Raw genomic sequence first — 109375 nt, 5'->3', positions numbered from 1 at the left:
CCACCAACAGCTCTGAGGGCTGGAATAGTCGTTGCAATAAAAAACAAGGAAGAAAATATTCTTTTTTATATCTTTTTTGTCTTTTTTATCCTCCTTTTTCTGTCTCTTTTCCTATACTTTTTTGATCTTTTTTCAAGGTCATGTTCTAAATCTTCGTTTCCGGACATTAGCTGCCCAAAGACGAGTCCCAAAAATCATTTGGTAAACATTCCAACACCAAAATAGTACGCATTCATCATTGTTTTTGGTCTTTTCATGGATCAAAAGCAGAGTTACGCACATTTAATGTGTGTCTCAGTACAGAACTATTTAACTTGAGAGAAAGCTGCAACAGTGCAAATTAACAAGAGCTGATACCGTTAAAATTCGTTTTCCCGGAAGAAAGAATTTGGTTTACGTGATGCAATTTTCGTTTTAGAAGTACAAAAATTGATAGTTGTTTCTTCTAATGGAAATCAATTTCAACCCCCTATTGCCAGTGCTACGATCATAAACTGCACCAGGCCAGCAGTGAAATCAATTTTAGCGCCGCGACTTAAACCGCAAAAAGTTCATTCATGATCTGGTATGTTTTTTCAATAAACCAATTTAATCATAGACGCTCAGCCAGCATAATTCAAATAAAACAAAAAATGAAAAGGTGTAACTAGTCCTGTGGCACAGGTGGTAGTGCCGCCATTCAGGATAATCATTGTGAGTAACGGATTACGTTTCTAGTCTCAGTGGGACGCCATCATCGTGTGATTTCAGGTTGGAGATGAGTAATCGCAATTTCCGAAAAATTGCCATTAATGGAGGAGAATATCGGAACAAGGGACAATTGAAGACCATACTAGATGCTCTCATTACTAGACTGAAGAAGAGAGAGGGGCTTACGACAACACAATATGGCCGCGAAGTGATACATGTTAGGATTTCTCAAATCCGCGGAATCCCTGGAAAGTGTCCTGGAGCGAAAGGTGTAATCGAATGCGATTACATTGTTCATGCGATAACTCTGCTCGAAACAAATTGTGAGCATATGGCCCTGTTCGCTCCAGGAACACAATTAACACCTACCGACAACCTTGAGAACAGAGAAAGAGAGTTTGAGCCAAGATTTGAGCAATCAGAAGTCCCAACGAGGGGTTGAGAGAAGCGCCCAATGTGGAATCAGAAGACTAAGGCAACCATGAATGAAAGACATTAGAATGTCAGAAACAACAATTTAAAGCGAATATGACATACTCTGGTTGTGAATGAAAACAAAAACTTCTGTTTTCGATAGAGAGCCAAACTTCTAAACCACCAACTGCTCTGAGGGCTGGAACAGTCGTTGCAATAAAAAACAAGGAAGAAAATATTCTTTTTTCTATCTTTTTTGTCTTTTTTTATCCTCATTTTTCTGTCTCTTTTCCTATACTTTTTTGATCTTTTTTCAAGGTCACGTTCTGAATCTTCGTTTCTGGACATTAGCTGCTTAAAGACGAGTCCCAAAAATAATTTGGTAAACATTCCAACACCAAAATAGTACGCAGTCATCATTGTTTTTGGTCTTTTCATGGATCCAAAGCAGAGTTACGCACATTTATTGGAGTCTCAGTACAAAACTTTTTAACCTGTGAGAAAGCTGCTGCAGTGCAAATTAACAAGAGCTGATACCGTTAAAATTCGTTTTCCCGGAAGAAAGAATTTGGTTTACGTGATGCAATTTTCGTTTTAAAAGTACAAAAATTGATAGTTGTTTCTTCTAATGGAAATCAATTTCAACCCCTTTTTGCCAGTGCTACGATCATACACTGCACCAGGCCAGCAGTGAAATCAATTTTAGCGCCGCGACTTAAACCGCAGAAAGTTCATTCATGATGTGGTATGTTTTTTCAATAAACCAATTTAATCATAGACGCTCAGCCAGCACCATTCAAAAAAAACAAAAAATGAAAAGGTGCAACTAGTCCTGTGGCACAGGTGGTAGTGCCGCCATTCGAGATAATCATTGTGAGTAACGGATTACTTTTCTAGTCTCAGTGGGACGCCATCATCAAGTGATTTCAGGTTGGAGATGAGTAATCGCAATTTCCGAAAAATTGCCATTAATGGAGGAGAATATCGGAACAAGGGACAATTGAAGACCATACTAGATGCCCTCATTACTAGACTGAAGAAGAGAGAGGGGCTTACGACAACACAATATGGCCGCGAAGTGATACATGTTAGGATTTCTCAAATCCGCGGAATCCCTGGAAAGTGTCCTGGAGCGAAAGGTGTAATCGAATGCGATTACATTGTTCATGCGATAACTATGCTCGAAACAAATTGTGAGCATATGGCCCTGTTCGCTCCAGGAACACAATTAACACCTACCGACAACATTGAGAACAGAGAAAGAGAGTTTGAGCCAAGATTTGAGCAATCAGAAGTCCCAACGAGGGGTTGAGAGAAGCGCCCAATGTGGAATCAGAAGACTAAGGCAACCATGAATGAAAGACATTAGAATGTCAGAAACAACAATTTAAAGTGAATATGATATACTCTGGTTGTGAATGAAAACAAAAACTTCTGTTTTCGATAGAGAGCCAAACTTCTAAACCACCAACTGCTCTGAGGGCTGGAACAGTCGTTGCAATAAAAAACAAGGAAGAAAATATTCTTTTTTCTATCTTTTTTGTCTTTTTTATCCTCATTTTTCTGTCTCTTTTCCTATACTTTTTTGATCTTTTTTCAAGGTCACGTTTTGAGTCTTCGTTTCTGGACATTAGCTGCCCAAAGACGAGTCCCAAAAATCATTTGGTAAACATTCCAACACCAAAATAGTACGCAGTCATCATTGTTTTTGGTCTTTTCATGGATCCAAAGCAGAGTTACGCACATTTAATGGAGTCTCAGTACAGAACTGTTTAACCTGGGAGAAAGCTGCTACAGTGCAAATTAACAAGAGCTGATACCGTTAAAATTCGTTTTCCCGGAAGAAAGAATTTGGTTTACGTGATGCAATTTTCGTTTTAAAAGTACAAAAATTGATAGTTGTTTCTTCTAATGGAAATCAATTTCAACCCCTTATTGCCAGTGCTACGATCATACACTGCACCAGGCCAGCAGTGAAATCAATTTTAGCGCCGCGACTTAAACCGCAGAAAGTTCATCCATGATGTGGTATGTTTTTTCAATAAACCAATTTAATCAGAGACGCTCAGCCAGCACCATTCAAATGAAACAAAAAATGAAAAGGTGCAACTAGTCCTGTGGCACAGGTGGTAGTGCCGCCATTCAGGATAATCATTGTGAGTAACGGATTACGTTTCTAGTCTCAGTGGGGCGCCATCATCAAGTGATTTCAGGTTGGAGATGAGTAATCGCAATTTCCGAAAAATTGCCATTAATGGAGGAGAATATCGGAACAAGGGACAATTGAAGACCATACTAGATGCCCTCATTACTAGACTGAAGAAGAGAGAGGGGCTTACGACAACACAATATGGCCGCGAAGTGATACATGTTAGGATTTCTCAAATCCGCGGAATCCCTGGAAAGTGTTCTGGAGCGAAAGGTGTAATCGAATGCGATTACATTGTTCATGCGATAACTATGCTCGAAACAAATTGTGAGCATATGGCCCTGTTCGCTCCAGGAACACAATTAACACCTACCGACAACATTGAGAACAGAGAAAGAGAGTTTGAGCCAAGATTTGAGCAATCAGAAGTCCCAACGAGGGGTTGAGAGAAGCGCCCAATGTGGAATCAGAAGACTAAGGCAACCATGAATGAAAGACATTAGAATGTCAGAAACAACAATTTAAAGTGAATATGATATACTCTGGTTGTGAATGAAAACAAAAACTTCTGTCTTCGATAGAGAGCCAAACTTCTAAACCACCAACTGCTCTGAGGGCTGGAACAGTCGTTGCAATAAAAAACAAGGAAGAAAATATTCTTTTTTCTATCTTTTTTGTCTTTTTATCCTCCTTTTTCTCTCTCTTTTCGTATACTTTTTTGATCTTTTTTCAAGGTCACGTTCTGAATCTTCGTTTCTGGACATTAGCTGCCCAGAGACGAGTCCCAAAAATCATTTGGTAAACATTCCAACACCAAAATAGTACGCATTCATCATTGTTTTTGGTCTTTTCATGGATCCAAAGCAGAGTTACGCACATTTGATGGAGTCTCAGTACAGAACTGTTTAACCTGTGAGAAAGCTGCTACAGTGCAAATTAACAAGAGCTGATGCCGGTAAAATTTGTATTCCCGGAAGCAAGAATTTGGTTTACGTCATGCAATTTTTGTTAGAAAAAGTACTGAAATTGATAGTTGTTTCCTCCAGTGGAAATCAAATTCAACCCCTTATTACCAGTGTTACGATCATACACTGCACCATGCCAGCAATGATTTCAATTTTAGCGACGCGATTTAAACCACAGAAAATTATTCATGATGTGGTATGTTTTTTCAATAAACCAATTTGTTCATAGACGCCCAGCCAGCACCATTCAAATAAAACAAAAATGAAAAGGTGCAACTAGTCCTGTGACACAGGTGGTAGTGCCGCCATTCAGGATAATCATTGTGAGTAATGAATCGCGTTTCTAGTCTCAGTAGGACGACATCATCGTGTGATTTCAGGTTGTTGATGAGTAATAGCAATTTCCGAAAAATTGCCATTAATGGAGGAGAATATCGGAACAAGGGACAATTGAAGACCATACTAGATGCCCTAATTACTAGACTGAAGAAGAGAGAGGGGCTTACGACAACACAATATGGCCATGAAGTGATACATGTGAGGATTTCTCAAATCCGCGAATCCCTGGAAAGTGTCCTGGGGCGAAAGGTGTAATCGAATGCGATTACACTGTTCATGCGATAACTATGCTCGAAACAATTTGTGAGCTTATGGTCCTGTTCGCTCCAGGAACACAATTAACACCTACCGACTACATTGAGAACAGAGAAAGAAAGTTTGATCCCCGATTCGAGCAATCAGAAGTCCCAACGAGGGGTTGAGAGAAGCGCCCAATGTGGAATCAGAAGACCAAAGCAACCATGAATGAAAGACATAAGAATGTCAGAAACAACAATATAAAGTGAATATGATATCCTCTGGTTGTGAATGAAAACAAAAATTTCTGTTTTCGATAGAGAGCCAAACTTCTAAACCACCAACTGCTCTGAAGACTGGAACAGTCGTTGCAATAAAAAACAAGGAAGAAAATATTCGTTTTTCTATCTTTTTAACCCTCTTTTTTCTATATTTTTTCCTACATTTTTCGATCTTTTTTCAATGCCACAAGCTGAATTGCGATAACTATATTGGAGGAGAATAGTCCAGAGAAGTCCAGAGTTTTGTCTCTTTTCCTATACTTTTTTATCTTCTTTCAAGGTCACGTTCTGAATTTTCGTTTCTGGACATTAGCTGCCCAAAGACGAGTCCCAAAAATCATTTGGTAAACATTCCAACACCAAAATAGTACGCATTCATCATTGTTTTTGGTCTTTTCAAGGATCCAAAGCAGAGTTACGCACATTTAATGGAGTCTCAGTACAAAACTGTTTAATCTGTGAGAAAGCTGCTACAGTGCAAATTAACAAGAGCTGATGCCGGTAAAATTTGTATTCCCGGAAGCAAGAATTTGGTTTACGTCATGCAATTTTTGTTAGAAAAAGTACTGAAATTGATAGTTGTTTCCTCCAGTGGAAATCAAATTCAACCCCTTAATACCAGTGTTACGATCATACACTGCACCATGCCAGCAATGATTTCAATTTTAGCGACGCGATTTAAACCACAGAAAATTCATTCATGATTTGGTATGTTTTTTCAATAAACCAATTTGTTCATAGACGCTCAGCCAGCACCATTCAAATAAAACAAAAATGAAAAGGTGCAACTAGTCCTGTGACACAGGTGGTAGTGCCGCCATTCAGGATAATCATTGTGAGTAATGAATCGCGTTTCTAGTCTCAGTGGGACGCCATCATCGTGTGATTTCAGGTTGGAGATGAGTAATCGCAATTTCTGAAAAATTGCCATTAACGGAGGAGAATATCGGAACAAGGGACAATTGAAGACCATACTAGATGCCCTCGTTACTACACTGGAGAAGAGAGAGGGGCTTACGACGATACAATATGGCCGTGAAGTGATACATGAGAGGATTTCTCAAATCCGCGGAATCCCTGGAAAGTGTCCTGTGGCGAAAGGTGTAATCGAATGCGATTACACTGTTCATGCGATAACTATGCTCGAAACATTTTGTGAGCATATGGACCTGTTCGCTCCAGGATGTCACAATTAACACCTACCGACTACATTGAGAACAGAGAAAGAGAGTTTGAACCCCGATTTGAGCAATCAGAAGTCCCAACGAGGGGTTGAGAGAAGCGCCCCAATGTGGAATCAGAAGACTAAGGCAACCATGAAAGAAAGACATAAGAATGTCAGAAACAACAATATAAAGTGAATATGAAAAACTCTGGTTGTGAATGAAAATAAAAATTTCTGTTTTCGATAGAGAGCCAAACTTCTAAACCACCAACTGCTCTGAGGGCTGGAACAGTCGTTGCAATATAAAACGAAGGAAGAAAATATTCTTTTTTCTATCTTTTTTTATCCTCCTTTTTCTATACTTTTTCCTACACTTTTTCGATCTTTTTTCAATGTCAAAAGCTGAATTTTTGTTTCTGGACATTTGTTGACCCAAAGACGAGTCCCAAAATTCATTTGGGAACCATTCCAACACCAAAATAGTACGCATTCATCATTGTTTTTGGTCTTTTCATGGATCCAAAGCAGAGTTACGCACATTTAATGGAGTCTCAGTACAGAACTGTTTAACCTGTGAGAAAGCTGCTACAGTGCAAATTAACATGAGCTGATGCCGGTAAAATTTGTATTCCCGGAAGCAAGAATTTGGTTTACGTCATGCAATTTTTGTTAGAAAAAGTACTGAAATTGATAGTTGTTTCCTCCAGTGGAAATCAAATTCAACCCCTTATTACCAGTGTTACGATCATACACTGCACCATGCCAGCAATGATTTCAATTTTAGCGACGCGATTTAAACCACAGAAAATTCATTCATGATGTGGTTTGTTTTTTCAATAAACCAAATTGTTCATAGACGCTCAGCCAGCAACATTCAAATAAACGAAAAATGAAAAGGTGCAACTAGTCCTGTGGCACAGGTGGTAGTGCCACCATTCAGGATAATCATTGTGAGTAACGGATTAAGTTTCTAGTCTCAGTGGGACACCATCATCGTGTGATTTCAGGTTGGAGATGAGTAATCGCAATTTCCGAAAAAAGGCCATTAACGGAGGAGAATATCGGAACAAGGGACAATTGAAGACCATACTAGATGCCCTAATTACTAGACTGAAGAAGAGAGAGGGGCTTACGACAACACAAAATGGCCATGAAGTGATACATGTGAGGATTTCTCAAATCCGCGGAATCCCTGGAAAGTGTCCTGGGGCGAAAGGTGTAATCGAATGCGATTACACTGTTCATGCGATAACTATGCTCGAAACAATTTGTGAGCATATGGTCCTGTTCGCTCCAGGAACACAATTAACACCTACCGACTACATTGAGAAGAGAGACAGAGAGTTTGAGCCCCGATTTGAGCAATCAGAGTCCCAACGATGCGTTGAGAGAGGCGCCCAATGTGGAATCAGAAGACTAAGGCAACCATGAATGAAAGACATAAGAACGTCAAAAACAACAATATAAAGTGAATATGATATACTCTGGTTGTGAATGAAAAAAAAATTTCTGTTTTCGATAGAGAGCCAAACTTCTAAACCACCAACTGCTCTGAGGGCTGGAACAGTCGTTGCAATAAAAAACAAGGAAGAAAATGTTCTTTTTTCTATCTTTTTGTCTTTTTTATCCTCCTGTTTCTATGTTTTTGCCTACACTTTTCAATCTTTTTTCAATGTCACAAGCTGAATTTTTGTTTCTGGACATTTGTTGACCCAAAGACGAGTCCCAAAATTCATTTGGTAAACATTCGAACACCAAAATAGTACGCATTCATCATTGTTTTTGGTCTTTTCATGGATCCAAAGCAGAGTTACGCACATTTAATGGAGTCTCAGTACAGAACTGTTTAACCTGTGAGAAAGCTGCTACAGTGCAATTCAACATGAGCTGATACCGTTAAGATTTGTTTTTCCGGAAGCAAGAATTTGGTTTACGTCATGCAATTTTCGTTGAAAAAAGTACTGAAATTGATAGTTGTTTCTTCCAGTGGAAATCAAATTCAACCCCTTATTATCAGTGTTACGATCATACACTGCACCATGCCAGCAATGATTTCAATTTTAGCGACGCGACTTAAACCACAGAAAATTCATTCATGATGTGGTATGTTTTTTCAATAAACCAAATTGTTCATAGACGCTCAGCTAGCAACATTCAAATAAATAAAAAATGAAAAAGTGCAACTAGTCCTGTAGCACAGGTGGTAGTGCCGCCATTCAGGATAATCATTGTGAGTAACGGATTACGTTTCTAGTCTCAGTGGGACGCCATCATCGTGTGATTTCAGGTTGGAGATGAGTAATCGCAATTTCCGAAAAATTGCCATTAACGGAGGAGAATATCGGAACAAGGGACAATTGAAGACCATACTAGATGCCCTAATTACTAGACTGAAGAAGAGAGAGGGGCTTACGACAACACAATATGGCCGAGAAGTGATACATGTGAGGATTTCTCAAATCCGCGGAATCCCTGGAAAGTGTCCTGGGGCGAAAGGTGTAATCGAATGCGATTACATTGTTCATGCGATAACTATGCTCGAAACAAATTGTGAGCATATGGCCCTGTTCGCTCCAGGAACACTTAACGACTACATTGAGAACAGAGACAGAGAGTTTGAGCCCCGATTTGAGCAATCAGAAGTCCCAACGATGCGTTGAGAGAGGCGCCCAATGTGGAATCAGAAGACAAAGGCAACCATGAATGAAAGACATAAGAATGTCAGAAACAACAATATAAAGTAAATATGATATACTCTGGTTGTGAATGAAAAAAAAATGTTCTGTTTTCGATAGAGAGCCAAACTTCTAAACCATCAACTGCTCTGAGGGCTGGAACAGTTGTTGCAATAAAAAACAAGGAAGAAAATGTTCTTTTTTCTATCTTTTTGTCTTTTTTATCCTCCTGTTTCTATGTTTTTGCCTACACTTTTCAATCTTTTTTCAATGTCACAAGCTGAATTTTTGTTTCTGGACATTTGTTGACCCAAAGACGAGTCCCAAAATTCATTTGGTAAATACTCGAACACCAAAATAGTACGCATTCATCATTGTTTTTGGTCTTTTCATGGATCCAAAGCAGAGTTACGCACATTTAATGGAGTCTCAGTACAGAACTGTTTAACCTGTGAGAAAGCTGCTACAGTGCAATTCAACAAGAGCTGATACCGTTAAGATTTGTTTTTCCGGAAGCAAGAATTTGGTTTACGTCATGCAATTTTCGTTGAAAAAAGTACTGAAATTGATAGTTGTTTCTTCCAGTGGAAATCAAATTCACCCCCCTATTATCAGTGTTACGATCATACACTGCACCATGCCAGCAATGAATTCAATTTTAGCGACGCGATTTAAACCACAGAAAAGTCATTCATGATGTGGTATGTTTTTTCGATAAACCAATTTGTTCATAGACGCTCAGCCAGCACCATTCAAATCAAACAAAAATGAAAAGGTGCAACTAGTCCTGTGGCACAGGTGGTAGTGCCGCCATTCAGGATAATCATTGTGAGTAACGGATTACGTTTCTAGTCTCAGTGGGACGCCATCATCGTTTGATTTCAGGTTGGAGATGAATAATCGCAATTTCCGAAAAATTGCCATTAATGGAGGAGAATATCGGAACAAGGGACAATTGAAGACCATACTAGATGCCCTCATTACTAGACTGAAGAAGAGAGAGTGGCTTACGACAACACAATATGGCCGTGAAGTGATACGTGTGAGGATTTCTCAAATCCGCGGAATCCCTGGAAAGTGTCCTGGGCGAAAGGTGTAATCGAATGCGATTACATTGTTCATGCGATAACTATGCTCGAAACAAATTGTGAGCATATGGCCCTGTTCGCTCCAGGAACACAATTAACACCTACGACTACATTGAGAACAGAGAAAGAGAGTTTGAGCCCCGCTTCGAGCAATCAGAAGTCCCAACGAGGGGTTGGGAGAAGCGCCCAATGTGGAATCAGAAGACTAAGGCAACCATGAATGAAAGACATAAGAATGTCAGAAACAACAATATAAAGTGAATATGATATACTCTGATTGTGAATAAAAACAAAAACTTCTGTTTTCGATATAGAGCCAAACTTCTAAACCGCCAACTGTTCTGAGGGCTGGAACAGTCGTTGCAATAAAAAACAAGAAAGAAAATGTTCTTTTTTCTATCTTTTTTGTCTTTTTTATCCTCCTTTTTCTATCTTTTTTCCTACACTTTTCAATCTTTTTTCGAAGTCACAAGCTGAATTTTTGTTTCTGGACATTTGTTGACCCAAAGACGAGTCCCAAAATTCATTTGATAAACATTCCAACACAAAAATAGTACGCATTCATCATTGTTTTTGGTCTATTCATGGATCCAAAGCAGATTTGCGCACATTTAATGTGTGTCTCAGTACGGAACTGTTTAACTTGTGGGAAAGCTGCTACAGTGCAATTTAACAAGAGCTGATACCGTTAAAATTTGTTTTCCCGGAAGCAAGAATTTGGTTTACGTCATGCAATTTTCGTTAAAAAAAGTACAAAAATTGATAGCTGTTTCCTCCAGTGGAAATCAATTTCAACCCCTTATTGCCAGTGTTACGATCATACACTGCACCATCCCAGCAGTGAATTCAATTATAGCGACGCGACTTAAACAGAAAAATAAGTCATAATGTGGTATGTTTTTTTTTCAATAAACCAATTTGTTCATAGACGCTCAGCCAGCACCGTTCCAATAAAACTAAAAATGAAAAGGTGCAACTAGTCATGTGACACAGGTGGTAGTGCCGCCACTCAGTATAATCATTGTGAGTATTGGATTGCGTTTCTAGTCTCAGTGGCAGGCCATCATCGTGTGATTTCAGGTTGGAGATGAGAAATTAAAATTTCCGAAAAATTGCCATTAACGGAGGAGAATATCGGAACAAGGGACAATTGAAGACCATACTAGATGCCCTCGTTACTAGACTGGAGAAGCGAGAGGGGCTTACGACGATACAATATGGCCCCGAAGTGATACATGAGAGGATTTCTCAAATCCGCGGAATCCCTGGAAAGTGTCCTTAGGCGAAAGGTGTAATCGATGCAATTACACTGTTCATGCGATAAGTATACTAGAAGTAATTTGTGAGCCTATGGCCCTGATCGCTCCAGGAACACAATTAAGACCTACCGACTACATTGAGAACAGAGAAAGAGAGTTTGAGCTGCGATTTGAGCAATCAGAAGTCCCAACGACGAGTAGAGAGAGGCGCCCAATGTGGAATCAGAAGACTAAGGAAACCATGAATGAAAAACATAAGAAAGTCAGAAACAACAATATGAACTGAACATGATATACTGTAGTTGTGAATGAAAACAAAAATATCTGTTTTCGATAGAGAGCCAAATTTCTAAACCACCAACTGCTCTGAGGGCTGGAACAGTCGTTGCAATAAAAAACAAGGAAGAAAACATCTTTTTTTGTCTTTTCTTATCCTCCTTTTTCTATCTTTTTCCTTTACTTTTTCGGTCTGTTTTTAAGGTCATGTGCTGAATTTTTGTTTCTGGACATTTGCTGACACAAAGACGAGTCCCGAAATTCATTTGGTAAACATTCCAACTTAGAAATAGTACGCATTCATCATTGTTTTTGGTCTTTCCATGGATCTAAAGCAGAGTTACGCACATTTAATGTTTGTCTCATTACAGACCTAATTAACCTGTGAGAAGGGGGCAACAGTGCAGTTTAACAAGAGCTGAAACCGTTAAAATTTGTTTTCCCGGAAGCAAGAATTTGGTTTACGTCATGCAATTTTCGTGAGAAAGAGTACAAAAATTGATAGTTGTTTCCTCCAGTGGAAATCAATTTCAACTTCTTATTGCCTGAGACGGTATCAAAAATTAAGAGTCAATCACAAATTTTTTTACGAAAAAAAAACTTAATTTGCAAACTGATACAAAAGCATTGAGCATTTCATCAGAAAAAAAATACTATTGATTGTTTGCATTACAAAAGACAGACAACTGCAAACAAGTTCGATGACGGACCAATCGAACAAAACTTTCGGTTAAAACCCAGCATTAAACTATTTTCAGATTTTATCGAAGACAAGTAAGAGGCGCAAAAATGTCTTTTATCCACTGGAGCACAATTAATTGGAATGGATACATTGAGCATGAACTGAAGAAAAAAAAAAAGCTGTCAGTCGCATTCGAACCTACGCCACTGGTGTAAGAACAGTGAGCTGAAAGCATCAGCTCATCTCTCATCAGAGTTGTATTAAGGGAATCGATTTCAGGTCTTTTTAAGGGAATCGGTTTCATCTTATCGGTTTCAGGCATTAAATTAACAAACTTTTTTCAGCAAAGGAGGCTATTCAAAATGAGAAAAAGAATTGAATAATTACTCAGAGTAAATTGTGAAGTAAAAAAGTAAGCTGGAAGAGGACATGGAAGCTGCATTGTGGTTTACAAGTCATTATATACAAAGGGGCTATATGTAAGGTTTCAACTGGGAAACGGCTACAAATAACAAAACTCGAACATTTTAAACAGATATAAAATCACGACTGATGCCTAAAAACCAGCGAGTGCGCATTAATGACTTCAACAAGAACAAGATGCATTGAGAATGTCAAGCAAACTTTATCATAAAGCAAGTGCAAAAAGACAATTCGAATGGAAAATTGCGATAAGAGTACCGGAATGCAACATGTTGTTTATTCGAAATTCATTGAATAAAAAGAAAAAATGGCTGCGATTTGAACAAAATATGCTAGACTGACAGTGTTACGATCATACACTGTGCCATGCCAGCAGTGAATTCAATTTTAGCGACGCGACTTGAACAACAGAAAATTCATTCATGATGTGGTGTTTTTTCAATAAAACCAATTTATTCATAGACGCTCAGCCAGCACCATTCAATTAAAACTAAGAATAAAAAAGGTGCAACTAATCCTGTGGCACAGATGGTAGTGTAGTCATTCAGGTTAATCATTGTGAGTAATGGATTGCGTTTCTAGTCTCAGTGGGACGCCATCATTGTGCGATTTCAGGTTGGAGATGAGCAATTGCAATTTCCGAAAAATTGCCATTAACGGAGAAGAATATCGGAACAAGGGACAATTGAAGACCATACTAGATGCCCTCGTTACTAGACTGGAAAAGAGAAAGGGGCTTACGACGATACAATATGGCCGTGAAGTGATACGTGTGAGGATTTCTCAAATCCGCGGAATCCCTGGAAAGTGTCCTGGGCGAAAGGTGTAATCGAATGCGATTACATTGTTCATGCGATAACTATGCTCGAAACAAATTGTGAGCATATGGCCCTGTTCGCTCCAGGAACACAATTAACACCTACGACTACATTGAGAACAGAGAAAGAGAGTTTGAGCCCCGCTTCGAGCAATCAGAAGTCCCAACGAGGGGTTGGGAGAAGCGCCCAATGTGGAATCAGAAGACTAAGGCAACCATGAATGAAAGACATAAGAATGTCAGAAACAACAATATAAAGTGAATACGATATACTCTGATTGTGAATGAAAACAAAAACTTCTGTTTTCGATATAGAGCCAAACTTCTAAACCGCCAACTGTTCTGAGGGCTGGAACAGTCGTTGCAATAAAAAACAAGAAAGAAAATGTTCTTTTTTCTATCTTTCTTGTCTTTTTTATCCTCCTTTTTCTATCTTTTTTCCTACACTTTTCAATCTTTTTTCGAAGTCACAAGCTGAATTTTTGTTTCTGGACATTTGTTGACCCAAAGACGAGTCCCAAAATTCATTTGATAAACATTCCAACACCAAAGTAGTACGCATTCATCATTGTTTTTGGTCTTTTCATGGATCCAAAGCAGAGTTACGCACAATTAATGGGGTCTCAGTACAGAACTGTTTCACCTGTGAGAAAGCGGCTACAGTGCAAATTAACAAGAGCTGATACCGTTAAAATTTGTTTTCCCGGAAGCAAGAATTTGGTTTACGTCATGCAATTTTCGTTAGAAAAAGTATTGAACTTGGTAGTTGTTTCCTACAGTCGAAATCAAATTCAACCCCTTATTACCAGTGTTACGATCATACACTGCACTATGCCAGCAATGAATTCAATTGTAGCGACGCGATTTAAACCACAGAAAATTCATTCAAAGTGTGGTATGTTTTTTCAATAAAACCAATTTATTCATAGACGCTCAGCCAGCACCATTCAATTAAAACTAAGAATAAAAAAGGTGCAACTAATCCTGTGGCACAGATGGTAGTGTAGTCATTCAGGATAATCAATGTGAGTAATGGATTGCGTTTCTAGTCTCAGTGGGACGCCATCATTGTGCGATTTCAGGTTGGAGATGAGCAATTGCAATTTCCGAAAAATTGCCATTAACGGAGAAGAATATCGGAACAAGGGACAATTGAAGACCATACTAGATGCCCTCGTTACTAGACTGGAAAAGAGAAAGGGGCTTACGACGATACAGTATGGCCGTGAAGTGATACATGAGAGGATTTCTCTAATCCGCGGAATCCCTGGAAAGTGTCTTTAGGCGAAAGGTGTAATCGATGCAATTACACTGTTCATGCGATAAGTATGCTAAAAGTAATTTGTGAGCCTAAGTTACTGTTCGCTCCAGGAACACAATTAACACCTACCGACTAAACTGAGAACAGAGAAAGAGAGTTTGAGCTTCGATTTGAGCAATCAGAAGTCCCAACGACGCGTAGAGAGAGGCGCCCAATGTGGAATCAGAAGACTAAGGCACCCAAGAAAGAAAGACATAAAGATGTCAAAAACAATAATATGAACTGAATATGATTGATGTAGTTGTTAATGAAAAAAAGCATGGAGTCCTGATGGAAAAACAAACGCATCTGTGGGAGCGCAACATTTCTTAAACAGGTTGAAAATAAAAGTAGCCTTAGGGAGACTCGATCTGAACAACTTCAGCGTTCCAGACTAATGCGCAACCAATCTACTCCAACTGGCACTCTTAACAATCAAAAGATGGTCACTTTTAGTGTTTCGCTGATACAAACATCATCATTCAGTTTTATCAATGTTAGGTGTTAAATAAAGTTTATCACGTTCAAAGAAACTCTATATTGAGTTTGCTTGGACAATTGAGTATTTGGTTACTTCATATATTCATAGATTCGACTGTATTTTAAGTTCAATCTGAATAGCAAAACCTGTAATAGCAAAAGATTGTTTAGTGTTAGAAAAATGGAAAAAAAAAAGCCTACGACAAATAGAAAACTGCATGTGTGCGATTGGAACGCATCAACTGAGGATTATTAGGCGCTTGTTCTAACGGCTCAGTTACTCGACCACATCTACAACAGAAATAGTAGCCCTATTTAAAAAATGGTTAGCTCCGAAAGATTTAAATGATTGCTTTTTTCATTGCTTTCAAAACTTTCTCATCTCACCTCAGATTATACCATGAAAACGAAAAACTTCATCAACAAAACTTTTTTTTTGTCTTTTTATCCTTCTTTTTCTAACTTTTTTCCTTTACTTTATCAATCTTTTATCAATTCTTTTTTCATCTTTTTTCTCGTGCTGAATTTTTGTTTCTGGACATTTGTTGACCAATTCATTTGGTAAACATTCCAAAACAAAAAATAGTATGCATTCATCATTGTTTTTAGTCTTTTCGTGGATCCAAAGCAGAGTTACGCACATTTAATGTGTGTCTCAGTACAGAACTGTTTAACCTGTGAGAAAGCTGCAACAGTGCAGCTAAACAAAAGCTGATACCGTTAAAATTTGTTTTCCCGGAAGCAAGAATTTGGTTTACGTCATGCAATTTTCGTTAAAAAAAGTACAAAAATTGATAGTTGTTTCCTCTAGTGGAAATCAGTTTCAACCCCTTATTGCCTGAGACGGTATCAAAAATTAATAGTCAATCACAAACTTTTTTACAAAAAAAAACTTCTTTGCAGAACTGATAATAAAGCATTGAGTATTTCATCGGAAAAAAAACTTAATATTGATTGTTCGCATTACAAAAGACAGACAACTGCAAATAAGTTCAATGACGCATCGATCACACAAAAATATCGGTTGAAACCTAACATCAAACTCTTTTCGGATTTTTTCGAAGACAATTTAGAGGCGCAAAAATGTCTTATATCCAATGTTGCACAATTAATTGGAATTGATACATTGAGCATGAACTGAAGTGAAAAAAGAAGCTGCCAGTCGGAGTCGAGCCTGCGTCACTGGTGTCAGAACAGTGATCTGAAAGCGCCAGCTCATCTCTCATCGGAGTTGTACTGAGGGAATCGGTTTCAGGCCTTTTTAAGGGAATCGGTTTCATCTTATCGGTTTCAGGCATTAAATTAATAAATTTTTTTCAGAAAAAGAGGCTAAACAAAATGAGAAACACAATTGAGTTATTACTCAGAGTAAAAATTTTGTTGTAAAAATGTATGCCGGAAGCGGATAAGGAAGCTGCATTGTGGTTTACAAGTCATTATAGGCACAGGGGCTAAAAGTAAGGTTTCAACTGGGAAACAGCCACAAATAACAAAATTCGAACATTTTAAAAAGATAAAAAATGACTAGTTTGTCAATTTAAAAATTGCTAAACTATAACCTTTGAAACTTAAATCTCAGAACGCAATACAAAACAGTATGAGTATCGTTCAAGCATTCACAGATTAATAAGTTCTTGACCGATTCTTAAACTAAAAGCCAACCAGGATACGCTGTCAATAATAAAATCACGACTGATGCCTAAAAACCAGCGAGTGCGCATTAATGACTTCAACAAGAACAAGATGCATTGAGAATATCAAGCAAACTTTATCAAAGAGCAAGTGCAAAAAGACAATTGGAATGGAAAATTGCGATAACAGTACCGGACTGCAACATGTTGCTTAATCGAAATTCATTGAAAAAAAAAGAAAAAATGGCTGCGATTTGAACAAACTATGCTAGACTGACAGTGTTACGATCATACACTGCGCCATGCCAGCAGTGAATTCAATTTAAGCGACGCGACTTGAACAACAGAAAATTCATTCATGATGTGGTGTTTTTTCAATAAAACCAGTTTGTTCATAGACGCTCAGCCAGCACCATTCAATTAAAACTAAGAATAAAAAAGGTGCAACTAATCCTGTGGCACAGGTGGTAGTGTCGTCATTCAGGATAATCATTGTGAGTAATGGATTGCGTTTCTAGTCTCAGTGGGACGCCATCATTGTGCGATTTCAGGTTGGAGATGAGTAATTGCAATTTCCGAAAAATTGCCATTAACGGAGAAGAATATCGGAACAAGGGACAATTGAAGACCATACTAGATGCCCTCGTTACTAGACTGGAGAAGAGAGAGGGGCTTACGACGATACAATATGGCCGTGAAGTGATACATGAGCGGATTTCTCTAATCCGCGGAATCCCTGGAAAGTGTCCTTAGGCGAAAGGTGTAATCGATGCAATTACACTGTTCATGCGGTAAGTATGCTAAAAGTAATTTGTGAGCCTATGGTACTGTTCGCTCCAGGAACACAATTAACACCTACCGACTAAACTGAGAACAGAGAAAGAGAGTTTGAGCTTCGACTTGAGCAATCAGAAGTCCCAACGACGCGTATAGAGGCGCCCAATGTGGAATCAGAAGACTAAGGCACCCAAGAAAGAAAGACATAAAGATGTCAAAAACAACAATATGAACTGAATATGATTGCTGTAGTTGTTAATGAAAAAAAGTATAGAGTCCTGATGGAAAAACAAACGCATCTGTGGGAGCGCAACATTTCTTAAACAGGTTGAAAAAAAAGTAGCCTTAGGGAGACTCGATCTGAACAACTTCAGCGTTCCAGACTAATGCGCAACCAATCTACTCCAACTGGCACACTTAACTTTTAAAAGATGGTCACTTTTAGTGTTTCGCTGATACAAACATCATCATTCAGTTTTATCAATAATAGGTGTTAAATAAAGTTTATCACGTTCAGTGAAACTCTATATTGAGTTTGCTTGGACAATTGAGTGTTTGGTTATTTCATATATTCATAGATTCGACTGTATTTTAAGTGCAATCTGAATAGCAAAACCTGTAATAGCAAAAGATTGTTTAGTGTTAGAAAAATGGGAAAAAAAGCCTACGACAAATAGAAAACTGCATGTGTGCGATTGGAACGCATCAACTGAGGATTATTAGGCGCTTGTTCTAACGGCTCAGTTACTCGACCTCTTCTACAACCAAAATAGTAGCCCTATTTAAAAAATGGTTAGCTCCGAAAGATTTAAATGATTGCTTTTTTCATTGGTTTCAAAACTTTCTCATCTCACCTCAGATTATACCATGAAAACGAAAAACTTCATCAACAAAAGTTTTTTTGTCTTTTTTATCTTCCTTTTTCTAACTTTTTTCCTTTACTTTATCAATCTTTTAACAATTCTTTTTTCATCTTTTTTCTCGTGCTGAATTTTTGTTTCTGGACATTTGTTGACCCAAATTCATTTGGTAAACATTCCAACACAAAAAATAGTATGCATTCATCATTGTTTTTAGTCTTTTCGTGGATCCAAAGCAGAGTTACGCACATTTAATGTGTGTCTCAGTACAGAACTGTTTAACCTGTGAGAAAGCTGCAACAGTGCAGTTTAACAAAAGCTGATACCGTTAAAATTTGTTTTCCCGGAAGCAAGAATTTGGTTTACGTCATGCAATTTTCGTTCAAAAAAGTACAAAAATTGATAGTTGTTTCCTCTAGTGGAAATCAGTTTCAACCCCTTATTGCCTGAGACGGTATCAAAAATTAATAGTTAATCACAAACTTTTTTACAAAAAAAAAACTTCTTTGCAGAACTGATAATAAAGCATTGAGTATTTCATCGGAAAAAAAACTTAATATTGATTGTTCGCATTACAAAAGACAGACAACTGCAAATAAGTTCAATGACGCATCGATCACACAAAAATATCGGTTAAAACCTAACATTAAACTCTTTTCGAATTTTTTCGAAGACAATGTAGAGGCGCAAAAATGTCTTATATCCAATGTAGCACAATTAATTGGAATTGATACATTGAGCATGAACTGAAGTGAAAAAAGAAGCTGTCAGTCGGAGTCGAGCATGCGTCACTGGTGTCAGAACAGTGAGCTGAAAGTGCCAGCTCATCTCTCATCGGAGTTGTACTGAGCGAATCGGTTTCAGGCCTTTTTAAGGGAATCGGTTTCATGCATTAAATTAATAAATTTTTTTCAGAAAAAGAGGCTAAACAAAATGAGAAACACAATTGAGTAATTACTCAGAGTAAAAATTTTGTTGTAAAAATGTATGCTGGAAGCGGATAAGGAAGCTGCATTGTGGTTTACAGGTCATTATAGGCACAGGGGCTAAAAGTAAGGTTTCAACTGAGAAACGGCCACAAATAACAAAATTCGAACATTTTAAACAGATAAAAAAATGACTAGTTTGTCAATTTAAAAATTACTAAACTATAACCTTTGAAATTTAAATCTCGGAACGCAATACAAAACAGTATGAGTATCGTTCAAGCATTCACAGATTAATAAGTGCTTGACCGATTCTTAAACTAAAATCCAACCAGGATGCGCTGTCAAAAATAAAATCACAACTGATGCCTAAAAACCAGCGAGTGCGCATTAATGACTTCAACAAGAACAAGATGCATTGAGAATATCAAGCAAACCTTATCATAGAGCAAGTGCAAAAAGACAATTGGAATGGAAAATTGCGATAACAGTACCGGACTGCAACATGTTGCTTATTCGAAATTCATTGGATAAAAAAATGGCTGCGATTTGAACAAGCTATGCTAGACTGCCGGTGTTACGATCAAACACTGCGCCATGCCAGCAGTGAATTCAATGTTGGTGACGCGACTTAAACAACAGAAAACTCATTCATGAAGTGGTATATTTTTTCAATAAACCAATTTGTTCATAGACGCTCAGCCAGCACCATTCAATTAAAACTAAGAATAAAAAAGGTGCAACTAGTTCTGTGGCACAGGTGGTAGTGTCGTCATTCAGGATAATCATTGTGAGTAATGGATTGCGTATCTAGTCTCAGTGGGACGCCATCATCGTGCGATTTCAGGTTGGAGATGAGTAATTACAATTTCCGAAAAATTGCCATTAACGGAGAAGAATATCGGAACAAGGGACAAATGAAGACCATACTAGAAGCCCTCGTTACTAGACTGTAGAAGAGAGAGGGGCTTACGACGACACAATATGACCGCGAAGTGATACATGTGAGAATTTCTCAAATCCGCGGAATCCCTGGAAAGTGTCCTGGGGCGAAAGGTGTTCATGCGATAACCATGCTCGAACCAATTTGTGAGCATATGGCCCTGTTCGCTCCACGAACACAATTAACACCTACCGACTACATTGAGAACTGAGAAAGAGAATTTGAGCCCCGATTTGATCAATCAGAAGTCCCAACGATGCGTTGAGAGAGGCGCTCAATGTGGAATCAGAAGACTAAGGCAACCATGAATGAAAGACATAAGAATGTCAGAAACAACAACATGAACTAATTTGATTGCTGTAGTTGTGAATGAAAAAAGTATAGAGTCGTGATGGAAAAACAAACGCATCTGTGGGAGCGCAACATTTAAACAGGTTGAAAATAAAATTAGCCATAGGGAGATTCGATTTGAACAACTTCAGCGTTTCAGACTAATGCGCAACCAATCTACTCCAACTGGCACATTTAATTTTCAAAAGATGGTCACTTTCAGTGTTTCGCTGATACAAACATCATCATTCAGTTTTATCAATGTTAGGTGTTAAATAAAGTTTATCACGTTCAGTGCAACTCTATATTGAGTTTGCTTGGACAATTGAGTATTTGACTACTTCATATAATCAAAGATTCGACTGTATTTTAAGTGCAACCTGAATAGCAAAACCCGTAATAGCAAAAGATTGTTTAGTGTTAGATAAATGGAAAGTAAGCCTGCGACAAATAGAAGTAAGCCTACGACTGCATGTGTGCTATTGGAACGCCCGAACTGAGGGTTATTAGGCGCTTGTGGTAACATCTCAGTTACGCGACTTCTTCTAGAACCAAAATAGTAGCCCTATTTAAAAAATGGTTAGCTTCGAAAGATTTAAATGATTGCTTTTTTCATTGGTTTTAAAACTTTCTCATCTCACCTCAGATTAAACTATGGAACGAAAAATTTCATCAATAAAACTATTTTTAGACTGCAATATGCTCACAAAATCAGACACAAACAAACACATCATCCCTATTTTTTTTTAAATTAAGACAATGAATCAAATTGAACTATTGAATTTTAAATGGTAGCATTTTCTTGCGAAGAAAATGCTACCAGCAAGGAGGTTGTACACATAAAGGCAACAGAAACATCAAAGATATGCCACCACAAGCTAAAAGGGAAGGGATGAACGCTTTTGTGTTTGCTACACTTACTAACAGCTGTTTTCAACTCCATGTCCACACAATGTGAACATGAAATTACGACTGATGGAATTAATTAAATTCCGTACATCGACAACAAATACGTTGAAATTTTGATTCCTCAACTGAACAGCATTTTGTTTCCTCAACTGAACTCTTTTTGCTCAGCAGGCCTTTCTGTCTTCCTCACTTCGAAAATTCCAAATGAAAAAAACCAATTGCCCAGGGCTGATTCATATATGGTTGTTCTTCAACTTCCAGTATTATTTACATTTCTCAATTCCTCAGACAGTGATGTATAGCAGTGGCGAATCACTTAAGTCATCCATGTCTGATCTTTCATTGACAGTAGCCTAGCCTGTAAACGAATCCAACAGCCGTCTTGGGCACATGAAACTGTTGCCTCATGAAAGATGCCAGTGGTACCTCAACAGGGGTTCCTCAAATACTATCAAATTCTTTTCTCGTGCAGATTTCAGCATTTTCGAGGTCATAAAAATTTAAATACAGAGGCGACGCTGAGCTTTGTACCACTTGCGATTGAAAACAAACATAATAAACATAGCTTCGCACCATTTGCGATTGAAAATCAAACATAACAAACATCGTAAAAAAATGAAAACAACTTTCGTATTAAAATTTCGTACGTCTGGATAAAAGTTCATTCTAGGATAACATGCCTGAAACTTGAGTAGAAAAGGAAACGAGACAATCTTTGAGCAGACACAAATTCAGCAGAAAAATAATGATTTCATAAAAACCTTAGTTTCAAGTCCCACCTGAGACTAAAATGAACAACACTTGCACTTTCATCTACATGATGTGGAAACAAGAGAAAAATCAGTGATGTGTCAACTAGGCAGACAATCTTTGAGAAGAAGCGTATTGAGCCGAAACCAAATTGATTAAACAACAAATTTAATAAATTTCAAGTCCACCACATTGAACCTACAAAGAACAAAACTTGAAAACGGATCAACGCCCGAAAACTGATCAAAATTAGCTACACGTAAGTTGAAAAATCAAAATTTTTTTCAATAGCGAACAGAAAAAGATAGTTCACTAGTATTATATTTTGTAGAAACTACCCAAAATTGAAGAAACTCAACGAATGCATTAGCAAACTTAGCAGACAGCAACTTAATTTGATATTGCAAAACGATGAGCTCGTCTAGCAAATTTGATTAAACTTAAAAAAAATGAATTTATTCCTTTCTGATTTGTTGGCAAAAATGGCTTGTTTGGTTCACGGTTTTCCATTGAAAAATCTACTTTTTTGAACAAAAACAAAAAAACTATTTCGATCGGTATTTTCAATGGTTGTAGAAAAAAATGCACAAACTCATATGTCCAATTACTTATATCGCAAAAAGTATAAAAAACAGCTGATTTAACAAGATTTTAAGCCTCAATTGTTGTTCACTAAAAAAATAACAAAAAAATAAGAAAAATAAAAATTCAAATTTTTTTTATTTAAAAAAACTATTTATTCTGAATATAACTGAATTTGTTATTACAAAAATGGTCAGAGAAAACCATTTAGATTTTTTCAAAACAATATATCCTTAAAAAATCATATGACTTCAACTATGTTTACAAAAAAAAATAAGAATAATCGAAAAAAAAATCGTTTGGAAAAAAAGCCGACGCAATTAAAGCCGACACAAGCGCGAGAAAGATACCACAAAGTTTAAGCACAAAAAAAACTATTAAAGGAACTCCTAACAAGCAGACAAGGGCGATGGCTAACATGAACCCACCCACTACATTCAACTCTCCAGAACAACGCGTGTAATACTTTCACGTGCGAAATCTGTGCCTGACGTTATCAATGAAAAAACAGTCCAGTACCGATTGCAAAACCCTGCAAAAGTAAATGAGAACTGATTGCAATCATCTGAGCCATCCGAAGGCAGTCCAACCAAGATAGATTCAAGTAAGCAATTTCAAATAAATCTTTGAAAAGGGGCTACAATCAATTGCAGGTGCAGCTATCATTACTTATGGCTTTTGTTGCCCGCGAGATGAAAGACTTGGGTCAACGAAAACGACTTAGAACGCCCGTCAGCGCCGACAATTTTTCTATCCATAATTGTTTTTCAATGATTTTCCTATACTGTTGATTTGCAACTTCTGATTTGCCAGTTTGAGGTTTGATTGATTGGACTAAGTGAAAACAAGAGTGACAGAAAAAATAACGGAAACACATAAAATAAACAAAAAAATGTACCAGTGTATCTGGAAGAGAAAAAGATAAGAACGGAAAACAAGATAGCGGAAGAAAGAAAAATTTAATCGATGAAAAACTGAGTATCAAAATTGTTAACTCAAGAATCTCATTATGTATGACAAAAATGGCCTCATATCTTTTTCAAAAAAGAAGTGACTTTTCAGCTTACCTTAGTTTTAAAAAGATGTTTATATCTTACTATTGTTAGGCAAAAAAATTCTAACTCGAGCCTACTGGGATATGGAGGTTCTTCAACTCGTATGTACATACTTTTGTGTTACCCACGACACGAAATCCTCGGTTAACGGTTTCAATTTCTCATGCTCCATAAAATTATCAGATATTTGTTCATCGGCGAATCATTGACGATAGCTGACTGATTCATTCTTTTCGAACTTAGCTTTACTGTTTTTGTTTGCTTGTCGAAGCAACAGTACGTACGTCTTCGAGCAAATATAGCACTACTATCTCTGTGCAGCGGTAATTCTCCTTAAATAACCCAGGAGTTCTTTGATCGAACTTATCGTGATCAATGCACAACTCGTGCTGATTTTTGCACTGAAACGAAAATTATTTTTCGTATCAGCGCAAAAGTTTTATAGTCAATTGTCTGACCGCATCGAACTCCAGGATTGCTTGATTTCAGATTTCAAGTTTCAAGCTTCAAACGAACATCTGTGATGCTTTTTCATCATTGAATTTTCGTTCGCAAAGTCCATCATAAATTATCCTCTTTTCGGACGTCAGTTTTTGAAAAATAAGTGAGAAACTTTTGAGTAAATATGAGGGGGTTCTTCTATTTCACAGTCTACTACCCCAAAAAGGGAATCTTTCCGAACTTTACTCAGATCTGTTTTTTGGTCTTAAAAATCTCAGAACAGAAATTATCCTTTAAAGTTTTTCAAATTATGCTCATAACTAAAAACATTGATATCTCACGAATGTAGACAGAAATTATTATTAAGAGCATTTTTTTTATTGGCAAGCAATTTATGAGGGAGAAAAAAAACTTTTTATACAAAATATTCGAAACAGCAGCTGTGAGTCCTACCCGGTTCGGGAGACAGGTAAAAAAAACCTGCAACGCCAACAGAGATAATTGCCATTGAGAACAGAGTTATGCAAAAGCATTCAGGTGGGCTTCTTCTACTGTTCTACTATCAAGACTAACGACCGGATGTCATGGATACTTTGTGGGACAAAATTCAAACGGCATTGGACCATAGATACGGGATAATTTTTTAAAATCAATTTGGGTAACCTTTTTGGTTTTGGTGTACTAGCAGTTAAACTCAATTTTTTTTAGAGAGAGCACGTCCTGAACTTCAATTTCAATGAAAGCTCTATTGACTCGAAACTTCAAATTGAATGACGACTGATACCACTTTTATAATAATCCTTTTGAAACGTTACTTCATTGAACCTTGAATATAATAGTTAATTGGAACACTCTTTATGATAAAGAGTTGGAACACTCTTTTCGGAACAATCGCTCGAATAAAAAACTTTAATTAGAACAAGGAGTTGACACTAGCTTATTGAATTCTTCTTCAAAAAACTAGATCAATGTTTATTGTCTTATTCCTCTGTGAAATCTAAAAACTGTTCAACGTTCGAAAAGTTATTCACTTTGTTCTTCTGCCACCGTCAAGTGCATTTTTTCAAAATTGGAGAGAACTATTTGTACTCTTCTCGCAAACTAGTTTCAAAATAACTTGAAACTAACCGACTTTGTGAATATTGCATCAAAAAGTAAATTTCTGACACCGCCAGGAAATCTAAAAACTGAAATCCAGTTTCGAAACTAAAAGTCGATGACGTTTTGTGTGAACTCTATACTTTTGCTGTTCTGAAGTGGAGTTTGAATTTCTCTTCCTGAATAAAAACAAAAACCATCACAACCTATTATAGTGTCTTCACTGCGTTCTTGACGCTTGAAGAACAAAATTTAAACCGCGAAAAATCAAATTGAAACCTGAAAAAATTTTAAGACGACAAAATCAACATGCACTATATAAGTTTCTTCGTGATAAGTTAAAAACTAACAGCATAAATTTGAAGATACAACAGATTTCCGGAAAAAAATTGTAGGTTTTTTGATATGGATGCACCTAATGAAGATTCAAAAACAACAATATTGACTTCAACAAATTGAGAACTCACATCAATAGGCAAGACTTAATTCAGCAAAAGTTTTCAGTGCTTGTTCTTATATCACAATTGAGCATTTACATTAATAAACTCTTTTCCTACACTTGGGCCTTCATAACCCAATTAGGTCATCGTGACCAACTCCTCAGAGGCAGTGGGATGGAGAGCGACTGTGTCGTCAAACTGTGCCTTAGTGGCACCCATCTTCACAGCCACTGAGAATCCCTGCAGCATCTCGTCACAATTCAGACCAATCATGTGCAGCCCAATGACCTAAAAGAAACGTAAGTTTGAAAGTATGACAACTTTTTGAATAGTACAATGGATGTACAAAATTTAAAGGTTCAACCTCTTGACTCTTTGAAAACCAAGCGACACAAAATGGGCTCGTACGACCATCTAGTAAAGATTTAGCTGTTGTTTTTAATCTCTTCTCAAAATCTACCACCCAACGATAATCGTCCACGAGACATGTAACGAGGGACTTACACGCGATGTTGTTGAATGTTCAGTTAACAAAAACAAACAACCACGGTTGAGTGACGAGGAACTAAGAATGAACCAAATATGCTTAATTCTCACATATATAGCTTTGAACAAATTTATCGCACGTCTTAAATTTTTGAAATAATTCTGACCTACAAGCCGAAACTTATTAGAAATATTTCTTTGAAGTTTCGCGTTTGCCTTTTTGTCGGCGTTTATGAGTTGTTTTCTATTAAAAAACTACATGTCAGGTCGCTGCTGAATGAAATTTGTTTTGAAGTTGGGTTCTTGAAGTTAGGCAAAAACCGACCTCTGAAAAGCGCTATCATTTCGGTTTTGCTCTTCTGACAGTTCAAATGAAATTTCGGTTGTACTTTCAATTCTATTTCACTCACTGTCTCAAGTTCAGAGTTGCTTCAGAAATTTAAGACGTTGTACGTGAATTTGTTAAAAGCTATAGACCTAATACATATGGAAACTGTATTCGAACACAAAAAAAGATCATCCGTTGAGTTTTCAAAGTATTGATTAAATTGTTACTTGCCTTTTCATTCTGTGTCTTCAAACAGATGAGTTTCATAGTGGTCTTCTGTTTCCTCTCACTCATCGCGAAGTACATGTTGGTGAAGGTGGTCTTGTATATCTTGAGATTGTCCCTCCCAAACAGATCCACTGCCTCCTGTTCCGTGTAGCCCACTGTGCCAATAGGAGGGTGGCTGAACACCACTGTTGGAATGTTGTGGTATTCTAAATCAAATCAAATCAAATCAAATCAAATCACCAATTCAATTCATTAATCTGAATAATAGGATGATTTATCTGTTGCATCGCTGGTTAGGACCTTTTTTTGAATGCCTGCGTTACTTAATTTAGAGGATTGGCGGTGAAGTTGTTAAGACTCCCCCTCGCAACTGAAACTTCAGTGGTTCGAGGACCACCATGTACCGTGTTTTTTTTAGTATTATGATTTATGATTGGACCCCAGCCCAGGTCCCACCATTCCTCTTCGGTCCTTTTTCCGTGGGGAGAGAGATGTCATCCATATTACCGCAGCCATTGCCAACTTGAGGAGCATTGCCCATACCGAAACCAAAAAACTGCATAGAATTCTTAATCTGTGACACAACAGGGACTAATCATAACATCTGAGCAGTTCGTATGTTGGCGCTTCCTTTCGTGGATGAAGACTCTTAACGATGTTCAAGTTTTTAGCAGCCGCGAAGCTCATACTCCCTTAGGATGAAATCGTTATTCTGTTTTTTTTGCAAAATTCCTCGTAGATAGGGCCATAAGCTTCGCCCATGTGATGATTTAACATACTCAATGACTATATTACCTAATTTCAAGTCTGTCTCTTTGTTGTACAGTCGGCGCGAGAGCCTCCTTCCGGCTGCGATGGCGACTGGCGTGAGGAGCCACTTGCCAGTACAATCACCCAGAGAGAAGATGGAGTCCACGTTGGTACGCTGGTATTCGTCCACTATCACGTGCTGATCTTTGTCCACTGCCACACCACACTTGTCAAGAGAAAGTCTAAAATACATCAGGGTGAACATCAAGCTGAAGCATTCTGTGTTTTGAGCATCCTGCTATTTTTATTTGTCCCCATCAGTATAACTGCTTAAAATACTAATACTAGTTTAACGGCCAAAAAAGGAAATAATAATTAGACAAACCAGCTTCAATGGTAACTCACAAACACGCTCAGTTAACTTACTACGATCACTTGATTGCTTATCTATAAGTGCAGCCAATACACAGGCCACTAGTTACCGAAACTTCAAACTAACAAATTAAAAATTACCGGTCAGTGTTTGGAATTCTGCCGATGGCATTGAGAACAACTTGAAAATTATCCAGGGTTCCTGCCGCAGTTTCAACGCCGAGAGATCCATCGCCATTCTTGAATAATTTCTTAGGCGTCGCATTGGTCACCAACTTAATACCACTGCTTTTTATTTCTTCAGTTAAAATCTCACTGATTGTCTCATCAAACGATCTCAACACCTTCTCTTTCCTAATCACCAGTGTCGTTTCACACCCTAAAGCATTCAGAATCCCTGCCATCTCAACTGCAATGTACCCAGCACCGATCACACAACAGCTTTTTGGCAGCTCTTCAAGAAGAAAAAATCCATCACTGTCAATAGCCAGTTCCTCGCCAGGAATTCCAAGTGTCTTTGGTCGACCCCCGCATGCAATTAAGATCCTTTCTGCAGAATAAACTCCAGCATGGGTACCCTCGACTTCAACTTCAGTCGCACTTTTAAACTTGGCTGACCCCAAAATAGTAGTGACATCTACCTTGTCTAGTCCCGATATGTACAGACCATTCAGTCGTTTGATATATGCATCTCTCGCTTGCTTCAGTTTAGGCCAATTAAATGTCGGCTCATTGAAATCGAAGCCATAATTTGCTCTTGCATCGTGGTCCAACACTTCTTTGATTGAGGCAGCGCAGAACATGATCTTTTTCGGAACACATCCTACATTTACACATGTGCCGCCAATTGGTCCGCTTTCGATAACTGCAACTTTGGCTCCGAAAGAAGCAGCTTTCTTGGCACTGGCTATGCCCCCGGATCCAGCCCCGATTATCAGGTAGTCGAAGTGTTTTGAAGACGCAACTGGAGCCATGGACAAAAAGCGTCTTAGCATCTGAAAATTCAGGAGACCCATTCAAGCGAGAAACCGAAAGCGCTCATACTTTTAAATGACTTGAATTACATGAGGTCAATTTGGACAAGCACTGATAACTTTTGATTCCCGAAACTATAAGAAATGACAAATTCTTTTCTTAATTGATCGACTAGACCAACAGCGAATAAGAATATTAACATTAAACTTAGCAACGTATCGTCAAAAAAATGAATAAACAAAGTTATAGTTATCTGCAATACAAAAGGATGATACAATAAATTATATTAACAAACTTTCAGAATTTATTTTCACTTGGCCAGACTATCGTTGAGAGCGATTGTTTCTCTGATGATCTGCTTCGTTATTTCCTTGAGATTTCTATTGTTAAGATTGGCAGCAATAGTGACTATGATGGGTCTGCTCCAGTCCCCTCTGGGGGCACAGACTGCCAAGTGGGAACACAGTCCAGTGCTGGCACCGCCATGTCCCACTATCACTGTACCTGCAACATATCTATGGATAAATAGTATTTCTTCCAGCCAATTATTTACTTCCAAAATTATTTAACAGCACTAAAAAAATCCAACTAGTCAAATGATTCTTCTTCGTGGGCAAACAGAAGTGAATTTTGAAGTGTTTTCTTGAAAAACAAAAAATCATCCTTCAACTCGATTTGCAAAAAAATCCAGTAAGAACTAGACCACGAGTTCTTGTGCGAAAAGTGCGCTGTTATATTTGTAAATTCACAATAAGATGCAAACTGATTTCGTGTGAATGAGTGTCACTTATTCTAAGGCTTTAATGGACTAGAAAATTGCTCGAATTCAACAAATTGTTCAAATTCAACAAATTTAGTCTCTAGCCCAAAAATTTTTAGCATTCTTTGACCTACCTTCAGGTAACGACGGGTCGTTTTCGTGGACAGACATTCCCAAAGAGTATTTCACATGTTTCCTGTTTGTCATTGAAACCTCCTTTCCTTTCGGTGGCCTTACAATCTGATCGAAAATCTCCCTTTTCACTCCTGGGAGAAACATTTCCTCTCCCGTCATAGTTCTAGCAAAAAGCACTCCCAGGTGGCTCAAATCATTGAGGGTAGACACCATCCCTCCGCCTGCTGTTTTATGCATTAGAGTCACTTCTGGAACTGGTGTCAGTCGTTCCTGACAGCGTTATCAATTTAACTTGAGGCTCCTCAACGCAACAGAACCAATACGAATTCACCAAACATTTCCGTGATATCGAGACAATTTTGTTAACCAAAAGTGCAAAAAATCCAATACTCAAAATTATAGACATTTTTCCAGCTTATCTAATTTTTTTTTGCGTGTGTATGGGTGAAGCGGATTTTGATAAATTGTGGTTTTCTTCCAAGCCGTCATCTCAAAATATGAGAAAATAAAACCATAAAATAAAATGACGTCAAATCCAACAGGAGCGTGAGAAAACTCAACAGAGATTCATGTTTCACCACAGCAGATAGTTGTGGTGATTCAAGATAGTTGTCAAGATAGATTCAAATTTTTAAGATAATGGCACACAAATACAGCATAATTTGTTCGGAACCCACCAAGTTAAACTGAATTCTATGCCTTTTTAGGGTCATATAGATAACAGGGCATTCTGTTGAACACGAACTCTCGTGACTTCGGAGTCGGTTCCGGAAGTGTATGGTTGAGTCCCATCTGGCGCACGAAGTCGAGGATATATTCGTGAAATGGTTTGTCCATCACTGTTTCAAGGACAGCACTGAGAAGTGTGAAGCCATATGTTGTGTAGAGGAAGATGGATCCTGGCTTATGGAGCAGCTCGTCATCTAAAACAATTAAACATCTAAACATGACAAAAGCTGCTGATATATCTAGATCATAGAAATAAATCGGGAGCAGATCTTCTCAAATAACCATTTAAAAGATTATTTAAATAGCTGATGCAAATTTAATTATTAAAATCTGAAGCTTTAATGCTTTTTCTAGAATAAAATTAAGTTTAGACAAAGTTTCATTGTCAGAAAATTTATGATCCACTCTGTTTTTACAAAAACCGTCCCCGAATTCCGTAACTTGCCTTCAGACTAAAACACATTTCTAACTGGTGCTTTGTTTAATATCATAAGACGCCAAAAACAAATCGGGGTTTATTGTCAGCAACAAATTCTGATGATCAACGGTTCCTTGTCTATATCTTCGAAATCAGTTTGAATCAAACTATCATATCGGCAACTTACATCGGGTGCGGAATATTAGATTTAGTTCTCAGCAATCAAAAACTCTGCGGCCCACCATATCCCCAACACAGTCTTAAGCAACCATCTACCAATAATTTTTTAAACGAGCTCACCTAGGTTGCAGATTAACAGAGCAAATGGTTTTTCTAAAGCTTCATTCGATAAATCAAATTTCTGCACTAAATAGGAAAACTAGTTCCATATTACAGTTAGAAAATGTAATTCACCTAAAATGAAAAAGGTTTCTAGTTCCATATTTTTATTCCTCTCATACAATGCAGCGAAACGTCGTTAAAAATGGAGTGTACTGTCCTCCCTTCTGAGTAGTAACTATGTCGGAATTTTTTTAAAATTGTTTTCAAATCCTTCGTTCTTTTAGCAAGAAAAACTCATACCTTGATGTCATGCATTTAGATTGGGAAAGTGCAACAAAGTATTTGATCTCGGTATTCGTCTCGAAATCAAAACTTTCTTGTTAATGAAAATTTAAGGATCGTTTTCTGCATGTCCGAAGTGTTTCCGCTTATATCAACAGTTAAAATTTTCTCGGAATATCTAAAGACTGATGTGCGGTCGGGTCTGATGATGTGCTGTCATAACCGTTGAATCAGTGTGCAGATATTGGACTTTCATAATTTTGTTCTTACTTTGAAGCAGTTCAAATTTCTTGTGAAAAGCCATCCTACTGGAAGACAGTGTTCGTTACTGCTATACACAAAAGCAATTCCACTAACGAAATAACAGATTATAGATCAATCAGCATCCTGGCAAAAAGATGTTGATTTTAGACAGAATCATTTTCAAATTCAATCATGCTAATGCCAAAAAGCTGGCGGCAACATGGTTTTATGAGGAAACGCAGCAACTTTTTTTTAAGTCTACTGTTATTTCGATTCAACATTACAACCACAGCAAATTATTTCGGTGTGGGAAAAGGATTTCAGTTCCCCAATTTTAAAAAGAAAAACGTGTTTTCTTTGATTTCGACTATAATTTCATTACTTTTTTTCTACTCATATTTGGTGACTCCAAAGCAAGGTGTCAAGATAAACTGTTGTATCGTCTAATTTAGAAGTTAGTTCAGGTGTGCTGCAAAGTAATATTCTTGGTACCTTCCTAATGACGCTATTTAAAAACGATTTACCATCTTCTGTCAAGGAATCTTCAAAATATTAACAGGTTGTCGATATGAAAATCTTAGCGCCTCTTTCAAAAATACATGGATGCATTGTATACCTGGACTTAGGATAGTAGTGTAAAAAATTTGGTAACTTTTTGTCGGCCTACAATTTAAATGGTGAACATTACCTGAAATTGACGCTACTTAAGATTTCGGTCTGCTTAATTCGCGCAATCTTGTTTGAAAAATTGACACTAAATTGTCAAAATCGTCAAAAAAAAATCATTTTATGCGTCAATGCTTACAATTTATTGTTCGAATATTCCGCAAAAACAATTGTACAGCTTTTTGATAAATTTGTCTCTATGGTACTGTTCTCCCGATTGGTGTCCAATCAATGGTAGCCTTCGAAAGCTGGAAAGATTTTGACAGAACTTCACAAGTTAGATAGTACCTGTAGATGATTACGTAGAAGCATTTGCGGAACCATTTTCGCACGTAGATTGAAAAGCTGTAGACTGAAAAGACAGGCAATTCATTATTTATCAGAGCACCAAGAACTGCCAATGAACTACTGAGACTAAAAATTATAGACTTTAGCGCTTCATTTAGTGTCTTTCGACAGGCAGTGTCTTTAGTGTCTAAAAACACAGTCATTAAGAAAAAAATCATCGAGTTTCATACATCGGGAATAATGGGGCGCGGAATAATTTAAACAAACGAATCACCGCAGCCGAATGCTGATTTATATTTAAAAAAAAAAGATGTAAATAAATGTTGTTCATTTCTTATTCAAATTTACACCATTTTTCTGCTGGTGTGACGATACAAAAAAAAAACTTGGCATGAAAGCCTAGAAAACGAAGCATTATCGACTAATGTTGTCTACGAAATTAGACTAAAATTTCAAACCAATTTTTCTCGACATAGACAACTTTTTGAAAAATTTTAATGTCGTTCGAATCACGACTTAAAAGGCTTTCATAGCGTACATCACTTGACACATTCTGACATTTTTGGTAACCCGATTTTGTGCGGAAAAAAAGACTTGAACACACCCAAAAACAAAACTTTTACCCACTTTCAGAGTTTGAAACAATATGCATCAAAAAAGAAATAGAGAGGAGCTAAATAAATCATGATAAATTTGAACTTTAAAAATCAGAAAGCTCACATTGCCATGAAGTTTTCGACGAAGACTTTCGCAATTAATATCCAACTAATTTTTTTTTATTTAACTACCATTGAAGCGTCATTAACTTGAGTAATTCTGCTTTAAGATCAAAAGATAACTTGAATCCGTAGAAAAATTGCAGAAAAAATTAACTTGAACCGCATTACAGAGCACTCACGCCTCATTTCAGTATGTACAAAGAATTTAAACGAATTACGAAGTGCACTTGAAAAAAAAACTTCATAATAAAAATCTTGAAAAAAAAACAAACAAATTTACTTGGCCAGGTTAAGTTGGTACGACCAAAAGTAACAAGAAAGATCAAGATCCAAAATGGTGGTAATAAATTAAAATTCAACTTAAATTATCTATTTCACAGGCATTTACTCAGTAGCCACTAGAATCAATGTTTAAACAGACTTGAAACTTCAAACTGCCGGGTCGGAAGGAATATTACGGCCTACACAGAAAGGAACAGTAATGTACTTCACTGACCTTTGAAGGCTTTAATAGTCTCCTTCAACGAAACAAACTCATCATTTCTTTGAGAATTTCGCGCCGTCTCGGCCATCTTTTCCTCTTCAGTGAGCAACTTCGAATCCTTCTTGATGTAGTGTCTCACTCCTGACGTGTGATTCAGTAGCTGTCTAATGGTAATATCCACTGCCTCCCCGTCTACTAACTTCTTCGGGAAATCCTGCACAAAAGAAAACCTACCAAAAACCAGAAATGTTTCATTGGTTTCCCAACTAATAGTTAACAACTACTCTAAATTCTTCAAGTTAACAATTAGTGAATAATCGCTTTTTAGAGAAAACTTTAATATCATTAGTACTCAGATCCGTTGCCAAACAATTAACCTATTTTTGACTCGAGTCTAAAAATTGTGTCTATAACTCACCTTCAAATAAATATATATACTATCGTCTAAATGTATTTTTCCCTCGCTGGCTAGTTTGATAGCAATTAGTCCAGTGATCAGTTTGCTAATGCTGGCTATTCGAAAAGTGGCTCTTGACCCGTCGCATGGAATCAGTTGCTCGATGTCACAATAGCCAAAATCGTTTCGGAACACTACCTCTTCGTCAATTTGAACCTAGCAATACAACCGAAACACCGAATGAGAAAGAGGCACGGTTTGAATCTATTTCGGTCGAGATTACCAAAGGCTTTCTGTAAAAAAAAACAATTAGTTACTCTACTGACCATTCGCTCTAAGTCAAGCCAATACTTCCAAACATGATGTTTCTTTGCCGTCACAGAAAAACACCAGAATCCGAAGTTCATTTCGAATTCTCGGTCGGAGAGACAACAAAAGAAAAAACAAAACGACGATTAAATTTGTTTTTTTTGGATTGCACTTTGGAAGATTGGAAATATTAAAACGAGCATTTTCTAGAAATTTAAGCAGTAAGTCAACATGAAAAAACACTGAGCTCTGATTAGCTGAAAAAGAATGCTTTCAACCAAGCGAACTGTCTCCCTAAAATAGTCGAGGGGTAGATAGTTCACTTGGCCTAATTGCTATTATATTTAAGACAAGATTTACCTGACAGATAATTCCTGGAATCAGATTTGTAATTCGGTACATTTCAATTTCTCTTTTCAAGTTCTGTCTGAAGTCTTTTCTCTGCAACCTCAGAACTTTTTCTTTATCATTCGACCTTTCGGAACTCTTCTGATATCGGACTGGATTCAAAATTTCGTGGGACAGTTCGTCCCGTGATTTCATGTCAACCAAATTTCCCCTTCTGTTCCATTGATAGATCACAAAAGTTGCAGCACCAGCGCCCAAAAGCGAACCGAATGATATATACAGTCTGTGATTGGAGTGATAGTTTTCGCTTTTTGAATAACTTGATCTTCTAGAGCTACCATAGGTAGAAACTATACATGGTTTGGTACTATGTCTGCTCAGAATATGATTAGGCAAGCGTGACAATATAAACGAATAACAAGTTGAGTTCCGTATACTCATATTATAGCATTCAGAATCTCGAAAAATTTATAAAGATATTTGACAAAGCGGAGAGTGGAAATTATCAACGATTTCGCACTATCTGCAACCTGTTCCTAGCCGACAATGAACAACTTATGGGTTCATCGGATTTATGATAACAATATTTGCTTTTCTTTGACCTTTTTCAGTCCACAGTGAACACCAAATTGAATAGTGCATTTTCAAATTCAGTCACAAACTGAACAAAAGCTTCTGACTGCTTGAGTCTTCTGACCATGTTTTTACATTTTTTTCATGTCTTCTGACCATGTTTTTACATTTTTTTCATGAATACCCACCGGGTATCGTGATCCGAACGCAATTGTTCCGTTATTTGAGATTTTTTGCAGGAGACGGACTGCATACTTCTTGAAACAACATGTATGTAACAATTTTACTCAACATTATTGGCTTCAGCATTCAAAATTATATTTATTTTGCCAAAACTGCATGTAAAAAGCAAACGTTTTTCCACGTCATCTTTCTGCTGTTTCCATACCAACTACAAAACTTGATTCCAAGTTCGCATTAACAACCAAGTTGGTCCTTCAGAAGTACATTTGCGGTAATCAAAAACGACAAAACAAAAAAACTTTACATCATAACTTTCTGCCGTTTACATAAAAAAATTACGAAATAATGAAATCGGCCAAAACCAATGAAATCAGAACAACAAAAAAACTTATAAACCCTTTATTGTTCCACCCATTGAAACTGGAGAAGAACTTTGTATTCGGTTGTGTTTTAGTTTTTTTTGTTCCACGCAAAATCAGGTTCCACATTTTGATTCGAACCACATAAAACTATTTCCAAAAATTTTTCTTGTGTTGAAAATTTGAATTTTTGTCTCAATTCGAGTGAATAAAGCAAGCGAGCAGGCTCATAACACGAAATGTTTAATTTAAGACCTTAAAACTTAATTTAAGCAAGTAAGACCAATTTTGCAGTTTTTAGTTTCATTTTGGGAAGCAAAAACTTCAAAAACTTTTTGAAAAAAAAATTCAATACTTTTTCAGTTTTTCTAGTCAATTTTCTCTAATTTTCCCATAGTAGGACTGTCTAATGTGCCTGATTATATTTTTAAGGCAGATCCTTTTATCACACCAAGCAGAAAACACTTCACTAATTAGGAAAAAAATTTAAGATTTTGTTTAGGGGGGAGCGCTCACGGAAAAAAATTATTTTCGTCAGGCAGTGATATGATCCATGACATCGCTAATTGCAGCACAATTTAAATTTAGCTTTTTTCGATTAAAAAATTATTGATTACACAAAGCTGATTTAAAATATCCAGACAAAAAAACAGAACTGGAAAATTTGAAAGCGTTTTTCTCAAACTGTAATAACATTGGACGAAAAATGAGATAACAAAATTTGCTTCGAATTTTAACAGAATTAATGTGGTGCAGCTCAGGTCTAAAATTTTATGCCCACAACAATGAATTTCGGCTTTTTAGTCAATCAAAATGTTTTAGTCAACCGCCAAAACTATCGGTTCAATTGATGTCAAAACTATATCAAAAAGAAAAACTTATGCAGTTCATTAAAGTTAAAGAAATGTATAGTCTTCAACTTTGTACAAAAATAACATTTTTTAAGAGAGTTGTTTTAAGCATTTTGCAGCAATTGAGCCGATTTTTGGCGTGATTTCTGATTGACTAAGACAAGACATAATTATTCAATTTTGTGTAAAAGTTTTGGGCTGGAATTTCGCAAAATTATTTTACACTATAAAAATTCTGCGAATAATCTATTCAGTAATTGACTTCATCATTTTTTTGTTTCAAATCAACCCATTTTGACAATTTACAGTAATAATAAAATTATTAACAAATATATATTTAAAATAACTCTCATAAGTCACGATTTTCGACAGACTCTTGTCGCATTTTAGATTAAAATACATCTCCAAAAAATCAAAAACAACTTTTTTTTATCTTTTATTGGCTTAATTAAGCTGTGCAAAAAAATGAACCTAGGAACTTTCACTAAAAATCAATGCTTACAACGCTTGGGATTATTCAGAGAAGTGTCGATAATTGGAAAAAAGACATTCTGTTAGAACAAAAAAGTCAGTCGGCCAAAAAGCTACAGAACGAGACAAAAGATCTATTTGATTGTAAAAAACTTCCTTTTACCAAAAGCTTCAAAAAAATTTGATCCAGCTTTATACTCATAAGCCAGCAAAATTCGATCAATTTGATCAAGGAAGGTTTGAAAGCACACATAAGCGCCAAAAAACTTAATTTCAGACAAAAAAAACGAGCGCTTAAAATGTGCCAAATTTTTGAGAAAAACCAGAATATTTTTGGAAAAATGTTTTTTTTTTCTTCAGAAAACACATCGATGAATTACACTTCAGCGCCAAAGTATATGTGAGACGACCAATTATCATCTTAATTATGTCAACCCAACATCAAAAAAATAGATAGCAAAAGGGGTGATGTTTTGAGGCTATATAATTTTCTGGGGAAAAAGATATAGTCACAAACGAAAAAATATTTTGGCCAAATATTGCAAGTTACTCAGAAACAACGAGATAGAGAACATTATCTGTACGAACTTTTCCAGCAAGATGATGCCGGTTGCCGTACTTCAAAACTTCTGACGAAACTCGGCCCCCCCCCCCCCCCCCCCCACAATATCAAGAAATAGTGAAATAAACGAAACAAAAGATTCGTGAAAAACACCCCAGAACAGTTAAAGGACTAATTTGTCAAGTTTTTGAAATACTTTTTGCTATTTGGCTATATTCGGCGTTCAATCTGCAGAATTCCTCTTCGCAATTTTAAAAAATAAGGGTTTTACAAGCAAATACTTAAAATAAAATTTGGAAAAAAATCAAAATTTTTAGTATTTGGTTTGAGAACCATTATTTTGGTGCGTTTGTTCTACGAGTCGATCAATTATGTTTGTACACCATTTTCTTGAAATATATAATAAATACAGAAGAAAAATAAACAAAAATCAACATCTGTATGTGGTATATAATTGAAAAAATTGATGTGAATGTTTCACGTCTTTTATTAGTCCACATAATTTAAAACAGCCAATCGAAGACTGCAAATGAGTAATGAACGCAAGTAAACAAATAAAACAATGACTTTCTTGAAAAAATCTCAACTTTCGAATTTCAAAGAAAAAAATAGATGCCCTTTAAGCTCTTTGAATTTCAAGAACAATTTATGATTGGCGCTTAAGCAAAAAGGAGCAACACAAGCACAAAACAGAAGCCAGTAGTTTAACAAATAAAAAAGGGAAAAGAAAAGACAAAAAACTTTAACAATCAATTTTAAAAAACCAATACTCCAGAATTTGAACTCAAACCTCCAGGCCATGTATCACTCGTATTAACCACTTAACCATAGCTCATTGCGTTAACAACCTTCACCGGTTTATATGATGTCAGTCAGTAAAAATGTCATTTTTTCCTTTAAAAATTGGGTTTGAAAAAAGTCAATTTAAAATAATTAACACGCAGGCGGCGAAATTACCCAGCACAGAAATCATTTGAAACTGATTCTGGGCAGGCTGATTGGTTAAAATTACCGTGTTGCTGAAGGGAGAAAACATCATATTGTACTTTACATTGAAAACGGGGGAACATTACATGAATTATAAACACTCAATTCAAAAATTACCTTTTTTTCCCACCAAACGAGCAGTCCCGAAACGAGCAGTCTTGTTAACCGATAGGGTACACAGCAAACATTGCAAAAACGCTAACCATCACGCATACTTATTAGTATATTTGATAGCAAGAAATCCGATTTTTACAGAGCTGCAAGGCAAAAAGGAGGAACACGAGCAAAAAAATCTGTTTTCCGCACAAAAAACAGTTTCTATTGTTGCACTCAATTTGTTGGTCTCAACAGTATCAACAACCTTTTTGCATTTTTACGAATTTATTTCATGAAAACATTTCACAATAAAAATCAATTTGAATGCAAACTTTTGAAAACTAAACTAAGTTAGACAGATTTTCCAAATCCGATGTATTAAAATCTAGTTTAGAAAACTATTGGCAAAAAAATACTAGTGGGATGAATAAAACTTAACCCTGAAATAAAAACACCTGCTAAATTCATAATATGTAGCACTGCTATGTTCAGAAGTGAAATTTAAGTCAGGTGTTGAAATAGATGAGCACAAATACTGAGATGAGAAATATTAAAAACACTCCAGGAAAATTAAACTCATGATATGCAAAAGCATGTTTGCCCAATTCGAAATTAGATTGCGAAATTTGGATGAAAATATAGCTTGGAATGAAATTAGAGATAATCCATTTGAACAACATTTAATTTTCAATCGATGAAACCTTTTGTGGAAAATATTCAAAGAAAGCAAATGATGAACTGAGTTCAATTTTGATTATACCTTAAAGATTGAGGAACATCGCACCCATGACAAAGCTTTTGAAATAAATGAAAACACATATGCCAACTGCGATCTAAGAAAAGATGATTCTAACTTAATCGATACCAAAATTATAATCGAATTGTTCTTAATTTTAGTCAACTTCGTTGTCGTTGCTGGGCGTTGATTCGTCTGTGAAGCCCTCGCAACTCATCAGGAGTTTCGGGACTCTCGCTATTGAGTCCGAGACACTCCCTAACGAGATCGGGCCCTCGGGTGAACTTATAAATGTGACGTCATCTGTAGTTCCAGACTCACTTTTCACGACACTTGGGTCATGTTCCGAGACAACGACTGGGTCTGTTAGTGTACTGGATGAAATCGGTTTCGATTCCGTCAAGATGGTCGGGGAAAACGAAGCAGTTAATGATTTGTCAGGCAGTAGTAGCTTTTTGGACGCTCCGTTTAAAGCTTTAAAATTTCTAGCTTTCGGTGGATTTTTCCGTACTGTCACCATAGTTTCCGGGGATGATTTGACAAATGGTGACTCTATATTGCTACAATCTGATTCTTCTTTCGTTTTGCTGCTATGAATCGCAGCCCCATTAAGAACTACTTTTTGGTCGGGCGTGACAGGCGAGTTATTATTCTCGCCACTGACATACAACTCGACCATTTCCGAGTTGTTTTTAGTACTGGAAGAATTACTACTCGTACTGGGATATTGCGATGACAGTTCAGGGACGCCTGAAGCCTCTGAGCTCTCCTCTAATTTACTCGATGGCACTCTAATAGATCCGTTTAAAACATCTCTAACTTGTTTCAAGCCAGCAATCGACACCAATATCTTTTCGTCATTTTTTAGTTCCTCATCTTGCAAAACTTCGTATAGCGATTGAATGAATGTTTCTATTCTTTTAGAGCAATAATTGCACTTATTGGCTAGATCTTCTCGTGGTGTTTGGGAACTGTTTGTACTTCTTGAACTGTTCGCACTGTACCGTGGTGTCGTGGAGGTGCTTGAAGCTTGTTGATATGTGAGTAATTGATTGGAAGCAGTAGCAGTTGAAGTATACGAGAACTTCCGCGGAGACCTTTGCTTGTTCGGTCTGTTCTCTATAATTCTAGATAAATCCATCGGCTTTTCCGCCTTCCTTGGTGTCTCTGGCTCTTTGGAGCCCCCGGATCCCATAACCGCACTTAGCAAGTTAGTTAAACTGTACGACCTTACTGTTTTCAGTGGGACTGTTTTCTTGGCAGCCGGTTTGTCTGGATGTTCCCAACCTGACCTGTCTACGAAGTCCAGAGGTTTTGAATTGTTATTCGGATCGGCAATGTACATGGCCCAGGAAACTAATCTGAAGGTGGTCAAGTTTTTTGGATGACGCATGAGAGTTTGTAGGCAAGATGAGTGATCGCCGCTTATTAACTCGTTGCGAATAGAGTACAAGATAGCACAGTATACAGAGTCTATAAAGGACAGATCTGAATCATAGGCAAATATTGCATCCCAGAGATTCAAAACTTCATTGAAATGTAATTCTCGAGCAAAAATTAAACGAAGCCATCTTAGACTAAAGAAATGTGGTTGTATGTCCAAGCAAGTCAGTTTATAGTGTAACTCGGGGTCCATACTTCTGACTGATTTGGACCATATGGCATTGATTTTCTTAATGGCAGGCGACTGCAGTTCTAGCTCTGAATTCTGAGAATTTGAGAATGCGAACCTTGATTTGAACTGCTGGAAAGTGGAGTCCCGATACTCGTACCATACTTTGGTGTGCTGCATCACCTTCGAGAACAGAATGAAGGCGTCGTGTTCTATGTGACTGCTTCTTAGCACCGCATGCACTCGGTCGCTCATTTTCGTCTTCGACTTGACGCACTTTTTGAACGCCGTGTGGTCCTTATCAAGTACATAAAAGATAATAGCTAGCAGTTCATGCATACCCTGTTTGTAAAGCACGTCGGAGTTTTCCTTAGCGTAGATGAACAAAATCGTGCACATCATTCCGACCACCTTCGGATCCGCGAAGAAATCCATTTCGGGAAATGTTCTCACGACATCTTGGCGAATATCGCGTCTCAAATCTTCGTCAGAATATGCTCCAGTGCCGTTGCCACCATTTCTCATAGCGCTAGCTTTTTCACTGCTTTTCTCATAAACTTCCGTCAGATATTTTTCCTTCATTCGTTCGTACCGACTTCGCTGGATACTACTTTCGTGCATCCAAGTTTTCGGGTTTGGTGGTAACAATGCCAACAAAAGTTTCCAAATCACAGATCGAAAAGGCAAATCCGAAATCTCACCAGCGAATGCGAGTTTCCGAATATTCGCAAGGCACTCTTTGGAAGAACCGTTAAACACACTTGTCCAGGCTGACCGGAAACCGGACTTGTCCGAGCCTGAAGTGGACTCGGGTGGGATTTCGTCGAAATCGGCCGACTGACCAGCCCACATTTTAGAGCTAGACAACATTATTGTTTTAACAAATAAAAAGAATGCTTCTACAAGCCATTAATGGAAAACTGTCACCTAGTGACAAAGGATTCGTTGTGTAGCATTTCATCTGAAAACTGACATTGTTTATTCTGGTCAATACATGAACACCATAGCAACAAAATGGACAAAAGTAGACGTTCTAATGCCAGAGGAAAACATATTTAGGTTTCCACATGTGGAACGCAAAGAACCAACAAATAAACTAAGATTGAAAGCTAACATTAAATCTTTGCTTTTAGAAGGAAAACATCTGGTTTTCAAAAGATTTAAAATTCGTTTTTATTTGCACTTAGCACAAGTATGTTATAGAAAGTTTCATTTCAATTAAATTGGGGCAGACCAAATAGCATAATACTCGACACCTCACCCCTAAATTTTTTTTAAAAAACTGTCGCTTAGCATACTTTTTGGAGGGTAAGAAAATGTAAATTAGCATGTGAAACAACTTTACTTCAGGCTGCATTTTAACCAACTATATTTATAGCTACGTTTTATACTTAAACAGTCAGCCCTAGCTTGGACGAAAACGATGAAAAAAAGTTCACCAAATTAGCATTCAGTAGAAAAAAACCGTGATAAAAAAGTTAGGTCAACCACTATGTCGGATACTAAATCAGGGGGCGGATATAGGATTTTCTCGAAGAGGGACGGATGAGCGGATTTTATCGGCCTTTTTTTAGGTCGATCAAACTGATTTTCCGAGCTATCACATATCACTATAAAACCCTATTTTGACCAAATTTTCTGCTCCGCAGGCAAAACTAAGAAAAAACTGGCCAAAAAAAGGGCGTGTTAGGCACTTTTTGGAAAATTTTGACCAAAAAATTGCCTTTTTCGGTGCGCGCTTCCCTCTCAAAATTTACAAATAATTTAGGGTTTTTCAGCCGAAAATGGATATTTCAAAATAGTCCGCAGGGTGTCGAATCACTGAGACTTGAAGGGGCGGACGCCCCCCTTCCCCTAAAGCCGCTAGTGCACTAAATACTACGTTAAAGATAAAATTAAATGAAGATTGCAAGGCAACTCTTTTCTGAAATAAATTCAAGTATGCTAAGCGACACATCTTTGACAAAATGTTGGATAATACTCGATGAGTGTTATGGTAAGTGACGTCAACCCAATTAAAACAACTAAGATATTCATAACAATGTAAACAACATTAAATTTTAGGGATAGCAGTTTCATAGTCAACGTATATTACAGAAAGTAATATTTGAGGTTTCAAAATGCCAGCTGCGAAAATACACATCAAACCTCTTTTCAGTCTAGGCAGAATTTCAACTTGAGCTTTGCCGATTTATCGGGCACAAAAACAGACACTTTTAGAGGTTCAAAGATCTTCAGCTCAATTTCGTGACAATTTTTGCTCTCATCTGGGTCTTTTGAAGGAGGGAACTTGATCGTCGCTTTGTTCTTTTGAGGAACAGAGGAATGTTTAATGGGAGTGATGTCAAAGCCCTCTTGTTCCTATAAAAACAAAGGATCAGAACTCATTAGACAGTTTTCCTATTCTAATACAAAGATATCCTATTAGTGAGCAAGTATCGTAGAACGTTCCGATTACGGGCATTCTGAAAAAAGTTTCCTCTAAAACAGGAAAGTTTCCGCTAATTTGAGAAAAATTACGTTAATTTGAAAACAAATCGAAACATCTAAACACGAGATACAAATATCAATGATCTATGAAACTTCAATAGCACTCAGGATTAAAATTATCAGGTAATTGCGCCATAGGATACACAAAAACATGTAGAAAATCAAAACTTCCAAAATATTGACATGCAAGCGAACATTTAACCTGGTTGTTGTTTTGGATTATATAAGAAGGGATTTTTGAAACTAAGTTGTTTCTTTAATTTTTGACGCAATTTTTTAGATCTTTTATTCCAAAAATGCTAAATTTTAGAAGAATTGTAGATAATTTATAGATTATGAAGAAGTCAAATTGTAGTAATTTAGTATAATTTATAACAATAGAAGTTTATTTCTACAGAGCTCACAACACTAAATCGAATTGCACCGAATTTCTTGATATTGCCAACAAGGCACAAACTTTGCATTGTACAGTTGAACACAAGACAACATTACTGTCGAGAGCAAAAAAAAACATCTTGAGTAAAGTACCAAAAATTACAATTGAGCGCAACCGCAGCCAATTTCAAACGTTAATACTCCATTATATTATGATTTTCGTACCAGTCTTACTAAAATCAGAAAGAATCGATTTTAATGAAATCATAATATAATCAATTAAAAAACCTTTTAATCGATTGTAATCGATTATTAGCCAGTCTGTTTTTCGCTACAATTATCATCGATGATGATCAATTATTTTTATCACACTTTCTAATTCATATGTTGTGCTCAAAACACCCATTATAATCGATATTACCGACTATAATCCCCTTTGTTAGCCGATTTTGTCTTCGACATTGCATCTGAAGTGCTGATAATTTATGCTTTTCGTAGAGGTTGGTTTATGTAAAAAATGAGAAAAATGTTTCAAAAGTTTTCAAAACAATTCAAATTTATAAATTTTTTAAGTTTTCATTTCTCCATTGAAGTTGTATCATGATGCACATTTTTAGCTTTTTTAACCACCAAAATATCAGCATATTGCTTTAGTTTCATGATTTATTCGGAAAATTTTATTTTCAGCAAAATGAAATGATCTCTATGAAACTTTTATTTCGTGGTAAGACTTTGTGTTCAGATAAACCAAAGTGTGAGACGACATCTCACGTTTAGATATTTGGTTTTTGACAGAAAAACAATAGCCCATGGAATAAAATTAAAATATACTTTTAGTGTGAGAAAATTTTGGCAAAATAAAAGATTATAATCGATTATAATTGATTTAAAGAGCATTTTGTTTGAATTATAATAAATTATAATTGATTTGAACAGACTATAATCTCTTGGAAAATTTCACGATTATAATAAACGCCTAATTTTGGTAATTATTATAAACATCATCAAAATGAATCCGTTATAATCGATTACTTACGCCTTAACTTGGATGCGGGCAGTATTCATATCAGTGATTCGCATTAGCTTACGCGTACATTTTCAGCCGAGTTATCATTCTTCGCAAAAATAATCACTCGAATGGCTTCTTTTGATGCATGACAGGTGATGTTAAAATCGAACTTCAAAATTATGAACCAAAATCGGAGGTCAATCAAATTGAGCAGATTCGTGATAACGAACAAGAATCTAAGTAAACGATCGCACAATAAGTTTTTAAACAGAAATTTTATCATAGAGGCAAAACTATATAAGGCACAAAAAAGAAAAAACACGTAGAATCACAACAAAATCTTCAACTGCAGATTTGGTCCAAAAAAAACCTGAACTTAACTGATTCAAACCTGCAAAACTCTGGGCGCAAGAGCGTCCGATTGAAATCATTGCACCATTGAGTTTTGCCACAGGCACATAAAGCTCAAATAATGCAACCGGTTTCCATTAATCAATCGGCTCGCAAAAAATTAGCTGTTCTTTGCGATACAATATCATGAATCGTCTCGCAAAATTTTGACTTTTCGAGGCGAGCTGTTTGTTCTAGCGATGCGAAATTGAATCAGTTCGCAAAAATTTTCCAAGCAAATTAAAATCGATTCCAAAAAATGTTTTTGCGAACAAGCCATCCAGTCGATGAAAATTCAAATTTTTGAAATTATTTTAAAAGGTTCATTTGAGCAGGCCAATCAATCCTTTGAAAATCAAATCAAATTCTTTAATAGTGAATAGTTTCATACTAAATTTAAGTTTTACTCGCCGAGCGATGAATATTGGGAACTACTTAACTTACTCCATTCCGTGAATCGAGAGGTAAAAATTCAAGTTTTACCAAGTCAGCCATTAAAACCAGGAACTTTTGAAACATTTTCGTGTTATTTTATACCCTAAATCGATCCGCAAAGTTAAGTTTTTCTGAGCAAGCCATTCAAACGAAACTTTCAAAATATTTCGACTTATTTTTTTACCGTGAATCCGTTCGCAAAAAATGGTTTTTCGGAACAACCAACAGAACCGATTAAACTTTGGAAATGTTTCAACTATTTCATAACGACAATCCGTTCGCAAAAAGTTAGTTTTCGAAGCAACCAATTCAAAAGATGAAACTTTCCAAGCAACCAATTCAAAAGATGAAGCAACCAATTTAAAAGATGCAATTCAAAAGAAAAAGTCGATTCGCATTAAGTTGACTTTCTGAGCAAGCCATTGAGGAATGAAACTTTGAAGTTATTCAAGTTATTCCATGGTGAATCAGTTCGTAAAAATTTTTCAGCAATTGATGAAACTTCTGAAATAATTGTTATTTAATTAATAGCAGGAGTCGGCTCAGAGAAAGGTAGTTTTTCTGAGCATGCCATTCAAACGAAAACTTTTGAAACATTTCGAAATATTTTTTTTACCGTGAATCCGTTCGCAAAAAAATGGTTTATCAGAACAACCAACTGAACCGATAAACTTTGGAAATGTTTCAACTATTTCATAACGACAATCCGTTTGCAAAAAGTTAGTTTTCGAAGCAACCAATTCAAAAGATGAAACCAATTCAAAAGATTAAAGATGAAACAACCAATTCAAAAGATGAAAATCAGAAGAAAAAAGTCGATTCCTATTAAATTGACTTTATGAGCCAGCCATTGAGCAAGGAATTTTTGAAGTTATTCAAGTTATTCCACGGTGAGTCAGTTGGTAAGAATGCTTCAGCAATGGATGAAACTTCTGAAATATTTGTTATATAATTAATAGCGTGAGTCGGCTCAGAGAAACCTAGTTTTTCTGAGCAAGCCATTCAAACGAAAACTTTTGAAACATTTCGAATTATTTTTTTAACCGTGAATCCGTTCGCCAAAAAATGGTTTATCAGAACAACCAACTAAACCGATTAAACTTTGGAAATGTTTCAAATATTTCATAACGACGATCCGTTCGCAAAAAGTTAGTTTTCGAAGCAACCAATTCAAAATATGAAACTTTCGAAGCAACCAATTCAAAAGATGAAACCAATTTAAAAGATGAAAGATGAAGCAACTAATTCAAAAGAAAAAATCGATTCGCATTAAGTTGACTTTATGAGCAAGCCATTGAGCAATGAAACTTTGAAGTTATTCAAGTTATTCCACGGTGAGTCAGTTCGTAAGAAATTTTCAGCGATGGATGAAACTTCTGAAATAATTGTTATTTAATTAATAGCGTGGGTCGGCTCAGAGAAAGCTAGTTTTTCTCAGCAAGCCATTCAAACGAAAACTTTTGAAACATATCGAATTATTTTTTTTTACCGTGAGTCCGTTCGCAAAAAAATGTTTTATCAGAACAACCAACTGAACCGATTAAACTTTGGAAATGTTTCGACTATTTCATAACAACAATCCGTTCGCAAAAAGTTAGTTTTCGAAGCAACCAATTCGAAAGATCGAACTTAAAACTCGAAATAATTTAGAAAAAGAATTGGCTCACAAAAAGTTGTTTAAGCAAGCTATTAAAGCGATGAAGCTTCGAAATATGTCAAGTAATTTCGTAAAGCGAGCTGGTTTGCTAAACGTTCAAGTTTTACTTAGCACGGCGTTCAAGCGATGATACAACATGCTATCGAGCCGCTGCAACTTTCAAACACTCTAGAACGTGTTTGCACAAATCCAATTTCAACGTCTAAGAACCAAAGATAGGTTTAGGTAGAATGGTGTTTCAGAAAATGAATTTACTTAGGCAAAATTGCGGTCAAAAAATGATAGGCACTGAACTGTCTAGCCTTTAATTTGAAGAGATTATCTTGTCTGAAGAGTTATTTTTTCAAAAACCTTTCTTTGTAATCCAGACTTCCGAATGTTTGAAAAATCCAGAATATTCCTGTTTTTCTCTTAAACGCTGAGCCTGAAAAATTTTCTTCAACATTGCGTTACGATTTAAAATGTTCAGTTTCTAGAAGATTCTTCCCAAGTGAATTGATGTCAGTCAGTTAAAATATAAGATACTAGAACTAAGTGCCACCGTTTAACCTCCGAAAAAAAATAGCTGAAGAACCTCACGTCTGCGCCACCGACGCTCGATTAATGGCAAACACTAGCCACCAGTAAAGCAGAAAACAGATGCTATGAAATTTCTAATGTTACAGATCCTCCTTAGCGCATGAGTGCCACCAAATGAATATTTTTATTTGCGCGCTTGATTGTCGGAAAAAAGTCACTCTAATGCTCTACGCTCCTCGCGAAAAACTCATTTAAATAATTTTTGTGAAGAAGCTTTATTATTCGTAAATTGACACTATAATGTAAAAAAAACTCTTTGATTAAATATTGAAAAATAGCTTACTCTTATGGTCGCTTTACTTAATCACAGATTCTTTGGTTCAAAAAACTTCAATTTTCGAGTTTCAAAAAAATACCACCTCAGCTGTGTGAATTTCAAGAATCTCATATAATCTACATTTTTTTATTAAACTATTCCAATTGAAGACACAGAGGTGACGCTGCGCTTCACAAACACTAGCCCGAAAACGACAAAAAGTAGCTCTATGGAAAAGAAAAATGAAAAATTAGAATGAGCCTCGAATAAGTAAAAAGATTTGCTCCGTGTCGGAATCAAAACCAAGACCTCAAGGTTCAGAGTCCAAAGCCCTTCCTTCACAACTACGGACGCTTAACGATCACAAACACAAGCCACAAATAAAGCAAAGAACAGATGCGATGAAATTTCGATGCTACAGATCGTGATTCTAGCAAAAGTGCCAACAAATGAGCATTTTATTTGCGAGTTAGGTTGGAAAAAAGTAGAGCCAAACTAATCTACTACGGTTGCTCGTGTAAACACTGAATCAAGAGCAATTTTTTTATTTCGCTGTGAGTCCCCAAAAACCTAAATCTTAAAATTGTATTTAAAGTCCGGCTTGTTTTTTCATGCTATTTCTTTTTTTAGTCGGAGAACAGTCCGAGCTCTCATTATCTCAAGCTATTATAGCTAATATATCAAGTGATCTAACCAAGCTCATTGAGGACTTCAAAATCAATAGCAACCCGAGTCAAGGAACGCGAAAGACCAGGAGCATTCACTCATCTATAAAAAAAAAGACTAAGCTTGATGGCACACAACTGTTCGTCTTGGTCAAGATTAACACGGATCCTATCATCTTCAAGTTGAAAAATGGCCTGTATTTTTAAGAAGCAGGAAGATTCCAAAGCAAGGCGAAATATTTGAACCCACATAATTGAGAAGAAGCAAAAAGCACCTCCTTGTGGTACCGATGCACAAAGACAGGAGATAGATTAAATGCAAAACTTTTTGTCATCGTCATCCTCATCGGAATGGTGGTTAGTATCTGTATCTAGAAAAACTAGCCGTATCTGATCGCATATGGAACAACCCAGTCTTCTTGGAATAAAAGGGTTACATTTTTAGCAAAAAAAAATATTTTCTCTTCGCTTTATTGCCGGCCCCAACGGACAAATTATTAAACCCTTAATTGTTGAGTTGTTGCTGACAGTAGAGACGAAAGAGAATCGCTCTTTGGAAAAATTCATGCTTAATAAGTGACCAGTAGAGACAGAGACGAACAACCCCTTGGAAATTTAAATTAAAAAATGATTTATTTCAAGAAAGTTCCCTATTAATGCTTCAAGAAGCCCACTCACCTCACGGGCTAGACAAACCACTGAAAATCTCAGCACACCACGCATCTATTAACTGCTAATTTTTCTATCTTTTGTTCAAGGGCCATTATTTCAATCTTGTATATTCTTGTATGATTGTAGGAGTTGACAAAAACAGCTGATTTAACTATTTGTTATGAGATAATCTGCCGTTTTTAAACAATTTATCACTTACATTGACATATTTAGCGTCCACGAAAACTATAAATTGCTGCTTTAGCTACTGATGTGTTTATATGCCACTAAGTAGATCAATTATACCGATCAGTTATGTCGATCTCAACGGATAGTTTGGAAGATTAGTCCAGTGTATGAGAATCGCAAAAAATGTTTGTCGATACTGACCTGGAAATAGAGTCGTTTGACAGAGTGCAAGTCATGCAGGAGCACATCGACCGCCTGATCCAACACACCCACAACTGTGCCCTGCATTGTGATTGGTCCATTGTCTCTCACGAAGAAGGCGAAGAACAGTTCTATGCTCCCCTCACCCACTCTCTTCGCCGCCAATTTGTTCACGTTGCAGTGGTGCGCTATCTCTTCCAACTTCTTTATCTGCAACGCAAGATTTGGATTGGCGAACAAATCCCCACAAACAAACCCCCTCCCGCCTCAAACACATGCACACATATCACACAATGCTTTTGACATGAATTGAAACATGCAACTCTAGTTTTGCAATTGCTGATTTGAGCCCTTACTTCGACATGCAACTTCGCGAATTTTGAATTTTTAGCTACATTTTGATACGAAAGTGAAGTCGGGGGCACTTCTACCCTTCCTAATAACTGTTATATAGATCAACTTTACGGTGTATGCAGCTAACAAGGTAGTATGAGCAGATGAAATTTTATAAGAATTGGGTACTAAACTTAAAAACCAACTGCCATGACAATTTGACAATAAACAAAAACTTAAGAGGCACAAACCGCTGGAAACGTTAAGTGAGCCAATTTTTCCAACACTGAGCTTCAAATCCGCTTGTGCAAAAGGCGAGAAAAAAATCTATAATAATTTCGTTTCAAGTATTTTACAGTTAGTACACTTGGCAGGACGTCAAAAGGCAGTAAGCCTGTCAAGAACGCCAAGAAAAAAGTATAACTAGCCATTTTTTTTGTGTAACGCACTTGGTTTTCTGAAAAAAAAAAGACAGAAATAAAAACGAGTCAAAAACCTTTTCAGGTGCGGTATTATTTGAATTTACCTGTTTTCAAACTTCACCAGAATAACTCATTTTTCACTAGAATAATTCACTTAAGATCATGTTGTCAAGATTTTAAAAAGCTTGATAAAAAACTACTTTTCAACAACAAAATCACTCAATAGAAATGCGGGATGTTATATACCTGTTTATCTGATCTCTCTTGGCTGAGTTGCTGGCAGTAAATGTTGAATTTGAAGTCTGGATCTTCCGCTTCAGTGAGTGAGCTGGATGAGAAGCTGGCATTGGACATAGTGTCCTCCCGGTCACTCTCTGCTCCCTCCCCCTGCCCCTGCCCCTCCGCACACAGCACTGCATACAGCTGTCTATGCACTATCACGTCAGGATACCTATGTTAGAGTAAGGTTTGGTATTCGGAATTATCTGGAGGATCTCGCATATTTGGATCAACTCTGATACAATATAATGTTAAAATCGAACCAAGTTTCCTTGAACATTTAAACTAGCACAAAATTTTAGTTATTTAAACTAGACGATTTTTTTTGCGCTGTAAAAAAAAACATTTTTTTTTAAAGTTGAGGGCTCACAAAAATGGCATACTTTTTTCTGCAACTTAAGGTATAAATTTTTTGCTATATAAACAAACGCAGGTGGTATCCATTCAGACCCATCCCTCTCTCCTCCCATTTTTGTAGGGGTCAATATTATTGGGGCGAAGTCTATGAAGAAGTCGATTTGTGCTGCAGGTATGTCCCGACAATGAAGTAGTGCAGATAATATATATGTCGAATAAATTAACTTCATCTGTGCTTTGATGTTAATATATTTTTACCAGTCAGAAGTTAAAAAAAAAACAAGAAACAATAATTCGGAATTCGGATTTTACCTTCTGATGGGAGATGTGAAGTGGGTGTAGCAGCCCACATTCAACGCGTAATGACTGTGAGATCTGCTGCCATGTGCTCCCATGCAGAAATACCTGTCAAGACAGAACCCCCAATCAAACACACATACTGACGCTTAACATTAAAAATTATTTAATTATCTGCTACTCTTGAACAACTCATTATACTCAGAGGCAACATTAAACCAGAGGGAAACATGATAATGAAATTCCGAGTTTTTCCAACCGTGGTGCTTAACTCCGAGTTCTCCTACTTACTTGGCCAGTTGCATCTTCTTGGAGAACTGTTCGACCAGGAACAGGTACCTGCCCTCGTCCTTGTCCTTGAGAGTGTCGTAGAGAAGGTCCAGACACTCGGCGATTCCGCCACTGCTCGATCCATCCGCCATCGCAACTTCAAACAGCTCGCATTCCTAGATACATATTACCTTGTAACAGCACACACCTTCCCAGCTCGCAATCATCTCCAAATTTACTTCCAAACATTTGGAAAATTGAGACAAGCAGTGCAGATTTATGAATTAAATTTGTGGAGCAGTGGTGAAGTAGTTACGTCTCCGCCTCTCAATCGAAAGGTCGGATGTTCGAGGCCCACCATGATCTGTGCTCGTTGCTTGAGGGCGAGGCAACATTACCCAGCCCAGAAAAATAATCAAAAAAAATGTTCTTACGCAGGGGCACAACAGCGGTTCTCCGTGACGAGCTGCACAGCTCGTATGTTTGTCCTTTCCATCGTGGATAAATGGTCTTAATACTTAATTTAAATTGAACACAATTTGCATTGCATTTATCGATATTGCATTTGTGTACTTTTGCAATATCAAAAAACATCGCGCATAATCATTTTCGTTCCGACCACTGATCCTAGAAAGAGACACAGACTTTGCTTTTTTGAACAAAACCAGAGACCCCAAGATCGTCGTAAGGGGATGGTTGATCTATCATATTGAAGTCTTTTCAGCCGTGATTCGAAAAAAAAGTTACGAGAATAATTCAAAATAAATTGTCAATAAAATTTTCTGATATGAAAATTTCGAAAAAAAAAAGATTGGTAAGCTCAATGCAAATACTTCCGGGTTAGGTTCCAATTCTCCTAATAGCGGAATTAGACGGTCAATTTTTCTAGTATTTGATTGTAGCGGGCACTTATTACCAAATCCAAGCAAAACCATCGATAACATTTAGTGCTACATGTTCAGTACTACATTTAGACAGTGTTGAGTACCTTCTCCAGTTTCTTGAGCATGTTCGGTTTCGGAGAGTCGTGTCGCCTCAAGAATCCGAACTCGGGCATCGAAGTGCATATCTTCTCGGCCACTGTGATGTTGGCTAGCAGCATGAACTCCTCTATGAGCGAGTGGCTCTCCATTCCCCTGTGGTGGAAGAAACTGCCCGGCTGTCCCGTCTGGGGGTCCAGAAGAAAACCCAATTTCTTCTAAAACATCAGCAACCATTTTCAGCCAACTTATTTGAGCCTTACGTCATTGCAATTCCCTCTAATAATCCTAAGAATAATCTGAAAGCTTTTTCCCCAAAATAAATCATTTTCAGGATTCTAAACCAAATGCTTATCAATTGTTAAATAACTGAAGACTGATAGCTGCTTTTGGTACCGTTGAAGCATAAAGTTTTTCTTTCGTTTAAGGCTGAAATTAAAGACAGAGAATTGGATGTCCCGTATCATTTGAAGCGTACAAGTCTCAGGCTGTCGAAAGCACCAAGGCTGATAGCGCGAGAAGCTACGGGAGCACTCAGTGTTACTCATCTTTAAAGTTTTGTATGAAAAGAATCATCGAAGGGCTGTTAAAACGGTGCCCGGAGAACAACGATAGTTACGCTAGTTTCTGAAGGCAGTTTTCGCCTCTGCTCGAAAAACTGATTGCCATGTTTTTACCAATCTCTATCACATTGTATAGGCTATCGATCGAACTGTGCAGTTTTGAGTGTTTTTAATGTATTGGTTGGTTGGAATAAACCGTAACGCGACAACTCGCACCAGAAGACAACTCTCAAAAAAACAGCGCATATAATTTAGAAATTAAGACAACTTGCAACCAACTCGAAAAAATCCCAGAATTACCCCTAAACTAAGACACGTAATCCCCCGCTTAGTAGTATGTCCTTTAAATTAATACTTGATTCAAAACAATTATTGCGGAGAGATATGAGTCTTTTTGTTCGTTTAACACAAAAAATTGAGTTCAAAACCTTCATTGCATTTATTGACTAATCGCTCGCAATAGAAAATATTTTCATTCTGATTTCTAAATATGTTTCTACTAGTATGAAAAATGTGTTTCGATTCAATACAAGTAAGCGCGAAAAGCGAATCTTGATCTTGGAAGATGAAAAACTAAATGAAGTTCGATTTACCGAAAAAAGCGGGATAACAAATTTGGGATATTCAAAACGAGTCACGATTAATTTAAGAAGAAAAATTAGATCCTTTACATTCAATTCAGTATTGCCTTATGCACGAGAAATTGAAAAGTAAGGTCTCTATAATTAGGTTTAAAAGCATGACCGTTAAACGTGCATAGCTGTTAAAAAACTTGCAGCATTTGGCACATTTCAATAAAACTCCGAACCGTTTGCAATGTCTGCGGAGTGCAAAATTTATTTGAAAAAAATTGAGTGTCATTCAAAAAGTAAAGGAGCGAGAACAAAACACTTAAGACATCTCCGATCTATCGATCAAAACGTAACGAGTACCGTTTCCGATGAGTGCTTTTTAACATTCCCGAACATACGTCAGTTACCAGAGCGATTCCACGCGAAAAATACTTTAAAATTCCACGCGAAAAATACTTTAAAATTGTGCCAAATATTATGGGAATCATCACAATTCCCATAGAACTTCAGACAACTCTAAAAGAGCAGAACTTTTTGGCCCATGACTCAGAACTGGGGGATTGTGACCGACATAAAAACCTCGATATTTTTAAAGACAAAAATTGAATTAAAATTCATCAATTTACAGTGGTAGTTAAATAATCCGGACACAACGAACAACATTTGAAAATTCAAACACCTCTTGCACAGCCCAACTTACATAGGCCTCTTACACAGCCCAACAAATTTTGTTGGGCTGTGTAAGAAGCTTTTTGTGATATAATTTTCTTATCAATTAACCTGGTGTTAGACGTGTAATTCTTGATTACGTAAAGAAGCCGAATTACCCAATTTTGGGGTAAGATTTTGGTAGCATTTTTGTTCATTTTTTGTAGGCGGAGGTTGTCAATTTTGCCTAATCTACCCAATTTTGCCTAATCTGCTGTTATAATCTACTGTTATAACGCACAAAAAAATTATGCAAATTTTAATGTGGTCAAAACTTAGTGCTCTTTTGCACAGCACCCAGCTACTCTTATTACCTTTTGTATTTTTAGCGCACCACTGTGGAATCTGGCCTTTTTCATGTTCTGTGCGAGTAGATGTAGTCTGATGATGGCCTCCTTCACCGCCTCAAAGTGCTCTGAGGGTACTGAGGGAACATCCTCACTCGTGCAGTCTGGTTCATCTATCATTTTCTAATCAGCCATAAATAAATAACTCCTTCACAATCGCAAACAAGTGAAGGATCCTACAGGGAACAGAAAAATTTACTGTAAGTTCTGCAAGTAATAATGTTTCCTAGCTGATTTCAACTACACATTTGATCGGCTCTTTCGAATTTATTAAGGTTCTAGTAATTATTTTTAATTCATTTGAAATACGTAGTTGCAAACTGTTAATGAAACTGTTAATGATTTCAAGAAAACTTGAAGCTCTCTCAGGTTCAAAAATAGTTTATGATTGATATTTTTTTGGTAGAAATTAAGCCATTTGAGGAACAGGATCGATTGGTATTTTTTTCATTCCGCTGGGAAAACCATTTTCCATTTTCGCGTCATATGCACTTTTTTGGGAAAGCAAATTTGCAGTCCATTTGTTAAATCAAAAGACAAACAGTAAAACAAATTATTTTGAGTGTGAACGACTTCGGGCTTTTCCTATAAAACCAAAAAAGAACAGTCACGACCTACATAAGTGCTTTCGCTTCATGCATAAAATTCTGCCTATTTCGTTTCAAACGAAAATTGGTGTTTTCCGCTTAAGTTCGATTTCTGGCGGCCTATGGTATGATACTACTAATTATTTGGATGAAGAGCGCATCCTGTTTTTTGAGGCCAAAAATTAGCAATTCGCATTACCAACCTGAGCATGATCGTAACTCATCTGACAACAAGACTTGATCACACTCTTTCCAATCCAGTGCTTGAGCACCTCTCCCTCTCTGTTCATCGTGAACACAATGGAAAACGCCAGTCGGGACTTATTCGGCTGTAGACTGCACACGTGTTCACACAATGCTCTCGGTAGCATGGGGATGACCCTGTTCGGCATGTAGGTACTGGTCGTCCGCATGCTCGCTTCGTCATCCAACGGGGTTCCTCGAAATGCAAGAAGCAAATGGTACATGATACAGCATTCTTACATCTCTTGGCCAATCCGACTGTTCGTTAAATCCATTTAATTACCTATGGAAAATTGGCGCTCTCCACCAGATACAAACTGAAAATCCAGGTTGCTTTATGGAATAATTGTGACTTTAAAAAATAGTGGATTATGTTCGGAATTTAATATCATGAGTTCGCATGCCAAGTTTCATTAAAATCGGATTCAAGCAAAAACCGAAATACAAAACATAAAAAATGACCAGGAGTTTAAGCAGGACACATACTTGAACAAGGATAGCCGGTTACTGTGCAAGTAACACAGAATGCTCCGATCATAGTCTTAAAATATACAAAAAAGGCGTTTTTTTCTAGAGCTCAAGCATATTCGACATTCATAATAAAATTTGATATACTTTTTTCGATAAATCAATTTGAGAAAACTGGAGCAAAAGATAAATTTTAATTCCGCTGGGAAATCTGAAAACTAAAATCCATTATTGAATTAGAACTCTATCACGCTTTTCGAGACTTGCAATTTTGCTGTTCGATTGAGGATCTTGTCTCACGTTTATCAAAGATGGCTTTAAATCATATTGGAGCTTGAATAATTTTTAAGATTTTTCTTGAAAAAAAAAACAAAAAAATCATCATCGCCTATATAAGAGTATTCACTACGTTCTTCGACTGTTCAAAAACCAACCGCATATTTTGATCAGCACATTCACCTTCTTTGACGAAGTGACTCACATCCGCAATGTGCACTCCCACTTCGTATACTCCACTCGCAACCTCCACACAATGCAAGGCGTCGTCTAGATCGCGGGCGGTGGGGGGATCGACGCTCACCACAGTCGTGGACTGGAAGTCTCGCCTCGTTTTCAAGTCGTATTCTGTCGGCTCCCACTCGGCTCCATCAGTGCAGCCCAGAATCTGAAACAAATTATTTCACTCATATTGTGCATGTGAGCATTTATCACACTCGCATTACAACCGAGCTTAACCAGCAAAGCAAGATTTCCAATACCAGCAGGCCACTCGACTGAATTTTAACTAAATTTTGCGTAAAAAAACACCGAATCCAAAGGTTCTTACAACTTTTCATTTCTAAAAAGTGTTCGGAAATTGAACAGCAGCATAAGACATATACTACGCAAAAACTTCGATTTTTGATCTATGTAGTTTTTGTGTTCACAATTATTAAAAGTGCTCTCTCCGTACCTGCTGGCAGGTTGCTTCGACACCTGGAGGGAACTGGCTGTCCCACGTGATTCCGTTTTCCACCAGAAGCACTTCCAGTTCATCCTCCAGGGCACTTGAGTTGCCACCTATCTTCTTCGTCAGAGATCTAAGCAAACATCTACTTGGGGGTAAGCCGTGATTGTGCTCACCTCTCCCAAAGAAATTCAAAAAAAAAACACAAACTTTCAGATGTTTAACTGTTGAATTAGTCTTTTAAAAGGGTGGAGTCCTTTACAAGATTAACATTAACATAAGATCCGGAATCCCTCAAAACCAAGGCTCAGAAATTTAATTAGCTTATGAGAATTCAGTACTTGAATTTTTAAAGGTTTTTTAATGGACGTCGATTGACCCACACTCGACGTCAGCTGAGCATTGATAGCAAAGAGTGTAGATAGATTGGCAAAGTACAATGTACATCAGCAACAAAACTGTAATCCTCTATAGAAAACCTCCGACACATGTAGTAGCAAGTAACATTTCTATATTTCCTGTTTTCGTACATACCATTCACACACTACCATTTGCATTCTATACCTCCTATTTTTATTTACATTTTGCTTTACCAGTTTAAAAAACATATTACCAGTCCATACAACACATTTATCGGATACTGAATAGTTTTTATTCGGAGAACGTTTAAAAATGGGATCACGTGGAAATTGGGAGAACTACGAACACGTGAAACTGGAGAACGGCACATTAGTTCTTCCAAATTCAAACGTCAACATTCGCTTCGCTGATATTCTGTACTCGAACGTCGACCAGCAATTAAGAAATATCATAGATTGCACCTTCTTCGATAAACCTAAACGGCAAATCAAAGATATAAAAATTCAATTCTTGTCTGAAGATACTGTGGAGAAATTACAAGATGTCATTCAGTCACAATCGCAAATATTGAACCGAAGAAGCAAAAACCGAGTATTTGTTTTCGTAAACCCAAGCAGCGGAAAAAAGAAAGGCGTCCAAGTTTTTCGAAACTCAGTTTTAACCCGTTTTACTAAAGCAGGTATTACAGTTGAACACCAAATTACCGACAAGGAAGGTCCAAATAGCTTGGCTTCAATTGCAAATCGACTGCAGTTAGATTCCTATGACGCTTTGGTGATTGTCGGCGGCGACAGCAGTTTACGTGATGTCATTAACAGCCTTTGGAACAAAGCCGGAAATCCGGAACCAAGTAAATTCAAACTACCTACATTTGGAATCATTCCAGTCGGAACCGGCAATGGACTTGCTTACGAATGGGACGGGGGTTACGATATCGAACCAGCAATCGCGTCGATTATTTTGGGTAAAATCAAAAAAACTCGGGTTTATCGAATTACATCTCCAAATAGTCAAGACCAAAAACACTTCGACATGCTCGGTATTGTTTGTCTAGGCTACGGGATCTCAGTTGACTCCATGAAATTGGCCCAAGAGAGTACCGCTACACCATTAGCCTATCGAATGCTTTCAAGTTTCGCATCAGCTGTTTACAGAAATAGCGAAACATTCCACATGAATGCAGAGCTTACTTTTTCAAACGGAACCCAAACGGTAACGATTTCGAAAAAACTGCGAGAAATGATACTCGGACTAACTGATTCCATGGTAAAGCGTTCAGATAACCCGGATATTGATACTTGGGCAAGTTTAGTACTTATCAGCGGAGAATGCAGCAAAATGAAGTGTTTGCAAGTTTTCGGTCAATTCATGACTAAAGTCTACTCGCAAAAAGAGACTCCATTTCCAGAAGGCGAAAGTCTAAATGGACTCGTCAATTTCTTCGGCAAAAATCTCAAAGTTATTAAAGTGGACATCCCAGAGGAACAAAACAGTCGCCAGAATAAGAATTTCATAAATGTCGACGGCAATGTTTTCCCATGTGAGGCTTCGTTTCATATTAAAGTTTTTCAAGATGTTCTGCCATGTTATGTTGGAATATAAACAAAATTTAAATTTTATTTGTTGCGTAAATTTTTTTTCCAAATACAGAAAAACAAAGCAGAAATTAGCATCACTTGCAACACCGAAAAAATACAACTAGCTTTACAGAAATCCAGAATCTGCCAGCAAAAACTCAATACTGATCGTAAGTTAACCAATCGGTCCGAAAGATCTAGATTTTAAAGACAATGCTTTATTAATACAGAGATGAAGCGTAACTTCGCATCACTTGCAATACAGAACGTATTCAGACTTTCAAAAAAAAATTACAGAAAACTAACAGGAATTAATTTTCAAATCCAGAAAAAAATGACTAGCTAAACATCAAAAGAAAATGATAACATAGGAAACTATTGAATTTACTGGGAAAGAAATGACAAAAAGATTGCAAATGTTGCAGTAAAAGAAAATAATAAATTCACAAAATCAACTCGCAAATAAACGGTTAAGAATCAAAATCTTACAGAATCCTAGTATTTGACAACCATTTAAATCATAACTTCTGTTTCCTAATCATCTTAAATATTGCAATTTCAATTGCCAATTACTAGATTAAGATAGCAAAAAAACTAGTAGTAAAAATTTAATTAATCTAGAATGTCCGGAGCTTATGCAACAAATCAGAAAAGTAGATATAGTTATTGAGCTTTTTGAACTTCAAGAACAATTTATGATTAGTTTTTGGATAAAAACAAATCAAATAGCTAACAATGTATCAATAGGTAATATTTTCATTCCACTGGAAAATCTAAAAGTTAAAATTTACTTTCAAAATTTTAAGCGCTATTTGCTATTTAGTAGTTGAAGAAAGCAACGTGCTCACCTTCAGCAAAAAAATCAAAAGTCAAACAGCAAAAGATCTCATTCACACGTAATCATGCGTTAAACAATTAAATTCAATAAGTTGAAATGAAAATTTAAATACAGAGGCGAAACTGAGCTTCGCACCTTTTGCAGTACAACTTTATCTATCAAAATGAATGAATACAATTGTAGAAAAACATGCTCAAACAATAGATTGTAAAATCAGCTTTGGAGCAAAATTAACCAGGCGGTAACAAAGCCAAAAATACCTGAGCAGAAACACTTCAAGCCGACATTTTTTTTCAATTCAAAACCAATGAAAATTTTTTACGTCCCTTTTCCCCTCAAATCAAACACAAGCGCACAAAAACTTTGTTTTGTGCATCAAACGACGCAAAAAAGGCTAATAATCCAATATAAACCAAGCAATCCAAAAAAAAATGAAACTTCAACAAACCGATTGGTAAACATACAACTAAAAAAGTCCTGAAGGGAGCGTAAAAATTGCGTTTTTCTTCAAACGACCCAAAATTAGGGACAATTTGGGCCGAATAAAGTTTTTAAGCGAAACAAAAGAGAAATAGTCCAAAATAATTTGGGCCGAATAAAGTTTTTAAGCGAAACAAAAGAGAAATACGAAGTCAAGGTGAAATTTACACAATTGCAGGAGTAAATCATACACTAAAAGCAATCTTGAAGAAAATTGCGCGCAAAAAAAAACAATTCCAAGATGTGGCAACTAAGCCGACAAAAGATAAGCAGACAAATAAATGCGCCGACAGTTTCAGAGAGTATTACTCGCTTGAAAAAAAAACAGGTCCTGGTCATATTCGAATCCAGGACCTTTGCCGTCCCAGGCATATTCGTTGCCTCTAGGCTAAGTCAGACGGGAACACGAAGAAATTTGAATTATTTAGTTTTTTTTAAAAAAAACATTAGAGATGAGTCCAAAAATCCAGATATTTATGGGAAAAAGTCTAGTACCAGATTACAATACCCTTGCTTATTGCAATGGTAATAAGAAATCTTTTGAAATTTTAATTTAAACTACTAAATAAAATGTTCATCGCATTCAGGAAATTTGAGGGAAAATTAGCACTAATTATGTCATCGGCATAATCATGCTTTCGTCGAAAATCTGTCGATTTAGTTTCCTTTCTCGAAGTTTTCATTGCTTTTCTTCTATATTTTACGATTTGAAAAAAAACCTAAGTAATTGCTCAGCGGAGCCGAGTCACGAATTTGAACACTTTGAAAAGGTAACTATGCCGAAAGATTTTCGACAAAAACAAGCGAGCCAAAAAAACTTTTACGGCTAAATACTTGACCTGGCACGGCGTCTGAACAAAAAATACGCCATGGGCTCTCGGGACAAATTATCACTCGAACAAAAACTTCACAGGATGAAATAAAGGCAGCATAAATATAAGATGACTGACCCTACTGCATAAATATCGTCCGACCTCCAGTTGACAACCCTGGCTGCAAACAACACATTCTCAAACTGTTTAGGGTCCGAGAGGAAATCCTTGGGACACTCCACTAGAGGTATCCTCAGTCGAGGCACTTTCGAATCCATGGGTGAGAACATTGCATTGTGGATGTTGACCCTAGGGAAGGGTCTCAGCTTACCGACACAGCGTCGTGAGTGGCACATCTCAAGAATCCTGACTACCTTCAAAGTATTAAATTTACTGAAGAGTTCATACATTCTGATAATTCATTTAAAACGCAAATATGTACACAGCATATTTGAAAATCAAATTGGATTAAAAAGTCCCGTTAAGTACAATACCCACTACATCAGTGGAGAATCCTGCTGGATTTTAAATTATTTTGTCTTGAAACTTCTTTACTAAGCGGTCTGACCATTTCATATTGGACTAGTTCATGAGTGTAAGTTAAGATAACTGACCTTCCCAGTTTTGACAATGAACTCGTCCAGTTGTATAGGGGACTCACCTCCTGCAAACTTTATCAAATCCATCATCTCGGTACACGTAATATTCATGGGCATGGTAACATCCATAGACTTCCCTTTTCTAGAATCTTTCTCGCTATTAATGGATATTTTTTCCAACTTAGAATCAATCTTTGCGGTTTCAGTGTAGTCTTTAGATGCTCTGCTTATCAATGGTATGTCTTTTTCAGACTGAGAATCATTCTCTTTATCATCCTTATTATCTCCAGTCGTCTTAAGTGATGCCAAAAGACAGTTTCTCTCTGAACCAGGGTTGCTTTTTCCTCGTTTTTGCGCGCTCGAAGTTCTGACCTTGTCACCTTCGGAGTTCTTCGTAGGAGTTGTTAGGCTGGAATCGGACTCTGAGGAACTTGTTGCTGTCTGAGGATCGTCAGGGTCTCCGTCCCATTCGAGAGGTGGCTTCGAGGGCGCTTTCATGTCGCGGTAGATCTTCTCAAATTCGGGATGCTTGGACAAGAGGCGTTGAAATTGCACCTAAAACAGCGAAGATTAAAATAGTTTTCAACTAATAGTTTTCAACTTAAATAGTTTTCAACCTAAAATTAGTGTCAAAACTTCAGTCTATATAGTACTTTCAGAAAGCTGGATTTGAGTTCCTTATCCGGAGATCCTTCTTTTCAATTCCACCCTTTTAAGCAATTTATTTGCCTCAATTAATACTTATGGCTTTAGCTTACGAGCCAGTTGGTCTTGTGGTTGATGATGTATGCTACAATGTCGTCATGGAAGGCTCTGTTCCTCGCTCGGATCCCATTTAGAAGGACATCATCACCACCTTCCTAGCATCAGATAAAAAGTGTATGCTTAGAATGTAACTGAAACAAGGGCAATGTGGAAGAAACTGGAGTCTTTGCAATAAAGATCAGCGGTTCGAAGCCCATTCAACGACTACCTCCGAAATATTGACTTTGAGGAAGCATTTTTTGTCCACAACAACCGCGAAAAAAAACCAATAGTTTTTAAAAATTGACAAGTGCTCTAAAATGAGCTTAAGTGAGTCAATAATGTTATTTTTTCATGGGTCAACTCGTTTTAGTCGATTCACTAAGACACTCAAGCAAAATAGTCTTGTTTAAACTGAATTCTTACCGGGTCATCGACAAAAGCCTCTTCAAAATTCTTCGCATTGATTCTCACAGTATCCTGAAATTTGATTAAAAAATATATTTACGCCCAGTGGCATTTAAATAAATTAAGTTTGCTGATTGAATTGCAACCTTGTACACGTCTCCATTTTCAATGCCTTTATTAACCACAGAGAAACTCCAGTACTCTTCGAAGACACTCTAAACAAAGCAAAAAATGATAGTTTTTTTCAATAAATGCATATAATCCAATGATTGTTCTTTCATTGCACCTTCTTCTGGTAATTTCTGTTGTTTCCTGGCTGAGTATTCGTAGTCCCCCTGGGATGGTGCATGTTACCTTGATTTCGTTCCCCACTCCGGCCATTATAATTCTGTTCAACTCTGGTCATACCAAACTGTAAATAAAATTTGATGTTCTATACATCAAATAAAAATTGATGTTCTATACATCAAATAAAAATTGATATTCTATACATCAATAAAATTTGATGTTCTATTCATTGAGTTTCAGCGTTTGTGAAAATGAGAAAAAAATCGAAAACACCACAACTAAAACTTAAGTCTTCAAGATTTTGTCTGGAAAAAACAAAGAAAAGATACGAAATCAAGGTTAAAAAAAATCACAGTTTGCGATTTTACAACTTTTTTGAAAAGACAATCTTTTTTGAGGAAACCATCAGTGCCTACAACGTTCTAACAAAGTTTTAAGTTTAAAATGCAAAATAACAACCAGCAGACAGGTGGAAAAGTGTTAATACCATCAATGAAACCAGAAAACGAAATTTTTCATCAATCAGGTTTTATCAAAAAAAAACTCGATCGCCTAAATTTCAACAAACTTTGCCCGAATTTGAGAAAACTCGATCAATAGGTTTTTTATTCCACCGAGAAATCTTAAATTTAGACAGAAGCGATGCGTAGCTCTGCACCTCTCGCGATGACACACAACCAAGCTAGCAGACAACAAATGAAACGCAACACACCAGCCAAAAAAAAATTGAAAGTCGAAAAAACCACAATTACAAAAGTTTCAAACAGAGGCGAATCGGAGCTTCGCATCACTTACGCTACGATACCTTAGAAAAATATCATTGCAAGCAAAAAAATGGGAAAAAATTGAAAACACCACAACTAAAACTTAAGTCTTCAAGATTTTGTCTGGAAAAAACAAAGAAAAGATACGAAATCAAGGTTAAAAAAAATTCCAACAGCAGAAGTAAATTAACGCTGAAAGCACATACCATGTATAACGCGTACAGCAAAAAAAAATCTACGATGTGGCAACTAAGCCAACAAACCATAAGCAGACAAACAATAGGGCGACATTTTTTTGAAACTGATATTTCTCGTTTGAAAAAAAAACAGGTCCTGCCAGCTTCGAACCCAGGACCTTTGCCTTCCCAGATGTATTCTTTACCTCCAGACCAAGTGTGCCGGAAAAGCAAAAAAAATGAAACCATTATGAATTGAACCTCCAGACCACGTGTGCCGAAGACTCAAAAAAATTGAAATCATTTTGAGCTGAACTTAAACTTAACATTTCTAATTTGATCATTCTGTCAGCTAAAATGTTTAAACGTAAAAAGTCTAAAACTTGATTGCAATACCCTCGCTGATCTCAAGGGTAATAATTGGTCTCAAATGATGTTGAATTTGAGAAAAAACAACCAGCAAAACAGACGCCGTCATAAAATCAGTTTTCAGAAATATTTATCGAATATAGAAAAAAATCCAAAAACATTTTCCAATACAATGAAAGATACTTAAGGCACAAAACACTCCGTAATTCTGCATCTAAGCGGACAAAACACAAACAGGCAAATAACAGACCCACTATTTTTTGAAACAAATTTTTTTCAGTTTAAAAAAATCAGGTCATGGTTGGATTCGAACCTTGGACCCTTCTCATTCTAGGCGTAGCCGTTACATCTAGGAGAAGTGTCCTGGAAAAGCTGAGAATATCGATTTTTTAAACTGATACCTTTTATCAAATAAATCAATTGTTTGTTACTGTCAGTTGTCAAACTAAAAAAAGCCTCTACTCTTTGATTTGTAGAAAATGATTTGATTACGGTTGTTAATCGCACGTATAAAGAGATTACTTGCAAAAAAATACAAGTTCAGTAGCTAAGTACCGAACCGCAAAAGTAAAAAGAGCGAAAACTAGATTTTCCCACACCACACTCCACGCCGAAACTTTTTTATTTCTCCATATTACTGGATCATTTAAGACTCGCGTATTTTCACTTCACTATTTGAAAGGTTTGTAGTTTAATTAGTGTTCTGCTGAAACGCACAACGCGCATTCCTCAAGTATTCAACTATCATGGATCAATGGTTGCAGTGGCTCATGTCACATTACACACCACTCGAATAAAAAAAAACGTTATCAAAAACACGACTTATCATCAAATTGATAACTAAATTTAAAATATTCAGAAAAAATTTACATTCGTTGTGGACTTTTTTGGCAGCAAACTGGCGTTTATATCATGCAAAGCTGCGTTTAAAAAATAAGCAAAAAGACAGCAAAATAATGTAAAAGACAAGAAAATACGAAGAAAAACTTCAAGGTCACCAGAAGGGTTGGAATGTAACTTCTTGTTTTTTTTCCACACCCTTTTGCTTTTGTTCATGAAATACAGCTTTGCATGGTAAAAGTGCCAATTTTCTGCCAAAAAAGTCCATAACCATATATTAAGCTTAAATAAGCGTATGCTATTGTAAGCATATACGGTCACCTTACTCGCTCGAAATTAGACCAAAAATCAGAAATTTCAAACCTGTTTTTCTCAACGCTGTGAAAAAATTTCAATTTACTTAAGTCATTCAAAACACGACTGAAAGGGCTTTAATATCATATATCACTCAACCTAGTCCCATCATTATTTGTGATACCTGATTTTAGGTGGAAAAAAACTGAAACACACACCCGAATACAAAATTATTGAAAAATCAGTTGACAGTTTGTAAAATTATTTAAAAAATCCATTAACAGTTTGTCTAATACCTCCTGTTTAAAATGTTTTTTTTTGGCTGAGATCAAATTAACAATGAAACCAACAAATCCAAGGATGCTTTCGGAGATATGTGTTTGGTAATGAATGGTTCATTTCTGTGGACTAAAACTGAGAGTGTAAAACTAATCTCACAGCTGCTAATATTGGTGATGACGGCGTACGCCCAGTGGCATTCAACTTATTATTAACAAAGTCAAAGTCAACTTTTCGAAAAACAGTCTAACCATTTCCGGAGCTGAAATTTACCTGCGAATTTAATTAGCAAACCAAAAGACATTTGAGTTAAAACTTTAACAGTCAGATTATGAATTCGCTTTGATGCCACTTTTTCAGTTTTTGTGTTTTCGGTTCAGAAAACGAACAGCAAAATTTTTTTTTGCAAAACGCTAGTTTCTCAAACGTTTTTCCACTGAAAGAAAAAAAGAAACCGAAATGCCTCATTTAGATTTGAACGTGCTGTTGTATTATATAAAACTAAGTTTTTTGCGTATCGCTAAAAGACTCAATTAGTCCTCTCAAAAGTATTGAGGCAAATCCTCGTCAGTTTCATAACCTACAAAAACTATTATCCCATGAACAATTTTTGGAACCTGAAAGTCCGTCCAACACAATTAAAATTTGTTTGAAAAATTTCAGAAGCGTGCAAAACAAATATCAAGAAAATTTCAATTTTTTGGGCAACCTTTCGTTGAACAAGATATTTTTAGCAAAGAAAACATGGCTCAAGATGGACAGGTTTGAAAAGGCTGGGGTTGTTAGAACTTGGACTGCATATCATTCAAAATTAAGATTTGTAAAGATCTCAAGAGTGCTGTCAGAAACTTTTTTGAGTCATCATGAGTTAAAATTGAGTCATCATGCATGAAAATATCTCTCTCCGTATTTCAAGTTCACAACTTAATTGGTGAAATTTCTCAAGCGTTTGCTATAAAAATGGACGTTTTTACACAGAGGTGAAGCGGAGCTTCACGCCACTTGCCATACATCAAATCATAAAAAACGAAGAAAAAAAACTGTTCGAAAAAACTAAGTCAACCAAAATTTTTGTATGACCCGATGAGATTGATAAAAGTAAAAACTTAGCTATTTCAATGTATGGAAACACACTGTTTGTGAGGCAGCGAACAGTGAATACAAAATAATGACAAATTTGGTCAGCCGGTGAAAAAAAAAGGTAATCAAAAATCAGTAATATTTAGCGAAATAGATTTGGAAAATGGCAAAACAAACAAATGATCTACCTGAAGCAGCAAATCATTTCAATCAAGTTTTTTCAAAATAAGGTTTTTTTAATGGTGAGCAGAAACCAAGAAAACGAATAGAAAAATTTACAGCTGCAATGTTTCAATAAATTTACAGCTGCCGAATTTCAATAAAAAAGAAATTAACAACGAATCAGATAAATTAACTTTAAATTAATTTCCAAGGCATAAGGGAAAACAAACTTTCTGCCTCCAACAAGGCAAACTTGCTATCAAACGCACATACAAATTGCAATAAATGAAATTTTAAAGCAGAACCAGACTCCATTATTCTTTAAACAGGCATGTATAATACCTGTCTTCAAAAAAGTAAGCATCAAACTATCAAACTTGCATCAAACTATTGACCAATTTGTGTGACAAAAACGCTATCAAAAGTTATCGAAAGCTTGACTGTATGTAAAGTATTTTTTTTAAATCAGCAGAACAATGAATTTACTGTTCGCTGATGATAGACGCATTTTTGGTACAGGTACCTGGATAACGGAGGTACCTTCGTTATGTTCGCTGATGATACACGGATTTTTGGTACCGCAGTTTGCTGGTGATACACGCATTTTTGGTACAGGAAACTCGACAACGGACCTAAAAGCATCATTGCTAGAAAGGCAAGAAAAAAAGCGATACAAAAATTGAATAAAAATAAGCTGGCCCTAATGGTTATAAGACAAAACTTATTGTTTTAAGGTAAGAGAAAAGTTTCGACAATTTATATTTTAAAGAAACAATTTCCGCAAAAAAGCAGGTATCTTTGGAGTGTAAGTGGAAAAAAATCGTATTTTTTTCAGCTGAACTGAATAAATGTTGAAGCAGAATGGCTGTTGCAACTTTTATCTTTTAATTCAAAACTTTTTTTCTTCAAATTCTACCCAATTCTCGAAGAAACAGATTAAACAGGCAAAATAAATGGGGAATCAAAGTGAGCTATTTTCGTGGGAAAAAATGATTATGCATGAGATCTACCTCTCAAATCTTTTGTTTCACCAGCCGAACTAATCATTACCCAGCATATCCTGACAAGAATCTTGAGACAAACGAAATTGGTAGACAGTGCATCTGTTGCAGAGTAACTAAGAAAATTAAAAAACGGTTAAAACAAAACAGAATCCTGAAAAAATTGGGGCAAGCAATCTGCATGAAACAATATGGACAACTGAAGTGTAAAACTGAGAAAAATTAAACTCAAAGCAAAATTTTAAATTTCAACTCAAAAATTTTTTTGCAAGACATACACAAAACAACTTTTATTGATAGATCTAATAGTTATTTTCGAGATTATTTCGAAGCCAAATATAAGTATTGTTATATTCATTTTTGAACTACACTTATACGCCAGTTAATAATTTCAATTTGTAGCAGCATGTATGTTTAACCAAGAAGTTAAATTTGAATTAATTTTTTTTTGCGAAATAAAATCATTATTATGAAGAAATTATTTTAAACAAAGGTGCAGAAAGAAATCTGCTTACTACAATCGAAAAAAAGAACTGAACTGGCAATAACCAACAAGCGTTGCAGGAGTTAAAAAATACACTAGAATGTCTAAATAATAAAAAAACAGCATAACTTCTTGGAACTCAAGTTACCTGCACCACTGAAGAAGACACAAAAAAGACCTTAAAAACAGTAGAAAGTGCTTAGAAGGTAAGAACCTAGCCAACTGACAGTTGAAAAGAGTAATGAACGCAAGAAAACTAAAAAAAAGAAACCGACCGGTTTTTTCAAAAATTTTCAACTTTTGAATTCCGAAGAAAAAAATAAATGTACGCCTTTAAGCTCTTCGAATTTGTAGAACAATTTATGATTGACTTTTGTTTGTTAAATTTAACCCAAACTGATAAAACTGGATCAATAGGTAAAACTTTTATTTCGCTGGGAAATCTAATCATTAATTACCATTTTCGAAATTAGAAGTCAATCCCGTTTTTCGTGACCTTTCAATTTTGCTGTTCGATAGTGGAGTTTGCCTTCCTTTTAACAATAGATATGCAGTAAATTTTAAAAAAAATCACAAGTCAAACCACAAAAAAGTCAAAATTAAGCGTGAACAAAGTTTGACTTTTCCTATTAAAAAAAAAACACAAAAAAAGCAGAACCTACATAAGAGTGCTGACTACGTTCATTACTCTTAGAAAACAGCTCGTATAACTTAGCAATTAAGACAACTCGCGAAATGCGGTAACTCGCAACAAACTCGAAAAAAATCCCAGAATTACCCCTAAACTAAGACACGTAATCCCCCGCTTAGCAGTACTTCCTATTAATTAATATTTAAATCAAAACAATTATTGCGGAGAGATATGAGTCTTTTTGTTCGTTTAACACCAAAAATTGAGTTCAAAACCTTCATTGCAATTATTGACTAATCGCTAGCAATAGAAAATATTTTCATTCTGATTTCTAATCTGTTTCTACTAGTATGAAAAATGTGTTTCGATTCAGTACAAGTAAGCGCGGAAAACGAATCATGATCTTTGAAGATGAAAAAATCAATGAAGTTCGATTTAGCAAAAAAAGTGGAATAAAAAATGTGTTATTCATAACGACTTTCCAAATGACAAGTCATCACATGTGACGATTATTCAAGGAGCAAAATTAGGATCGAGAAAGTAATTTTAGAACATATCTATATAATTGTTTGCAAGTTTTCAAAATAAGTTTTAAAAAAATAGGTTTAAACATGGTAAAAAGCATGACCGTTAAACGTACATAGGAGTTTAAAATCTTGGAAGTTTTGACAAATCATTTCAATAAAAGCTCCTAACCGTTTGCAATGCCTGCGGGGGCAAAATCTAATTGTAAAAAAAACTTTGTCATCCAAAAAGTAAAGGAGCGAGCACAAAACACTCAAGTACATCCCCGATCCATCGATCAAAACGTAACCGTAACGAGTACTGTTAATGAGGAGTGCGTTATTAACATGCACAAAAATACGTCAATTACTAGTGCGATTCCACGCGAAAACTTTGAAGTAGTGCCAAAGACCGTGGGGGTCAACGCAATTCTCATGGAACTTCAGACAACTCTAAGGGTAAAACTTTTTGGCCCATAACTCGAAACCGGGAGATAATGACCGACTTATTGTTTTGACTACTGAATCAATAAAGGACTTTTTAAGCAATATACACCATGGCATGCTGATGACACAATTTTAAAAAACGCCCCACGCTGTTTTACCAAATATTGCATGGTGTAATTAATAAAGCTCGCTAGCTACAAATGGTATATTTTATATTGCAATGGAAAACTCAGCAGCAATACAAGCAATCCATTCTGCGTAAACTGAACCCAATATCAGAGCCGACAGAGAAGGTAATTGATTTTCAACAAAGAGGAATTTCGGCTTTGAAATTCGAATACCCCTCAACGTCTGTAAAAGGGTGCTTCTTTCACTTTGCGCAGGCTATTTGCTGAAAAACTTAAGAATTGGCTTGCGGTTGACTACAAAAAGACAAAAAATTACAAGAGAAAGTGAAATCCTTTATTGCGCTGGCTCTCATTCCTGAGTGTGACTGACTTGAAGCTTGCACTAGAAGCTTTGCACGCCACAACAAGTGATAATAAGCAGCTCAAGTCGTATTTCACTTCTTTAGAAAAAACGTTGGTGGGAGAGTATATAGGAGGTATTTAATGAAAGGATCCTAATTTTAAACCACCCATATGGAATCAGTTCGACAACTCGCTTAATGGAAGCTACAAAATAACAATTCGGTCGAACGATGGCATAGAACTATTCAATTAGTAATGTGCTCAACTCACCTCAACAGCATCAAAATTCATTCAGCAAATAAGAAGGAGCAAAGTCTAGCCAAACATCGCCTGATTCGGTTGAAATTGGAAGAAAAGCCCTACAAAGGTCCTAACTATGAACAATTGCAACTAACGATATCAGAAACGCTTAAAAACTATCAAAACAATATTTAAATTCGCAGCTCGAAGCTCTTTCATTTAATTTTGATCTGTAACAAGCCATTTTTCAAAAAAAAAATTACGCTTCAAAGGCTTTTACATTTCACCGCTACTTTATTTCACATTTAGATTAAATGAAAACTTCGTTCAAGTCTCATTTTTCGAGTTGTCTTTTTCTTCCGAAATTGAGAGTTGTCTTTTCTTGAGTCAGTTCCCGTAGTAATTAAACCTAAAGACGAAAAAAAAATAAGAATTAGCAGACACAATAGTGCAAAGAAATGATTTTTCATGAAATTGTGGCGAGAAGTACAGGTCAAGCATGGACGTTACCTTTGCTCCAATTGGAGCATGTGCAATTAGAAGATGAAGCTTGATATCCTACAAAAGCAAACAGCAAAAAAAGAATCCTCTGAATAGAGTTTCTTCCGTGACAATTCTAGCACTCGGTTGCAATAGCCTTGGTAATCGCGAGGGTAAGAAAACCCTGCCACACGTTAAGGCAGGGTCGATTGGATAGAAAAATACTTCAGAACAAATCGGGCATATTTTAAAAGCATTAATGACATTGAGTGCAACTGTCCAAACACATTTCATCATGTAACAAGATTTTTTGAGCATCAATTAGGGTTGCTAGTTCTGTGGAAAAAAATTATAGAAAAAATCGTACAATAGTGCGAATGACCTTTAACCTGTAAGAAATTGATCGAGTAAAAAAAGGAAACGCAGCGTAGTTATTTTCCAAATTAGCACACATAGGCGAAGCGGCACTTCTCATCACTTGCGATACAACGCAAGCGTAGAGTTGCAAGCAAGAAAACAGAAAAGGAGACGAAAATCACGAAGCCGAAAAAAACTCCAAAGTGAATATTAATATCGAATAATTAACAACTTAATTTCAGAAAAACAGTCCAGAAACACAACCACCAGCATTAAAAAGATTCTTAATCTCATTTACCGAGTCGCTAATAAATCTGAAATAATTGTTTAGACGCATACTTAGACCATAACAAAAAAAAGCTAAAAGAAAAAGCATAAGTTGAAACCATTTAATCGAAAAAAAAATAACGGCAAATTGACCGAATAATAGGAAAAGTAACAATTATAGCAAAAACTGTTCGAAAAAATTCCATGCCGACAAAAAATGAAAATAATATTTTCCGAGAAAAACTTCATATTCATTTTTAAAAAAATCAAGGTCCGGCCGAGAACCAAACCCCAAACCCAAGGTTCCAAAGGCAACCGTTTTACTTCTAGACCAAGTGAAAAGGAGCCTGGAAGATGTTAAGGTCAAAAAGGTAATTCATTATCAAAAAAGCAACTTCAATTTCTTACAGATATTTAAGAAAGGTTTTCTACGGGGAAAAAGACTAGTTGCCGATAACACGACACTTGCTTAAACTATAGAAAGAAATAGAGGCCTTTAAAGACGTAACCATTTTTTACAGTTAAACTGATTGCAGGTGAGACTACTGTAAACAAGAAAAGACCTACAAACAGTTTGCTAGTCATTTATTATCTTAGGACTCCTTATTCGGTAACAGTGGCCATTGGTAAAAATATTTTAAAAAATATTTGATCATGCTTTTTTGTTTAGCTTTTGTCAGTCTTAAGTCATTCTTGGAGGATATGCTTTTTTGAATGTAAAAATGCTTCACTTGACGCAGTTAAGAATTTCGGGTTTATATACACCACGTACAAGTATATGAAGACTCTAGCTTCATTTCGGCCCAATTTAAGAAACTGGATAGGCACTGAATTTTAATGGTAACAAGTGTTGTGTTTTTTGAAGTGTGTGACAGACTCTCTTTTGTTTACTTTCATCACTACCATTCTGTTTCATTCGCTTTTCAACCATGCTTTTAAAGCTAGATATTCCAGCTTACAACTATTCAAAAGCATAAATGACCTAATACAGGTGAATTGAGCAAACGAATTCTGGTTAGAAGTAGAATTTGGTCTTTTATCATTTTGATGGAAATGAGCTGGTCATAAAAGGTATTGCCCAAAATTTATGAAACCTCATCAAAATGAAATCAAGAAATCAAAATTGATTGTTAAATAACACCAGTCGGCCAATGTCATTACCACAATTCTCGCATGATCAATTTAACTCAAAAATGTTTCGCAGAGTGTACATTGTTGCACGCTAAGCATTAATTTTTGTATCGAATCTTCATTACAGTGTCTGATTCCGGGCTTAGTATTTGAACTTACAGCTTTTATGTTTTCATAGTATTTGATTGAAACCTGGCTGTGTGACATTTCATATCGAGTCTGTCACAAGCTATGTTTAGACTTATTGCTTTTTGTTTTAGAAATACAAAAAATGAGAGGTGCGGCAGGCGAGAAACATACCAAAGCAAAGCTTGACTCACACCTACGGTTCTTCAACAGAAATTCGCGACTGAAAATTGCTTCCGAAAATTCATTATGCCATAATCATTGCACCTATTACCATAAGAGAAAAACTCGAATAGCGCTGAGTTATAGACCCATAAGATTGATGCTCAATTTTAAAATTTACTACCAAAATAGGTCACTGCTCAGCGATGAAATAAGAATGGACATTTAAAAGGTCGACATGCTCAAAATAAGTCTGTCGGTTGAAAAAAAAAATACAGATTCGATGAGCACCCAATTTCAGTCATCCTTTGAACAAATTATTAAGGGAAAAAACTCCACTACCAAGTGGCAATACACTACCTTATCGAAAAGCCATTTGCTCACTTGGAACCGAAGAGTCATAATTCAACTTTCAGCCGAGAGTTGGACTTATTTTTCAGCAAAATCTCAACGTTCAAACTTCCAAGAAAAAATATATGACCTTAAATCTCTTTGAAATTTTAGAACAATTATTGAATGACACTTTTTTGATTAAAATTAACCCTTGATAGGTAAATTACTTGATAGGTAAATTAGTTTCGTTGGGAAATCTGATAAATAAATTCTATTTTCGAAATTCGAAGTCAATCACGTTTTCAGCGAACTTCACATTTTCGCTGTTCGATAGTTGCGTTTGCCTTTCTCTTAACAAAGGAAATGAACTGAACTTAGAAAATCAGAAGTCAAACTGCAAAAAACTAAATTCGAGCCTGAACAAATTTTAAGACTCTCCTGAAATAAAAAACGACTCTTTAAAAAAACGATATCTAGTACACAAAATCACAGAGAGAAGCTGAGATTCTCAGAACTTGCGATACAAAAATATAGGCTTGCATTCTAAAATATATTAACACTCAAAAACAACTGCTAAAAAGCCCCAATTTCAAAAAAAATAACTACATCGACTTGAGCCATAAACACAAAATAAACACACATAGAATTTCATGAAAAAATCGTTCGCTAAATTACTCTAAAACTCTCGAAAACATTCGATAATTATAAAGAAAAGGTTTAATAAAAACATTGTAGATTATCAAAACTCTTATAGCAGCGTTGTCATAACGAGCTATGACAACGCTCATATAATTGATGTTAAATATCAAGCCCATTTGAAAATGAAATTTTTGGTTTAACTTCAAATTGATGGCTTGAAAAGGTTCGCAAAAATTGTTAATTTTTGAAGCAAGCGAGTGAAGAAAAGAACACTTGAAAATACCATGTTGTTTAACATAGCTTGCAATGGATTTCGAAAAGGATAAGCTTTTTGAAGCTAACTATCACGCCAGGAAAATGAAAATTTTTGAACAAGTTTTGATGGCTTGAATTCCTTAGCAAAATTGAAATACAAATTTATGAAGGGAGCTATTCAAGCAATGAAACTTCAAACTTAAATTTAATCTGATTGCCTACATTGGCGTGCTTAAACTTGAAAATTAATGAGGCACGTTGTTTGCTGGCATCAATACATTTGGGAAAGCTTGCTAGGCAGAAAATTTTTAAAAAATGGTAAAGGGAGCTATGAAGCTATCAAAGGGAGCTATGAAATAATTGAGCTATTTTGATTGTGTGAACAATCAACCCGCGAAAAATTTCTCACTTAATTCAAATTTTTTTTGGAGCAAGCAAGTCAATTACTGGCAACTTGATACAATTCAATTTGTTTTGATAGCTCTCATTGGTTCTCGAAATGTTGAAGCGTTTGGAATCAAACTATTCAAGCGATGAAACTTTGAACCAACTCAGTTTGCTTTCAACCAATTCAGCGGAATTAATTGATTCGTTGAAGGCTGAAGCAAGCTTTTTATGGATAAAAGTAGTGGACATTTGCTAGATTTTTTTAAGCAAAAGACTCGAGCGTTGGAATTTAGATAACATCCATTTAAGTTGATAGCTTAAATTGATTAGACATAGTATCAAATTTTTCAGGAAATGTAACTTTGACACATTGTTTTTTTTGGATGACTTGAATTGATTCGCAACAACTTGTTGCGAGTTATTCAAGAGATTATATTTCGTGAGTCACTTTTTGGATTTTACTACTTAGTGCAGATCAAGGGAAATTTCGGGTACATGTTTGAATCCGTGAGATGTACAAAAAATTTCATTAGGGAAAACAAAGGATTTACTGACACTTCACTATTATTTATCAAAGATATTTACCCTTGTGATAAGCAAGGGAATTGCAACCGTGTACTATATTTTTTGTCTGGTGTCCAGCTTTATTGGTGTTTTTTTGATGTCCATGAATTATTGACGTTATTGAAACATGGTGTAATATTATCGATATTAACCTGACCTGACGGCATGCTACTGAATTGAGCTAAATCTCCATAAAATGATGATAATAGCTCCAAAAAAATCGAATTCACTGATTTTTTTCTAATATTAACTCAAAATATATTTGAATAGCGGTTAGACCTTAAGTAGGCGTGCAATGTGCCTTTCGTCTATCCTTTTCAACTTTATGTACTAACTGAATGTTTAGATATCAATTGTTTCTAACTAGTTAAAAATAACTTGACGAATGTAGTTTGTTTCAACTTGATTTTGGACAAATAATTTATTTTTCGTTTTCTAGATGCGTAAACATGTTTTCATAGATTTTTGGTTCTAATGCACCTAAGAAATTTTTTTCAAGAAACTCCTAAATTCTTTGAATAAAAATTTTCTAACAAGTTATAAGATCGCTTTTTTCCAATTTTGACCTTGACTGATTTTTATCTACATTAACAGTATGTAAGTATCGCGTAAGGGTCAAGAGTTTGGATGCACCTGGTTCCAATTTTCTAGAAGTTATCTGCTTATTTGCTTCGTGTGTATTTTTTCACGCAAAAGCAGGTACCACAAAGTCGAGTCATTGGGTCGAGTGATAAATCAAAGCGCTTTCAGTCGTGATTCGAACTACAATCAGAACTTATTTTAAAAATTGACGAAGTCTAATTTCGAGAGAATACAGCCTACGAACAGGCCTCAAAAAGGGCAATAATTTTCTGATCAGGCCAGAACTTTGTTTTACTAAACCGAATAAATTTTCGAACATTTTTTTGGCCCCTTGGAATGAAAAAAAAAAAGAAAACTGTTCGAAAAACAGGTTTTGTTTTCAAGTTTTAATTACTGTGCTCGAAGAGATTTCTGTGACTCTAGCGCAGCAATTGGTTGCCCTTGATTCATTTATAATTTGTTTCTATCAATGCGCGCATTTTTTTCGCATGCGGTTGTATTCAGTTTATCTTTTCATTTGTGATTTTTATTCATTGTCAGATTTTTAAAAATTGTATTTTCATTTTGTTTTCAACTTTGAAGATTTTTTAGCAATCAAGGTAATTTTTGAAATTTAACACTTGAGTTTCTGTTAAGTCTTCAATTTTTCCACTTAGTTATAGGGGAGAGATGACAGGAGGCTTTTGATCAGAAGTTCGTTTTTTTTTCATTATTTCTTTCTTCTAGTTATCTTATATTTAATTTAAAGTCATTTTGAACTGCTTTGGGAGCCATATTTATCATCTCACCACTCTTAAAATTTAAGAAATCGCTTTGAGTTAACACCTTCAAATTTCAAGATGAAGCAAGCTTGGAAAAGTCTAGGTCAAAAATCTAGATAGATTGTCTTGAAATTTTTAGCGCAAAGCAAAGAAGGACAGGGCAGCGTAATACAGGACAGGGCAAAAGGTAGACAGGGAGGGCAGCGTAAGGCAAGGGAGAGCAGGTCAGCACAAGGCAAGGAGGGGCAGGTCGGAGCAAGGCAATGAGGAGCATGGCAGCGCAAAGCAAGGTAGCGCAAGGCAAGGAAAGGCAAAACAGCGCAATACAGGGCAGGGAAGTACAGGGGAACGAAAGTAGGGGCAAGGCAAGGAGGAGTATTGCACCTAAAAGCAGCAGAGCAGCGCAAAACAAGGCAGGGCGGCGCAGGACAATGCAAGTCATGGCAGCGCAAGGCAAGTCAGCGAAGCGCAGGGCACAGTAAGGCAGGGTAGCGCAACGTAGGGTAGCGCATCGCAAGTCAGGGCAGCGCAACACAAGGCAGCGGAATAAGGGGCAAGACAGGTCAGCGCAAAGCAAGGCAGCGCTGCTCAAAACAAGGCAGTGCAGAGCAAGGCAATGCGGGGCAGCGTAAGGCAGCGGAAGGAGGGACAAGACAGGCCACCGCCAGGTAAAGCAGGATAAGTTCAAATTATTATCTTCATAATGGCAAAGCAAGGCAGCGCTGCTCAAAACAAGGCAGTGCAGAGCAAGGCAATGCGGGGCAGCGTAAGGCAGCGGAAGGAGGGACAAGACAGGGCACCGCCAGGTAAAGCAGGATAAGTTCAAATTATTATCTTCATAATGGCAAAGCAAGGCAGCGCTGCTCAAAACAAGGCAGTGCAGAGCAAGGCAATGCGGGGCAGCGTAAGGCAGCGGAAGGAGGGACAAGACAGGGCACCGCCAGGTAAAGCAGGATAAGTTCAAATTATTATCTTCATAATGGCAAAGCCATGCAGCGCTGCTCAAAACAAGGCAGTGCAGAGCAAGGCAATGCGGGGCAGCGGAAGGAGGGACAAGACAGGCCACCGCCAGGTAAAGCAGGATAAGTTCAAATTATTATCTTCATAATGGCAAAGCAAGGCAGCGCTGCTCAAAACAAGGCAGTGCAGAGCAAGGCAATGCGGGGCAGCGTAAGGCAGCGGAAGGAGGGACAAGACAGGGCACCGCCATGTAAAGCAGGATAAGTTCAATTTATTATCTTCATAATGGCAGTTTTTTACAGATTATTACACATTACACATTGGGAACTTAAACATCCTATTACAGTTCCAAATAATTAAAACCTGATTTTATAAACACAGCATGTCGGTGTTAAGTTTATTCTGTTACTTAGCTCAGTGCCCTGCAACCAACCTAGAAACTGCCCTGAGTGATGCAATTTTTTTTGCTTCATTCATATCAAAAGAACTATATAACTAGTTAAAGCAAGTGAAGCGAATAACTCCGGTGGAAAAGTGTCGAAAACGATCGAGCGATGTCTATTGAATACTGAACTATACTTAAATGCTCATTATTACTGATGCACGGGACACACATTTATCAAAGTGGTTCACTATCACTCTTCAAGGAATGGAAGCGGACTATGATGGTGAAGACCTTTTCTAGAGGAGGCGTAGGAATTAACAAAGCAATTGAAAATGTTAACTCTTTATTGGTTGAAATCATGCTTGGATTATTTTTTTCATAATTTGCGAACTTATTCAAGCTAGTTATTCAACTGCAAACGGTGTACCGTTCAATCGGTTGTATAATTCATTAAGAGAAATTGAATAGCAGAAAGATAGATCAGAAAGATAAATAAATTACCATCTTTAAAAAATCTTTCAAATTCAAATTGCAGTTTTTTGAAGATACATCATTCAAATCGAGATGAGAACTACTCTACTCCTGCTGTATTAAGCTTGCTTCTGATAAATGCTTACTTGATACGACCGGATCAATTCTGCTTAACCTGTTCATTAATAGTCAAAACTTATAAAATAGTTTAAACAGGGCGATTTGGAAAAAAAGGAGGCAAAGCGGAGCTTCGAATCACTTGCAATACCACAAAAATGACATTGCAAGCTAGCAGACAGGAGATGAGAGAACAACCACTAAGTCCAAAGAAAATGGGGGAAAAATTGAACAAACTACGACTAAAAAAACCTCAAAATGTTGTCTGGAATGATGATCTATTTCCGGAAAAAATGTTCAGACACACATTTGAAAAATACAATGAAAAATGCATGCAGCAAAAAAACTAAGATATCGCAACTAAGTCGACAAAACATGAGCAGACAAATACCAAGTCAACAATTCTCATTTGAAAGAAAAACAGGTCCTGGTCAGCTTCGAACCCAGTACCTTTGCCGTCCCAGGCGTATTCGTTACCTCCAGACTAAGGGTGCCGGAGACGGTTACAAATTTGACTTTATTATGGACCAAGAAACCGAGTTATTCTGTTAATTAAATTGTTAACCAGAAAAAGTCTATATTCCGGTGAAGAAGTTTGAAGATTGCGAGACATGTGTCAGACTCATTCAAGTGGTTGACTCTTAATTAATCAATTTGTGTATAATAAACAGAAAGCAAAAGTTTCAGTAACATAACTTGTACTGTAAAAAGGACATCTGATGGCGATGATGATTTTCTTTTTAAAAATTCCTGGTTTATGAATCGTTGAATGAATAGAAAAATTGTATTTCAATACTGTATTTCAAAATTTCAGTTTAAATGAGTTTTTAACTCGATCAATCAACTTTGCGGCACCTCTATTGTTTGATTCCTGGTTGTTTATCGTTTTCAACGAAGGCAGATTCATGTAATCATCTAAGCTATGACACGGCCTCTCTGCGATAATCTTCGAAACCTTTTGAAAATCTTCCAAATTCGACTTGGAAGCTGAACGACATACGTTATGGTCAACGTCAAGGGGATTCGCAACAATCAATGCGCTGGTTTTATTAGCATCCAAAAACGATTTTGATCTTACAGTACCTGTGCTAGCGTCAATTTTTTTGCTCTCAAAATCAAACTCGGCAATAAATTCAAAAAATCCATAGAACAAATCCTCTGTTTCTATTCGAGCAGCTGTGAAATTCTCCATCTGACATGGTAAAATGTCTCCCAAATCACGATTTTTAAAAAGCGATAATACTTCATTAAACGGAGGAATAACTTTTTTGTGCATCAAATAACAGAAGTAAATGACACTGATTTGAAATGTAGTCAGATAACCGGGCTTGTAGGAGGCTGTTATTTTAAACTTCTGTAAGATTTGCTTAATAATTGCGAATACTGGCACAATAGATGGATTGAATAGAGAATAAAAGTAACTCATTTTCGACTGTACAAAAGGATGGTCGTTTTGAGTAGTTGTGATGTCGCCGAACACCTGCAGTACCCGATGCTCGAAAGTGATGAGGGGCACTTTAGCCCCAGAGATCAGATATGTACTTTTGAATAGGCTGTTTTCGTTCACCATTAGCTGCTGCAATCTCCTGAAACAAACATAGCCAACATGGTATTGGAAAAGCGTGGACAAAAACAAGGAAATCGGAAAAACATGATTGACTTGTTTTTAAACATTTTCGAACAATTTAAAATATTTTACATTTTTATTAAGTTTTGAATTTCAAAGAAAAAATTAAATCACATAATACTCTTTGAATTTCCAGAAAGTTTTATGACTGGCACTTTTTTCATAACGTTAGATCAATTTGAGAAAACTGGATCAAACAATTTTTCATTCCACTGGAAAATCTATAGATTTAAATCCACTTATAATAAATAATCAAATTCATTTTCAAGAAGGGAATAGACGATTATTATTTACATAAAACAAAACAATAAAAAAAATCCCATCTTTGAAAACACCAAAGTCCAATGATCAAATAACAGAAAAAGCAAAAACTCGTTTTTTGCATTTCGAATTGAATTTAGTTTCGAATTGAATTTAGTTGACTGTTAAGAAAATTCAATAAAGTCTCAATTAATTTTTTAATTCTAAGATTAAATGATTAAATATTGAACGAAACCTATTTTTCAGTTTTTTTTGGCTCGTTATTTTTTCTGTCTTTTGTAACTTGAATTTGAGAATGATTACTCCGTTGGTTATCAATGATTATTTCATTGATTAGAAAGCATGAGTGATGCCTCCTAATGATTTTCGTCATTAATTTCAATAGTTTATTTATTTGCAACTACCTAACAACAAAATATTGTCTTTTAGTGTTTACAGTCTGCTTTTCGTAAATTAAAGCAATTTCAAAGTACCAGCTTTTGTTGTTTTGCAATTTTCACTTATTCGGTTTTAGTAGCATATATCAGTACAGCATAAAGATATATTGGTTGAAAATATTTTGCAAATGATTAAATGTTGGTTTTGAGTAAATATTTGACGCAAATGCTATATAAGGGATGCACATTCGAGACTAAAACTCATTCACGTGCCTTCGCGCTTTTTGTAGATTTGTGATTGGGGAACATTCCTATTTAACTTACTTATAGTAAATGAAATTGAACTTTGAAAAACCGAGTAGTAAAAAAACTATAGCCTCCCTACATTGTTATTTTACTATTATGAAGGGAGACCTATAATGGTTGCGTTACCAACTCCCTGACGCAAACATTTTGGCGTAGTTGACGAATGCTGTGAAAACGCAGAATATTCCGGTCACGGTGATTAAGAAGGGAAACTCAAAAAAAGTAATATTAAACAACAAAATCGAATATATATCATAAAAATTATCAAGTGTTTTCAATTTTTTTTCTAACTCCTTTGCAAGGCAATTGAATAAGAACACTGGAAATTAACGTAAAAACTGTTGCAAATCAAACTGCGAGTTCAGGTCACGTTTAGTCATCAAATTTCGCCTTAAGTTTCTGCAGTCTGAATAGTCTGCTCACGGAAAAACTCAGACCCATTTTTCTTAGCACTCAAACAACTTTTTGAAATATTTTCCAATCAATCTCAATGATGACTGCAACGGCTTTAATATGATACCACACTTGACCCAAGTACGTTGAGATGGTAAATACCCAGCCTACGCCATAGCTCCTTCCCACTCAACGAGAGTATTCACAACAGCATTTTTCAACACAGGCGAAGCAGAGTTTTGTATCACTTGCGATACAACGCAAGAGTAGCTTTTTAAGGCGGCGAACAGAAAATGTTTTTGGATGAATGAAAAATTCAATTTCAAAAAAATAATGAGAATTACAACTACCACCATGAATAAGCTTTCAGCATTTACCCAGCGGCTATAAAACCGAAAGGTATATGAACATTGAAATTTAAAAAAAAAATTACATCGGAACCTCAACCTAAAACATTGTTATGTCTAGACCAAGTGGGACCTCCAGACATCAACCGCGTTACCTCTAGACCAAGTGAGAAGGAGACTGAAAGTTGTTACGTTTATCAAGAAAGCAAGCTCAATTTCTAACAAATTTGTGAGAAAAGATATTTACGTGAAAAAAGTCTTGTTCCCGATCACAAGACAGTTGCTCTCGCAGGTGTTAACATTCAAACCCAACTTAATTAAGGAAAATTCGATCTTTGGGACATTAATATCCTTCAGATTGTATCAAAAAATCGCCAAAACAGATAAGCAAAGAAATCAAGTCTGGAATAAAGCACCTAGAACTAATATAATTAGCGACTAATCATTAGCTATACAGCTCTGTAAAGACCACGCTATATTAGATAACAGTTGGCATTTCAAAACCATGGAAAAATTGGGCCGATAAAAACTGAAACAAAAACAACTAATCAGAAAAAATTGCGACTAGTTTTTTTGATATGATTCTATTCAAAAAGTTACTTACGGTGAAAGAAAAAGAGACGGGTCCAGTGAACTTGATTGCTAATTATGAGAGTAAGCATCAGTAAAGCAAACAAAGCCGAATATTGATTCACGTTTAATTACAGCATTTAGCCTTTTTTGCGTTCGATTTGAGGCGAGCAAATTGTGAAAAAATTATTCGTCTATCGCTTAATTCATTCAATTACTCACAAAAACGCTTTTAATTTGCTCGTTAAGTTCACTGTCTAGATCAGACCCGTCTCCTTGTCATTCACCCTTACTTAGTTCGTTATTCAAGCAAGGTAGAGTCATTTGGACACGATGTACAAGATATAGTTGACATTTGAAAAAGGCGAAGAAGCGAAAACATTTGTGCCGAAGCCACGAATTTCAAAAAAACCGACAAGTTTTCATCATGTTTCATTGAAAACTTCATTAAAACGTCAAATGAACGAGCCGTCATTGAATTTTCTAGAAAACGAGCATTGCCGCATGTACTTGCACATAACATCAAAAGTGAGAAAGTAGCAGATTTGAGAAAATTTTTGATAAAAAAAATTTTGTTAGCGAATACAAGACACTTGCTCTCGCAATTTTAAGAAAATCTGGCTGCATGAAAACAAAAATTTGGTTTTGGAGGTATTTCTGGTGTGCCAATCAAGCCTAGGGCGAAAATCTTTTTTGTAGCTTTCTAAAAAGCGCAAACAAAAATCAATTCTTGGATTCATAATTAAACATTAAATTCTTCCGACATTGGGTACCCCTTCAACAAACTTTCTTTCCTCATTTAGAGGAACTTTCGAAATTCATCTGGCTGCATGAAAACAAAAATTTGGTTTTGGAGGTATTTCTGGTGTGCCAATCAAGCCTAGGGCGAAAAGCTTTTTTGTAGCTTTCTAAAAAGCGCAAACAAAAATCAATTCTTGGATTCATAATTAAACATTAAATTCTTCCGACATTGGGTACTCCCTCACCTAACTTTTTTTCCTCATTTAGAGGAACTTTCGAAATTACTCAGCTATAAAAACGAAATTTATCTCAGACATTAAAAACTAACAAAGGGATTTTTGAATTGTCAGACATTTTATATTTCGACTCGGTAACTTTTCAGTTCCTTTTCATATAAGGGAAAGACATTTGAAGATCTAGCTAAGCTTTAAATTCTCGCGAATTGGTTTTGAGTTCAAAAATTCACTCAATTTTTAATCATTTCTACTTTAGCTATTGCTTCGATTTAATTGTGCTAAAATAGAATACACATGCGAAGCAGAGCTTCGCGCTTTTTGTGATACAATTGAATGAATTTCACAACTTGCAGATGAACTAACGAATCGAAAATAAAAAAATAAACTTGAAAAACTCGAAAAAAAAACGATCTCTTGTAACTGAATTACCTGCATCTTTAGAAAATTTACAAACGGAGGCGAAAGGAAACTTCAAACTACCTGCGATATAAAACATACATAGTAAGACAAACTAATCGACGAAAATAGAAATGAAAGCGACAGAAAAACTAAGAAAAAATGTTTAAAAAAAGATCAAAAAATTTATCTACAAATAAGTTTCCTACATTTGTCGTGAATTTTTTTCAAGAAAATAAGCCAAAAAATAAAACAATTGAAAGTTAAAAAAAATCTGAACAAAACTTCAAGGCTTTAACAAAGCCGATGTTTTTGAGCATACACACGTTGCGCCGAAAGAAATTATTTTTATACGAAAACTCAAATTGCTTTAAATCGCTCTCAAAAATGTTTAGATAACACCTTTTTTGCTTCTCAAACGACTCAAAAAGAATCCTGTAAGTTGATATCTTGTAAATCAAGAGAAACAAAAAAGTAAAAGAAGAGCAAACAAAAAAGAATATAAACGGACAAACTAAAATCGGAGTTGTTAATTTTACAACCAACATCAAAAACAAGTTTCAAATACAACGTGCACTTGAAATGCAGACATGCACATGCTCAAAAATTGTTTGTTGGTTTACGAAAGTACAGATGGTGAACACCAATTTCAGTCATCCTGTGAACAAAGTTGTTACGAGAAAAAATGAAAATCCCTTGCTTCTCGAAAAGGTTAAAATGCATGGAAAAGAGAGCTTCAAAAAAATGAAAACTCGTGATAACAAAAAAGGCCTAAACAATCACTCGCAGGGGTCGTATATTTTTTTTAATCGCACTTTTAGAAACAAATGGGGGTCGGCCAGCCAAGATTTCTGTCGTAAAAAGGTACCAAATAGGCCTTTCAGCGGCGAGCGGGTCGAATCTCTGAAGGGGTTGGCGTCTCCTCACTATCGCTGAATCCGTCCCCTGATCACTGGTATAAAAACGAAACCGCTTTGAAAACTTGGGTAAAAAGAGTCAATGAACGCAATTAAACATAAAAAATACGCACTTATTTTTTAAAGCTCTAGCTTCGAACTTCCGATAAAAAAATAGATAGCCGTAAAGCTCTTTGAATTTCTAGAATTTATGATTGACTCTTTTCTGATAAAACTGACTCAATTTGAGAAAACTGGATCAATAGGTGAAGTTTTTATTTGGCTGGGAAACCTGATAATTAAATTCCCGTTTTCGAAACTAGATTTGAATTTAGAAAGAAATCGAAAGTCAAACCGCAAAAAAGAATATATATTTGAACCTGAAAATTTTTAGAACTTTGCCTGAAAAAAAAACAAAAAACAAAGCTTTCAAATGTAAAACCAAAGAAGAATAGCCAATTACTGTGCAAATAGCACAGAATATTCAACTAATAAAAAATTCTGACCACAAAGAAATTCGTAAATGGGGAAAATTTTTGACAAAAAAAAAGAAAACAACTTTAAACTAAATTTTTCGTATATTTTTCTAGAATGGGTAATTGAAAAATGTGGGCATGAGTGGCAATACTGGCTAAAATATCGCAAAAATAGAGGTCAGTCTCTTTTCAACTAGTCTCTTCAGTGCCTCTATAGTTCTACGACTTTTTGTAGTTTTAAATTGATTTATTGAGAGAAATAGCAATACCAAACTAACATGATATGCATACAGAAAATGAAACATTTTGTCTGTATTGAAACACAACAACCGATACGACTGTAATGAAATAAAAAACTATATATCAGGCAATTAGGACGACAGAAATAAAACCGACATCGAATAAGTTGAAAAACAACCGAAATGCATCCGGAACCGCATGCAATAAAATGGAAAGTGCAAAGACAAATTTGTATAAATTTGGAATTTCGGAAAGTGCGGATTTTCTGTCAATATACTAAGGCCAAAACAGCCGACTATAAAAGAAGCAATTGAACGAGAAACCAACCTTAATGATGCAGAACCGCCTTTGCTGTAAGCTACGTGGAAGGCTAAGTCAACGTCACTGCTTTCACTACCAAATCCATTAACCAAAATTCACAGCCATGTAAAATTTTCACACTATCGCTAAACAGCAATCAAAATCTGCACACACCTGCACCTTTGAATTCTTGCTTTCCAAGCCAATCATTTAAAATTTCTTTTGTCCTATTCAATCAGGAAATTGTCATGCAGCATTTTGATTTATATAATAAATATAGTATATTAATAACAATATTTGCTTTGTTAAAACTTCTTTTTCGTGAATCCAAGTTTCACCCGGATCCACGCTCAAGCCCCCCTTTCCCTCTCAAGACTCAAGATCCATTCGAGCCACCTGCTCATCTCGCACTCTTCGCCTTGGAGGTACTGCACCCTGAAGTACTAGATACGGCAAACTGTCTCAACAGTTCCTCTTCATCATCGGAGCTAATCACAATCTCCTCCCAAGCCTTCAGCTGCTCGTAGGATCGCATCCATTCTCTTTGCTCTTGCAACCTCTTTGCTTGGTTGGGTAGTGCCTTCACCCTAGATTCCCGGTTCAAACAAAAGGAGTTGTGCAGGCTCAAGCTCACGTTCTTCGCCAGGTCCTCCTCTAGTATCGATTCCCTCGCCTTGGTATTGTCTCTAGACATTTTACCCACTCTCTTCCATCCTGTCGTGATTGCATTACGATGGGTTAACAGGGGTCTCTTGAAAGCTTCCGGCCCAATCTCGACCACAAAGAAATTCGTAAATGGGGAAAGTTTTTGACAAAAAAAAAGAAAACAACTTTAAACTAAATTTTTCGTATATTTTTCTAGAATGGGTAATTGAAAAATGTGGGCATGAGTGGCAATACTGGCTAAAATATCGCAAAAATAGAGGTCAGTCTCTTTTCAACTAGTCTCTTCAGTGCCTCTATAGTTCTACGACTTTTTGTAGTTTTAAATTGATTTATTGAGAGAAATAGCAATACCAAACTAACATGATATGCATACAGAAAATGAAACATTTTGTCTGTATTGAAACACAACAACCGATACGACTGTAATGAAATAAAAAATTATATATCAGGCAATTAGGACGACAGAAATAAAACCGACATCGAATAAGTTGAAAAATAACCGAAATGCATCCGGAACCGCATGCAATAAAATGGAAAGTGCAAAGACAAATTTGTATAAATTTGGAATTTCGGAAAGTGCGGATTTTCTGTCAATATACTAAGGCCAAAACAGCCGACTATAAAAGAAGCAATTGAACGAGAAACCAACCTTAATGATGCAGAACCGCCTTTGCTGTAAGCTACGTGGAAGGCTAAGTCAACGTCACTGCTTTCACTACCAAATCCATTAACTGAGCTTCCAAACAATTGGAGAATCGGAGTCAATTTTCCTCTGTCCTCGCTGAACTTATTGGACACTACAAGACTTACTAACTCTTTTAGCTGTTCTTGTACAAAATAACTTTCTTCAATTCTATTACTAGCAGCTCCATTTGAAAGAAAATTCCGATGTATTTGATCGCTAAAACTCATCTGTGATAATGTCTTTAGATGATGGAACGAATTATTTTGACTATTTTTAGTGCTCAATTTCCTGGAGACATTCTTCGCTGATTCATGAAAGAAACACATTCTGAACATACCATTCGTATCTTTTAAAATATTCTCAGCGTCCTCTGGCGCACTGAAAGTAGCAAAAGCAGATGTTTTTCCGTCGCTATTTTCAACATCTCGAATTTTAACAACATTTCTTATCCCAACTTTGACAAAAATATCCGTCAAGGATGCTTGATTAAGGCCTGGAAATAGTACACTTTTCTTGGCAATTTGGTGGTGCTTATTATTAGCTTGATTAAAAGTCTTCATTAGTCTTCTGCACCAATGACAACTTTGGATCGGAGACCTCGAATACAAAACTCCATTCCTCGATAACATCACTGAGAACCCCACGTTTTTTACATACAGTCACATCGACGATGACAGGCATATCATTCTAAATTTGACAAGCATAAGATAGTCTTATGCGTCTATGTCTCGAAAAATTGTCTCTAATCACATAACGCCATGATTCAACAACCAAGGCAAAACGGGGTTTACAGCAATTAATCCATTCGCCCGGCAGATACATACTGACGGAAAATATAACTTAACACTCGGGAAAAGAAATGCAATTATTTAAAAATTGGATATTTAAATCGAGTGCGAGCATCGTTACACAGTTAAAATTAAAAATTGCATTTAACGCATCTCCGGTGCTTCGCATTTTTTTCGACAACTAATGAAAAACCGCATATATTGGTGTGTACTCTGACTGCACCAATAACAGGGTTGGCAATTTCAAAAATTGATCATTTTTTCTTAATTCCCATTTTGAAAACCCATAAAAACGTCATTGTACCAGTCGCCTACTTAATTCACATATGAGGTTAAGGAAAAATAGGCCCTATAACCATTGGCTCAAGAGTCGGGGACACTATCTCTTGTGTTTTTCCACCTCAAGCGGTCGGAGCCAATTCTGTTCACTTGCGACATGAGACTAAAACCTTTGTTACAGCTTAAAAGCCACTACCAAAATACCCCCCACTCTAGAAAACAAGAACGCCCCCATACTTAGGTCTCGAAATACCTACACTACACGAACGCCGTTAAAAACAGGGTCGAAACCTTATGTATAGGTACTCTTTATTAGACAGTGGAACTTTTATCCATTTCAGATGAATCAACCTAAAAACTCTCCTTAACGTATAACATAACAAACAAAAATTACAGGCTAAAAATAACAAGTTCAGAGATAAAAAAATGTCTTCGAGACAGTCTGACTCCTTGAGTGTGCCGACAACCGAGGCAGCATTTCCAATTTGCAAAGCTATGGAAATTCTCTGCTTTAAAAACGAGGAAGCGCGGGGTTCGAAAGAAGTCTTAGCCAGTCTTCTTCCTAAATCACGCAAGAAGATCTCGGAATTGCATGTCTCCTTAACTCAACATAACAATATAAATTACACTCAAGAAAATTAAATTTGGTACTCACATACCGACACGTCCTCTAGAATCGAGTAACTAAACTATAAAGCAACTCTAGAACTAATGGGTAATTAAGTTTTAACTCGAGAAGTTTGTACTGAATAAGTTTTAGCTCAAGAAATAAGTTGTAGGTCTGGACCATTGGGAGACTTCAGTTGCCCACCTTTCCTCCGAAGGTTCACTCTGGTCCACTCGAATTTCACTCTCATTTCCTTTTCTGTCTCCTGCCACGAATAAGACGGCTGTACTCTCGTTCAAATTATGTATCGGAAATTGCGAATAGCAATTTCCCGCTGCTATTTTTGACTACTTTCCCGCGATTGTAGTTCGAATCTTCTGATCTTATTTTTCTGATATTTTCAGTTGTCGCGAGAAACTTGAGCATGACATTCTCAATTCAAATTTTTGAAAAGTTTCATTTCACCCAAAAAATCAGGACTGAACATTTTTTCAAGGTCAAACTTCCAAATTGTAACATTCGTCTACTGCAGTCACACATGAGGCTTAAGAAAAATAGGCCCTATAACCATTGGCTCAAGAGTCAGGGACACTATCTCTTGTGTTTTTGTACCTCAAATCAGTCGGAGCCAATTCGGTTCGCTTGTGACATGAGACTACGACCCATTACAGCTTAAAGGCTACTACTAAAATATCCCCCCACTCTAGAATTAATAACGTCCCCATACTCAGGTCTCTAGATACCCAAAATACATGAACGCCGTTAAAAACCGGGTTGGAACTATCCGTTAAGTTACTTTTTATTAGACAGTGGAACTTTGATCCATTTCAGATGGATCAACCTAAAACTCGCCTTACCTCAACATAACAATTATAAAACACACTCTAGAAATTTAAATTAGTACTCACATTGTAGCACGCTCAAGAACCAGGAAGTAAATAAGTCGGTAAGCAACTCAAGAATCAATAAAGTAACTAAGATGAGTTTAATGTTAGTCAGTTTCAATAACAAAACAAGTTTTTTACTCTAGACTGTGAGTTCTCGTGAACCATTGGGACACTCTAGCTGTCCACCTTTCCACCTAAGGTTCACTCTGGTCCAGTTAATAATAGTACTCCAGTCACAACAATCCAGTTCGTGGGAATGCGCTCGTCTCTGTTTCAGATGGGACAGCTCTACTCTCGATTATTATTGCTACTGAAATTGCGAATAGCAATTTCCCACTGATTTTTCTAGCAACTTTCCCGCGATTGTCACTCGATCGTTCTGACTTCTCTTTTCTGATTTTCAGTTATCGCGAGAAAATCGTGCATGACAGGTTCCATTCGAAATTTTGAAAAATTAAATTTCACTCCAAAATTAAGTGCTTTTTGCTTCTCTCAAGGTCAAACTTCCAAATATGACCGACTGGCACATACTCCCCGGACTCGAGATCGATGTCCTCATCGCGTGCTGTCTTCTGCCAGTGAGTCCCAGAAAACCGAGTGTTACTCAAGATACAGTGCCAGTGGTCATTTACAGAAGTTTGCAGCAGACTTAAGCTTATCTACACCCCAAAATTCACAGCCATGTAAAATTTTCACACTATCGCTAAACAGCAATCAAAATCTGCACACACCTGCACCTTTGAATTCTTGCTTTCCAAGCCAATCATTTAAAATTTCTTTTGTCCTATTCAATCAGGAAATTGTCATGCAGCATTTTGATTTATATAATAAATATAGTATATTAATAACAATATTTGCTTTGTTAAAACTTCTTTTTCGTGAATCCAAGTTTCACCCGGATCCACGCTCAAGCCCCCCTTTCCCTCTCAAGACTCAAGATCCATTCGAGCCACCTGCTCATCTCGCACTCTTCGCCTTGGAGGTACTGCACCCTGAAGTACTAGATACGGCAAACTGTCTCAACAGTTCCTCTTCATCATCGGAGCTAATCACAATCTCTTCCCAAGCCTTCAGCTGCTCGTAGGATCGCATCCATTCTCTTTGCTCTTGCAACCTCTTTGCTTGGTTGGGTAGTGCCTTCACCCTAGATTCCCGGTTCAAACAAAAGGAGTTGTGCAGGCTCAAGCTCACGTTCTTCGCCAGGTCCTCCTCTAGTATCGATTCCCTCGCCTTGGTATTGTCTCTAGACATTTTACCCACTCTCTTCCATCCTGTCGTGATTGCATTACGATGGGTTAACAGGGGTCTCTTGAAAGCTTCCGGCCCAATCTCGGCCTGGAACTGTCGATACTCTTTTCGATGTTTTCTCATGTGATCTTTCGTTGTCATGTACAACCAGGACGTCAGCGTCGCCCGAAACCATGGGAAGTACCTCAAACGGCTCCAGACATGTCTGACTTCCGTTGGTATGGCGAATACCTTGCACGCAGTCTCAAACAACTCGAGTCTCCTACTGTAGTCTATCGCGTATATTGACTCAGCCGTTGGCGTCCCCGCTTCCCGATACTTCGTTATATTCTCTTCTATCATTCTCAGAGCCAACATCGTACTCACTACCAAGATCGTCACCTTCTGTCGGTGATCCGGTAGTTCGATCGACCGGATTTCTTCCATATCCCACACCAGGCAAAGGTTCTTGTGATCTGGAAACCACACCGTTTGCGCTAAACAGTGGCATGGGCATTCTCCATGGGTGATTTCAATGCTCCTGAGGTTACGCTCCCCCGAGGCTTCCAAGAGAGGCTCAAGCTCCATCATTTTCTCATGCATCGTGTCGTTATCTTCCAGGTTTGGAGCACTTCCCACAGGTTTTCCGATCACGTTTTGTCTCTCGTGATCGCTTGTGTTCTCTCTCTCCAACTTCAAAAGTTCTTCTCCCCAGATTTCACTCAAGTCATCTCTCAATTCTTTTGGTACTGTTCCTCTGATTTTTCTCAACAACTTGTGCGAGTGATGCGATATCCGAGCCAACCTCACGCACTTGGGCACTGAGAAGGCCTTGTCCACCAGTACTCTCTGGCTGGATGCTTCCACCATCACCATGTGCAGTGGGTAGTGACTTCCGCACAAGTTGGCCATCATTGACCCTATCAGCGATTTCGCGTTCAATGGCAAGCCATAAGCTTCGCTCATGGGAAATCCCATTTCCGCCTCGAGACCAACCTTCCAGCTCCGGATGTGTTTTTGCGTCACCTGCAACACCCCGGGCCATGATTCTACGCTCAACGCCGTCACTAAATGATGTTCAGATTCTATTCTTTCCAGTGACTGCAGACTACACATTCTCGAGAAGAATCCGAGAGCTGTCGCTATATTCACCGTGGTTCTCGCGTAACACTCCGCTACTATTTGCACTTCACTTTTCTCCCTGTCTGTTATGTCTTCGAACCAAGTGACCAGGTCTTCTTTTTGAAATGACAGTATTCTAACGCATGACCGTCCATCGCAGGTGTGCTCTCCGTTTCCACACGTCGAATCCAGACAGCTACCCGGCTCCAATTTCTTTGCTGACCCGGGATTACTCGTCTTTTCGCCTGGCTCTTGCATCTGAGGTGAAATTAGCTTATGCAGCACACTCAACTTTGCCAGATCTTCATCTTCCGTTGGTGCTAACCTCACTCGCTCGGTGGTTTCCTCGATCAGACTCGCGTGGGGATGTGGACACCAGAAGGGTCTTAATAGCTTCCATACCACTCCCAAGTTCGTGGTTAACAAGCCATTTCCATCGCCCATGTTCACTTCAACTCTCTTGTTTGAACGCGGTATGCTCACCACCTCTGGTGTTTTCTCAAGAATAAGGCCCAGGCTCGGCCCCTCTTTTTCCACCGCGTCTATTTCCATTATTCTTTCTGTCCAAAACTTCAGTAGCTCCGCTACCTCATGGTTCCTGTGGGCGCCTCCAGCTTCCGAGTCTAAGAAGGGGTTGTAGGCCAGTCCCATCACTCCAGACACATAGTGGTATTCCCCCTTCTCGCTGAGCCTGGAGTACTGCTCTGACGAGGCCAGGTTACGGTGAACATCATGTTCTTCTTCGAACTTCTTATTATAAAACCTCCGTACCTCGTCTAGCTTCCTATGGTTCTCTAGGGATAGTCTGGAACCCTCTTCCTTCTCTATTCCTGTGCTCTGATACACGTTCAAGATGACCGTTGAGACTCTTTTTTCCATGGTTTTGCTTACGCTTGCTCTCTGTTGGCATGCCAGCATGGTGCTATCAGACATCATCGACATTATCCATCTCAAGAAACACGTGGCGTCCTTTCTTCTAGCTAGGCTCAAGCCTGAATTATCCCTGGCTACGTGTTGCATCAGTGCCTGATACACATCTAGCTTCTTGCTTCCCAACTTCAGCCTGTCATACGAGGTCAGCGTTTCCAACTCTATCCCCACCAGACTCCAGGTGAACATTAATTGTCCTGCAGTTCTAACGAAGGGATTCGCCATTAATGGTGGTGCTGATGAGGGTGTCCTCATTGCTTCTTCAAAATGATCTTTCAACAAACTCTGCCAGGACCTCTTCAGATGAGTTGCCATTTCTATTTTATTAACCTCGGCCTTTTGCTGGGTGGCCCAATTGCGTCGCTTGCGAGCTACTCCACTGTCCAACTTCTTCCAGCAGTCCTCCATTTCTTTCAATGTTTCAAGGGCCACCCACCACGTCCGGGAGGTGTTCCTCGTCTTGTTCCTCTCCAATGGATCACTTGTCACTCGCTTGCCCGTGGCCTGGTGTGCCTTCGAGATCCATTCTTTGCCGACATCTACTTCCCATGTCTGTCCGTTCGTTGAACCTCTCTTCACGTTTATCTTCTGAGGCTTGAAGTCTTCCTCCGATGTCGAACTGGTGGAAACCTCTATTTCCCTCTCTACTTCAAGTGGTCTTCTGAGCTCCGAGCTGCTCTTGTATGCCGCCGTCTTGCATCGAGCCAAAATCATGGGCGCCGTCTCTCTCAAGTTTCCTTCCGAAACAGCATCCACTGAATGACTACCCAATCCTTCCACTTCTCTCTTCCTCTTGCGAGTCTTCACATCTCTACTTGAGGGTGTTGTGGCTACCATCACTGATTCGACCTCTCCATCCACTCCTTCCAACTCTTGCCTCCCCCCTGCTCGAGCCTTAAGGATATTAGTACTTTTAATCATATTACTAGTCCCAACCTTATCCCTTTTTATATCATCAACCATTTTATCTACAGTTTTTTTTGGTCTCCGAGTAGAGCTGTCCTCACATTTTTCTTCTCTAGTCTTCGATCGTGAATTCCTCAGCTCTACCAGCTTGCTCAGTAGCTCTTTTCTCGCCTTCTCATCCAGGCCCGTTCCTATCAGAAGCGGTTCTCCAAATCTTACGACTGTGTCCCACAGTTCCTCCTTGAATTTGTCCAGCGTCGTCTCGCTGCCCACTTCTTGATTGAATTCTTCCAAGAACTCCTGCCAAGCATCGTCCTTCAGGGATCCCAGGAATATGTCCCTGTTCCCTTCGAAAGTGTTCCTTTCCCTTTCCTCCGAGCTCAAGAGTATCATCCCCATATTGAAGGTTTCACTTGCCAATGGCAATTCCAGATTCTTCCGGGGGGACGGATTCAGGGGTGGGGTGGCCGTATCTGCCCAATTCTCCTCGCTCAAGTCTTTCAACAGCTCTTGAGTGGTGAGCTCCTCCCCTGATGGCCCTGGTTCAGGCGTATTCCCCACTTCCATGTCTTCACCGGCTTCACTGAGAGTTTCATCCATACTCTCTTCTTCTGACTCATGTCTCCTTCTCTCGAGAATTTTCTTAAATCGGTCCTCGACGGGTCCACTCCTCTTGTCTCCAGGCGTGTCCACTGACAGTGGTGATGGTGTCGTAGGATCCAGCTTTTTGTATTCCGTCAGTGCTACATGCAGTTGACCTGCTGCATCTAGTTCTGTTCCCTCCTGTCTCATTTCCACCTGTTCCAAGCCATAGGGTGCCTTATATTTTCTCGTGGCAAATTTCATGTCGTCCACCAATGCGACGTGCCCCTCCATCACGATCATCCTGCCATCATCCCATATGGGTAGCATGTTCTCAAGTCCCTCCCTCTCTAGAGTTCTCAAGACCTTCCGCACCTCATATCCTGGGGGCTGCGAACCTCTACTCTTTTTCGCTTGCGTCGTCCACGAATTTACCTTAGTCTCGCTGGTATGGAAGTAGACCGCCGCCGTGTAGCCGATGAACAGGGGGTCCCAGCCATCAGTGAAATCCTTCTGCATCTCCGTCGTCATCCTCGCCATTATGGAGGGAACTACCAAGGGACTATTCATTCCTAAGGTCATCCTCCTGACTATTGGGAACTCAGGCATGGTGGCTGGGAGGATTTCTTTCTCCATTATGGTCTCCAGCTCCCTCTTCACCAGTGCGAAGCACTCCTTCCAGGCAGGAATTCTCAAGATTTCTCGTCCGTCTGCCGTCAATGGGTTCAAGTTCCAGAATTTGGGATACATTTCGATGGGACCCTCTCGCTTGCCTCCCATTCTACATTGCATTTGCCCCCTTGAAGTTGTACACTATTAGCTCGGCATCTTTCACCTTTCCAAAGAGTACCGTGTTGCTCATTCGCCCTCTGAGCACCTCCTGCTGACACCAATTTAACGCCGTCCCATCCAGTATACTGATAAGACTCAAGTGCGTTACAGAGTGACGATACGTGGTCACCAGGGGGTCTGGGAACGCGTACGTCACTGCTGGACCATAAATGCAGGTCACCACCTCCTCTAGGCCCCGGATTATCCCCATTGGGTCCGACCTCATTGCCAGGCATAGGTCCGTCAACAGAGGCATCCCTCTGTTCGTCTTCTTCCATTCTTCTCTCGAAGTTGGATTCTCATCTTCACCCGTCATGTGCCGATTTTGCATCATGAGGTATTGTACTAGCAACGTCTTCAACCCTGCGGCACACTTGTAGGAGCTGGTTTCAATGCTCGTGTGGACTCTCCCCATGGACAGAGGCTCTCCATATTCCATTAATCGATGAAACGACACCAATTCCCCATGGGTCAAGAGTACTAGTGCCAGGTACCCATCAACTCGAAGTGTCTCCACTCCTCGACTAAACATGTATGCTGGGCCCATGTTGAACAAGTATCTGGGGTAGACCAAATACAGGGCCAAGAGCAGGCTGACGGGCATGCCCAGTATCTCCTGCACGAAGGCTCCAAAGATAGTCGCCGTGGTACCGAATATTCCTGCCAAGAATTCCTTCTCCCAGCAAGGACTCAAGAACTTGAGAATCTCGTAATCCCTCCTAGTCTTCAATTCGCCTTTGGCGTGCTCTCTCCAGAACCCTCCAATCGTCACTTCATTGGCGGCCGAGACAAATCTAGCCACCGTCATGTCTCTTGTTTCGGCCAGCTCCAGTTGTTTCTCCAGAAAACTCCAGACTTGTTTCACGAGGGGTGGTGCTTCCTCCCTTGTCTTATTCGTGGCGTTCTCCAGCCTTGGTGTCAAAAATGCCCACCAGCCATTCTCTTGAGTCAAACGATATTTCATCGATTCTAATTGCTTTTCCGTCTCGGCCACATTTCTTCTCTCGTTACTGGGACCTCTAAACTTGCTGGTGGAGTTTGTGATCTTCACATCCATACTCCGAAACCACAAGCTGGCCGTTAATTTGCTTATCGCCGGGTGATCGTCCCCGATGACTGGGCTGAACTTGAGTTGCCTGGCAAAGTTCGATATCTCTAGCAAGAGCACCTCGTCTAATACGATCAGGATGTCGGCTAGTCCATAAAAGCCCCTCAGTGCATGAGATATGTCCGCCCATGCCGCCGCCAATTCTGACTTGCGAAGCCTCAGGTTCGATGGCTCCAACTCCCGATTGGGAGCCGCCATTAGAATCCGCCATTCATTCCCTTCTGCTATCAGGATCAAGACCGCGTACACGAACTGTAGGGCGGGTGGCATATTCGCGTATCCAGGGGATGTGGTAAACACCACCTTCGTCTTGGACCCGAATCTCGAGACAACATTCTCTTGCACTTCATTCATCGCCGCAAACAACGCTTGAATGGCTTCCCATATCTTCCTCGATGTCGGAATTTCATCGCCCTTTAGTTGCTCAAGAAGTCCCATCGCGTGCAGGTGATCATTCATTCCTGCAAACAATAGCAGCTCAGGTTCACAGGGCATCTCCGACTTTATTGCCACCACCAGAGTTAACATCTGATTTAATTCAGCTCCTGGCAAAGAGTATATCAAAGTCTCCGGCCAGAACAACTTGGGAGACGTTCCTTCGAAATCTGATCCCGCCACAATGACTACTCTCGCAGCAGCTGGATCTGCTCTATCATAAACTGCCAGGGTTTTGGCCAGCTGGGTACTCCCACAGGGCTTCCCGTACCTGGGATCTTCCGCCAATTTCGAGCCCTCGTAAGCGGCATCTGGCAATCCCGTTCCTCCCGGATTGAGTAGCTTGTCTACCACCTTTAACTGTGCCGGAGTTGCCAACCTGATCCTGGCGATGCTAGTTCGGTGCTTGGGAGGTTCTGCTATAAGTCCAGGACTCCCCAGCAGCTTGAGAGGTCTGTAGTTAATGGGTCCCATGATCGCTTTTGTGGGAATTCCAGTCAGGTCTGTGGTTTCCATCAACTTCGCTCTCGAGAAGTGCGCCTCATGAGCTTTCAACCAGTCCACGCAATGATGCCTATTCAAATCCTCGTGTGACACTCGTTCGATCCCCAGGGTTTCCGCCAATTCTCGCCTGCATTCCAAACTCTCTAGATCCAGTTCTTTCACCTTCTCAGGATATCTCAAGCGAGCGGTCTCCATAGACTTCTTTTCCCGTTTGCTCTCCGCCACTACCACTGAGGATATCGCCGAGCTTGGAGGTGTTGATGACGTCACCTCCTCAGACTCCATTGGCGTGGCACTCTGCAATCTGGTCTGGCTGCTCCTTGAACTGTCTCTAGTGTCAACTCTCGGTCCCAAGCGACCAGACAAGGCCCTTGAGGCAAGGAATGGTGGGTTCGGAGGTGGTCGTAATGTGAATTGGGCTGTCTCTAGCAGATCCGCCTCTAGCGCGTTTATGTGTTCTTGGAAGACGTCGTTTAGCCACTCTGCTCCCCTTGGTCTATCAAAATGGATTCCATCATTGGAGGTGTCTTCAGGGAATACCTCTTTCTCCATGCGCTCTGCCACGTCCAACAGTCTGACAGGGAGCACACTCTTCCGGTGGATGTCTCTTATCACCTTGTTTAGGTTCCGCACCTTCTCGTTCATCTCCAAGGCGTGCTGATCAAACATCATGTTGTAGGGGACAGTACATATCGTCAACAGGATGGGGTCCATCTGAATCCTCAGTTCCTCAAGAAGGCAGCTCACCTTATCGTGCAGCCTTGTTATTTTCCTCGCTTCACCCCTTGATACATCGTTGGTCCCGACCATCAGGGTCACCGTGTATACTTTGGTCATCCCCAGCATGTCAAGCGTTGCCAACATCTGTGGCGTGGCAGCTCCAGCGAAACTCAAGATTCCCGTCTGCCAGTGCGATCGGATCCGGGTCAACACCCGCACCAGGCTGTCCCCTACGATTAGGTGAACCGCACCTTCTGGTACCCGGGGTGGCGCCAAGTACTGCACCCAGGCCGCATCATGAAAGCAGTCTCTCCTAGCTTTCTGCTCCGCACTCCAGTCCAGCCGATTGTGCTTGTGGTACCTCCCCTCTGTATTCTTCTTATAACTCGAGATCACGACACTCCTAACCGGCTGTTCCCTCCACGTCGGGGGAAGCTCCGGTCTTGCCGAACTCTCACGACTCTTTTGTCGCAATCTCTCGCCCAGTTCTTTCAGACGCGATGAGCCGCCGCTCACCTGACTGTCACTCGAGGTCGAGGTTGGGGTATATCCCGGCAGCTCCACATCCATCAGTGGGCGTATGGGTTGCGTCTCTAGGCTACGCAAGGAAGACGTTGCGTCATTCGGTATCCAGACTTCCAACCCTTCACTCATGTGTTCTCGGGCCTCGCGGTCAAGGTTGAACCGTGCTCTTGCTCTGGGGGCTTCATCCACCTCCATACGTGACTCTGGCCTCGAGCTGGTGACCACTCGCTCCTTCGGCCTGGCTCCCTTCTGTGCATCAAGCTCGCGTTGTCGTTGTTCTATTCTGTCCAATTCCGACCTCAGTTGATCACGATTTGCGGCGTTCTCCCGCACCCTTAACTCCTGTTGATGTTCAGCTTTTTGTATCTCAAGCAACCTCAGAGCCTGGTCTCGCTCGTTGACCGCCTGGTCCCTTTCCAGCTGAACCTTCTCCCGATCCAGCTTTGCCTGATCCCGATCGAGGTTCGCCTTATTCCTTTCCTTCTGCGTCTTCTCGAGCTCTTTCTTTAGAACATCTAGATCCGGATATGCCTCGGTCGTCTGTTGCGTTCGTGACATCGATGGCACCCTACTCGAGTTCTGGCTTGTGGATCTTACTGTTGGCCTAGTCGGTAGTGGGAATTCCCCTGCGCCATATTCGGTATTGTTATTCAGGCCAGGATTCCTTGCCAAGTCAAAACCCCTTACTCCTCCATCCACATTCCAAGACAACCATCTGGTCTGTTCTTGGTTCGATATTCCCTCGGTGGTGTAGCCGATCATCAAGACAGCCTCCGTTGCAGACTCCCTGCACTCACCCTGGTCCTCCAACTGGAGGATGGCATTCAGCATCACCGCCATTCTCTCGTCTATTTGGGTGTAGTCCAAGTCCCTCAGGCGTCTGTACAGCTCATCAAGAGTGGGCTTCTTCAGGGCCGCGGGCACGGATTTCCATAATCGGTCTGCCATTCTTCGTGACTTCGGGATGTATACAGGTATGTGTTAACCAGCTCAAGAATTACCTTACCAGCTCAAGAATTACCTTACTCAAGAATTCTCTCGAAATGTTCCCTTGCAAATACTTGCTGTAAGTGCCGATTATCACGAGTTCAATCAAGGTTTCTCTCTCTGTTTCTCGCTTGAGTATAGTTGGATTTTCAACTTTGTTTTTCAAACTTGATCTGAAAACAGAAAGCATATTGAAACTTGACATGTCATGTTCCTAACCTAGAGACCCCCCTTTTACCAGTATGGTTAAAATCTTATCATTTTCATATCACTTAAAACAATTCAATTGGGATTCCCTTAAAAGCATGCAGATTCATTTTATGTTTTAGCACCGTTAACTCTTTTTTAAAATTCAATTGTCATGCCAATCATATCTTTAAGATCCCTTTACCTGCGCCGCACCCCAGTACCTAACTCAAGACTCCTCCCTCACACCCGACTCGATACCCCCATGTACCCGACTCAGGCGATGCTCAAGTAGTACTTCTTATGAAGATACAGCATTATCTCAGTTTCTGCAAAGACCACATGTAGGATAGCGTACAATTCCCTCGGGCTCAGTTTGCCCCTGTTTGGGCCATACACCGGCATTGAGACTTCTGTTATCCCTCTTTCAATCATGAAGTCTCGTAATCTTGTTAGTGCCAATATCACGTGTTCGGGATCGATTGTGTTCCTGTCATTGACCCTCGTTACTAGGAAGCACAGATATTTGCCCGGGACTTGTGCCACTGATGGTGGAAGCGCTGCCATCCCTCCCAGTCCTGGTCTCTGTCTGAACAGAAACTCTACATTCTGGTACTCTCTTTTGAAGTCAGCTTCCAATCTTGATTTGAAACTCATGTCCGCCGTGATGCAGATCGCGCTGGTCCTGTTTGACAGGATGAAGTCGCTATCCGTTATCATGATGTTCTCCGAGTATTCATTGGGTATTTCGAATTTCGTTTTGAAATTCCGACCTATAGTAGGCTCTGGCTCTTCTTCCTCCAGTTCCAATTCACTCGTTTCTCTCACTTCCTTGAGCTTCTTTATCATCATATTTTCGGTGTGGGTAAGTCCTACCCCCACTCCCCGGACAAAAATATTTATCGACGTCCCCGTCGATGTTGTCGGGTTTGAATTGTCCTGAGGAACGTGCAGTGGCCTGTCCGTTGCCGTCCATCCGAAAAGAGGGTCTTCTGTCTTCATGTAATTTGCTGCTGATACATCGACTTGCTGAATGCTTTGTCCTTCGCGGCTCTCGTCTTTGACATCACGCATCCACTCTAGAATCCTCAAGTTCGTGTTCTCCCTCCTCTCTATCTCACTCTGTTCGAGATCCGTTTCTAATTCTGGCGTCGAGTAGTCATCCTGCGGATAATGACCACCATCGTCAATGACCTGCCAATCCTCTCCTGCTTCCAGTTCGCCTGCCTTCAGTAATTCCTCGCCCAATTTGTCTGGCTGTATCTTATCGATCAAGAAGTCATCCCCGTACCTGTTGTACCTCATGCCTGTGCGTTTACGATTGCCAGTCCTGGTTTCCGGTGGTGTTGTTCGATCCGGTTCCATCCATTTCGGCACCTCGTCTTGCTCCGGGTCGTTCCAGTCTTCTTCTACAAATGATCCTGCATCAGACTCCACTCCTATCTTTTCATTGTCGTCCAAACTCAAGTTCTCATTACCATCATTTTTCTCTCTAGTGCCTTTCTCATTCACTTCACACGCTGGCTCTACCACCAGGTACTCAAGACCCTCCATGTCCTTCGGTATGCACCAATCCTCTGGGGATGGGACGTGAGGCTTCAGATTTTCATAATGTGCCGCTCGCCCAGTACTCAAGCGATAGAACCGTCCTTGTTGATGAACCTCCGTTATCATGAATGGTCCCCTCCACTTCTTGAGCAGTTTCTTTGTTCCCTTGGGCGGTATTACATTTTGGAAGACCCACACATATTGGCCCACTTCATATGGTTTTGCTCTTAATATTTTTTCGTCATATTTCCTACGTTGCCTCATTTGCGCTTGCGCCGTGTTCCTCCTGCATAGCTCGTTCAACTCCTGTTGTCTTTTGATCGCTTCTTTCACGTATGCCTGAGGCGACGTCCTTTTCCCCTCGTATTCTGGGTAAAAGAATGTCAGAGGCATTGCTCTCTCCCTGTCTGTCAACATCATGAAAGGACTGATGCCCGTAGTTGAGTGCTGTGTACTGTTGTAGGCTCCTACTACCTGTGGCAGGTATTTGTCCCAGTCCGTCATGTATCTTGAGTCGTACACCCTTAACATGTTGACCAGTGTCCTGTTTTGTCTCTCTACCAACCCATTGGTCTGCGGATGATAGGTCGTCGAGTGTGCTTGAGCAATGTGCGATCTCTTCATCAATTCTTTTGTCAAGTCCCCCACGAAAGCTTTGCCGTTGTCCGACTGGAAAGTCATTGGACAACCATACCGCGATATCCAATGCGTTATCAGATGATCACATGTCTCTTCGGCCGAGGCTGTCTGGCACGGAACCGCTTCCGCCAACTTTGTAAAGTGATCTATTATAACCAGTATCTGGTTGTATCCCGACTCTGTCATGCAGATTTTTTGATGGTCTATCTGCACCACTTCATTGAACTCTGAGCTCTCAACTGACTTGAGTGGAAACTTCATCTTCCTCGGGTCTTTTACCTGGAGACATGCCAGGCAGGCATTCACCCATCTCTCGCAAGCTTTTCTCATTCCTGGCCAATCAAATCTGTGAAGTATCCTTTGTTGTACTTTGTCTATCCCCTGGTGACCCATCTGGTCGTGTGATCTGAAAACCACCTCTGTCTGGTACAATTGTGGTAGTATGATGAGGTTGTGTTTGTGTAATATCTTTTCCTCATCTCTCCTCTTGCACGCTACCACTCCATCAGCTGTGTGATAAAGTAAGTCTTTCTTTTCTTTGTAGAACTGGCTCAAGATCTTGTAGCTGTCTTCTTCAAGTTCCCCCTTCTCCTTGACCCCCGACTGGATCCATTTGGAGAGGTTACTTGTCATTTTGTCATTCTTCTGGGCTCTTATTAAGTCTGACAGCCTATATCTTGCCTTGACATGCTCCTTTAGCGCCATGATCTGTCCATTCATCTCACCAGGGTTGTGGATGTCATCACTCAGTTTCACGCATATCATCCTTTTCACGATTTTCATATCATCTTCTGGCACCAGATTCGTTCTGATGTTTGAGTTGCATGATAGTTCCCTGAATGGTTTCCTTGCGACCGCAATTTTCTCAAGTTCCTCACCACCTCGCATCTCCTGTATGTCCATGTTGTATGTTCCTGAAGATGGATCCGTCTGTAACTCCCTGTCGTGGTGCCTTGTCTTCTCTTCCGCCAGTATCATGCACAGACTGTCCTGGCTTTCGCTGCTCTCATCCGAGTCTTCATCCCATCCTTCACGCTCCCCGGACAATTTTCCTTCTCCGGTTCCTTCTTCCGTGAACCTGGAACACTCCCCGGACTCTTGACCTAGTCCCAGGTGTTCAGTATCTTCCTTGAACGTCACTTTCTTTTTCCTAACCCTGGTCTGCTCCAGAATGTCTTCGGGGATTTTGTCAACTAGTGACCGCACGACATCTTTGCTGTCAGTGACGCTTCCTCTTGATGAGTCAGTATCGTTCACTGTCTCTTTTCTCCGAAGTATAGTGAATTCCGGTTTCTCTGTACCCTTCTCCTGGATCACTGGCTTATCATCTGATAGTTTCTCGAGCAACCTCATCAAGTCATCGTCTATCTGTGCAGTTCCTGCTTCCACCTGGTTAAGATCATAGCCTTTTGCCTTGAGCGTCTCCTTCACGATCTTCGACTTGAGTATAATCTCAATCGGAATCCTCTTGCTCTTCCTCAAGATGGTCTTCTCTGGAGGCTCTTTAGGCAATTCAGGATGATCTTCTATCGGTTTGCCTGACTTGTCCAGCCATCTCGCGAGTGGAAGACTGTCGTACGTTTCCTTGTCCATGAATGAGAAGCCATCTTTGATTTCAGGTCTGTCTGCTTCTCTTTGCTCTTGTCTCTCATAGAACTCCGTCTTCTTACTCAAGCTGTCGGCATTCTGATGTTTATCTCGGGATCTATGCTCAATTATCATGTTGTATCCGTCCAGGCGAACTATCCACCTCCCAATGTAACTTTGGTCCATTGAGTACGTTTTCAGCCAGCTCAGTGCTCTGTTGTCGACTCGCAACTTGAATGGCTCACTGCCCAGGTATGCCCTGTATTTCTCGACAAAGGTAACCACCGCGAACATCTCAGCTTTCGGTGCTCCGTACTTCATTTCCGTGTCACTCAGGACTTTGCTCCCGTACGCTATTGGTCTCAAGACTGTCCTCCCATTCCATTCTTGTTCTTGGTGGAGAATCCCAGAAATCGCGACTACCGACGCATCCGTGTCCAGCACGTACATCCCTTTCTCCGTCGGCATACCCAGTACTGGTGCCTCACATAGCTCTTTCTTTATTCTCTGGAATGAATCTTCTGCCGCATTGTTCCACATGAATTTCTTGCCCTTGTGCCTCATCAGTTGTTGCATCGGGTACACTTTGTCCGCATAGCCCCTAGTTAACTCCCTGTAATAGTTCGCAAAACCCAAGAAGCTCATCAGTTGATGTTCCGTTTTTGGCGATTTCCAGGTCAGAACAGCGTCTACGGCATCTGGGTCTGGTCTAATGCCATGTTTGTCTACCATTCTTACCAGATATTTGATCGAGTCCTTGAGAATTTCTCAATTCGATTGCTTGCACTTCAGTCCTGCTCTCTTTATACAAGCAAACACCTCGTCCAGTCGTTCAATGTGGTCCTTCAGTGTGGGTGTTGCAATCACTAAGTAATCTCCGTCGCACATTACTAAATTGCCATATTTCTTCGTCACGCTAGTCAGCGCTTGTGCCATTAGTCGTTGGAAGCTGGCTATCGCATGCAGAGGCCAAAGGGCATCCTCTTCCATTGAAACAATCCCAGTTCGCATGCAAACCCGTGTTATCTCTGTCTTGCTTCCTCAGTGGTACCTGCCAAAAAGCGGACCCTAGATCAAGAGTTGTGAAAATTTTTTGCGTCACCTAATTTTGAGACACTTTCATCCATCCTAGCTATGGGATAGGCATCCTTCACCGTGACGGATTTAGAAATCGAAAGTCACAACCAAATCTAAGATGGTCTCCTTTCTTTTTAGCCATCCCTACTTGGATGGTTCTATCATGTCATACTCTAGTAGGGTCTCTACTTCTTTTCTACAAGCATCTGATTTGTTTGGTGTCATACGCCTCGCACCCTCCCTGTGTGGTACCGCGTTTTCCTCAAGTTCTATTTCATGCTCAACGAAATTGCAACACCCGATATCCGCCTTATGCCTCGAAAAACTTCCTCGTTCCGCTCTAGTACGTCCTTGATGGCTTCGAGCTGTTCATCTTTCAGTTTGCCCCTCAAATGTTCAATCTCCGGCAGAACCGGTTTTTCATTTTGCATTTCATCTAGTGTGGGTCGCTCTGGAAAGTTCGAACAGCTCGAAAGACCATCATCCGTTTCTGACTTAAGTGATTTAATAAGACCTGAAGAATCTTTTATTTTCCGCAATCGTCTCAAGATACAAATTTTGTCCCTGTGATTGGGACAATCAACAACTTCATTTTGTTTTGAGTTCTCAATTGTTTCATGTCGAGTTTTAACCGGTAAAGCATATCCCAGTTTCCTCCCTCTCTGTATCGTGATCGGTATATCAAGGGTATTCAACAAGACACTGACGCAGAGGCCGCTCTTCGTTATCGAAAATGATCTTCCTAAAACAGCAGCACTTTGACTATTAGGATTCGGAACTATGCACACTTGCTTGTTGTCACTTAGTTCATTGTAATTTTTCATCCTCAAACTTACGATTGCCGCTTCATTAGCTTTTAGCCTCACCCTCCTACTCAAGAATACCGGTGCTTTGTTTTCATTTGCCATTATTAAATTTACCGGTTTGACCGCGTACCTCCTATCCGGGTTCCGTATCCTGAACATTGCGTTATTTAGATCAATCGTTACGTCGAAATTCCTGATGAAGTCTCTGCCCAAAATGAATTGGTCAGATTCATCTAGGTTTTCTACCACGATAAAGCTCATCCACAGGTTACGTTCCCCCAAATTGAGGGCTATTATCGGCGTCCTGCCCAGCACCCGTAGGGCCCCTTTGTTTGCAGCTGACAGCCGTATTCTCGAGTCTATCAAGTCACCTTTGTCAAAGCCCATCTTCTCCCAAGTTTCGATTGGTATAACGCTCAAGACTGCTCCCGTGTCAAGCAACCCACGCAACTGAGTCTTTTTGCCACTTATATCCAGCACGTGCCCTGTCACATCTGCCTCCGTCCCGATGTGCATTGCATCTTCCTCAAGCATGGCGCAGTGTCCAATCGATCTCACTTTCAATTCTTCTTTCCCTACGTAGATTTGTCCAATTAGGTCTTCGTCACATGTTATCATCGTCTTGGTATAGATGTTAATCCCATCTATATTTAGCATCACCTCGTGTGGACCGTAAGCTTCAGTATATCTGCTATCAACACGTACCGATTTGCTGCCCCCTCTCATGAGTAGTGCTCTCAGTGCTCTAGAAGTCGTTTGTGGGCTTATACCACTCAAATAGTCTGCATACACGTCAATGTGCATTATCTTCTGGTCGCTCGGCTCGCTCAAGTTTCTGGTTACCTCGTGGCCGCCCACTGTGATTATCGACATTACCCTTGTCCCGATTTTCGATATGCCAAAATGTTTACCTGTCACCATTTTCACAGTATTGCAATTCCCGGTCTTTGTTGAGCCTGGTACAGCCTCTGGTATTTGTTTCGATCCGGTTAATGCTTCGTTAAAATTCTGTCTTTCTATCTCCAGCTTTAGTCGTTGCTCTATTTCTTTCGCAGCCAGATCCTGTTTCACTTTGGCAATTGCTTCCGTCGCCGCTTTCTCATAATTTATCTCTAGAGAGATCCCTGCCGCGGATTCTATGGCATCATTAACATGTGATACAGCTTTCACTGTCTTCGTCGGCAATTCCGTGCTTGGTGCTCCTAAGTTCCTCGATTCAAATTCGTTTTGCCTGTTCCGCTGATTCTGCACCGCCGCTAATGCCAACTTTTGTTTAGGGTGACTCTGGTCCTTGACCGCTTCCCAGAACAAGGGACAATCCATTCGGAAGTGCCCCTCCTGGTTACAGAAGAAGCATCTTGCGCCTATCTTGATGATTAAGCCACTATAGTACTCGTGTTCCTCCATCTGGCTCATGTCCTCCTCATCTGGTGCATATCCTAGACTCTTCATGCCTTGTTTGTATGTTGTGCAGTCAGCCACGTGGTGATCCGCCGACCCGCAGTTCGCGCATGATCTGCGCTTGTCCATGTCATCTCTAGGTTTGTACCATGACGACCTCTGCGGTTGACTTCCCCCTTGCGTGTTCCTGTTTTCTGAATACGAGTATTTCTTGGGTTTCATCAGCATGTATTCCCTTGATTTCTGTCTCATTTCTTCTGGGGTTGGTGCGCTGTCTTTCGACAATGTGTAGTATGTTGCTAACATTGTCCTTAAGTCGTCACTTTTTACCCCATCAATGAACTTCGAGGCAATGCTAAAGTTTCTTCTGTTTGTCGACTCCTCTGGGTCACTCCTTCTTCTCAAGCTCTCGAGATCATCTAGGAACCGATCTATTGACTCGTCGTCCCTCTGCCTTCTCTTTTCAAATCGCATCATCGCTTGGTGACCCTTCATGCCTGACCCGAATCGATTCAGCAATATCTCGAAGAACTTGTCCGCGGTATCGCGTTCTTCTTCTTTCTTCGCAACCACGCATTTTAATGCTGTGCCTTCTAAATTGCTGAGTATGGCTGTGCATGCTTGTCTTTCATCGTTCAAGTTGTCTTGCTCTAGATGTAATCTCATCACTTCCACCCACGTGTCAATGCATCCATCTGAGTCGTCTTTGAATTCTTTTGGCTTCTTGAATGTTTTTCTTGATTTCCCATCTCTCCTATCGCTCGAGTTAAGGTTCCTCGTGGCGAAGGCCTCTAGAGTCCTGTTCATCATCTCCCAAGTGTTTGCCCATGTCATAGCATCCGGACCTGCGTTGCTGTTAGCTGTTGAGTCCCCCGGACCAGTCGTTGTACTTGACATTCCATTCTTCATGATTGTTTTAGCAGCTGTTGGTGCTATGCTCACCGTATCCCGGGTTAAGGGCAACGGTGTCGATTGCCGTTTGTTCCTTTGTGGTTCTACAAAGTCAACTCTGGTGCCTTGCGTGCGATCCGCTGCCGGTCTTTCTTGTGAGGTAGAATTACTCAAGATTGCATCCAGTTTCGCCTGTATTGCACACGAACTCTCGGCCTGATTTTTGCTCATTGTGTCCATTCTCTTTTCCAGGCTACCTAATTGGCTGTTGACATCATCATATCGGTTTTTTAACTGTTGCAAATCTTTTTTGATGTTCTTATCTCGTTCTTCATTGGTGGTTTCTACATTATCTGACATCTCCTTGAGTCTCTCTTCTGTTGCCTTGGCCAGGTTAAAATAACTATCCAGATACTCGTTTTTGTTGTATCTTAATTCTTTTCTTATCACTTCTGTCCTCTTCGCTGTGCTTCAGCTTTTTGTCGATCTGATTCAGTTTCGCCATCAAGTCACCTAGCTCAAGAGTAGCCTCTTCATGGTCAGCCGTCGGTCTTTCTTCGGCCGTCGCTTCTGCTCTAGTTT

At 38.3% G+C, this 109375-nt stretch overlaps 4 protein-coding genes and 1 long non-coding RNA gene across 6 annotated transcripts; all 5 read right to left on the bottom strand.

The window, feature by feature from the left end:
• Positions 1–25809: 25809 nt before the first annotated feature.
• Positions 25810–29137, bottom strand: LOC134839195 (glutathione reductase-like). The gene is made up of 4 exons (XM_063854668.1): positions 28288–29137; positions 27820–28016; positions 27028–27230; positions 25810–26270 (listed from the first exon to the last, which is right to left on the bottom strand). Exons 1-4 carry the CDS (start codon positions 29118–29120, stop codon positions 26121–26123), a joined length of 1383 nt encoding a protein of 460 aa, XP_063710738.1. The 5' UTR covers positions 29121–29137; the 3' UTR covers positions 25810–26120.
• A 166-nt stretch (positions 29138–29303) lies between these two features.
• Positions 29304–35883, bottom strand: LOC134839091 (serine beta-lactamase-like protein LACTB, mitochondrial). Its single transcript, XM_063854517.1, has 6 exons — positions 35194–35883; positions 34546–34740; positions 34140–34341; positions 30716–30939; positions 30016–30286; positions 29304–29625 (listed from the first exon to the last, which is right to left on the bottom strand). The coding sequence occupies exons 1-6, from the start codon at positions 35620–35622 to the stop codon at positions 29432–29434; spliced, it is 1515 nt and encodes a 504-aa protein (XP_063710587.1). The 5' UTR covers positions 35623–35883; the 3' UTR covers positions 29304–29431.
• Positions 35884–40110: 4227 nt separating this feature from the next.
• LOC134840439 (TBC1 domain family member 5-like) lies at positions 40111–42681 on the bottom strand. The gene has a single exon (XM_063856243.1). The coding sequence runs from the start codon at positions 42479–42481 to the stop codon at positions 40157–40159; it is 2325 nt and encodes a 774-aa protein (XP_063712313.1). The 5' UTR covers positions 42482–42681; the 3' UTR covers positions 40111–40156.
• An 801-nt stretch (positions 42682–43482) lies between these two features.
• LOC134840440 (DIS3-like exonuclease 2) lies at positions 43483–106207 on the bottom strand. 2 transcript variants are annotated; one of them, XM_063856244.1, is made up of 17 exons: positions 106198–106207; positions 63985–64112; positions 63845–63913; positions 63717–63770; positions 63305–63406; positions 62562–63101; positions 62086–62321; positions 57887–58013; positions 57394–57598; positions 56427–56662; positions 55604–55759; positions 53455–53664; positions 52488–52642; positions 52212–52304; positions 51510–51714; positions 50509–50718; positions 43483–43972 (listed from the first exon to the last, which is right to left on the bottom strand). In XM_063856244.1, exons 2-17 carry the CDS (start codon positions 64102–64104, stop codon positions 43766–43768), a joined length of 2925 nt encoding a protein of 974 aa, XP_063712314.1. In that variant the 5' UTR covers positions 64105–64112; positions 106198–106207; the 3' UTR covers positions 43483–43765. The 2 variants fall into 2 exon arrangements, with proteins under 2 accessions (XP_063712314.1, XP_063712315.1); XM_063856245.1 differs by lacking the exons at positions 63845–63913; positions 63985–64112; positions 106198–106207 and having other exon boundaries at positions 63305–63442; positions 63717–63772.
• Positions 80455–87012, bottom strand: LOC134839221 (uncharacterized). The gene is made up of 2 exons (XR_010162371.1): positions 86897–87012; positions 80455–81289 (listed from the first exon to the last, which is right to left on the bottom strand). It is a non-coding gene; the product is annotated as an uncharacterized LOC134839221 (long non-coding RNA).
• Positions 106208–109375: the final 3168 nt, after the last annotated feature.

The sequence above is a fragment of the Symsagittifera roscoffensis genome, chromosome 2, assembly GCF_963678635.1.
Source record: "Symsagittifera roscoffensis chromosome 2, txSymRosc1.1, whole genome shotgun sequence".
NCBI lineage: Eukaryota > Metazoa > Xenacoelomorpha > Acoela > Convolutidae > Symsagittifera > Symsagittifera roscoffensis.
Note: the sequence above shows the minus strand (reverse complement) of the source record. Positions and strands in the feature narration are given on the sequence as shown.

Coding starts and splice junctions, on each gene's coding strand:
- LOC134839195 (XM_063854668.1), bottom strand. CDS start 29,120: ATGGCTCCAGTTGCGTCTTCAAAACACTTCGACTACCTGATAATCGGG. Junction 27,231..27,819: donor AGAGACAGACTTGAAATTAG/GTAATATAGTCA, acceptor GATTTGATTTAG/AATACCACAACATTCCAACA. Junction 26,271..27,027: donor TGAAGACACAGAATGAAAAG/GCAAGTAACAAT, acceptor CGTTTCTTTTAG/GTCATTGGGCTGCACATGAT.
- LOC134839091 (XM_063854517.1), bottom strand. CDS start 35,622: ATGAGTATACGGAACTCAACTTGTTATTCGTTTATATTGTCACGCTTG. Junction 34,741..35,193: donor TTCCAGGAATTATCTGTCAG/GTAAATCTTGTC, acceptor TTGTATTGCTAG/GTTCAAATTGACGAAGAGGT. Junction 34,342..34,545: donor GTATATATATTTATTTGAAG/GTGAGTTATAGA, acceptor TCTTTTGTGCAG/GATTTCCCGAAGAAGTTAGT.
- LOC134840439 (XM_063856243.1), bottom strand. CDS start 42,481: ATGTTGTCTAGCTCTAAAATGTGGGCTGGTCAGTCGGCCGATTTCGAC.
- LOC134840440 (XM_063856244.1), bottom strand. CDS start 64,104: ATGACCAGAGTTGAACAGAATTATAATGGCCGGAGTGGGGAACGAAAT. Junction 62,322..62,561: donor TCATTGTCAAAACTGGGAAG/GTCAGTTATCTT, acceptor AATACTTTGAAG/GTAGTCAGGATTCTTGAGAT. Junction 58,014..62,085: donor GACGATATTTATGCAGTAGG/GTCAGTCATCTT, acceptor ATGTTTGCTTAG/ATCTCTGACGAAGAAGATAG.